This window comes from Ammospiza caudacuta, chromosome 3 (assembly GCF_027887145.1).
Source record: "Ammospiza caudacuta isolate bAmmCau1 chromosome 3, bAmmCau1.pri, whole genome shotgun sequence".
In the NCBI taxonomy this organism is placed as follows: domain Eukaryota; kingdom Metazoa; phylum Chordata; class Aves; order Passeriformes; family Passerellidae; genus Ammospiza; species Ammospiza caudacuta.
Window position 1 is genome coordinate 44712231 of NC_080595.1, and position 144179 is coordinate 44856409.

Here is a 144179-nt window from a genome sequence, read left to right on the forward strand (position 1 = left end):
CCTTCTCTAATGTCAGGCTTCCGCGGCGGAAAGCGCGTCCCACGGCGCACCGAGCTCTCTCCGTTCCGCCCTCGGTGCCTCCCCGCCCTCCCCAGGCCCTCCCCTCAGCCGCGCTCTCGCGATACCGGGGGCGTGGCCGTGCCCGGGGCGGGGCGGGAGCGCCCGGCGGTACCGGCGGCGTTCGGGGGCGGCGCCTCCACCCGCCCCCAGCGACTCCCGCCGCGGGCCGGGCTCTGCCGGCCGCACCGAGCGGCTCCCGCCCCGCGTGCCGGCTCCTCGGCGCCAGCTCCTCTCGGCCGCCGCGCTGCTCCGGGGCCCGTCCCGGAGAGGGGCTTTCCCGCGGCGCCCCGGCCGCGCTGCGCTGCCGCACGTCCGCGAGTCCCCGCTGGTCTTCCTCGCCGTTGCTGCGGCCTTGCCGGAGCCGGAGCCCCGCGGCAGGTGGGAGGTGAGCCGAGCCCCAGCCCCGGGCCGGCGGGGCGACGCCGGCCCGACGCGGCCACCCGGCGGGAGCGGCCCGCTTGCCCCGGTGCCGCCGCCGACCCCGGCAGGGGTCCCGCCCGCGGAGAGGCGGGGGCACCGGGGCGGGCAGAACTCCTCGTTCGTGGCTCTGTCCAAGGTCTCTTGGAATCGCTTCTCCTCCCGAGCGCTGTGCCAGCGTCACGACGCTTTCGTTCTTTCCTAGATAACTTTAATTATTTTCTGGTCAGATGTGGAGCTCCTCCTGTGGCTCCGCTCGGCTTTTTCATCACTACTTCGATGGACAAGTGACAGTCAGCTCCCTCCTACGGTCGAGACAAGAGACTGTTTTTTTTCCTGTGGTTGTTGAGGGAGTTCTGTCAGTCTGGCAGGTTCGGCACATGCTGCACCTCGTTCTTTTATGCTGTCTGTGCAGAATTGTGACCTTGCAGTAGAGAGGCCTCTGGGACAGAAAACGTCAAACTACAGAAACGGGCATTTTTTTTCTAATGTTTTTCTGCCCTGGATCCGTTCAGTTGTAGAACTTCTAACATTTAAGTGACATCTCAGTGGAGGTAATGCAGTTTGTTTTGGTGCTAGCAGGGTACAAAACGAGTTACAGGCAGCTTTCTGGTTTCAGATAATTGTAGTCCTTATGGAAGGAATTAGGGGGTGAGAACCTTCCTCTTAAACGCAAAGTTGTTCAGGCTTGTGGCTCCTGTGATTTGCATGTCAAATTCAGTCAGCTGTATGCTTTGGAAGCCTTCAGCAAGGTTTGGAAATTGCTGCTTTGCACACGGTGACTTAGTGCAGCTGTTCAGAGGGCTGGAGTGTGGCAGGCGTACTCAAGCTGCTCGACTGGGAGTGTGCAGCAAGGAGGGAATAGGCTGTAAGAGCCTTGATCTTGCAGCAGTCCTTTCCATTTTCCCCTTGTCCTGGTACCTTCAGCTTTATCTTTTCTACCCAAGTGCTGTAAAGAGCTGAGCATCTATACTCTAACAAAACCTTCCTGAAAGTAAATGCATTTTTTCAGGGAAAGTGTGCCAAATTTGTTTCTAGAAACAAGCCATACATCAAGATCATGAATTAATGTATTACCTCATTAGATAATTTGTTTTTATTTCTAACTCCATCCCAATGTAAGCTGGAATGCCTACTGCTTCAAGTCCACATCCAGATTTGCACCTTTACTGTCTTTTGAAGTTGAGAGGATAAGGATGGGAGAACAAATAGGATGCCTTAAGCACCTCATATAAAGTTAAGCATCTTCAAGCATACAAAAGCCTGCCTCTCCTTAATTGTTTTTTTGGTTTTTTAAAGTGAAGCTAAAATCATTATTGGGTTTCATCCCTCCTGGGTATCTGTCAAGTTTGGCATGCATACAGGTAGAATGAAACTAAAGTCTTTATGTCAGTTCTGTTGAAAGAATACTGGCTTGATTAATTTCTGTTTAATTTTTGAAAATGTAACCCATTTTATTCTGACAAAGTTCTGAATCTTAGCACTGGTTTTCTGTGACTATTAAAAAATACATGAACACAATTGAAGTTAAATTTGTATGGACTAGGGAAGATTTATAAGAATGACCAAATTTTAAAAAGTAGATTAGTTTCCACAAGGGAATATACTAAAACTTGAATTTTGCATTGTATTCATAGGGTAGAACACGGACACAGGAAGAATCCAAAAACAACTGAAGACCATGGCAACACACTGGAGAAGAATCCTGACAGTATTTGTGACAGCTCAAGTACTGTTAGTGGTAAATGCCTTTGAAGAAGAGGACGTACCAGAGGAATGGATTCTTCTTCATGTTGTCCAAGGTCAGATTGGAGCAGGAAACTACAGCTATTTGAGACTAAATCACGAGGGAAAGATCGTTCTTCAGATGCGGAGTTTAAAAGGTGATGCAGACTTGTACGTGTCTGACGTGACACTGCACCCCAGCTTTGACGAGTACGAGTTACAGTCTGTGACTTGTGGCCAGGACATCGTGCACGTGCCCGCACACTTCCGCCGCCCTGTGGGAATAGGGATTTACGGGCACCCCTCTCACCTGGAGAGCGAGTTTGAAATGAAGGTGTACTACGATCGAACAGTGGTACAGTACCCGTTTGGTGAGGCTTCTTACAACCCTGAGGAGATGGAGGCAAACCAGAAATACTCACAGTCTACAGAAGATGAATCTCAGGATGAGGAGTCTGTTTTCTGGACTATACTTATTGGAATCTTGAAATTAATACTTGAAATCCTTTTTTAAATTGATACACACTGGACTTAAGTCACACTTCATCCTGTGAAATTGGTATGAATGACTTGCTGTTATACTTAATACTTGCTGTGTTTCCTGAAGAGATATTTAGGTTACATTTCCAAAACCAGAAAGGAAGTGGGGAGAAAAAGCCATATTTAATTTTATATTGAAAATCCTCCCCAATATGTAAAATGAGCAGCCAGGACAGTATTTGCAGTGCTCTTCAGAGACCAGGGCTCAAAAATGAATGTATAGTTGTGATCTTGTTAAATTCACTTAAAATAGGTGCTTAGGAAAATCAATTCCAATTCAGTATTTTCTATTGTTTTTTATAAAGAAAAATGAATAAACTACTGCGCTTCAATCCCCCTCTCAATTTAGAGCATATTTAAAAATAAAACCTGCTTCCTTTTCTGAGCAAGCATCTCCAGTAAAACTGATCAGCAACGTGTTTGAGTGTATCCATGAAGTTGAGGAGCTTAGGGTGAAGGAAGGAGAAAACAATCACCTAAGGGAATAGATGTCTGTATTCTTACTGCGTGTGCTCTACATCACATCAGCCATCTGTCAAACAGAGGTTGGTCCAGTCACTCATCACCACTACAAATCCATGACCTGAATCAAGTGCATGTTGCTTCTTGGCTATTACTGCAGGGAGAGGGAGCCTTCAGCTGTTGTTACTTGTCAATATGACATTTTTGTCTCATTAAAAACAACACAGCATACAGGTATCTCAAACTTGAGAGGTGCTTTCTTACACTTCCCTTGATAGCTTTTTGTGATTGATTTTTTTTCCCAAGCACATATTTATGAATAAGTCATTACCTTGCGCAGAAAATTTCTGCTGAAAGGGATTTGCAGTATATTGTAAGAAGGTCATCTCATGCCTACTCTTCCTTAGAAGTTACTTTTACCAGGAATACTTTTTGCTTTGGTTGAGTATTTCAGAATAACCAGTTGCTATGCAAATAAAGTACATTACATTGCTCTGTAATTTTCTTTTCACAGGGCTTACTGATAAGTGCACTGAAATAAACAAGTATGTTGCTATAATTTTATACAAATGCATGTATTATTTAAATTTCATTACTGAAAATTTTCTCTTTTTTGAGTGGTAATTTGGCTTGCCTCTCTCAACACCTGACAGGACAGTAGTGACTTGTATCACAAAAATCACTATATAGACAAAGTTTATTTAGTAAAAATTAAAAAAAAAAAAAGTGGTATTGCTCCTCTTATAGAGTGGTTGATTAAATAGCACCAGAGTATCACTTTAATTTGTGCAGTTAAGTTTTGGACAGCAAGTATTTAGGGCTTTCCTAGCCCTCCTTGCTGTTTTTCCCCCTTCTTCCTCCTCTTCTGGGTACAGGAGGGTCTTTCTGACAACAATCACAAATCCAGCGACCTAAGAAAAGAAAGTTATCAATTATTGGGAAACTAAGTTTGTTACTCTCTTACCTATTTAGGCAGCCCTTCACCATTCTGTTATATGCTTATCTATTTGCAGTATTTCCTTTAATGCAAACAACAAATGCTTTTAAAATTAAGCATCCTTTCTATAAGGCAGCATACACAATTCACACTCCTTATGTGTAACTACTGGCTACACCAATCTTCATGTACCTCAAGAAGTGCCAGCACTCTAAGGAGGTGGTTATTAGGTAAGAGTTTTACAAACAGTGCTCGAGTTTGCCCGTCATATTTTCAGGTGAATGCCTACAGTTCAAGGTTGTGAAGTTACCCAGAGCAGAAATCAATGGCAGCTGGGGAAGCATTTAACTTTTTATTACAACAGCTGGAATCAATGGCTGCTTTGGTAATTTTGTAGTTTTGTAGACATATAATCTATTTTGACTATATTCTTAGGTCAGCCTCAAAGTGAAATCAGCCACAGAACCTGTACAATTGTGACAGCTAGCTCCAGTGCTTCCCAAAATGGGGCAGTACAGTGTGTTTTAAGTACTGTCCAGGGAATACTGTCACTGCCACTGCATACGTATTCATGAACTTACCATGGATGTGGAACTACATGTAAAGCAACGGTACCACCTGTTATTTTCTTTCTACTGCCCTGAGTTGGCCACATGATATGAGTGACTTGGCAATTTAAAGCTGCTGGCTTGCCTGCCTACCTATGGAGGTACTTCTGTTGCAGTTTTGATGTTTAAGAATAAAAAAGGAAATGAAAGGGTTTAAAGAGATATTTAAAAATATTAAATTGAGACAACTATTTCATTTAGAAGATAAAACAGCACAATTAATGTGAAAGCTATACTCTAGCAATATGCAGCAATACAGTTTCTTTTACAGGTTTCTTCAGTGAAAAGAGGTAATTATTGTCAGTATTCTGTGGAAATGGAGAAAACATAGTTCTGAGCGAGCCTGTTTGGGTTATGCTGTAAAAGCCAATTATATTTCCTGCACAGGAAATGTGACGTTTAACTGTGCACAACCAAATATACAGAAATAAAGCTTAGTAAAAAAACTGGGTCCTATAGTGTGAATGTTTTCCTATACTGTTTCTTCCTCTTGCTCTTCACACTTGTTTTAAACTATTCTTTCAAAAGAATACGTATTAATTCATTAGTTCATGTATTAATCCTGAGAATGAGCCCAGGACTTAAGAGGAAGAGGGAAGGGAACAAGTAACTCTTGCTTTATTACCTGAAGGGATAGCATCAAGCCCCACACAAAAAGTGTGATAACCACGGTCACATACATCACAGAACATCATTTCTTCTTCATGGTGAGGCTGCCCACATATAATGCAGGTTTTACACTCCATACATTGCCAAGGGTAAGTCTTAATCATAGCAACAAGCTCCGGGGTCATATCAAGGCAAGAAGGGTGGCCTAGATTAAAACCAGCATTATTATTTTTATGCCTGAAATGAAATTTAAAATTAGTTAGACTGTTTGCTTTTACCAAACATGAAGCTTAGCTCACCTCCTGGTGAGATCCCACAGTGTGAGCACAGAGAACATGAAAGAGAGATGGGGTCGTAACAAAGGACAAAAAAGGCAACTGAACTCCTGCTACATATGGAGTACACTAAATATGTCCACAAACAGATCTGGATCCTTAGGAATTGACTTAGTGGATGTAGATACTCACCACTGTTGTCACACTGGGAGCAATGTATAAGAGCTTCAGGTTTTCCTTTCTTGTTGGACTCCTTACCCTTCAGACAAATTCCACATATAGCATTTGGAATGACCTTTGGCTGGAAGGGTAGAAGAGGGCTATAAATTCATTCCAGAAGAATTTACAGATTCAACAGGAAATGTCATCTCCTTAACTATTAAAATCTATAAACTATCTGTCAGGATGTGTGAACCCTGAAACACGTGACAATCACTGACAAGCAGCAGCACTGAAAAAAAATCATAGATTAAACTACATACAATTTTCCATTTGTTATACATAGTGAGTTTTATGTCAATCCAATTGGATGAAAAGCAAGTACCTGGCTCTTCCTATTAATTCATCAGCTAACATTCTCCTTATGGTAAACTAAATGTGACATAGCGTGAAAAATTTCAGGAAGATTCTTCCAATACAGAATACTCTTTATGAACTTCTGTGTGGATTTTCTGTATATGAAGGAAATATATAGGGGTTTTTCTGCATTACATTTGTCCCTACATATAGAAAATTAATTATAAAAACAATAAACTTGATTTTTTTCCTATCTTCAGTTTCAAATTATATGGTTAGCTATGCTGCACAGGGCTGTATTCCTTTTATCATTCCTTCTTGTATGCAGTCATAATCATTTAAGAAACAAAAGCCTTGCATTTGACTAGAGATTTTTACATTTATAATTTTTACAAGTTATCATCTAGAGTGTGTCTGGGTCCATGAGATCCATTTAAAGGGCAAGAGAAATAGCAGGCTGTTAACATGTGAAATATACATCTGCCTAGGTATTCTGTACATCAACTCCGTAGATACAACAAGAGTGTCATCCTGATGAGGCCTTGGGAAGAATTAAAGCATCCTGAATTTCAGAAACACGGCAGTAGTTACAGTGTTGAGCTTTGACTGCTGCACACTGAACTCAGTGAGAAATGTAGTCTACAATTAATGTAGACTCACTGATGTTAAACTGACTAGCACCAGTTTTTAAAAACAATGTTGCTGCAAAGACCCAACTAGCCGAGGGAGCTAAAGGCTCTAATCAGCTGTCAATAAGAAGAATCCCAGTCAACTACCAACCACTCGTGGGGTTTAATTTTAAATGAGGTTTAATTTTAAAACAAATTTAAAAAGTGAAAACACAAAATAAATAAATAAATAAATAAAATTACAAAGATCTTTTGCAATACAACTTATCTTTAAGTGTGTTTATTTCCCCAGCCATTTTTTGACAGCACCTAGCAAGGTAATTTGTATCTTGACTCATTTCTAAAACCAGGATGCATTGCTTTAAGTTTTCTGAAGTTTTCAATGTGCTTTTCATGTCAAAACATGGCTACAGCCTGCATCAAATTGTTCGGTGTAAGGAGTTTTACTCAAGAAAGCAAAATACCCCACCAAATGTTTATAGGTATCTTCCTTCAAAAGATGACAGAGGCATTCATAGACTTTTTTTTGCTTATTTATTTTAAAAAAGCAAAGTCAACCTGTTTTATACATAAATATAATAATAAACAGTAAAAGTCTAACACACAAACATCTCTACAAAATAATAAATATAATGGAAGGAAAACCACGCATAAACTCTTTTACTGTTAACTATACTACGTGTCCTACATGTATACCTTTATACCCTGCTCCTCCCAACAAAAGTGGCACATGCTTAAACCTTGTCAGCGTGGCAGCATCTACCCTTCCATTGTTTAGGCTATTTTTAAATTATATTGTAATATAAGAAACCAAGCCTTTCCGGAATAGCAAGCAAACTTTTCTAATCAGACTTCTGGCTTGTTACAGATTTGTATTTTCCTGCCTTTAATATACATCAGCACACTTCCCAATACTCCAGCCAAAGCGAGCTGCTTTTTGGACACATCCAAGTCTTACAGGTGTGTGCAGTTCACATTCTGATACACATAACTCTCTAGGTAGACACTGCTACAGATGCATTTATTAACAATGCTTCCATCTAGACTTAGTTCACTAACCTGTATTCATTAGAAACTGTGCATATTAAGGGGGGGTGAGAATCACAGACTTTTAAGAATGAAGTTCCAACAGTATGGAAGTATTTTTACAGAAACAACAACAACAAAAATTTTAAAAACTCAAGACTATTCACATTTTAATCCAGTTCCATTCTATCACCATAAATGGCTTTTAGAAATACTATGAAAAAATGTGTCAATTCCAAAGGGGAAGTCACAATATCCCATCTCATTAGGAGTAAATTTTCCTTTTGATATCCCCATCTTACTGGGATAAGATATGAGAGAAAATGAATGCAGGGTCAAAATGACAACTGTGATGTGTAGGTTTTCACTTCCATGCTGCTGTGCTGCAGCTCTCAAAGTAGCTTTCCAACTACACCATTTTTATTTTACATCCTATTCTGAATGCAAAGCATTACATTTTCATATACAGTGACCCAAACAGAAGTGTTGCAAAATAAAGATACTCAATACATTTCAGTTTTATGTGCAAAAAAATCTTTTGTACTTTTAACAGTACCCTGCGTGTGCAATTGTAGCAGTCAGTCCTGCAGCAATAGACTCACTACTTGGAACATGACAAAATGTAAAACATATGCTAATCGTTCTTTGTTAAAGAACCGACAATAAAAAAGACTCCATATAAAATACAGTATTTCTTTTACTTGAAAATAACTCAGTGGAAATGTATGGAATCCTGTAATACTCATAACGTGGCTATACATATATACGCTGATGCCATAACAATTATCCCTCAATTTTAACTACATGTAACCAAAAGATTAGTGTCCTACAAAAATAGTCCAATATTAGAGAACAATACAGAACAAAAGTATTATAAAGATTTCACAGGAAAAACATTTTGAGTCAGTTAAGCCTTCGGCTCAAAGTGCCTTAACATGCAGGCACATATGGTAGGTATATTGTTATCTGATGTTTTCATAGACTCACAAACAAGAATCATTCTGTCTTGCCCGTTAAAACAGCTCATGTAATTTGTCTTATTGCAGTATTTCAAACGTTCCCACAAACAAGAAAGCCAATCCTCTCACCCTCCTAACACATCATCACCACCCCGGACTTAACCACAGCCGGACGGTTGATGCAGGCAACGTATGCCGACATTGTAAAGATGAGGCACTGTAACTAAGACCTTGTTACTGTGATACTGACAGAATCACAGTAAGTAAGTGCTGTGGGAATCCATTCTCAAAATGCAGTGCTCTATACTACTACCACTCTTGTACAATTTTAAGTTCAAATCAAAGCTCTGTTCCACCAGTCCTCTCTCTATGCACTCATAAGGCCATTAAATAGATTCAACTAATCAAACACTTGGGCATCTCGCAGCTAAGTGAAGCTTCTGTAAACTAGTGGCACGCAATTTCTAATGTCAAGTTAAACAAAGCTAAAGAAAAATTTCAGCCTTCATCTTTGGATTTCATGGGAATACTGAAATGCATTCTATGTCTACAACTTCTTGCAAAGTTACATATAAAAAAATATATATGTGGTAACCACATTCTAAATCTACACAGTTCACGCATTTCTTAATAAGTTCCTGAAAACAGAAAAAGCAACTGGAGCTTGCTGTCTGTAATGAACCTGTACAGATACTGTATGTAGAGGAAATTTATCAAAGCTGTCCAATTGTTGCTGGAAATTAGCTTCTTATTGTAAGTTATAGTTTATTTACTATTAACTTGGTAAACACAGATAGTAAATATTTATAAACATAAAATGCAAGCCATCAACAGCTCACTTTTGCTGAGACAGATTCTCAGTATATACAAACTTGTCACTGACAAAAATGTTCCCTGTCCCTTAACTATCAATAAGTAATCCTCACTGGTAAACACTCAACCCTATCTTAACTTAGTGTTTTCCCTCCTTATGGATCTATTCCTGCTCTCACTTAAGTCAATGGAAAATTCTCATTCCTCTCAGCGGAACAGGACTAGACAATTACCTGCTTTAAATGTGTTACAGTTTATTCAGATCCTCTCTCAGTATGCAGAACAGTAACATATAAACAATGCATGTCAATTCCCACTTCTTCTGAAAAGTATTTTTATCATAATTCTTGAAATTATTATATAGAAACACTGAAGACTGGGGTCTTAGGTTCGGCAATCACTGCGTGATAGCTGAAATGTCTTAACATCCTCACCAAGTTTCTAGTTTAGATAAAAGCATATTGCCCACAAATGTTACTACATAGTATGAACTACATAAAAAGCTATTTTCCAAATACTATTACAGGGGTTACATAGTGTGGCCTATACAGCTGTAATAAGCTTTTTGCCTTCCATCCTATACATCATAATATTGCAGGATAAAAGGCTGTATTTAAAATTAATGTTGTAACAATATGCTCAGCCATACCGCTGCACTTTATAGGACTGATCTCTTGGTACGCTGCCATACAAAATAGGAAAAAAAGTAATGGATAGTGAGTGCTAGCTTCAAACTAGCACACATTTCTGACTGCTATTTTAAAGCAGACAGAAAGATGTTGAGTTCCAATGATAAATCCATAATGGATTTTTCCAGCGTTATTGCTATGAATCTAAGAAGTTAACCCAATAGGAGGCCACTGTACAGCTAGGGTAAAGAAAAGCCCCACACGAAATATAAGCAAAAAGGAAATAAGGAAGCAAACAGATGGAGCACACAACAGGAGAACAGCTAGTGAAGTACAGCAAGCAGAAGTTCCACATTATTAAAAAAACCAAATACTTCAGGAAGAAGCTGGTGAGTAAAATTCAGTCAGGGGCTTTTTTCTTCAACCTTGTACCCAGGAACTGATTTGGGTAATACAGAACGTTTGGAACCATCTTTTCTTGGAGTAGCACTTTTGTCTCTTGTTTTTTGTCTTCCCTGAAAAGAATCCTCCTGGTTGTCTGTGGCGCAATCACCTTCAGATACATTGCCAGACGAATTGTCCTATAATAAAAATACCATAGCTATGTATTTTTTTTTTTTTTGGATAGACAGACAAGTCTTTCCTATGCCCCTTAGAGTCAACAAAGGTAAGGGAAGGATATATCATTCCTTCTGCAAAAGCATGGGGTTTATCACAATCTAGAACACCTTTGTTCACAACATTTATCATCTGTTTTTTTCTGGTTTTAGAGACTGCATCAGCAGTCATGTTTTTGCATTTGGTCTTGGTACCAGTGTGGGGAGCACAACAGCATAATTCTCTGAAGTGTTTTCATTAGAAATGAGCAATAAATCAACTAAATACAATATGCTGGTTACAACACATAAAGGGCCAGCAAAAAGTTAAAAGTGCCCCTGTTATGCATTTAAAGCATACAAGGACTGCCATGAATTAAACACGTGAAGGTTTTTTTCTGCCATCCTCACCTACTATTTTCACCAGGAGCAATCTAAGTATTTAATTTGGACTGCAGCAGAAGAATGCCATCAATGGCAAAACACACTTCCATATTTAATACAGAACCAAACAACAGAATTTATTTTGCAGTAAAAGCTTCTTTTTTTTTTTTTTTTGAGGAATAGGGAGGCAAGAAAGAGGGGAAGAGGTTCAAAGATGGTGAGAGATCAATGTAGGCATAATTAAGAGCAGCAGCACAAGACTTTTCTCAGAAAAGTGTTAATAAAGGCTTCCAAAAAGCTCCAGAAGGAAGCAGTGTGATTACTCACATTTATCACAATAAAACCCAAGAGGCCAAATAACAATGGTGCCCTACATTAGAACACACTCTGTAAAAACAATAGTAATCAGCCTGTGCCCTAGGACCTAAAATCAAAACAGACAAAACAGACACAGAGCAAATGGTAGAGTGTAACACAAAAGCAGACTGAACTATGTGGCAACAAGAAATGGTAGGTTTCACCAGTATTTCAGGGGAAGGGTTATTTAGGTCAGACCCACTAAAACACTACAGAAGACAAAACTGCTACCAACTCCAACAACGGAGCAGGGGGAGGTGTGAAAAAGGAGAAGCATATTGTGGCACTCAGCAGGGAGATCTGACAAGTGGGAGATACTCCAAATCTGACCATGTCCCACCTCTGTTTTTTTTCTGTCCTATATGTCCCCCTCAATGACTAACTATCCAAGAACCCCTGCTCCCACAGCCAAAATCACTTCACAGGAATCTGATTATCAATCTTCCACACTTCTCTACACTATTCAAACTCAGGGACATTTTTCCTTCTGCATTCTGTCACAAAAAAAATTTCTGAGCCTCTGTGAAAAATCAAAAGGATAGCCTGCTTGGTCCAGTTACTTTTCTTTACCATTAATGAGAATGGAATTAAATGGAAAAGGAATCTGGGGAAAAAATGAAAGACCAAATGACCAACTGTAAAAAAGCTGGAGTATGATTAAACTGAAAACTCCAGCTGACATTCAGCATGCTATGTTTCTATGATTTCGTCTCAAAAAAATGCAAGCAGAAAGAGTGTATTAAATACCTCTCTCTCTTTTTGTTAACCTACAAGCTGGCCTCTTCCTTCCTTCAATTATAAGTTTCTTACAAAATTCAAAGAAGATAAATATTTACATGACAAAATTTAGAGTTGTACATATCCACCATCAAACATGTTCATCAATCATGCTAGAAATTGCTAAATGCACTGTGAAATTCCACTGCTGTTAAAAGTAGGGTTAAACTTCTGGAAAGAGATCATCCCCAACATGCAAACTGCACCAATACACCAATGGTTCGGGTGTACTCAGCTGATTTGAATCTCAGCTGGCTCTTGAGCATTTAAAGCTCTATCAAGATAGGTATGTGAAAGTTTCCCTTAAGTTTCAGCTAGCAGTTAATTTTGCATTTGCGTAAGTGGAGAGAACATAAATATCTTTTAAAAGATGTATTGTAAGGTAATAAAAACACAATGCTTTTTACCTTCTTTTTAAATTGGAATTAAGTTACTGCTTCTACACTTAGTGTAGAAGTACACTTGCTGCTTCCACATCACAGAAAAAAAAGTTATGAGGTTATTAATGCCTTTGCTTTGGGGACAGATTTTGTGGGACTTCCAACAGCAAAATATACAACAAAATATACCTGAACTATAATATTCATTCTCCTCAGAAATGCCAGCAACTTCCCCTTGGGAAAAAGGCTATAATGAAGAGCAGCATTGGGAAGTTTCTTCAAAATTTCTTTAAACAAAACAAAACAAACAAAAGAAAATTTTTAAAAAGGAAGAAAAAGCCTGAAATATTTGTTCAATTTACTCTGAAAATGGACCAAAACCAAAAAGCAATGGAGAGCAATGTTATGAAATAAACAGAAGTACTAAAAAAGGTCTTCTCTTCATTTTGCAAATGTTAAAAGATTCTAAGAAACTAATTAAACTAACAAAAGTCAAGGAAAAGAATTTTTTTGTTCAAGAATACTTTCAATTTGTCTCACCGAATTGCCTTTGGTTTTCCTTTTTTCATCACCTCGCCCTTCCTCTGCATCATCTGAATCTCCATCACTGTCCAGTGTAAGCAGCTCCGGATCCAAAGGAGGTTCATAAAGGGCTGTGTTTAGCGGCAAGTAACGAAGTTCATCTGGAGAGTATCTAAAGTTAAATAAATAAAATACATTCATTCACGTGTACTTTATGCATAAGTATTAAGTTACACAGTATGCAGGGACTTAAATAATAGTCTCCTTTTTTTCAGGAAGCCACATAAAAACATGCAGCTCGGGAAACAAAGAAAACATACTAATTTCTCCTCCCAAATGGGATGCCAGGTATACTGCTTGTCTTCTTTGTAGAGCAGATATTCATGGAACACAATTTGCAAAGTTTTACCCAATCCGTGTTAGTATGCCCAACAGACCATACACTATTTTATCCATGTACTGTGCCCCATAACGTGTACAATTCTAACCCAGGGCACACAAACATGTCCAAAGCAAAGTAAACAACAGAGCTGTACAGCTGATTATTAAGAACAAAAAACTGCAAGAAAACAAGAAAATATAGTTTCAGATGAATGTACAAGTGTAATCTCACTGCTTATAGCCAGAATCAGCTCAACATGCATAATCCATGCTTTTTCTTTTTAACATTAAAGACTAAGAAAAAAAGTGGAAGTCCTCTTACTGCTGAGGACAAGCACCGTAAGGAACAGGATACTATTTTGCTGCATATTATGAAAGGTCACGTCCTTCACTGAGATGGAAAAGCAGTTTCACTAGCAGCTTACAATTGCAAAATAAACATAACATGAAGTAATTTTAATTCAATTGATTTAATAAAATTGAAGTCCTTCAGGAACATCCTGTAACATGCAAATTTTGGGTGGGCTGTATGAACACTGGAAGGAGCAAGGCACATGCAGACAAAGAGCTTCTCTACAGAAAACCAAGCACATACAGCATGAATACCATCTCTACTGTACAATAAGAAGACTTCAGCAAAATGTTCAAATCTATATAGATTTGTTCAACAGTAGCACACTGCTAGTAAAATCTTAAATTTATGTCAACAACACGTAAGTCAAGTAACACATTTTTCATGAAATGTAAAGTTTGCAATGTCTTTCTCTCTCACTTACAAATCCAACATCAAACTTAAACCACAAGACCAAACTCTTTAAAAAGAGTTTCTAAAAATTCAAAATGGAACAGCAAGACTCGTGATCAGAAACCAGCATAACAACACTGACAAAAAAACATTAATTTTAGCACATGCAGAGGCAGATGATAAATAAACAGGAGGGTGGCAGGAGTGAAATCAGTGTCCCTTTTTACCATGGTAAATACCTGAGCAGGCTAAATCTCAGGCACTGCAATACATCAGCAGAGACAGTGCTCTTGCAGTCAGTGCTGTTTTCTTAACAACAGCTGTCACACTATGCATCTTTGAAGACTATCAAGTGTCTAAAACTAAAATTAATTTGAAACCTTCATGCAAAGACAGTGAAATGTTTTCCACCTGCTAGATGGAGACAAAAGAGATCAGTGCAACAGAACTGGCAGCTGGAATGCTTTTAAAATACCTTTTGTAGTACTCCTGGAACTGGCCGGGTATGAGAGCCACTGGATAAGGACTAACCTTTGTTCTCTCTGTAGGCAAGACTTTGTACTTTCCTTGAGGCACCTGGATAATCTGCATTGTTTAATATAAAACAGTGACATTTTTGTTTCACATACAAACAGTTGAGCCTTCCTCACCAAATACTCCTCCAAGTATTATTTTAACTTGCCAGTTTTACTGAATTGAAACGACTCCCTGAGTTCTCCCATGAGAAATTCAATGCATTAAAATTCTAAGAGATCTCAAAACAGTATCATGGATTAAATCCAATCCCTAAGTATCTAGTGGATTGAACAAAGATTAGGTAAGACCCCTTTAAACAGTACACTATGAAAAATAATATTGAAATTAAAATCAAAATCTAGCAATTGAAACAGTAAGCATTAACCTTTGTGACTGGCATCTTTAGCAAGAATTATGACTGTTGTTCCATATTGTTTTTGAGTAGAAAGAATGTGTCATCTGTGTACAATTCTGAAACCAGACTGTACTATAAAAAAAAATCCATTAATATATAAATACATAATACAACGGAAAGGAGAAGCTTACATAAAGAGCCTTCCTTCTCTTAGAAGGAAATAGAAATAATTACCCACTATCTTGTCTCTGACATGGTCAATACCAAGAAAATTAAAACTTTCCATAATTGTCTGCCATGTAACAATTTGCAGAGAAAACTTTTGCTTTACCGCCTCTATAGAAGCAGAACAGCACTGCTTCAAAATGCCAGATAATTTTTTTTAATCAAGCACAGAGGCATGTAACATATGCAATACAAAAATAATAAAACAAATAACAAAAAACAAGGGCATAATATTGACAAGCACACTTTTACATGTAAAATAGTTTTCTTTCTTACTTCAGGTATTGTCAGGCAAAATTTTGGAGGTATTCAAAAGAAGAATTAGTCATTTATAAGAATAAATGACGGTCTTAGTTTTATGGTAAGATTATCAGAATAAAGACATGATAACAAAGTAACACTGAGATTTTTAGAGCTTTCTGAGACAAGTATTTTCAAGTTTAAAAAGCCTGCAGGTTAAATATATTTAGATTATTATTTTTAGCAGTATTACCCATTAATCACCCCCCCACAAAATAGCTACAATGGTAACAAAACCAATTGTTTTCTCTTCATTCTCTTCATTAAAACAAGCAAGGAGCTGCTTCCTCCCAATTGATAAGAAATTTAAATCTACCTACATGTGTCTGTAAATCAAAATAGGCTCTTCTTTCCTCCATCCGCTCTCGGTTTAAATTGCTGTTGAATTCTGCAGCTTTCTTGGCAGCTTTTTTAATATATTCTGGAACTTTACTGGCTTCTACTTTCTGTGTGTTCTGCTGCTGCATTTGCTGGAATAAAACCAATTATATTAATTCACATACATTTCACTATCAGTTCAAGAAGAACCTTTTCTCACACTTCCATTGCAGATTTGGTTCACTTAAGTGGTAATTACTTACAGAATACTCTTTGTAATGATCTGTTATTCGCTGCCGTTCCTTCTCTTGCAGTATAACAGAATACTCAGCATGTTTGGCAGGGTATTCTTTAATCATGAGATCAATTACTTCATCGCTACGCAAAGCTGTTAGACCTAAAATAAATAAAGTAATAATGATGCTATCTGGCAAAGTAACTGTAGGCTATTTATATCTCACAATGACCAACTCAAAGGTTTTGAGTAGCTGAAGACAACAACCTGCTGTGCACAATGCTTTTCCTTCTCAAGCAGCAGCAAACTTGTCCACTTAGCTTTCAAGGCTGACTGGGAGTTTGCTTGTACCCGAGGCTCGTGTCATTACTTACAGCTACAGACTCCTCTCACTGACTCAATCTCCTACCTAAACTCACTGGTGAGGCAGAACCTTTGTTCTAGATGGGATCTCATGTACTGTTAGTTTCAGTTTCCAGGGCTGCTGAAGTTTTATTACCCTGCAGAACCTTTACTGAAATTAAGAGGTTTACATAAAGTCTCTATACAAATCAGGGAAGAATTGCTAGGAGAGCAATTCAGAGCAGCAAACTGCATATAGACTCCTGACTCCCAATTAAAGCATTTCACACTCAGAAGTCAGAATGCCTCAGTTTGCAGCTACAATGCAGATCTCCTCCAATGAAGGTTCCAACACAACTATCTCCAGACATGGACAATAGCATGGAATGATTTATGTCATTACCACTGATTATAACTATAATTTTAAAAACAAGGATAGTTAGCACACATCTCTATTGGATAGGTGAGGCAGAACATAACATTTTACCTCTATATATAAAAATTAGATACAGTTCTCTTATGAATAGTTAAGTTAAAAAATAGCTCACAGGTGAGAAATAAAGGGGGTATACTAAAGATTGTTAGCATATAAAAGGACATTACATTTTCACAGACCTTTGATACACAGAAAAAACCCCATGGCACCATAATTTAAACTCTACATGTCCAAATCACATATATCAGAAGAGTAAGAAAAAAGCCCTTTCAATAAAAGCTTCAGAAATTAGATCAATCCATTTCAAGTATACTCAATTGCCTTAAAATACACTCTTCTAATTTCTAACATAGAAGCTGAACCATTTAAGATACACTGATGTCTGTAAGCCTCCAATGCAATGCAGCAAAATAAGACTAACATATATATAAAGACACTCTGTACCTATATATGCAATATATACCACCATGCATGCATGTATATACGAAGTATATGTATGAGACCACACTACTATGGTGGTCTCTTTTCTAAGATTAAAAGACTCTAAAAGTTAATTTAGATTATAGAAAAATCCCCTCTAAGCAATTAGAATAGATCCAAAATATATTTGCTAATAATGAATCTGGAATTCTGATACAACATGGTCAATTTACTAAGCCAAAAATAAACCAGTTTTAATTTCAAAATTTATGTTTCCAGTTGAGAGTGATGCATTCTTCTCTACCAAACTGAACCCCTTTTTCAGAGTGCCATACTTTTTATACTGTAATAAGAAGTCTAACAATTTGTTTTCTTACCTAGTGTGCATTGAGTCTCTGTGATAACATTTAGTTCTCTGAGGTAGAGTTTCTCCTTGTGAGATAAATCTCGCCTTTCTAAATCTCAAAAAAAAACCAAAAAAAAAGAAATAAAAATGGGTGCAGTAACTGAAACTCCCCCATAAACACTGTCAAAGTACTTCAACAATTTTGTTTCCAGGCAGCTAGAGCCTGCATTACACTGCTATTTCAAGAAACATGACAACTTCATAAATTCATTTTAAATTTAACACACAATGTAGGGACATGATAAATTTTCTTGACTTATAGTAGGTTAAGACCCCCTCTACAGTTATGACTTACATAAAAACTACAGAAACCTGATGTATAAGTTCAGATACAAAAAATTTTACCAAGCACTGAAAGTGCAGTATTTTTTCTTCTACCATAACTTTTAAAAATAAATTCCCCAACAAAGAGCCAGATTTGACAATTCTAGATAACGGAGGCTCAAATACTAGAACCTCCACAAACATATTTTTAAATATTTTTCCACAGTGTAGGAATGTTTCCACAATTCAGGAAACAGAATGCAGAGATCCAGTTATAGTAAGGAATCATCAACAAATCATTAAAAATGAAATTGACACCAGTTTTCAAACAGTACTTGTTGATCTAAGCCTCAAATCAGACTCATTTGCAAATTTTCAGTGTCAATACCACAAAATTTTATATTGCTTTGAAAACCAGTGGATACATTATATTTCCTGTAATGAAAATATGAAGTACAAGTGTAATTAATCCAGGTCTACTTTTCCTGGGTCTTTTTTTAACCATTAACTCATCCTATAACCAAAGAAGCAGAGACTACATCCAAACTGTTTAGGAATTCAAATTTTTAGAAGAAAGACTTTAAAAATAAATACCTGGATATTTTCTTTTAAAGGAAGTTACACCCAAATATTCACTGACTTGTTCCTGAAGCATATAGTATTCTCCTGTTTCATCAGGTGGCCATTTGTATTCTATCAAATTTTCAGCAGGAAAATAACTGTACCTAAACATAAGAACAATGTTACAACAAATCACAACAATCCTTAACAATACTACTTACCTCTCTAGAAATTCAGTAATTCCCATTTATATGCCAATGAACAGTAACTACAAAGTTGGACAAGCACTTTAAAACACTGCATCCTGTTAACCCATTTCAAAAGTCACTTTGTTCTACCCAAGTTCACATATATTTCTCTAAATCTCCATTTATCAGCATGCTAAGGGACAGAATCTGAAGAAACTGATATCCATCATAATGGAGAGGACACCAGGAAAAGCAACTACTACAGAGTCAAAATTCATTCAAGTATGCAATGTCTTAAAAACATGTAAACTGTGCTTCTGATTGTAAATTAGATGCAACACTTTTTGTGGCACTCTAAAATAAAATGCCTCAAAATATGCTGGGAGGAATAGATATCTAGCTATTTATAGGACATCACCTCAATTTGTAAAGATGTATGAAGAATATACAAGTAATGACTAAAGAGCTAATACTCAAGCATGCTGAACAATAAAGTAACACCTACAATAAAAAGTGGGAATTGTAAAAAAGCAGTATTACCCAAGGTCTTGACTGGAAGTTTCACAGCTTCGTGAACTGTCCCCTGAGCCCATACGCCGCCTTTTGGATGGCTGGCTGCCATCATTGGAATTTTCTTCTGTGTCATCCTGAGATGAAAATAAATATTAAAAAAATTAAGACTACTCCAAAGATAATGTAAAACACCAAAAACACTGCAAGGCAATCCAGAATTTAAATATACTTGAACTGGTAAGCTGTTCTATGACAGTCTTAAACAACTCACAGGACAGTCTACATAACAAACTATTCTTTGTTATAAAACTATCTGCATGACACGTGGTAGCCCAGTAGGAGAACTGGGCAGCGTCTCACCTGTGGCATAGGGAGAGTTCTGAATAGACAGAGCTGTAGAGCTGTAGCTCTCTATGACCACCAAGTTCATATTTCCTGATGTAAACTACCTCTGGCACTTGACCAGACTAGCACTCCACACGAAAAGCAAGTGCAAAACAAAAACCCCAACTCCATGCTGAGAGCTGATGCTTACAAAATCAGGGAAAATGTTACTGAAAGCAACACAGGACTTTACAGGTACAGAGTTAAAATAAAAGGAACTGTATACAGTTTACAAAAAATATCATTGCAAGCAAGTAGCAAAGACTTGAGATGAAAAAATGTACAGAAGAAAAAACCCAACTTGGTATTACAACAGATACAGAAAAGAATGAGGCTCTTACAGGGGAACATTCAGACAGGTGTCACAATTCAGATCTCATGTGATCAATATAACAAAAGGGAATAAAAATGAAGAGGAGAAAAAAAGACCCAAGCAAAACAAAGAGTTCTCTGAAATCTAGAAGACAGTGGCTCAATTAATGTTGTGCTTTTCACTGCTCTGTTGTCCCATAATGCTGTGCAACTCCTACCTGCATCATCAGCAATCTCAAAGCATTTAGTGACCAACCATGTCTGATCATAACTGAGATAAAGACAGCAGAAATCTTTAGGTGAATTGTCTACTGTGACCAGTAGTTGAGTCAAGAATAAAACAGTTCCTTAAGTAATTGAATTTCTAAAGTGGAGCAGAGTGACAGAATCAATTTCCTAACTTCTGTGAAAAGTTTAAAATGACAACACTGATAATTAGGTCTGCCTTTGCTAATGTCTTTCACTCTAGTATGTTTTACTTAACATATAACTTGGAATATCAATTTAAAAATATTCCAGTAAAAAAGAATACATTACTTTTACTAAGCAACATTTCACAATGCTACAATCAAGACAGGCCATAGACAAAAAGCATTAGTCTCCGGGATTTTTTGCTTATTTCTTATTCTCTGCAACTTTTTACAAATATTCTTCTTCCTCTTTAAGGAGCAAAAACATCTTTCACAGTTATCAAAACAGAAAAGCAAATTTTAATGGAACTGTGTTTTCTTAGTGCAGTCATCATTAAAAAAGCAATATGCAGCATCTCCACTCACATTAGCAGTAATGCCATTTCTTAGTATCGCTGAGAATACCCTGTGTGAACTCAGACGAATGAAGCAGCAGCCCCCAATCAAACCAACAATGCATTAGAATATCTTGTGACACAGCCGTCTCATCAGCAGTTCACTTCTACTTCCCACAAGAATATTAACGCACTCCAAATCTTTTTAACTGCTAGACAAAGACCTCAAAAGGGCCAAAGCAATCCACTGTATACCAAAACTTCCAAGAGAATTCAAAACGTCATTAAAAGACAGATCTCAAGCTGAGAGTTTGGTGGAAGTGCCTGATAATCAGTTTCTCATTTCGCTTTGTAATTTTTCATTGATTATACCCGGTACTGTTACAAAGTATGAGTGTACATAACATAGAGAGATCAGTTCTCTCCATTTCAACACTTGCTTCCTTATTTGCTTAAAATTTTACGAAATTCAATCAGACAAGTTGAGTTTGTTGCAGACGACTTAGTACATGAAGTGAAAACATCTGCAATCTAAAGGCACAATGCTGCTCAACCACCTTTACTGTTGAAAAACAGAAAAAACCAGATAGCTTTGTGGCTCTCTTTACATGAAAAATCAAGCACTATCCAAAAAAGCCCCTTTATCCCTGAAAACGCATGTTTCTGTAAAAAGCTTGTTAGTCCTTACGAAACATGATGACGTTACAAACTTCTGGTACGTCTGTCACTGCAAGATCGACGTAACGCTGCTTTAATAAGCGATCGAGAAGCCTAAACAGCTCGAGATGTGTTTCAAAGGGCGACTGCCGATCCGCGCCGGGAGTCTTTGGCGCCACAAGTGCCCGCGGTGCCCGGGATGCGCGGGAGCGGCCGGCAGGGCCAACGCGGAACTGCCGCGGCCAGACCCAAACTTTCCCGGCTGCGGCGCTGCCGCGGCGAGCACTCAGCTGCCGCGCCGCCCCCGGCAACACGCCGAGAGACTTTTGGGAAGGAGAACGGCCCCGGGCACCCGGCCCCAGACCCGCGCTCAAAGTTCGGCCCGGGGCGCGGGAGGCCGCCCGCCGCCGCCCGGCTCCCCCAACAGGCGTGAGGTGAGCCCGGGGCGGGCGGGTCGGGTGAGAGGCGCGGGTCGGGGCGCCCAGGCGCGGGGGCCGCGCGAGGCCTCCCGCCGAAGCGGCTGTTGCGCCGCAGCTCCGCGGCCGCCGCCACCCGCTCTCACCTTGAGGGACTGCGCGCCGGGCGTGGCCGGGTCGCTGTCGCAGAGGCGCGGGGACAGCACGGCCGCCATGGCCGCCGCCGGCTGGGCCAACAGGAGCGACGCCGCCGCCGCCGCGCGACCGGGCCTCGCGCCGCGCCCGCCGGCCCCGCCCCCCCGCGCCCTGCGGGGAGCGGCAGCGGCCCCTAGCGGCCAGCGCGCGCACGGGCGCGGCGACTCCTGCTCCGCCCCCCTCCGGGCAGCCCGCGGCGACCCCGGCCCGCGCCGCCGGACCGGTACCCGCACCGACCCGGCGCCGCCCCGCGGGACCGGCGCGGGGGATCCGTCGCCGCCGGTGCTGCCGCCGCCGTCGCGCCCTTCTCCTCCTCCTGCCGCCGTCGCTCGGGCGGCCGCGCGGCCCGGCCGCGAGCGCGGAGCCGAGCCGCCGCGGTAGCGCTTGGGCAGCAGCGCGGGACGGAGGGGCAGCATCCCCCCGGCGGGGTGGTCAGCGCCGAGCGCGGGAGCCGGCACCCAGCAGGGCCGGGCTGCTCCGCTCCGCCGGCAGGCTCCCGTCTCCGGGAACGTCAGCCGGGGACGAGCTACGTTTGTGAACCATCAGCCCCCGCAGGAGGGGGGTTCGGGGGGCGGGGGGCGCACTCGGAGGAGCCGCTACGAGCGCGCTCGCCCCTGCGACGGAGGGAGGGCGCGTGCGGCCGCTCCCCGCCGCTGCGCGGTCGCGTCGAGCCCGCTGCGCGCCGCGGCCGCGCCGCCTCCCGGTGCCGGTAGCGGTCCCGCCGGTACGGGCGGGCGGAGCTGAGGCGCAGCCCTCCCTGCCCGCCACGGGAACGACCCTCGTCCCGGGGACTGGGGCGGCGCGCGCGCCCGCCCGCACGCAGGCGGGCCCCGTGGGCGCGCACGGCCCCGCGCCGGCGAACAAAGCGCACGGCCGCGCCCCAGCCACGGCGCCGCCCCCGGCCGGGGGCTCCGTCGGCCTCGCGTGTGCGCCCACCCGCGGCCCGGGCTGCTCACCGCCCCTCGAGGCTTGCCCGGCCGCGGCTCCAAAGACGCTCAGACCCAAGCCGGCCACGGGGCGTTGAGAAGCACCCCCGCCCCGTCCGCGTTTGTTTTCAGCTCCCAACAATAGAACGGACGTGGCAAAGGCACCAGCGCTAGATTTCCACGCGCGGCCGATCCAAAAGCTGATGTCTACACACCTCACAGATCTGCGAGTCTCATTTAAAAAAATACAATCGGTGCTGCCCTTGCCAGTTATGGATCAATTCTCAATAGCCATGAGATTGATTCCATCGTCCTCCTGCCACTGCCACCAGAAGCCCCCAGACCAAAGTGACCTAACTCGCTCAATTCAGTATTTGCCAACCAACCAAAGGTTATGACCCGGGGAACCTAATAACTGAGCTTACACTTCATTCAAGGCAAACGGCTGGAAACGTGCACAAGTTTCTAGGACTGCAAAACACAGCTTCCCTCCCAGCCAAGTTTCTAGGCAGACCAGCATTTTACCATAGATACCAACTATGAAAGCAAAAAATGAACACTGCTTTTCTTACAAAAAGCATGCTTTTAAGAAAACTGATACCTGCAACTGCATATAAGCATTGGTGAACAGTCCTAGACACTCAAGAGACAAGCAACATTCAGAATTTTGCAATGTTTGGCCTCTCACCAGCTGCTCCCACTTCCACAGCAGAGCATTACAACAGATGAAGCCCATATGTACTCAACCATAAACATTTCCAAAGCAGTTTTGTTTGTTTTTTTTTTTTTTAAACAGAGCAAAAACGAGCAAAATTATCTCCACTGTACGTCAGTTTCAATGTGCCAACACCAATAGGACAAATATGAATACTAAAATAATGATATTTTGAAAATTTTTAAATATACCATGTATTGTGATGCACGAATGCAGCTGTGACTTTCAGAGTTTTAGTCGTAATAACAAGCCATTACCAAAGCCAGTGCAATAAATGTATCAGTTTCACATTTAGCTGAAACCCAAGTGTCTCTTTGAGCATCCCAGAGGCATCTGCTGGCAACCTAAAGGGATAAAAGAGAAAAAATTACAAGTAAACCTACATACCCAGCATTATCTAAATGCTAATTAATCGTATTAGGAGAGTTACAACTATTAACAACAATGCAAAAGTTGAATAAAATTAACAATTCCTATTCAATGTTAAATACGTGTTCTTGCTTCACAGTAAAGCTCCCACACAGATAGATCCAAAAGCTCAGCACCAAACCCCCAATTCTCTCTTGTTACAATTTAACATAGAGTAAGAACACCCCTTCAAAAGCAACTGAATGTCAGTGTGAATAGACATCAGTTTTGCGAACATTTACAACCAAGAAATCACATCCCCCACTCTTCCACCTCCAGCTTACTACAGCCTACTTGTAAATTTATTGGGCTCTCAGCCTTTTTGGTAAAATTGTTTTCAAAACTAAACTGTATGAATTGATGGCTGGAATAAACATAATGCTTGGGAGAAAAAAGTTAACTTGGGCCACTTCACTAATCTGTTTGCACCTACAGCTTCTCAGTCAAAGCACGTCTTAAGAGGCAGCATACTGTGGGATGGCACCAGAAAAGCAGGTAGATGCAAAAACTGGATTTGGTACTGAAGGTGAACCCTTCAAATGTTTTATGTAACTCACTAAACACAGGTTGGTTTCAATCAGGTTTTAAGAACTGATGATGAACACTGCAAAGCAGAAGTCTTCTTTGGCACTCTACTAGACAGATAAAAGCATTCTGAATGCCAATGGGAGCTCCAAGGTAGTTGGAATACTAAATTTATATACCAACACAGCACAATCTAGAATCCTTTTATTTTAGGTGTTCCAAGTTCAGATGACTGATGTTAATTTGAAGTCCTAGGAGCATGTCTGGTGGCACCTGGAGTTACCATCCACCCTGCAGTTCCCTGCCACCCTTCTCTTCCATGACACCTCACACTACAACTGCATAGCATCTCGCGTGGAATGCAAGAATCCAAACGGAGATCCAAGTACACCGGACAAAGGAAAACAAAATTCGCTGAACTCATGGAATTGTACTGGCACAACAAGCAGCAGAAACAAGTGGGTGACAGGTATGTGCAGCTGGGGCTGTTTACCACTTACTGAACACATGAAGACAGCAACCCTCAGAGAACTAGGCAGAATCACAGCAGCACCTTGAATTGTCACCTGGGATACTACTAACCATAAAGAATGTAAAAGCTTCAGGACCACCTGAAACAAGTTAAGCTGCTAAAGGTGAAAGAACATCTAGGAGATAACACACAGTTTTAAAAGTTGTTTTTCATTTTCAAAAGGTGTAACAAATAATATGTTTGCTTACAATCATTGCCTGATTTGCCTTTTCCACAATTAGCACTGATACCACATACTTATAACGGTCATAGTTCAATTCCTTCACAGCATTTAATATTTCTTCTGAGATTGAGGCACACAAGAAGGCACTAGAAGCTCCATCGTATGTGGCGTGTTGTAGTTTCTTCTATCAAAAACAATTTTGAAAGATCATAGTTTTCATCCTAGTAGTCTTTTGCAAAAAACACCCTTTACAGTCATTTTCATTACAAGAACATGAGAAGAACTAGTGAGTTGAATAGTCAGTACAGATGATGGTCTCAAACAGCAAAGGATGCACTACTTTTACTCTGAAATGTTTTATCTGTTTTTTTAAAGGTGACACACATGCCCAGCCAATCTCCATTTAACAATCAGGAGAGTACTCTTCATTATTTGGGCCTAGTTCACTGGAAAACAGTGCTACAAATATCTATTCCAAATACCCAAGATATGTCTTCCAGACAGCAGAATTAAAAAGATCCAGTTATAACTGTTCAAAATACCACTAATACCTGTGGATTATCTCAACAAATTGTTTTCTTTTATATTTGCTCAATTTGTGTATGTACCAATCTGACTGTCAAGGATACCAAGTAATTTTATGCAGGTCCTGTGATATTAGCAGAATTAACAGAAATCCACAAATTTGACATCATGATCCTTTGCTAACTGGACATTTTGTGGATTATGGTACTTTGAACTGTGCTGTAGCTCAATTTGATTTTAAAAAATGCAAAAGTTTATGAAGCTTCAGCTCCACCTAAACAGCACACACTCAGCAGTGACCTCACAGAGGCCCTTCTGCACTTCGCAAGACAGAATACATTCACATTACATCCATGTGCCAAAACTCAAAAGACTGCAGAGATTTATGTGTGCTTAAGTTTATGCAATATTCACTGTTCTGTAAATACTTCTGCAAGACAAGCTGCTCTTGCAATGAGACAAGTAATTTAAATACTACTCTACCGTCAGTATCGCTTGAGCTTTGTCTTGTAATAAGTCATCCTGAACTTTAGTGCGTGGCTCCAGTCTGTACGTGTTACGGCTTTTTGACTTTGCCTTTCCTTCTGCTGGAGCCGAGCCTGAAGCATCCTGTGGTTTTTTAACTTTTGACTGCACAAAATAATAAGAAAAAATCCACATCACATGTCAATATTTTAAAGATTCTAAATAATACTTAATGGTGTACAGATAAGAGAAAAAAAATCCCCAACAATTAGTCTAGGAATATGTTAAAAACCACAGAAAGCTAGAAGCTGGTTATCATCTTCTGGCTGTTTTAGCTACTGCTTTGCCTGAAACAGGAGAAGTGGTTGACTTTGACTCAATTTTAAATTCTTTTCCAGCAAAACCCAACTGAACTTTGCATTTAAACTCATCTATTACATATTACCACCCTGAATCCGCTCCCTTTTCCTAGGAAAAATACACAGATATAAATGTACCCATCCAAGACTGTTAGCCACAAGTTCAAGTTTCTCATTCAAATAGCCTACACAATACCCAAAATACAGACTTGGTTCATTTACTACTTCATTTTGCTTGTCCTTATTCCTTGTTACTAAAATAGTAGCTTATGTAATGATGATTTAACTTGCTCATTAAAAAAAAAAAGAAGGAAAAAGTAAGCTCCAGTGTGCAAAGCTTTGTAATTTTGCTTGGAACTGAAAACAAGATCTCTGAAGATCACGTTTTCTCCCCATCCAGCTATGTACTCTATATCTTCAAGACACATAACAAAACTTGTCCCTCTATGAATGCAAGAAGTAAGTCTGATGTTGCAAAAAAATGTCACCTGCTGTCCACCACGGTGGCTTAAAACAGAACAGTAAAATAGTAACAAAGACAGAGACAGAAAAGCACAAGGAACAATGAGATCCTAACAAATGCCACAGGCAATGGTCTTCCATACCAGCTACTTCCTAACAAACCACTTCCAAGTTTCGCTGACTCTTCAGTCTCAGCTCCACTTCCTGACTACTGCTAGAACCCAACATTGAGAGAAAATCATCAGTTCCTTACCAGGAGAGCAGAAAAGAACTCAAAGGTGAAATAACATCACAATGCAAGGCTTATGCTAAGAAGTACTGAAAAAAAGTCGCTTATGGATAATATAAAAGTCTAATGAGAATTATTTTAGAAGACGCGCTACTCAAGGGCTCAGAACTCTTTCCATCTGAGGAGTTTTAAGAATCAGGGAAGAAATGCAGTTTCTTCTCCGTGAAATTGCTTGCACATGCATTCTGTCAACAACTGTGGACATTACCTAAAAGTATCCTCTAGTTCCTTAAGAGCAGTGATGTTGGCAGCCTTAGTGCAAATTGCCCGCTGGTGTTTGTTGAACTCTGAATAGCATTTACTCTAAAAACACAAGGACCAAACACATTTGCACTTAGCCTGTGGAAACTCATTATCTACTAACTGCAAACTCAGATCTCAAAAGACTAAAAAAAAAAAAAAACGACTAAAGCCCTGACATGCTCATCACACATCACCTAACAGAAGAAAAACCACCTCAAGTCTTGCAGCTGAGGTCTTCAAATGAGCGTCCCCATCCATGTGAGCAACAATGAACTTGTGAAAAAGGGTGCAGTCCAAACAGTGATTCTTTGCTGACATGGTTCAGCTTGAGGCATATTACTTTCAACTTCTATCACCAATGCTGGAAGAAAATTCATGTCTACAGCACACAACTTCTAACAATGGTGATATTTAAAAGTTTACCTGCTATTATTAGTGACAGAAGCTTTCATAATCACTTGCAAAAAGTCATTGCATTTACTAGTGAGGCAACCAAAAACCTTGATTTCCCTACAGACATGGCTAGTAAATAAACCTTCTTCTGTATATCACTGTATAAAATACACAGTAAACCCCGAAGTTTTAGCACAATGTGGCAATTATGTTTCTGTAAAATATTTGCACCCTCTGAATAAAACGCTCAGAAGTTCAAGAACTGACTGCATTTGAACACTTGACCAAAAAATGCCTGTTCTTAGGCTACTCAACTCGAGTACATTGGCTTAACTTTGGACATACAGAAGGAAGATTGCTAATAGAAAAAAAAAAAAAAAGCTTTTGCTATTTACATGAAATTCTGTTTGTTACTAAGTCCATTTTAACTATCAATAGTTTTTAGTTGTTAAACAGGAAAGAGTTCTTGTTCATTCCTTCAGAAGAAGGTACGGGTTCTAGGTCAGAGCAGCACGCCGAGTTGGAGAGAGTGCCGCACCAAAGGCAGGACGCCGCTTCTCCTTAGCAGCACAGCAGCTCGGGCTCGCAGCGCCCGAGGCAGCACGCCAGCCGCAGGCCATGAGCCAACATCACACCTGACCAAGCAGAAAGAGCGGAGCTATCCCAAACCGGGCACGAACCGAGAGGGAACACCATTCCTCATACCAATGTTCGCAAGATCACACGCGCCTTTCATCCCACCTTCTCCCCGCCCCATCCTTCCCTACCAACTGAAGCGCCGCAGGCCCGGACCGGCACCCCCGCCTCAGTCGGGCACCACACCCCCCCCCGCGCCGGGGCCGCTGTCCCCGCTCCCGGCGGGGCCCCAGCCCGGCCAGCTCAGCCCCCGGAGCCGCCCCTCGCCCTGGCGGCCGCTCACCATGTCTTTATCCTGGCGCTTTTTGCCTGCGTCCTCGGCTGCGGCGGCGGCGGTCCCGCTGGGCGGCGTACGGCGGCCCGGGCCCTGCCCGCGAGCCGGCCGTGACGCGGCGCGCGCGGGCAGCGGTAACGGAGCCGGCGGCGGCCATGGCGGAGCGGGGCCCCGCGCCGGGCCCCGGGAAAGGGCGGGGACGGGAGGGGACAGCCCTGCCCTGCCCCGCTTCTGCCAGGGCCAGCCCGCGCTCCCTGCAAAGGTCACCGCCCCGCCCCGTGCCTGGCCCGTTTTGCAGAAGTGCCGGCATTAAAGGGTAGCAGCGGTCGTGCAGGTTTTGCTCTGGCCTTCTGTCTTTGACAGAGAAACGGCGAACGGGAAGAGACACAAATTAAGATGGACTGAATGATATGTCTTCGGAACATTGTAGATTTTTAAATTTCTTTTTCTTTAAATAGCAGGTAGGTACTCCAGATGGCAGCTAATAGTGGTTTGCAATGGGAACTGTTACCGTGGCTTAGTGCTGACAGCTATGTAAATATTTCTTCTCTCCTTGAAGCCATGGATTCAGAAATTACATATGTGAGGGTAAATTCTGCCACTTAATTAAGAGAGGAAAAATGTTTTAAATTTAACTTTAATGGCATATTTTTCATTATTATTAGTTGTGGTACTTCATTATCAAACAATTTCTTGTCTATCTAATGAATGAGGAAGAGTGACTTTTTAAACTAAATCAGAAGCATTTTCATCCTTGTTAACATGGCACAGTTTTACCTGTGCAATTTTTAAAATTTAAATGTGTGCTTCTGAATCAGTCCATTTTTCTGTTTAGACTAATGTGAAAATAGCATGAATGCCTAAATTGCACTAACATTGCTACAGAATTCACGTGTTCTTCCCCTGTCTCCCTCCAAGGATCTTGCTGGTTTTAAGGACTGATGCTCTTGGTTTACTTGAAGTAGCATCAGTTTCTCTGCAAGCTCAGATTAGGCAGAACGTTTATGTATAAACTGGGATATTTTGCTTCAGTCTATCTTGTCATGAATTCAGTAGATATAACCATTCTGAAATTCACCCTCCTGGCCTTGTGAAAACAGAGCAATGCTTTCCCCTTGTTTTATGAAGGTAGTTCTGGTTGCGAGTTCCTTTCATCACGTATGTGAATGAAATTTGCATTGCAAACCCAAACAGCTTGTTTACAGACAGTGTATTACTGTCTGTGTAGCTGTGCTGATGGTAATTCTTTTGTTCTCGTGTGCTTTCTGGCTTTCTTGTTACAAGGATTCTTTTTGTCTGTGTGTGTTTTTTCTAGATGGCATTGCCAGACTCCGTCACTACTTGCCTTTCTCAACCTGTGTGCTATGCGATTTGCAAACTTGGATTTGAGAAGAAAGACACCTATAATATTGATAATATTTTATCTGGAAGTGGGGAAGTTTATTGGCCAGCTGTTACAGAGCATGTGTGTTACCTTGAATCAGGTTGGTGTTTACCTGCTGTAGTAGTGATGCGTGTAAGACTGATGCAGAATTTCAGTACAGCTCACCAATTCTAGCTGCGTTGTGACAGCTTGTTACAGTACAGCATCAGCTCTGTTGCAGATTAGACTATGTAGAGTTCATATCTACAAAGAGCTTTAAATTTTTCATGTGCATTTGTATTTGGCTTTTGCTAGCTCCTAATGTTCATGTAATCTGTGCTAACTAAGTAGCTCCTACTTTGCCTTCATCTTGGTTCCCAGCTTTATGTGCCTGTAACATTAGGGGTTCAGTTCTGCTTCTCTCCAACCCCATAATTGTTTTGTTCTTTATATTCCTTTTGTGCTAAATTTAAAAGCCTGGGGCCATCAATATTGCTACCGTTGCTTCTGTTTGTGTTTCCCAGCTTTCGGTTGTACAGAAGTACAGTCCTGTTTCACTTCTATGTGGAATAGTTTGTAGTTGGTTTTTAACCAAAACAAAGTATTTATGTCCTGATGAATTAATTGAATTTTAATTTGCCAAATTGCATCATGTAAGCTCTGTTATTAATTTCCAGAGGTAGTAGAAATATCTTAAACCATAAGAATTTCTTTTTCCTACAAAAAGTGTCCCATCAAAAAGAGGCAGTGATACCACTCTGTAAGTTACCACATCCATCTGCCTTCTTTAAAGGCCATAAGTGGTGCATTTTGACTCTCACTGAGCCTGCACTAGCTTCCAGCTTGATGTATGGAATTTCTATAGAAATTCTAGTAGTTTTTTCACATTTCAACAAAAGCAGAAGGCAATGATCCTATTTACTTTCATATTTTCTTGTGTTAAGTTTTTGTTGGCGTAGAATTTTTGAGTTTTTTTGTTCTATTCAGAGAAGGTGCTTGGTATTACCTGGATTTGCATTGCAGTTTTACTTTTTAATACCTTTTCTGTGTGATGTTTTGGACAGTAAATTGTATTGTATTGGTTGTACTAAAATAGTCGGGATAAAGTTGTCTGTGCTAAATATGTACACAAACTGTAGCAGATTTTATCCCTAGTGAGTTTTAAAATATTAGGCCTTCGGGAAGGTTGGTACCCTAATCACTTTCTGCTTTTCAATTTAAGATCAAAGTGTGGATTATATCAAAAGCATACGATCATTAGGACCTGTCTGTGAATCTGTTAATTCATACTTCAAATCTCTGACCAAGGAGCAGTTTGTAATTCAGTATGCATCGTGGTTCCACTGGACAAACTGCACAGAGGTATGGAAATTTCTCTTAAATTTGTATTTTGGCACCTGAACTCTTTGTGGAAGTTTAATGTGAGAACACAGAAGAGGCATCCATGACCCAAAATGCTTAGAATTTGTGACTAATTGTCCTTCTCTGATAGATGGTTGCTTATAATTTTTCTGACTTTGTAATTAGATTTTGTGTTAGACAACATGAGGAGCTTTGGGCCTGTTCTTACATTAGTTTGTAGGATTTTGTTTTTTAATAGTATGTGCCTAATGCCAAGTTTTACCTTGTAAAGTAGTTATGGATATTTATAAATATGTAAGTCACTAGATATCAAGAGGTACTCTAGGGAAATTTCTCTCCAGGTATCTACACTTTTGTTTCTTTGGCATGGTTTTCTTTCTACATTTGCACAGCAACTATCACGGAGGAATATTTACATTTCTCTGTGCTATTGGCTATGTGATCTTTCCTTTTAAATATTGAGCACAACATTCTTCCTCTCCCCCTTCATGCAGGTATTTCTGGAAGTGTTTGATGTTTTGCAATCTACACAAGCTACAGAAGTTGCTGTAGGCTTAATGAAACTAACATCATGCTTGGAGCGAGCCTTGGGTGACGTAAGTGCCAGCATGAGGAGTCTATCTTGGCTTTATAAGAGGGGAATGAGCTCTTGGATTTAATTGTACATTGAAAAAAATCAATGTACAATTACCCTGTACATTGATTAACCCTGATATTACCCTGTGCTGTAGTAGTACACTAATAGCCCACATGCATTTTGAGTCAGACAGAGGTTCTTTCCTGGATCCAGTTGTGCTGATGGAAACATATGTGGGGCTCCTTCACCAGTGCTTGTAGGGTTGCTTGTGTGAGTGCTGTTACTGTCTAATTTAATTAGGAAATAGAAGTGTTTGATTGATCACTGTACACAGTAGGTCTTTATTAGTTTGATTTATTTAACTGAAGTAGGGTAGCATAGCTTCCACAGAAGATCTGATGGTGTATTAACTTCTGGGAGGGATGGCATACAGTTGGAAAAACAGGCTACTGGGTAACTTCTTTCCTAGGGAGAAGGGAGAAACAGCTACTTAAGCAGTTTTTGCTTCTGGGCTGTTTTACAGCCAGGTAAGTTAAAATGGCTAGCTGTTCAATATCTATGAGGAGCTCTGGAGAAGGAAATGACAGAGAAAGAGCAGTGGGCTAACTTATAAACCAATTTGCCCAATTGTGGGTTGTGGTAAATTTTTCAGTAAAAAAAATCACCAAAGATTGGGAAAAAATGTCAGGGAGAGTACAAGGAATGGAAGTTGTGATAGCAGTTGAAAATTGAGATGCTATTATTGTCCAACAAGTATAAAATCTAGTATAAAGAACAGTCTGAATCAGAAAACGAACGACAAGTCTCCTCCCTTTCACATTGACAGACCCTATAAATTTCTGTTGTAAAAACAAAATACACCATCCTTGGTAGAGCTTATTCCCTTAATTAGGTGTTCTTGTTGTGCCTTACTGGTTTTTGTGGGATTTTTTGGAAGAGAAAAGCAGTATATGTACAGACCTTGTGAAAAGCCTAACTAAGGTCACATTAAATAAAATATCCACTCTTTCCTGATATGTTGTCTAAATTTTAATTTGTAATGAAATTACAGAATTTAAAGCCTTTTAAAGGATTTGGTGGGTTTTGTTTGGTTAGTGGTTTTACAATAATGAAAATGGTTATTGGGTAAAATAGTCAAGGTATATGTTTGAAATGCAAAGAACTATAATAAATTATTTATTATCTGTTTTGCTCTTTTTTTTTTTAATAGGTGTATTTACTTAAGGGTAATGATTGTCCTTTCCTTCTAAGAGACTTGCTTGCATCTGAGCAGCTTGCAGATGTCTTTGGACAAGCTGTAGTAAGTACATAATTTTGAAATAAGGAATAACTACAGAGCTGGTTTTCTTCCTACTAAATGTACCTTGTGTTAATTTGCTTTAAATTACATTGCATTTATAGTACAAGAAGTAAGAGCTGAACTTGATCTCATTTGTTTGCCTGTCATAACTGTTTGGGATGTCTTATAGCTAGTTTGATTCTTCCCATATTATATTCTATATCATGTACAAATAAGCTGAGATTCTCATTCAGAGAATACTGGGAATTGCAAGTAAAGAATTTCTGTTACTGTGACAAGTGATGGCCAGTCATCTTGACAGTAGACATTGTAGTTTCTTAATAACTTCTGAACTTTACTGCCAGGGAAAGGTAATAAAAGTAAGAAGGGTAAGAAAGGCAAAAAATAATGGATTTCTTCATGCAGTAATTGCTTTATTTATTAATTAGATGAATGTACTGAGGGTATTCATTGGATCTCCACATGGTCTGAACCTTCGTAATGTTTTGTGGCATGGATTTGCATCACCACAAGAAATTCCTGCCAAGTAAGTTACCAGGAAAAGAACACTCCTTTTCTTACCAGTCAGACTTGTGAGTTCTTGGAAAGTGGTTAGTAACCCCCTACTTCTCTTATGGGAAAGAAAATAAATTTCCCTTGCAGCTTCTGCTTCTTTTGGAAATGGATTTCCATAGAATACTTCAGCCATCACAAAGATGGCCAGTACTAGGTCCAGTGGGTTTTGTACTGTTAGGGAAAACAAGAAAGTTCAACTTTTTTTTAAGCCAGGGCAGTGAGGAGTAACTTGGAACAGAGTAATGGGGTAGAAGGAGAAGCAACAGCAGCCAGTGTAGAATACAGTGATGCTTTTTATCTATTTCCTCTCTTTTTTTCATGCTTATGAATGCAATTAATTAAGTGCTCCTACTTAGATGGGGAGAGTACGTTCTGAGTGTTTTTTTAAAAAAGTGAAAAACCCTCTTTGTTCCTAACTCACAAATGTAGGTTCTTTGCAGAAAAATTTCTTTATATAAGCTTTTCTAATATATTGTGGTATTCTCCCTAGATACTGTGCTATGCTGCTCTTCTTAACTGCAGGATTGGGTCAGTTGTTAGAGACTTATCTTCTGCAAACTAAAGGTGTTTTAGTACATCGACCTTATGTGATCTTCATTAGCTTGGAGGAGCTTGATGCATTTCCAGGCAAGTATTTAACCACTAGCAATTTTTTTATTATCCTGTATTTGCTATTGTTTCCTTGTCCAAAAGCGCTGTTGAAAATAATGCATTTCCCAGCGTTCCAAGATTAAATTTTAACTCGGATACCTGTATACACTGTCATTAGATGAATCAATCATGCTTTAGGGCAACTTCTTAGTATGTAGACCGTTCACTGACTATTGAGTAAAAAGACTGCTGCATTCTAAAATAATTGCAACACATTGAAACGTGAAATATGTCTGCCTCTAAAGGACTTTAACTTTATGTTACATTTTTTAGATTATGTGAATTAATTTTATGTAACAGTGATCTAGTTTGCCTTTATGAAATCTAACTTTTTTCAGAATCAATGGGTTCCAGCTGCAAGGGTCCCAGCAGGAGTGCCCTGAGTCTTACAGGGAAGGTAGTGTTGAAACAGAGTAAAAGGTGGTGACACATTTTTGCTACACTAATGCCTTTCTTAGGGAAGGATTTGAAGTGTCAGATTAAAATCTTCTCCCTGTCCACACACCTTGTTTGGTTTATTCCTACTATTTTAAGGCAATAACAGCATATAGGGGATCTTGGTGTCAGTGGTAATCATGGCCCATTTGTGCTATATAATCAGTGGAACAACTGTCCCAGAAATGGAGACAGGGATTTGGGGAACCAAATCAATAATTATGTAGTGTAAATCCTATGGCTGTTGGTTGGCTTTGAAAAACCACTTACTGTAATCAAGTTACACTTATCATTTTAAGCTTTCTCTTTGAATAAGACATTTATAATATGAATTTATAAGTGTGGGTTTCATTACATGTTAGCATTGAAGTATGAAGTGTTAGTTTATAATGCTGTATTTTTAACACAGAAAATTTATAAAATAGTAACTACATGCTCATGTTCAAGTGTTCATACTATTGTATTAATTCTGGCTGAATAAAAATGATTCATAAATATTATACTTTTCTAAAGTATCTGAAGTAGATAGAGAACAACTCAATAGAAGCTGGGTCCAGTTGCTATGTAGTCTTTCAATGAAAAGCAAACATGACATTTTAAACTGGTTTTACTCTATTATTTTACATTATCACCACAAATACAATCTTACATATTTAAATTCTGATCTTAAGTGTGGCTACTGTTGTACTTGCATAGTTAAAAGAAAATGGATAACTTTTAAATTTCCCATTACAATTGTTGAAATTTTATCATATTTTCAGTAAAATATTTAAAATTCATCAGTGAAGTGTAGATTATGTGTAATTTTTCAATGTTGTTTTTTTAACTTGCAGATCTTAATAGTGAAATACTTTCGATAGCTGAGGAACTTGTAAAACTGTCCAGTTTTGTATTAAAAATTATGTTACCATTTTGGATCGCTGCTTTAACAGCTTTCAAGCAAAGCAGGTAAGATTTTGTAATTTCTTTTATTAGACACTAAAAAGAATATATTCTGGATTTTTATAACTACATTTGCAGATTCCAAGGCTTCATACTAAATTGCTTCACAGCATATAGTTATGCTTTGTTATGGTGATGTCTTGGAAAGTTCGTTGAGTTATGGCTTTGTTTTGTGCCAACTAAGATTATAAACTATATTTTGAAAAAGAACTGTTGGAGATGTAGCAAAAAAGGAGAGGTTTACAAAGCAAGTGGAAATAAATCTTCATATGTTAAATCACGCATATGTTGAATTTAAAAAAAAAGTGTACTGTTTTGTTTTCCTCTCCCATGCTCCATCTTTTTGTGAGTTATTCTCATCTCTGAGCTTGGATTCAGTGGTCAGTTTCTGTTTTGCACAGGTAGTCGTTTAATGTTTGTTTACAAAGTGCATTACAAAGGAATTTTGTAAGGGTTGTTTAGCCTGAGACAGTAACTCTGAAATGCTTTATATTTATGAGGAAGAAAAGCACCCCTTTGGATATCTCTGTTACTTTTTCAGGTATGCTGACAGTGTGATTCTCTTACTTCCTCAGCTGGAAGCTGGACTTAGATTGCTCTTCACTACAACTAATAAATGTCCAAATCGATTGCTAACAGCGGAGGTAAACTTTTGTCTAAAGTCAATTATGATTTAGTGCTTACAAAAGAGTTATTCTAGAAATCTACAGATTTACCCTGCAAAATTTCAATCAATTTTGGAACATTATTTACAATTCTGCAGTTGAGATTCATGAATGCCTTTAATATTTTTTTAAATATCTGCCTTTAAAAAGAACTGAAAAAGTAGCGAAAGATTAAAGTTCAGAAACAGTAGTTTAGGGTGACAAGCAGGACATGATATATTTGCTTTAAAAAAACTCAGCTCAAGATTCCAAATTGCCTTTTTTCATTCATAAGGGGACTTTTTTGCTATTCATGCACCTCTGATATCTCATGCAAATGAATAAACTAAAGTTTTATATACATGACTAGTTAATTGATTTTGTTTGAAAACCAAATAATATTATTTGTGTTTTGTTCTAGTCTTCTGCTCTCTACACCACTTTTGATGAGGTACTGTGATTTTTTTCTAAATATATATCAGTGTCAGAATTTAAACCATGCATGTGTCCCATTACTAGAGTTAAGAATGCACTTTCTTTTGTTGAATATGGCATTATTTCTAACTTTTCTCCCAAACAAAAGATGGTGGACAGTAAACACTTTAAATTTGGAATGCTTCTGCAGATATCAAAATTAATACAAATTGTAATGAACAGACTATGTTTTTTCTAAATATTTTTATCTTGAAATTCATCACTCCACAGAAACAAACATTCTGCTATTTTTCCTAGATTTAGTTATTCAAAATAAATACAAATAAATCTTGCCAGCATAAATCATCAGTTTTATAAGTTGATTGGATTATTTCAAGTTGTTTGTCAGTAATAATTAAGCATCTTGATTCTAGAGTGGCAGAAGTAATCACATCAGATTAGGAAACTGTTTTAGTTGGTGTTTCTTCTTTGATTATATTGGTCTTCAATAATTCAATAAGTTTCTATTCGAATTTTTTTTCCTAGATGCTAGCAAAGCATTTGGATAATGAAGAAGTCAACCAGCTACCTGTAGTTCTTGAAGAGCCTGCCATGGAAAGTGATTTTGAAAGTGTTCTAGAGTTTTGTCATTATTGTCTTTTGATTGTTTGTTTCACTGAGTAATAATCTTTACGATATGCCTAATACTCAGTTATTTCATATAGCTTATGTCCAGCAGCTTAGAACCTTAGAAGCTTAGAACTGGTAGCTTTTTTTATTGTGGAGGATACAAAGTCATACCTGACAAGCCATATTGCACTGGGTATAACACTAGCTTTTTTTCTGAAATATAAGTGTCTCAGAGATATTTGTCTTCAGACTCCTGAAGTTCAGCTGAATGAAGCAGGAGCAGAACTGATGCCTCACACAGGGATATTTCAAAACTTATTTCTGATTTCTTATGAGACATGCCTTACACTGTCTGGGCAGATAGCGCAAAAATGCAGCTCAAACCTACCAAAGCACATTCTGCATCTTGCTACCCAAATAGATTGTGAACAGAAAAACTAGGGGAGCTGAGTTTAGAGGCCTTTTGAGAGTATGGGGACATCTGAGGTTACTGTCCTGTTGCCAGAGGCAGTGGGGCTGTGAAGGGGCTGGGACACAAAGCTGATGGAAATCTGTTGATAACTGTCACAGTATAGAATGTATGTTACAGGTACAGTTTGCACTGGCTTTCTTTCTGAATATCTGGACACCTCTATAATATAGACATGGTCACATACTTGTCTTTCAGAGATATTCTATACACACAATATGTTCAATTCTGTATGAATGCACATGGAATAGAATTCTGTATTGGTGGTATGTGTTTCCATAGGACTTCCTTTGGGATTTCTTGAACCACCAGGAGGGCCCACGTATAAGAGATCGCTTAAGCCATGGAGAGATCAATCTAGAAACATTTCCCAGAGAAATAGCTAACCAAATAGTTGGATTTGCTATTACTGTTCTCTGCAGATTCTCAGATGAGGCTATGTATTCTCTTAAGGTAGGGACCAGTATTTTCTTCTCAGAATTTTTTTTTGTTATTTTGGATACCAAATATAATTCTAGATAGAGCATTATGACTGAATCTTTCCTGACAACTGCTTTTTGTGCAAATGACATACTCCTCCAAGTAAAAAAATATGAAAGTATGTTTTGCCTAGTTTTGTAGGGAAATAAGTACAGAAGGTTTTCCAAAATGTTACCCTTTCCTGTTATACTATAATTTGTTAGCTAAACCAGTCCTTATTCAAATGGTTGATCTGTAAATTATAATGATTATACTTAATTTTGTCAAATTGTATTGATGAACTAGCCTGTTTATCTGCAGAATTATTTGAAAGGTATGTAGAACATCTGTGGCTCACCCACTGAGGTATGTAGTGTGTAGTTAATGAGATTTTCTTTTCCTGAGACACTGTAAATAATAGTGCCTTGCTAATGGAAGTGTTATTTGTATCTATACTTACACTATGAATTTGTAAACATTTTTTGCCTAGCACTGTGTTTCTCAACATCAGCAATTATTGTTTACTCTCCCCAGTTTCCTGTTTATATTTGAGATTACTTATTTCAATATCATGCAGCAACCTATGAGATAAATCTTCCATTTATTAGTTGCAGCTCTTTTTTAGTTTCTCAAGATGTATTGTGTGCTGCTGCATTAAGAGAATACTTGGTTGCTTTTCTGTCAGCTGCTGTCAGGCTTCATAGTTAAAATACGTGAAATTAAGCTTTAACCACTTATTGTGCTGATTACTTCTTTCAGCCCTTAGATATTTGGAAGTGTTTATTGACATCGGTGCTATAGGTGGCATGCATAAAATGAAGTATAAGTCAAAATCTGAATATGATTAGCACAGCTTAGAGAAACTGATGTGTATTGTCTGTGATCTTGTAAATCAGGAACACATGCTCATAAAACCACTGCTGAACTGTGCAAGTTGCTACCAATCTCGATTTCATCCAATTTCCCGGCTCAAGAAACAGGTAGGTACTTCCATCTGTGACAGCATTTTGGTCCTTAAAATTGTGAATCCTCAAAATTATCTAATTCTTCATGCTTTGATTGTCCTAAAAAAAGTTCAAACCATACATATTTTTTATTATTTCTTTTGGTCTATTTTTCAAAACACAAAAGAAATCACAGTTGCTAAAATGAGATATAATTATGCACACTCCTGTTAATGCAATTAATACCATATTTGTGTTCTAGATCACTAAATAGTCTCAATCACTAAATTCTTACCCGAGTGTTTGCTTTTCTGTAGTTTTCTTAATCTCCATATGTTTTTTTTTATGTCAGGACCACTGCTAGGTCCTGTCTCCAGGATTAGGCTGTTACTAAGTTTTTTTACTGTATGAAGGACTGCTGATTAAGATTCTGTCATGGTAGCAAAATTTACTCTCCAATGTCATAGTAGTTCTCTGCCAATCAGTTTAATGAAGTGCTTGAGGATGTTTCTCTATTGATTTGAGATTACACTAGACATACCTAGTCCTTTTACTTTTCAACAGCATGCAAACAGTGTGTTGCAAAAGTAATGTTAGTTAATTTTTTATATTTAAAAAAACCATAGAATATTAAGTTAGTTTGTTCAGATAATGTAGTAACATGGAAGTGTACATCCAGACTTTTTGCCCTAACCTAAACCTTAAGAAATGAAGTTGGCTTACATGGTTATGACTAGTGAACAAATAACCTACAGTTTATTGCAGGTTTTTTTTCTAAATGGGCCACTAAGAAAAGCATGTCAAAGTCTGTACTTTACAAAACATTTTTCATTTTGTTTTTGAGGTGCTGGAATGTATGAAGAGCATGCATTTATGGCCTGAATTGGCAACAGTGCCTGAGGAACGAGAACAAAGGATTAAAGGGTATGTGTGTGCTATATAAGATCACCAGATGTAAAAAAGCAAATAATTCCTTATCCTGAAAAGGACTTGGTAACCAGTGGGAAATTTTATATAAGACAATAGTTAGAAAACAAATGTAGCATTCTATCATCATTTGAAAAGGAGGAAGTCATTAATAATATCACTGGAAGATATTGTACTTGTTTAGAGCTGAGAGAAGAAAATTTAATGCATCTATCATATAATCAGTATACTGTAGGCTTTTTATGAACGGAGAATTAAGAGGAGTTTTGAGTATTGCTAACAATGAGAAAAGGTCGCTTTAGTTGGAAAAAGAAAATCATGCTTGTAAGGTAGAGGGAAAAGAAATTATATGAGAGCATAAGAGTGGATGCTGAATACACTGCTATCCAAAAAAATCTGCATCTTGATCTATGCCATTTAAGAAATAAGTACTTAACTACTTTATAGTGTCAAATATTATTTTTTTCCTCTCTTGTTTTTAAGGTTGGAAGGAAATGCTGAAGCTAATACTTTAATTTTGATGATATCTGAAATTATATCTCAGTTGCAGCATTATATGCCCCAGAATTGCTGTAGTTCGGATGATCCTATCAACAGTGTCCTAACAGAGAGGTGAGTTTTATGCCCTCCTGGTTCCTGCTGTCAGCTTCTACTTGCAGCCCAATGTAAGAATTCTCAAACCTAAATTATCCTGTCCCTGTTTGCAGAGAAATACTTGAAATGTTGTATGCACTTTTCTAGTGTTGCTGCTGATTTAATCTGAAAATTTTAGGATTGCAGCTGAATGTCATCTTCAAAATAAGGATGAGACGTACGTTTTAGAATTACAGTGGAGATTTTACTTAGAAATTAGACTGAAAAAATAACCTTTTTTTTTTCAGACCATGAAAGCAAAATACTTTAAATATTTGTGTACTTACTAGATTAGGTTGGTTTTTAGCCTGGTTTGTGCTAAAATTGCATCAGAAAATCCTTTTAGTGTGCTTGATGTTACAGCTGTGTGTGGTGTTCAAAATGGGAATACAGTGCTATGTAATTCTATTCTTCATGCTCTTATATCAAGATTCAGAAAGAGAAAATGTCTTGTTATACCTGGTGTCAGACTTGGAGGTGTGTAAGTTCCAATGCCCAATTTGGAATAATAATCAAAATAGTTTGACTTTTAATTGCCACTCTTAGAGCAGCCTTAAGATTCCCATGATCGAATGAATATGTTGAACAAAGCACTTCTAATCAAACCCATTAGGCATGGGTGGCATCCAGCAAAGAGGATTTTGCCTGTTGCTGATTTTACCTGTTACTTATATTACATGTGGGTCTTCCGCTTCCTACCCACCAATCTGCAGATTTATTATTTGGAGGAAAGAAGCCTAATTATTGGTGTGTTAGACCTTTAGAGTTTTCTGCCTTTATCACTTCAAGTCATTAATGTTCTGCTATCTCAGGGATAAAGTGAGCATGAGGGAGATTAAGAAACGCTTCTATAAGAACAGAGTGTTTAAAGTGATGTGTGACACATTAGTGTAGCAGATATGACAGCAGGGAGATATTTGTGAGCTTTAACAAAGCGTGATCTGGTGTGGTGTTGATTAAAAAAATGGCCTCACCACCTGCATTTTACGCAATGTTGAGTCTGCTTCTTGTTCTGCCCAGGAGAAAGACCACACACTAATGGGAGTACTAATTAATAGCATTTGTTTCAGTGAGTTTTATTTTGGTGGAGGTTAATTCATTGTGAGTTGAGCTGTGGTGGGAGGCTTCAACCACAGCCCTGCTGTGATTTGATGTGTTCAGTGTATAATTTCAGCCAGGCGGTTTTGTTTATTGTGGTTGTGTTTCTTTGATCTGAAATGCGAAACATATTCATCATAATCAGATTTGCATTTATATTCAATAAAGTGATAGAAAACACAGTCACTACTCCTACTACCCAGATCCTTGCTTTTTTTCAGTCACGAGGTAAGGGCAGTTTGTTTCCAGGTTTTCTGAATTAAAACATTACGAGTCAAACCGCACTTAATATGAAATGTATCCGATGTTTAATCCAGCTAACAAAAGACTGACGTTAAAAAATCCCTTTCTGTTTTGGAGGCTGCTGGTGGAACTTTGCGATACACGCATTTGCACGCTGTATTCCCCACGACCTGTCCTGGAAGTAGTGGTGGTACTCCGCAAAATAAGCGCGCAGTGCCATCAAGTGTCCCAACAGGTTATTGCCGGCGCTGCGCTGAGACACACGCAGTGGCTCAACAAGACTCTGCGCTCCCGCCAGAGGCACAACTACCGGCGCATGCTGAACAGGTTGGCTGCTGGCTTTGCTTTATTCTGTGGTTAGGTTTATGGGGGAATGGCTGCACGCTGCTGTTGCTGCCTTCCAGTGGGCTCACTTGGAAGTTTAAAGTCAACAGTGTTCACGTGTTCTTGTTAACCATTTCAGAGTCAAGTGTCAACCAGGTCTATGTATTTACCAGATTATTATCAGACTTCTACTAAGTAGCATTATTGAAATAACAAGAAAATCTCAAACTGTAGAGTAATTTGGGGAGCATTGCTAGATTATGTCACTGTAAATTGGAAGCTTTCAAATTAAGTACTACTTGAATGTTAGATTGTATTTTTTTAATTTCTGGCTTTTCCTATTGAGGTATATAAATGCCATTCAAGTTTTATCTGACTGCAATAGGTTTAACAGATTTGAAGATTCTATCTACTTTATTTTACTGCTTTTTATCATTACACCTGAATCAGGCTCTTTATAGATGGAAGAGATTTTATTGTTCCATTAAGTTTTTAGTGATCATAGGAGCTTTCCAGAGTTTCATAAGTATTGTGTTACTGGCAAGATAATGTTCCTAAAAATGTTAACCATGTTATTTAAGAAATATAGCTTCAACTGACACCTGGTGGTACACATTTGTGATTTAGTTGAGCTGTAGTTTATTATCTATGAGCTCACGAGTTTTTCTTTGGAATCTTAGATATTTGCCTTCTCTTCCCCCCTCATTTTCAGTTTATATTCTCTGTTTACTTTTCTGGGATTTGCACTGCTTTTTGCTGAGGGACATTTCATAGTAGTTTTTTCCCCCGATTCTGCAATATCCAGCAATTTAGATTGGGTGCAGAAGTCTTAATATTTTTTTAATATTAATTATTTATTTTTAATTTGGTTTAATTTGTTTATTTAAGTATTTTTATTTTATTTCTAGCATTAAATTTTTGTCTCCCATGTTGCGGCTCATCTTACTATTGATTACTCTGGAATTAGTCAGTGTTCATTCAGTTTGTAAGAAGAATCCTTTTGATTATCAGCAGTATCTAAAGTGAGTATATAAATTTATTTTATGAAAATAGAGATTGCCCCAGAATTCCATTTTGATTTGTACTGTAGAGATTTTTCATCATTGTAGTCATAATTTTACCTTGGACAATGTTCACTCAGGAGCTAAAATAACTTTCTTGAAGTGTAGATAGGGAATATTAATACATAAAATTTGCATTCAGTATGCTGCTGACTTTACCCCCTGTGTGTTAATTAACAGCTGGTTGGATGTCACATACATTGTGAAACATTTGACCAAGAAAGCAAAGGGAAGCTATTTGGGGAAAACTCTGTCACACATTTGGTCACTATTCTTTCTATGGTGCTGTTAATTGCAGTTCTGAAGATTTTCCCATCTTAGTGTGAGAGGGAGAGTTCTCCAAAAGTAGAGCAAACCTTAATGTATTGATCATCCAGTCCTCCTGAAGGAGATTTGGAAACTTGAAGATGTTTGCAGCTTTAAGTCAGGTGTTGCAATATTCTTCTCTTCTCTTTTTTTTTTAATTTTTCTTTTTAAATCCTTAAAGGAGTTTTTTTCTCTAATGTTATTTCTCATAGGTTTTTGAAGTCAGTCTTGCAGTACACTGAGAACTTGGTGACATACACAAGCCCTGACAAAAACAAGTGGGATGAAACCATGGAACTTACAAAGAAGACTTTGATAAAAATAAAGAAAATCAGTGACAGAAAGCTGATGTTAATGCATCTAGTGACGTGAATGAAATGGGATTGAAATTGTCTGGAAATTGTTGTATCTAAACAGTTACGGAGACCTCATATTTGATAAATCTAATTCAAAGACAAAATTCATAAGTCATTTTCAAATTTTGGATTTCTTTTTATCAGGAAGTAGCTGTTGATACTGGAGATGAATGATCAAGGTTCCAGAGAACAGGTTGTTTGTCAAATCTACTGAAAAAGATAAACTGTGAAATAAATCAGGATGATGCAAGTTCTACTGTAAATATATCTTGTGTTTTATGCATTGATTGTTCCTATATTTTTGTAATTTTTTTTGTTTCCTACTGTACTGAAAAATACCTAAGAAAAAAATGTGAATAAAAAGCTCTGGAAATTTTTAAATCCGAAAAGTCATTTTTTACTTTGGAATACATCGGATATTATATCAGAGACTGTGATTGACAGGTTAAGAAATTATGAACTTTCATCCTAAAATAGTGCTCATTGTCATCTGTGGTTGTTATTAGTTGTGAACAGTCTGATCTTGCTCTAAAGTCTGAGGCAGAGCTGGTAACTCAGTAACCAGTTGTTTATAGATGAGGATTTAAGGGAACAGGATGGATACTTCTGCAGAAGGATACTTCTGCAGGGTATGTGTTTGTTTTGTTAAATTTCATCTTCTCATTCCAAAACATATTTAGTTAGTTAATTTCATATAGAATGAATGTGAACACGCACATGCTCACAGACATGTGTACACTGTGGTTTAGAAAGTTATCCGCTTATTGCACACAATATTAATTTGAATATTTTAGTTTTTCAAAATAAATTCTCCCCCTTTTTCATTACCAAAGAGTAGAACTTCGAAGGAATGCATAGGTTGAAGAACAGATTCACAGGAGACCACCAATGTCTCTCCATTTGCTTTTACCTATGGAGAGTAAAATCAGAGGCTAATGTCTGGATAATGTTTGGCTCTACAAAGGATTAAAGATTCAAGTTACATTTTAATAAGCTTCTTTGCAGTGTTTCTTGACTGGAAATCACAGCTAGAGAATTGCTAGTTTGGTTTATTCATTGTGGGGGATGGATATAAACTAAGATCATATTGCTTCCTTTGTGCTACTCTTCAAATATATTGTGTATGTTTGAGATTTAGCTTTGTCAATTCCCAAAAATTCTTTTGTTGCCATGAAAATAAACTATGTGAAGAAGTTTGAACTGGATAAAATAGATTAAATCTAGAAATAGAGAATAAATAGTCTAATGTAGTGCATAAGCCTAAAAGTTCAGCTTTTGTTAAAGCCTGAGTCAGCTGATCCTAATTATATTTTTGGAGGCTTATTTTGTACCCACTGACTTTGCTCGGATATATTAACTTCTGCTAAGTGTGTCTTGGTAGTGACATTTATGATGACATTTGCTTTGATGGTGGTAAGTATTCTAAGACAAAAATCATTTAAGTTTTATATATTCATTGTAGGAACAAGATCGAGAAATTACCACACAGTCATGTTTTGAAAATACATAAATGGCTGGCAAACTTTTTCCTTTTGAAAGTACATTCATGTACTAAAAGCACCTAATAGACTGCACAAGTGTATTTTCAACAACATAAGTTCTCCTTTTGTTGCCATATTTAAACTTTGGTAAAATGATCTTGCATTCAGTTCACTGCATTTGCTTTATCTAAGATGAAGTACATTGACAGTTTCTTCTTTCCTAATTAGTGCCACAGATGTGATTTGCTGCTCCAAGTTTGTGGTAAGAAGCATGAAGGATTTCTGGCAATTCTGTCAAAGATGCTTTTTCAGTTTTTTTTCCTACCTCTGAAGCTCTCTGATGGGAACACTGCTACCATCTATTGTTAAACAAATCTGGAACAGGCTGGGACAATCCAGTTAGTTATTCTGACTCAATGCTGTCATTTACCAGAAGGGCTTATGCATGCAGGGCTTATGGCTTATGACAGCCCTGCATGTCATTTGCATGCAGGGCTTACGGATTTTTCCTGCTGTTAAAAGAGTTGTGGAGTAGAGCTGTAGAATAAGTGTATATTCTACAATGCACATTGAAGAACAAATGGCAAGAGATATGGTAGAGGTCATTTGGTTTGTCCTTTATCAGTTACTTACTTTTCCACTTCAATTACTCATCTTTGCCATCTCTTTAGAATCACTTTTAAGATATAGGAAAGAGTCTAAACTCTGAGCAATCAGCATTTCTGAGAGCAAAAGAAGCTTGATGTATTTAGAATTGTACCAAAAAATGTTTTCTTCCAAGTGTGGTATTTCATCCAAGTATTAGTTGTATCTGATTTAATTGTTGGCCTTGCTCCCCAGGGTCTGTCTTTTCCTTGAAATATTCATACAGTAAGTCTAAATATCTATAAATCTATATACAGATTTGGAAGCTGCAGCACCCCATGAGGAGGTATGTTTAATTATTTTGTTTACGTGGATAATGCTAATAAGGGAGTGATGATGCATAAGTCAGTTCGTCCAAGTTCAATTAGTCAGTTTATCAGAGAGTCACAGAATATGCCAAGTTGGAAGGGGCCCACAATGATAACTGAGTCTGACTCCAGGCCTTGCGCATAACCATCTCCAAGAGCTACACCCTGTGCCTGAGAACACTGTCCAAAAGCTTCTTAAACTCTGTCAGGCTGGTGCTGTGACCACTTCCCTGGGGAGCCCACTCCAGTACCCAAAAACCTTCTGGATGGAGAACATTTCTCTAATATGGACAATATTTTTCTATTTTTTTTTTCCAATCTAAACCTCCCCTGATAGAGCTTCAAGCCATTTCAACATTTGTGATTTTTGGTACCTTCTAGGGAGCATCAGGATCAGCTACACGTTGGCTGCAGTGGGCATTGCACAAGTACCATGAAATATCTTTTATGGCTACACATCTGTGTGTGAAAACAAAGCTTGTTCTTTGCGTTCTTTGAGCCATTCTCTAGTTTGTGCTCTCCTCAATGGCAATAGGAAGGGTTAGAAACAGAACCATGTGTTCTTATTCAAACATAACACCAGCAACCAAAAGTAATTAAAACCTTATTAGGGTTGTCATCACTACTGCATTATACAGAAAGGTTTACGTAAGAGATAGAGCAACAAATTTGATTTACTTCATCTTTTAATAAATCCCATCTAGCGGTTTTCAAGCAGCTTGATGGCCTTTGAAGTGAACACATGGTGGCAGTGTTTGGCAATTCAAAATAACATTCCATGCTGACATCCACTTTCTTATCTCTTTTCTTTGGATGTGTATAAAAAATCAAGTTTTCTTCTGATTTTATCAGTTTTGTTTATATGTGTCTCTGATTGTGTCTTCTGTAGAAACTTGTTTTCCCATTTGTTTCTGATCACTTTCGGAGAAATGAAACGCATCCAAAAAAATGTTTTTTGCAAACATTTTAGTAGTTAAGTAGAGGTTCATCACATTTTCCACACTACTTTCTGAGGACTTTTGGAATTTGTCAGAAGTCCATCAGCTTCCGCTCTCCTTACATAGTTTAAAAGAATGAGATATTTGAATTTAATAAATAATTTAATACAACATTGTTTTTTACAAAACATAAGTATTGATATTCCTAAAAGAAAAAAAAAATCAGATTGTCACTTATTAATTGCTCTGAGAACACCAAAAAAAGGTTTTTATTCAAAAGCAATATATGTATTTTGAGCAAAAATTAGAATTGTCAAGAAATACATTTATTGAGAAAATTTCACTAAGGTCTCAGCCTTATTGCTGTGGTAATGATTTTTCAGTCTGTTGAAACTGAAATGTGCTACTCATATGCTGCCCTGTGAAGAAGAGCTAGTTGAGCATTGCTTGTTGGGTGGGCTTTGAAAACCTTGTCCACGGTAGCAATTTCAAACCATGCAGAAAGGTTGCAGTTAGAAAATATTTTCATTCACATGATGTGATTTTTGTACACCATGAATTCTTGTGTAGAAATGTTGGAACATCCCCAGCAGAGCTCTTTTTTGCCTACATTACATGAGTGCATGTTGTCCATGTGTGGTGTATCACCTTTTTTTCATAAATTGGTCTGCAGATGCAGAGCAGATTCCTGGCTGCTGTGAACTATTCCTGTTCCATCTTCTTTGGGGCAGATCCTTTACTTTGGTAAGGATCCTCCTGACGGTGTTCCAGTTTCCCTTGAAGGGGATTGGTTTCTAGTTATACATCTTTTTCAGGCTTGTGTATTTTCAGGGGACTGGAAAAAAGAGCCACATAGTTCAGATAAATTTGCTGCATAGCAAAACCTCATTAATTTAGTGGCTTGCATTGCAGGGAAGTGAGGATCATGTGTGGGACCTCACAGCTACAAAGCAAATAATAGATTCTTTAATATCGTTGTGTTTCTGGAAAAACTTCCCCTTGATTAGAAATGAGTTTTCTTTTTGAGGCTTTTTCAGGGCAGCACTATAAGTTAGAACACCTGATATTTGCTTTTTAAAAATTTTTAAAGATCAATGGAGATCTCTTATTTAAGAAGTCTTTTAAGCCATATAGATTTTCAGATAGAAATTGAAAGGAAAATGCCTGTTGTTTGTCTTCCCTGGGCCTCAGGCAATAGGATGTAAATATGGGTAGTGAATACTGTGTGAGATCAAACTGGCGTTTTTTCTGAAGGTGAGAATCCAAGACAATATATACAATTAAAGCCAGCAGCCTTGCCTACCAAAAGGAGTCCATGCCTTCTGGCATTCTCCACTGAATACCTCCTCTGTTCCTCTCCCATGTATATGCATCTCACAGTTTCTCAAAAAAAAAAAAAAAAAGCATAGTAGAACCAGCCAGCGCCAGTTTGTTTTCCATGTTTTCTTTTCTCTGTAAGGGATTAGTTGTAGTAACAGATTTCATGTGCCAGAAAGTGGGTGAACATTAACTATTTTGTCATGCACTGATCCTTCCCACAGCCCTGCAAAATTTGAAATGCAGGAATGGTTATTCATTAACATTTCTTTGTGTCTACAGGAAGTACATTTACTATGTAAACATGTTTTATATAGAACATACAGCTGTTTTGAACGAGCACTCAATGAAACATAAGAGTACAGTGCCTACACTGCCACTTCAGAAACTCTGAGATACCACAGCATTGTGTTTTGGAAGAGTGAACACACAAAGACTTTGTGGAAGTTTCTTTAAAAAATCAAAAATCTTTGATTTGCTTGATCGTTTTTGTGTCTAAAATGTATCTGCACACTGAACTACTAATGTGCAAGTTTTAGAAGGGCGGAGGGAGGAATGTGTTTCTTTGTGCTCATTTTAGTAGAGATCCCATTAAGGAAAGAATAGTCAAGCACCATCAGATAGTCTATTTTTCATAGACCGTGGAGAATATTGCCACCAGAAAAAAACCAAACTTATGGCATGCAGAAAATGTGCCTAGAATATCTAGAAGAATCACAGGCTGTTTGTTCTGAGAATTTGAGTTGTAAATCTGTGAGGAACTTCACTAGTAAAGATATGGCCTTGGGTAATAGGTGAAATTGTCCCAGATGCACCTCTCTGCAAGCAACTCCACTGGCTGAACTTCACTTTAAGAGCATTTTATGGAATTGGGGTGTTTTCTGAAATGGTGAGGAATGGTTCTGTTTCCCAAGCAGTCAGTGTTTTGGCTGTGCTGCCGCCTCTAGGTGGCTGAAGCTGTTTGGCCCCTTCAGAGCTGCAGGATGGTGCATGGACCCAGGTACTTCTCAAGCTGTACATTGTATCCACACATTTTATTTTAACAATTCCAGGGACGGTGAATCCTTCACTTCCTTGGACAGCCTGTTACAATGCCTGACCACCGTTTTGGTGAACAAATCTTTCCTGATATCCAGCCTAAACATTCCCTGGAGCATCTTCAGGCCAATTTCTTCTTGTCTAATTGCTTGTTACTTGGGAGAGAAGATCAAGTCCCATCTGCTTACAATCTCCTTGCAGGTAGTTGCAGAGAGCAATAAGGTTCCTTCTAATCCTTGCTCAGAAAAGCCCAAGATGGAAGAATGGAGTCCCGGTTGTCTAGTCAGTCCTGCATGCACCTTTTATTAAATGTTAAGGAAGGGGAGGGTTTCTAGTCATATCAATGGGAAAATACTGCCCTTAAACTGGCAGGATAGTACAGTGAAAGGAGATGACAATTGGATGAGCTCATAAATTTTGAACTAATGGCATCTGTGCAAAAGCAGAAGGTTAATTCTTAGCAGTTGATAAAAAAGAAGTGTAAAAAAAAAAAATAAAGGCAAAAAGGTGCAGTTGACCCTCCAGGATATAATGCACTTGTGTCAACATGGACTCTGCCCAAACATTGTTCAGCCAGGGAAGCAGCTGGATGCCCTGCCCTCTGGTTTATATAGCGCCAAAGGGAAGGGGTAGGGAGAGATGATGTGAGGGAAGAGGGAGGAGAAAAAGAGGCAGGAGGGAAGATAAAGCAAACCCAGCTCACATCTTCAGCACCATGCTCTGAACTGAAAATGTTCTCCAGCTGACCCTCCCAGCACTCATTTCTTGATATTTAGGAACCTGCATCAGCAGAGAGTCTGCCTCAAGTCACAGATGCTGTCATAAGCTGCTTCCTTTACAAATATTTTTCTCTGGGAGGGTAGGCAGTGATGGAGAAAGGAGCAGGGGAGAGAGTAATGACTATTCCTGTCTGGCCTCTAATATTCAAAGTCTAATTTATAGTATTCCATGTAGCATGATGGTGTCATTTTAATGGTGTATTAACGCTGAAGTCGGGAATATTTATTTGGTAGAAAATGCATCCAATACTAAATATACCTTTGGGGACATGGCTGTGGGATGATTACAGAACTGATGCCCATCAAATTGATAGCATTTCTCTGTCCTCCTGAGTCTTCTGCTGTAAAAGTGGGGCAGGGTGTTTTCTGGTTAAGAATAATGGTCTCAGTGCTACCCTTGGGGGCAGATGTGTCCCAGCACCTGCGCTCTGGATCCAGGATACAGAGCTTCTACACAATTATCTTCCAGTTTGCTGTTAATTTCTATTCAAATTAATCAATAGTTACTTGACATGAGGAATCACATTGTGAGCTTTAAAGCTTTATCACACACCATTGTTGTTTATTTATTTATAGTCTATTATTCATCCCAGAAATAGTGAACAATTTAACCTGATTTGTAACATTTCTTTTTTTTTTTTTTTTTTTTTTGCTTTAGTCTCCCATGTGATTTGCATACATATAATGAAGCAGGGTGGGGGGAGAAGGGAGGTTACTGTGGGGCTAGAATTTTTTTTTGTTCATTATCTATACCAGCTAACATGAGATAGTGCCCAACAGAGTTTCTTAGCATCCCTTACTTTTAAACAGGTGAACATACTGAAGCAAGACAGACATTGATCTCAGGAAAGACCAACCACATATGCAAATACTTGTACTTGATTCATGGAGTTTAATTTAACATGAACTGTGTCAAACCTGTGTTGTGGATATTTCGAGAGTTTGTTTTCATTAACATTCAAGCAAGGTGCTGTCCTGTCTGTGGGAAAGACAGGATGTGTGGTGGAGGGAGCCCAGCATCTGCAGCCTGGTGATCTATAGCTGTGGCTTCTGCAGGCTCAGAGCAAAAAGGGTGTGAGCGTGAGTGCCCCGGCCATGTACGTCGGTGGGTGGGTGACATTGGGGATTCTCTTGCCAGCAGCTTTGCTGGATGGCAGGGATTGCAGCTGTTAACAATCAAAAGGAAGCTTTTGTTTCCTTTTGACTTTTACAAACTGGCCTAATATAAGTTCTATTTATTCAGGTGTTTTTATACAAATTTTCCAAAGATATTGAGTTTGACCTTTGTGTATGTAGTTTCCCCTCCAATTAGTGAAAACCATTTAGAAATGTCAAGGATGGGACTAGAAGGGACCTCTTAGGTGCAGTGTGCTGCTGGTTCAGTCAACCAGATTGCACATGATCTTTTTCAGCTCTGTCAAATACCAGAAATAACCTGTCTCTCCTACTCATCTGTTTGCTGTACTGCTGTACCAGAACCTTGTCCATGTTGCTTAGAAACCCTCTTCTAGTATCCAAGTTTCTTTTCACAGCCCATTCATATCAATTTGTTCTTGTGCCAATATTGTTCCATAGTTGGGTGGCTTTGCTCTCTGTCTAATGTTTGCATATCACTTCAATGTATTTATAATAAGGAACCATATCCTTTCTCAGACTCCTTTTTTTTTATGTTAAACAAGCACAGCTTTTTTAGTGTCCACTCATAAAATAGGTTTGTTATTTCATGAATAGGCCCTGTAACATTTCCCTGCACCTGCTCTTGTTTTAGTTCCTCATCTCTAGGACAAGACTTGCCTAGGATTGAGGTCAGATTAACTGAAATAATTCCCACTTTGGTGGCACACACTCTCAATTCTAACATGACTTTTTCAGATCCCAATCCCCATTTCTAGTATTTATGTGATCTTTGCTTAACTCAGTATAATTTTCGAGGTGATCATTCATCCACCTGGGTTTTATGCCACCCTCATAGAGTTGTCCCTTTGGCCAGAGGTTTGACATTTCATGTCTATCTTATCTTGAAAGACATTACAGGTTTCATGTGAAATCCCAGTTAATGAGATTTTTAACCCAGTTCACTAGACTACGACAATGCAATGAAACTCTCAAGTTCCATCAGATTCCCAAATTTAATTCCTATTGCTTTATTCCATAAGCAGAAGCACAAAATGAAGAATTTGTGTTGTTTCTGTAAATGCCTGTAGATTGTTTTTGATCTCAGCCTGGCACCCTTGTTGTGGGTGATGTGAATGGGTGATGGAGCCTCTGTGCTGCTGCCAAGGGCCAGTTTCCTAGGATGGGCAGGTGTTCCCACCTGAGACAGGACGTGCTGATGCGGAGACAAGAGCTCACTCCAGGAGAGATGGACACCCACCCCAGGCTCCATCCCACTGCTGCAGCGGCGTGTTTGAACAAGAAGAAAGAACGCAGTTGGCAATGGAATGAGTAAAGTTTTACAAGGAGAGCAGGTGTGCCTGTTTGAAAGATAAACTCTTCCCCCATGTGACGATAAGATAAATGATCTGAACTTGTGATTTAGTTAATGTTTCTGTCTTTAGCCTGCTGTGTACACAGCACCCTGCTGGATAAGCTGCCCAGAACTGCATGCCTCTGTATGCACAGAGCTATAATAGCCAGCAATATCATTCTCTCACCCTGTGTCCTTAACTAAACAGCCTTTAATCATTATACATAGTTATTATATGTTCCTTATTATACAATGCAGCAGCTACCTTGCATTAAAAAAAGCCAGTGCCTACATTAAATATCATCATTGGCTGTGTCCTGAGGATCTTGTTTCACTGCTATTTCAGGCTGTCACGGTTCTCCGGAGCAGTATTTAAACTATGTCTGAATTTAGGCAAATGCTTTTTGTTCATGTGCCTTGAGAATTAGAGTTAATCCATCTTTCTCACCAAGGGAAAATTCCTCCAGAGGCATCTTGCTCTTGTTTCACTGCTTATTGATTATCACTCCCAGTTTGCACGTTACTGGCTGTGGTGTTCCAGCTGCATTTGAATGAGCAAAAGAAAAGCCAGCTGGTGTTCTGTTGTTCTGATTTTTATATCAGCATTTTGGTTTCAAAGACATTTATCTAATCTTATTAACTGGCTTTAGCAAGAGGATTTCCTCACAGACTTAACTGGGAGAAAACAAATAGACAGCAAGGAGGGGGTGGTGGAGGATGTCTTCTGTTATTCTGCACAGAAGCACATTCTTACCTACTGCGAAAAAAAATAAATCAGGTTTGCCATTGACTCAAATGACATGTTCTGACCAAGGCAAAGCTCTTCATTTTCCCCTGTGTGAATGGCCTGTAAGAAGACAAGGCGGTGGGCATTTTCTTTCCATGCAAGTGCAGAGAGCAGGCCAGAAGGCACAACCTGCTCCAGGAAAAAAGGCAGGCAATGAGCCCATGCTCCCACTCAGAGGAATGAGGCCTGGGGACGGGGGACTGTGGCCATGTCCCCAACATCTCTCTGTTATCCCTTTGGGGTGAAAGATCACTTGTTTTGTATGGAGCTTTCTTGCATGCAAAGCATGACTAAAAACCATGTTTGCAGAGTGCAAAAATGGAATAGATTTGGGAAAATCAGTTCTAATGGTGCCTATGCATTTGGAATCTCTAAGTTTGTGGGTAACAAGAATGCAGCCTAAGGTCCAAATTACCAGTGAGACACATGGACAAGCAATGATATTTATAAAGTCAGAGTCATATTCAACATAAGGTTAAATACAGTGAATGTACAAGTGTTACAAGAGTGTGTAGCAACAGGACAAGAGGGAATGGCTACCAACTGAAACAGAGTAGATTTAGAAGACAAAAAAATAAATATGTGAATATTTATGAATATGTGAGGGAGAGAGAACTTCACTTTCTCATGAATAAAATGCAAACAATTGTACCTGTCCTTATGTTTTATACTCAGCATAGTCAAGGCTCATGGGCTTAGGCATGGGCTTGCTTGCTTTCCTTCCTTTCTTCTTTTCCTTATCACTGCCTCTTTTGCTGTGTACAAATCCCATGTTTACATTAAAAACTTCTGTTGATTACTAAGGAATCTTTTTAAATTTACATGTGTTAGCTTTTAACTTAAAAACTCTGTTTGGGTTAGCACTGGTGGAGAATAAAGGATGGTCCTGGGCTGAATCAAGAGAGTCATAGATGGCTTTTCTCCTGGGAACAAAAGGGAGTTTCCAGGGAGTTATTGCCCTAAAGTCCCATGCAGAGCAAGATTGGCAAGAGCTACTAGCTTTCTCTAGCTCTCTCTACATGCTGAGAATTATCCACAAAAGAGACTGTATTATCCTGTCTAGAGGGAGAGCTGCGCAATGATGCATTCACATCCCATGCCCATCACAGGTCTTGCCATCCATGAGCAGGAACAAAAGCCTGTCCAATCAATTCAGAAGTATTTGAGAGCACCTGAAGATCAAGCCCATTCACTCATCCTCACTGCTTAGAGTGTCTGCCCAGCTCACCTTTAGGCATGGCTGGGCAAATCTTATTGCAGCTTCCAGTCTGCTCCAGCCACCTGCAGCTTCCAGCCACCAAGGCTGTGAGGCAGTGGATTGCACAGGCATGAGCTGGGAGTTCTGAATTAGACACTGTAGCCTCCCTGGGAGCTGAAGGATGGCATGCTGGAGGGCACCTACCTCCTTCCAGTCTGAAAAGCCATCCTGCCCTGACTGTCACAGTAAGCTTGCCCTGCCTCTTGCTCAAGGGTTTTGTAGAATAGCGTATAGCAAGGAGTTCTGTCTGAGAGCACATCAGATAAAATGTCCTCAATCAAGGAGCATAATAGAGAGCATCAGTGCATCTACCATGACGAAAATCTACATGCTTTTTCCCAGTGAACATATCTCCAATAGCACCTACATTTCTGTAGGCTCAGCACCTGTCCTCATGGGGAGGCAAAATAAGTGAGTGTGTGCGAGGGAGTGAATTTAAAACAATGCTCTGAATCATCTCCTTAAACAGAGACTTTGTCACAAAAGAACATCTATTGGTTGCTCCACTTAACTCACCTCCAGAGCCAGCTAAATGTAGGTAGAATTCTGTAGAAAATAACTAAGTCCATGCTGGAAGTTAATAGAGTAGCCACTCTGGATTATGTCCCTGTTGCAGCCGTGTTCTGAGATGAGAACAGCTTCTTGGTACTCCAAGTCTTGCATTGTGCATCCCAAGTGGAGGGTTTTATTTATTATGTGAACAGATTTGTTTCCTTCTCTACTATAATTTAAAACACATTTAATCAAACAGAGACCCTTTGAAAATCTGGATGTTCAGTGTAGTGATGACTTTTAATTTTAAGATTTGAGTCATTGTCCCCATGGTCTGAACCCAGACTATCAGAGAGAGTCTAGCTGAATAAAGCAGCCAGTGATTTTCTTTTCCCAACAACGTTGAGTTCCCCATGCTAACAACAGAGCTTGATTGCTCAGTAAGTGAAGCTTTGTTGGGGCATCCTCCAAGGATATGATAAAAGTCCATGTCAAATTTTTAGTTCACCACCAAGTAAGAAGCAGTGTTTCCCACCTGTGAGAAATATTTTTGTGTTTGTTCAGTTTCAGTCAAAAGTGAGCCAAAATTGTCTTTAACCAGAATTTTCATCATGGGATCTCTCACAGCCCAGTGTGGGGTCTCAGGAAAGGGTCTTGGCTTTGTTCTGTGAGCTGTGGACTCCCGCTGCTGCACATCCAGCCCCTTCCAAAACTGTGTCCTCTGGGGTTCTCTGGAGCTGCAGACCCAGTAGAAGCATACAAAGGCACAGACAGGCTTTGTGCCAGACTCTAACATAGTGTTACAAACTGCTTAGAAGAACATGAAAGAAAGATCTGAAGAAATACACACTTACACACACAGATATGTCTTAATTTTATTTCTTATCCTTCAGAAGAGTTGGGAAGGGGTAAAACTCTCTAAGTTTTTCAACTTCTTTTCCATTTGGTAGCCTTCGTTCAGGATCATGGCTAGGTAGATTTGTTCTTTCTGTCCCCAGAGGGTCCCCTGATTAAACTGAAAATCCTGCAAGAATGTGTCCCTCCTATTTCCTCTTTTTCACCTGGAGCTTATTATTTAGTCTCTCTTAAAGCAGTTTTGCATCCTCCTTCTTATTGACAGTAGCACTGCTGTAAATTTGCCTCCTTATAGATGTTGAACTCTTTCCTTGCCCAAGCAATCTCTAAATAGTCACACTTTTGGATCAGTGCATATTTAGTAAGTGACTGACAATAGCAGAGAAATGCTTCGGTTTCCACAAGAAAAGAGGGATTTCATTCCATCACAACATTTTATGGCTTGAGAGGACCATATGAACTGCCTAATTCCTACCATAATTCTTGAATTGCACATAGATAAATGGAAGTGCTATCTTGTGCCACCTGCAATGCTAAAACTTTTTTTTCTCCCACTGATAAAAATATAAATATATGTTATATATAAAAAAGTCACACCCACTTAGTGGAGATTGAAGCGCACAAGAAAGATTTCCCACTTCAAATTACACTTTGAGAAATATCAGTTAATTTTTAATACATTAAAAAAACTTAAATTCAAAGAGCTTTTATCTTGTAGTGTCCTAGTTTCTTAATTAATTGCCATATGGTACCAGGTGAAATGCTTTGTGGAAGAAATCTAAGTCTCCTGTGTCATTATTTTGCCCTTATTAATCAAATGTACGGCCCAACAGCTGTTGAGCATTCTGTGTGCAATACTTCTTCTATATTTCATCATGGCAATGTACCCACCTCCAGGCTTGGAACAACTACAGGAGTCAGAGCTTAGAAGGCATTTTCTAGGATTGCACATTAGGTGTATTTCTGTTCTCACTTTTTGTGTGCATTTAATCAATTTTGTGCAAGCATCCAAGCAAGGTGAGTGTAATATATTTGCAAGGAATTCATCCAAACTTTTCCAGTCACTTAAGAAACAGTTACAAGATGACTTTGCTACCAAAGTTTACAGGGATCCGTCTGTGTAGTAGTTTGGAAGAAGCACATGGTCATGACTCTTCCCTTTTTTCTTTTTTTTTGCCATGAAATATTGTACAGAATGATGACTCGGTGTAGATGAATGCTTATGCTCCACAGCTGGGATGTGACTGATTTAATGAAGTGTTTTAATTAGTTCAGGTTCTGTGGACTTGACTGTATATCTAGACCACATATTTCATCTCATCTAGCAAATAAGTAATGCCAGAATTCAGGTCCAGTTTCACTTATGAATAAATCTACCTTTGGTTCCAAAGTGTTGACTCTCTTCTGAAGTTGGCTATTCCTGTGAGTTTCTCTCAAGGCTGTGGATATTTATAGTGCCTTTCCTTCTCTCAAGGCTGTGGATATTTATAGTGCCTTTCCTTTTCTGGAATACTTGTGTGTTAAAGAGACTCAAAGCCACCCTAGTTTCCCCTGTGTGTATTCACTCCCTTTTTCTTCCCCTTGTTCTCTATTCCCAACCTTCCTATCAAGCAGGTACCCTGGGGGCATGGGCCATGGTTTCCACTGGAGGGAGTTGGAGGATGAGCTGGCTCCCACCCTGCAGCGCCATTGTCCTTCCCCTGGGGCTGGATCAGTGGAGCAAGCCCTTCACCCTACCACCCATGCTTCCTTTGGTTATTGAACTTGTAGGGAAGACAACACCTGAAAAACAACCGGCCAAACATAGATTGTTGGATCAAATATTAATGAATAAGAACTTGCCAGAATTTTCTTGGCTGTATCTATCAATGCTTCTCTTCTCTGTATATCTCTAGAGATTTTCTTCATCTTCTAACCTCCTTTTTGATGCCAAGTTAATCATTGTCCTATCTCCTTTAGTTACTCCTTTTAAATGCCATGTCTTGAGTTGGAAATGCAAGATGTGGCTGGGGGTGTGTGTTCTACTGCCATCTGTTAGAGGTGGGGCAGTTATCTTCTGTTAATTGAGCCACCTGTTAAAACCAGGTGGGGCAGTTTTCTTTATCTCTTCCACAACCAATCCTCCCTCCAGAAAATATTTTCTGTTAGTGGGCCATTCAGTACCACTGCATGACTGATAAAATTACATCATCCCCTTGTGAGATGCTCTGTCCAGGGGGAGGAGCCAAGCATTCCTACCTGGATATAATCTGAGAGTTGGAACGCCAGAGAAAGCCTTTTCCCACTGGGTTCCCAGAGAAAGATCAGGCCCATCTACACCACCACTGGATCTTCAGAAGAAGACTACACCCTTCTACAGGCTCACTACTTCAACAGAACCATTATCTGTCACTCCAGGAGGACTGCAGCCACCATTCAATCTGACTGCTACCAACACCCTGACCCACAGGGTGTCAGTCATATTCTGACTCTGTCAAGGTTGTTTTGTATTACTGCATTTTTATTTCACTTTTATTTTTTCCCTAATAAAGAACTGTTATTCCTACTCCCATATCTTTGCCTGAGAGCCCTTCAATTTCAAAATTATAACAATGTGGAGGGTTTGCATTCTCCATTTCAAGGGAAGCTCCTACCTCCCTTAGCAGACACCTATCTTTTCAAACTAAGTCATGCCATCATCTTGGGAGAGTCTGAGGACAGCCATTTGCCATAAGGTGAGACAAGGACCATCACATTTGGATGAGTTAAAAGGAACTCAAATCAAAATTTGTCCTTGAGATAGTATCAGTCTTTTCAGGTTATAGCATCCTTCAGCTATAATGCAGAAGCTGCAGTTCTAAAGTGTTTGTTGGAGCCAGTTTAGCCAGCTGCCCTTGGGTGATATTTTAAACTCAAAGAGAAGTAGCTTTTACTTCTCTAGGCAACTCTTGTCCATCATCACTGTGTTATCTGAGCATGGCTACCACCCTGCATGAGCATTGAAAAATTTGAGCCTATTTTAGTGAAGTATTTGCCTCCTGCTCTATATTTCCAGCAGGTGGAAAACTACAGATGCAGGGTTTTTTCTTGAAGAAAACATGCAGGAACAAGCAGCTGTTTTGCATAAAAAGGACCCATCATTTCTGGATATGACTGGTCACCTGAACTTGGTTTTATAGGTCGCTAAAAAATAATACAAGGTTTATGGGCAAGGATGCACCTGAAACACAAGGGATTTTGCATATGGTGGTGGATTTATGGCCTTCTGTGAAGAAAAAGATTAAACTGCATCTATTTATATATGTGCACTCATAATTTGTATAAACCCAGATGTTAAAACACTTGCATATCACTGCATAAATAAATAGCAAATAAGGACAAGATTTCTGAATTTAGCATGACTTTTTAGCGCATCCTTTAGTTCTTGAAGGATTTTTCTTTTCTGAGTATAAAGCACAATTTCCTTTGAAAAAAAAAGGAAAATCAACATGCACCATAAATGACAACTTGTTATGGATGTAAATATTAATTATACATTGAAATTCTGGAACTGTTTTTACTAGAAGCTTGTTAGCTTGTTAATTATCATAATTATCATACAAGGAGAAAGGGAAGAGAGAGAGAGACTGATTAGTGTTGGTAATTTGCCTCATCCTTTCTGTGCTGTTGCCTTTTTGATTTTTTTTCAATTTTGGGAAAATTAATTCTGTGAAATTATCACTAGGGTGCTGTGTGCTCCAGGATACGTCTGCACGATGTGGCATTGTTCTGGCAGAATGCAGGCTTAATTCCTGCTTGGCACCCTTCCTGTCCCTCTCTTCCACACCACATTGGAGTCTGCCAGTCTTGGGCAACACCATATCGTGCACTGCTCTACCCTCAAAAGAAAACTGAAATAAAAATAGGGACAGACACTCAGTGCTCCTGAAACCTCAGACAATAAGAGAAGTAAAGGAAAAGGGTGATGTTTGAATTACAATATAATAGAGGAACATTACTCCTGATAGGCACAAAGCTGTTAGTGGATACCAGTGTGTATCATGGCGTGTTCTTGGTGTTTTTGGAATGGTCTAGGAGTGAGATTTCTCCTCTTGCTGACTTTTAGTGGACTCTTTGTTTTTTCTGCTTGCACCTACGTGGGTGGAACAACCCTGGATACTGAGAGATGACAGCAAAAAAAGGAGAGAAAAAAATTTCCCATATAATGTTTGCTCATGTGAGAGTTTTATTTAACTCTGAGGCAGGAAAAAAAGAAATTAGGTTTAAATCTATATTTCATCATAGCAAAAATTTGCCTTTCAGGTTTTTTAAAGATCCATGTGGGCTCCTGGGTTGCCCAGGATACTCAGGAAAGATCTGGAAAAAAATGGTTGCAAATGCACTAAATCTGCAAAGAATTAGTCAAATTCTGAAAAGTCTGTGAGCAACTTCAGAGGCACCTTATGTGACTAGATGAATGGGTGACATGGTGTCATACAAGGTTCAGCTCTGTTCAAACAAAGTGTTGCACACTGAAGGGGAGAAAAAAAATGGATGTGCTCATGTGCCTTACAGGGCTCTCAATTACCTGCAGTGGCTTGGGAAAAGCAGCTGAGTGTCACGGTGGACGTCTCAGTGATCATTTGGATGCAGAGCACAGCTCTAATTTATTGGTCAGGCAAGATGTTAGACTGCAAAAGGAGCAGGATAGAGAATAATGTGTAAAATGCAAGCAATTAATTATGTACGTCGATGATGCATTCACATTTGGAATAAAATATGCAGGACTGAACACCCAATACTCCCAAGTTTCACAAGAAGCCTGCACCAGAGCAAGACAGAGTTCAGAGAAAGGTGACAGGAATGGAAAAGAGCGTGTGAAATTTCCCATCTGAGAAAAGACTGAAAAGACTGGACAGTTTACATTTTTAAAAAGGTGAAAAAGTGCTGATGTTGTATAAATACCATAAAAGTAGGCTGTGATATACTGCTAGCAAACAGAAAACCTATTTGACCTGTCTTACAATCCAGACACAAGAGAGGTGTGAGCGAATTGAAAAAATAGTCATTTCAGAGCTAATTTAGTACAGAAATTTTTAGCACATGTATCATTTGCCTCAATGCTGCCAGACATCAGTTGCTAAACCTTTAACAGCAAGTAGTTTGTCAGGGAAGGAGTGGGCTTGTGGAATGAATGGCAGGTGCTGGGGACCCACCACCCATACCATGTGCCCTTGGGACTGTTCCATGGGACTACATCTGCTCTGATCCCACAGAACAGACATTCAGTGGCAGCAGCCCAACCATTGCACTCCTGGTGTGTGCACTGTGGTTTATATTCATCCACTGGAGAGGCACTGGGTAGAAATGGCTGCTCCACCCCATGAAGAAAAGTGTGTCCCATGAGGACCACAGTGAGAAACTATTCAAAATCACATCTCAGATTCAAATTCAAATGGTAACGCAGATGCATCTTCTGAGCCCAAGATCAAACTGAGACTCAAAGGCTTGACATTTATAATATAAAGAGAATATCAGAATTATATTAAAGAATCTTGGAAGCTGATTATTTTTATTTTACTTTTATGCCTTTTTTTTTTCACTGACAATGAGAGTGCAACATTTTAGATTAAGGATCTAGGAAAACACCTATGACAGAAGCCTCTGTTGTGCTTTCATAGTGAGGCAATTACAGCATGAAATTAAATATTCAAGTGGGTTTAATACAAACTGTTATAAACTTCTGCAAGCTCAACATGCATGTCTTAGATAAATGTTTGGGATGGTTTTTGTGCCACTGTTTCTTTCTTGCTCTTGCCCACAGTGCAGACTCTGAAGTAGCCTTTGAAGTGAAACCAGTCATATATTACACAGAATCCAGTAGATTAATTTTTAGAAAAATATTTGCTGTTTTCAGGTTGTCAGAGAGATTCACAGCTTTCAGAGAACAGCTAAATCCAGGCTGAGGAGACCGTACAGAAGCTGCAGGCAATATGTACACATGGGGTTTGACATGACAGCTGTCACCTGATCTAGTCCATCAGGTGGGATGTGGTTGACCCTGGCTCAGTGCCAGGTGTCCACCAAAGGCAGTCCTCCCAACCAAGCCGGACAGGGGACAGAAAATGTAACAAAAGGCTTGTGGGTCAAGATAAGGGTGGGGATAGATCACTCACCAATTACTGTCAGGGGCAAAACAGACTCCACTTGAGGAAATTAATTTATTACCAAACGAGTCAGAGTAGGATAAAGAGAAATAAAACAAAATTTTAAAACCTGTTCCTCCCAACCCCTCACTTCATCCCAGTCTCAACTTCACTCTCAATTTTTCTCTACCTCTTCCACCCCAGTGGTGCAGCAGGAGGGGAATGGGGGCTCTGTTACCAGTACAACAGAAAGCAATTCAGCCCAGCTAGCTGTGAGTTCAGGGAGGGCAAGTGAAGACCACTGGACTGTTTGGTCCCTGATGGGTCTCAGCAGCTCCCCCGCAGCCCCTTCCTGCAGCCAGCACATCCCAACAAAAGGTCTTGGGAAACTGCCCTGTGGCGACCACAGTGTGACATCTGGAAGATGCACCTATCTCTGGAGGAGAGTAGCTCTGCCATAATTATTCAGGTCTGATAATTAACTGGGATGTAATTAGATATAATCACCCTGACAACAGTGTGCACCTTTTTCAACAGACAAGGAGGAGGCCTTGTTGTCCACCTGTGTCTGATCAAAAGGGATAATAGAGGAGCAAGCCATTAGTGTGCACGTGGTAAGGGAGCTGGGCCAGTGATCCCATTGAAGGCCTGATAAGTGATACAGCTGGGCATGGGAGAAAATAATTAATTAATGATATTTTTTTAAACTGTCTTTGCCATCATGATCTCAGTTGTCAGTAGCCAACCTGTTTGAATAATACAATAATAAAGAAAAAAAAAAAAAAGGCCAAAAAAAAAAAAGCCAGGCCAGCTAAAAGGGAAGAGAAACGTTTTCTGTGCTATCAGCAGGGTTCAGTGAAATTATTGTGTCCTTTTGTTGCAGCAAACAACGAGGGAACAGCTGAAATGCTCTATATCCATCTACACATGGCATCTACCCAAAACCTGCTTAACACAAATGTGCCAAGGCCCATGACAAGGGCCCTGTCCTCTGCTCATCCAGAATAGCCAGGGCCGTGCATGGAAATCCCCCATCCATGGAAGAAATGCCTAAAACTGTGAGCTGGGAGTGTCTGGTGCCTGCCTGAGCCTTGCTTTGAGGGTGGTGGAGGTACCAGTGGAGCTGCACATAGGGAAGAGCAGCAGCAGTGTCTTGGAGCTGTGTTGGGGATGCCTCCACACCCTGAGCAGCTTCAGATGAATTACCAAAGGCAGCTGTTTTCTGGAGCATCACCACCAGCAGCTTTCTGCCTTCACGCACTATTACGGCTGTGCCACCCCTGTCAAGAAACACACAGCTTTCTCCCTTCCCATGGAATGGTGTCCTATCAGGCCCCGCCGGAGAGCAAAATGGGCATTGGTAAATATGTGCATGGGGTTGCCCTGACACCCACAAATACTGATTTACAGGGTTCCTCTCAGGAGATGCTGCTGTCAGCCTGTTTGCTGAGGCTCATTCCACCCATCTGCAGGGACCCGGAGAGAAAACGTTTCCCAGAAGGAGACAGGCACACACCTTTGGTGTACTGGACCACACACAAAAATTGTATCAGAATGGACCCTTTCTTTTGCAGGTGGAGAGGGACCAGATCCAGCAACCAAATATCTCTAAAGTAAGATGAAGTTCATGCTTGGTTCCCAGATCTAAAGGCTGAGGAGAACTCTGTAAACTCAACATTTCTGGCCTTCTGATTCACATCTGTGCATAGCAGAGGTTTTTCCCTTAGCACCTTTGAATCATCTTTCAGGATGGCAAAATATCACCAGCCTGCACTTGAACTGCAAGTCAAGGCATTCTAAAGAACAACAGATCCTCAAGATCTCTTAAAGCAGAAATTTCTGCTATGCTGTATATCAGAAATAATTAGAAAATGATACATTGCTACATGTAGAGATTGATACATGTAGAGAATGCTGTTAACTGGCTTTGTGATGGGTTCATTGGTATGTGCACATACAAAAAAGCCATGCTGGGGTCAGAGCCAGAGCCCTGCTAACATCAATTTTTGGAGCCAAAGAAGTCTAGCCAGAAGTTAGACTCTGTTTAAACCACCCAGCTGCTGCAATATAAAGGTTTTTTCTCCAGTAAGGGTTGAATGTGTGGGTCTTAGGCTCAGTGATGTTATCTGCCCATGCTTGATTCACTCTTACAGGGCAAGTTATGGATAACCACCAGCTTTCCCCATCTGTGCAGAGTGGCACAGAAACAAAGTGTCTGCAGTCATCTGCCTTTAAACCAACTTGCTCAATGTACTTGGTGTTCCCCCTTTCCTCCTTGACAAAAATTTTATTTCTTTTTAACTTTTTTTTTTTTTAATTTTTCTGTTACCTTTGGATTCTTGCATTTTCCTCCTCCAAGGCAGATGGGGACAAATTACATTTTCATAAGTTCAAAGACAGTTGCATATTTTTGTTGTTGATATCTTGAAAACGTTTGATGAGACTATAAGTAAGTTTTTGTTACTTATAACCAAAGTTCCCTTACTCCTTTGTGTTCCCAGATTCACCTGCTTCTTTCTATGGTTCCACTTTGCCTTTTCTAACTGTGGACCCTCGCATGTACCACAGTGAAAATACTGCAGACCACTGGGGAGACTCCTCACCATATTAAGCAAAAATGTCTCTGTGGGCGCAATCAAAGCCTAGAATCTTGTTTTTTCTAGGTATTTCCTAGCATTTACTACATTTTGGCAATGGGTGCTGCATTCATAGAAAGCAGGTACTGGAGCAGCATTAGTGTCTAGATGCTTTAAAATGCCATAAAGAAGTCTTCTGGAAGTTTCCTGAGCTGCTAGGATTTTTTTATGTCAATACATAGGAGTTTGGTTTAAGCCTTTCTGATACTGCTGGGGAGGAAGCTTTGTGTGGTGGGAACAAGGCATATGAGCTGGAGGGAAAAGCTGAGCTGTGATTTGGGCACACTGCAGCAGCCACCCTGCCCTGCTGTGACCCCCTGCTCCTTGCTCCCACTTGCCACTCCCCTGCTGCTGCCTGTGCCCTTCCTGGCTCTTTAGAGCAGGGATTCTCTACATCCTGACTCACACTGCCACAACTCCAAATGGAACAGCACCAAGGGGTCCTGTAGGAGCTGTCTTAACACAAGCATCATTTTCTTTCCTTTCAGTAGCACTGAGTAGTTCAGCCAAGCCTCATTTGGCAGATTTGTGCTCACCAGAGAGTCTCCAGCTATGGTGCTTCCCCAGGGATCAGGTGCCCATACCATTTTGTATTTGTAAGACATTCTTGTCCCCTCCAAAAAAATCGCCCAGCTATCACTGCTTTGTGGCACTTTGGTCAGAATGCTGGAGGGGAGAGTAATTTCCAGCACCACCTCAGACATGATACAGATGCCTGATAAAGCAGGGAAGAAAGCAGGGCTAACGATAGCCAGCCCAATTAGCGCAGCACCCTGGGCAGGGCATTTCATCTGGGCCCTCCGCACCGCCTGCCGGGACGGGTGCAGATGTGCGAGCGGTGAGTGACAGGCAGAGGAGCTGGGACCTGACTACATTCAAAATCCTTCCCTGAGATTTTCCAGCTTCCTTCTTCTCTTTCTCCCCTTTCACCACGTGAAACACGCAGTGGGCTGTATATGCAAACACTGACAGATGGTGACACTCGGCTCCAGCTCAGGCAGATTAGAAAGGGAACTCAGTGTTCAAGGGACCAATTACTACTCTGTCCCCTCGGGGAAGAGCATATCAGATGTTTACTGGGGGTTAATAATAAATGAATTGAAAAAAAAATTGCTCTTCGAACACCATATTCTGTGTATTCATGTCAGCAGGTTGTAATTAGCTAATTAAATGCTTGGACTGACAGAACGGCCCCAGTGGGGGTTGCAACATCGCAGACCGGTCCTGAAATATGAGCAGGAAACATCTTGGAATATGTAGGCAGGAGAACAGTTAACATCTCACATTTAATGGGAAACTTCTTCCTGCAAAGGTTACTGGCAGAGCTGGGAGGAGAACTTGGACAAGTCCTGTGTCTGCAGAGCTTGCTGCCAAGCAAGCTGGGGACAGCATTCAAGTGAGGGGGGCACGCTAGATAAGGAAACAAGCAATCAAGGGCTCAAGGCAAGCAAAACGTGGAGAGAAAAGGATGAAGCATTTGAAATTAGTATAAAATTCAATATTCATTTCAACTAGCTGATAACTTCCAGTTCCTCCTTAAAAGGGTAGAAAGCTCCATGGTGGTGGGAGAGCTACCAGGAGGCACAATCTGCTATAAATATAGGTGTCCAACCATGTGTGATTAGTTTGAGTCATCAAAACCAAAGCTACACTTAAGGAACATGAAAGGCCCACCTTTAACCTCCTGAAGCAGAGGAAATGAGAAGGCACATTCAACCTCTTGGCTGCCATTCGGGTATTAGCTCATGCCTTACACGCCTGCCCTCACTGCTGGCCTCCAGAGATGAGAGCGTTTTGTACCACTGGCATGTCACCACTGCTTGTTTGCTTTCCTGGCTCCTAAGTAGCAGTGGGGTTGGGTTCATGAACAGCAAGGCACCTGGCACACTATACAAATAGGGGAGCAAAATCCGTGCCAAATTACAGCACAAATAATGCATCTGTCTGGAGCGTATCAAAGGAGGCATTTGCAGCACTGACAGTGAAAATGATAGTGTCTCAGGATTTTTCAAGCCCCAGGTTTCTTTGGTCTCCCTTTCTAGACACAGTGCTTTGGAAGTAAAAGAATGCTTGCAAGGGATCAACCTGGAAGTATTCAAGCCAGCCCCATAAGAATCCACGCTCACTCTCAGCAGCTACATTTTGGTTGTGCAAGATGACACACAGCATTGTGTGCCTGAACCTGCAGCCTGCCAGCTTGTTGTAGATACACAGAACAGCGTTCATCTGGCACTGGGGTTCTACCTCCTTGATGCTACAGGAGTTTATTACAGATGAAAGGCTGTGTAGGTGTAAGGGGTGAGAAACATGCTAAAGATGCCTCTAAAATGTGAACAATGAGATTTCTACAGAACCTGAAAAATCAAGGGCAAACATGTCACTCTGCACCCTTCATTTATTACTGCATCAGAAGTTGGGGGTACACAAGGCATCTCGTTTGAAAAGTTTTTGAGACATGCATTAGACCACGTATCTAGATAGAAGACAGAAGAGGAGCTAGTGTGCCCAGGACACAGGGAGGACCACACTCTGCTATACCCTCTGTGTGCAAGGGGTTGACTGCTGTAGATAGGTGTCATCTGCCTCCCAAAATCAGAAATGCTCTGATGAACTCAGGAGGTCTAACCAAACTTTTCTTTGCTGCAGCTGTGATGCTTTCCTCATGCCCCTGCTGGTGCTCTGTGCTCTGTGCTGTAAACATGCCCACCCAAAGAGCCTGAGAGAGGATTGCTGTGATGCATTGCTGCCAGACCAGGATGTATGTTTGCACTATAGAAGCTTCTTGATCTTCCCTTTCCTCCCTCCCGTAGTGCTTATTATGATTGCAGAGTAAAATCACTGCTGTGCCATGTATGCCAACCTGAAATGTCCCTGCTCCATGCTGTCCTGCTCTCCCAGGGTGTCATCCAACCTTGGAGGTCAGTCTGAGGGGGCAGCTGCAGGAATAACCAGTGTTATTTGTCTCCTTCTTGTGAGGGAATAAGGCAGGTTATTTTGCCCATGATTCATTTGAAAGACTTTTCTTTGATGAGCCAGCCTCACAAAACTGCAGTTGTTTAAACTCTTCTAAGGGTTTTTAGCACTTACTTGTTAGGCAAATTATTGAAATAGCCTTTTTAATAGTATTTGGCCATCTGGGACAAATTCATCCCTCCTTTCTAAGCCAGTAAGCTCATGGGTGACAGTGCAGGTGTGATTTAATCAGGTGGAGGCACGACCTTGGTAACTTCAAGGCTGTGTATGGGGCATCTCTCCCACATCCATCATCCATGGGCAGCCTTTGCAGCACATGGATGCTTGGAGACAGTGGGGTCTGACACTCCTTCATGGAGGTGCCTGTCCTGATGGCTCCAGATGTGAGTTTGTAGTAGCCTTCCCATGCTGCTGCCCAAAACCCTGGGAAAAGCATGTGTCCAAAGCCACCTCTGAGGCTGCCCTGCCCTGGGTGATCTCTGCACCTCTGCCGCTGTGCAAACTTGACAGGATGCTCTGGTCTCCAGTGAAGTCAACAGACCTGAAACTTGTGACATCAGGGCAGACCCAGCTGGTGACTGCTTTGCAAAGGGCTCATGAGAGTGCCCTTACCAGAACAAGACATGTCTTTTGGGTTTCAGTTCCCATGTAGTCACAGTCAGAATAACCCTTGGCACTTTCCACTGTGGGAGTGTAAGCTGAATTTTAAAAAAATCTCCAGGAGCTACACCATAACGGCAAGAAATTAACAGTGAGCAGACAACATCAGCAGGCTGGCTCCTGAGCACAGGGAGCAGCCATCCTACTGCCTGCCTCCTCCCTATCACCAGTTGCCATACTCATCCCTGCTGAGATGATTATGTTATGTTGTTTTTTAGATCCTCACTTCCTCAAGTTCTCAAGGTTCATTCCCTGAATAAGTAGCACCATCTTTACATACCTATGTAAGGGTTCAGGACCATAATTTGTGCTTTGCAAAGTGTTTCTGGACTATTTCACAAACAGCTACACTCTACTTATTTCTGTACCCATTCCAATGGAGCAAGCGATGCTTACAATTCGTCTTGCTTCTAAGAGCTTTCCCAGATCCTGGCCATATAGCTCGACTCTTTGCAGAAATTATTTCTACAGGTACATGTTAGCACTGTTACAGGAAGATATTTTCTGCACAAATATGCATCAGAGAATGTGCTCTTATCATACCCACTGAGCTGCCTGAGAGAATGGAAGGAAAGCAGGCAGCATCCTCCAAGGGGAAGGAAGGCCTGGTCAATCTGCCAGCTCTTTGTTACCAAGCTGTGACTAGCTGGTACAATCCTGCCCAACCATAATATTTCAGAACTGAATCATCCAACAACATCAGCTACACTTGTAATTACCATCTCAAATAACCACATATATTTATTATTTGCCAGCACACGCTTTATTGGTGCTCATTACAAGCCATTAATGACGTGTCTGTTTTAATGGTATTTATGGAGCTAATAAGCAGGAGGTGGAAGAAGCCTGCCCTCTGCCAATACATATGATTTCTTTGCTGGCTTTTGGGCTGCCATTTATCCCACCCACAAATGACAAATGCAGGATTGTGGGGTCTGCCTCAAACACACCTGCTGTTGTCTCATTTTTACAGGGTGTGAGGAAAGAGGAGTGGGGAAACAGGAGGCTGTATGTGGCTGAGGAGGAGGTAGAGAGGTGAAAGGTTTGACCCCATAGAGAGGACCAAGAGCAGTGAGAGGAGCGATGCTTACCCAGAAGGTCTCCCAGCCTGTGCAGGCACACTGTACCCCCCCAGGAATGTGTGTGGCACGCTGCCCCTTCACTGGCAGCCGTGGAGCTGTGTGGGGCTCAGCCAGCTGCTGGCAGCATGGCCGCCCCACACAGGCGGCACTCAGCTGTTTCGCATTTTGCAGCGTTTTAGGAGAAACACGTGTGTCCCCCATGGGCCCTGTCCCACACAGGCACAACCACATGGGGTGTGGGACCCAGCTGCCTGGTGAGGGGCTGCTGCTGAGGAGCCCCTCTCCCCATGTCACCCCGTGTGGACTGCCCACGTATCTGGGGTGCCTTGAGGGCCTCACTCATGAGGGCTGCACTCATGAGGAAAAAGTATGGTGCTTTTCCAGCTCAAACTGTCGGCTTGAAGCAAATCAAGAGAAATTCTCGGCCTTTAACCTTTCAGGTGAACTCAAGTTGCAGAGGCTGAGCCTGTGCTGTGTGTGCAGCCCTGCACACTCCCTTGCCACCTGTGCCATCAGGGCAGCTCCTCTGCCTGCCCACACACTGCACCCATGGGGCAGGGCATGTGGGCTGCCCTCTGGGGCTCTCAGCTCCCTCCCTCAACCCCAAAAGGGGAAGAAGGCATCCCAGCCATGCCCCTTTGTTGTCCTCCTGCCCAGCTTTGCCTCCCCTGGACAGGAGGGGACGGCACTGCTGGCAAGGGACGGTGTGCAGGATGAGACCAAGCCTGGCATAGGCCCTGCCGCGCTCACTCAAGGACACAGAGCAACAGATGCAAGGCAGGCACTAAGAGTGGAGGCTCCCATTATTTTGGCCTTGGGCACTTTTGGAGCTTGGCGGTCTTGAGAGTCACCCAGCGTTTGGCCAGATCCCCAGTGGCTTTGCACATTCCTTTTCTTTCCATGAATGAATGGTCTAATCTGGCTGGAGGGCATTGCAAGACCCAATAGCCAGTTTGCTGCACCTGCTCATCAGGGATTGAAACACCTGCCGTGGCCGGGGCTTAGCATTTAAGTGCAGCTATTTGAAGACAAATCTCGTCTTTTGTCTCTGCCTGAGCCTTCTCGCAGCTTCCCCCTCCCCTTAAAATAGAAAACAAAGGAAAAAAAAAAAAGAAAAAAAAAATAAAAAGGCTGTGATGGGTGTTTTCTTGGACAAGGCCTATTTTTCCTTCAATCTCCTAAAGAAGCCACCCTTGCTTTCCACATTAGGTGCATTGCTGGGAAATGTTATTCACACAGGGAAAGAGCACTTTTATTTTGCTCACAGCTGTTTAGGAGGCCTCCGCTGATGTTAGAATGTGGGAGCCTTGGGTGGTTTCACTCTGAAGCACTGCTGTACCGTCCTGGTACTGGCAATTAATGCTATGCAATAAACTGATGCTTTTAGTGAGAACAGATGTTCCTCCACACAGCCTCCTACCTACATTAAACCTTCTTTTCTTTTTTTTTTAGTTCCTTTCTTGTGACAACAAACAAATAATGTTTAATCAATAGCTAACTGATATTTACCTAATGGGGAATTAGAAGGCAGTTGTATGGTTTCTGCCAGCAAATTAGGAAGTAAGGAAATAGATTTTATGCAAGCAATGCGATTTCTCTCTTCTTTTTAGTGAATTTACCTATTTGGGTGACTGAGACACTTGGACTGTGTATGGAAGCCTTGGTCTTGCAAGATTTGTTAATGAAGAGGCTAGAAAGATATAAAATACACTAGGTGGATTGGACAGAAACCAACCGATACATCTCCAAAGTTAACAGAAAGCAGAAAATATCTTTCTAGTAATTCTCAAGTGATGTTTTCTTGAGCCAAGTTCACTAACACTTTTATCAGTGATTTGGAAGAAAAATAAAAGCCATGTTATATACAAAGATTGTCAGAGAGCAAAGTTTGCAAGGGAGAGCAGGCTTCAGGGCAGGGAGCTGGACAGAGCTACAGCCTTGAGTGAAAAACAAGGAAATGTCTATCTCCAGTGCAGCAGCAAGGGCTGCTGCTCTGCCCAAGCACCTTCCCTGGGAAAGGAAATCTGGCAATGCAGCAGCCTCAGTCTGCCAGAGGACAACAAAACCTAGAGCAAGGAATTGAAATCAGGCAGATGCAAGCTAAAGGGTAGATTTGAAACAGAGGACAATGAACCACTGCAATTACTTACTGAGAGTTGTGATGGATTCTCTATTACCCAAGACTTCCAAAGCACATGCTTTTCTCATCTCTTCTCCAACCTCAAAAAAAAAAAAAAAGGAACAAAAAGAAAGAAATAAAAAAAGAGATCATTTACTTGATTCAGAGGACTTTTACATATTGTGTTACAGGGAAGATCAGGCAGGATGATCACAGTGGTGTTGGCTTTATAATTGGTGAATATATTTGATCAGAAAACAATTTTAAGAGAAGATAAACTCCTAAAAATCTTGAGCTCATTCATTTCATTTTTATTTATCATAAAATAATTATTGGGTACCTAAAAAATATGCAGAGAAAGCTAATTTACTCCTTTTAGAGATATTTCTTGGGCAATCATAACATCATGTTAAATAAATGAAGAGAAAAATTAAGTCCAATATAAGAAGAGGCTCATTAATATACTGATGTTCAACTTGCAAAATTCTCTACATTGTGGGCAAAACAAAACAAAAAAGTTAACTTTTTGGGAATAGATCCTAATAAAAGAAGAGCAGAAGATCCTGTGTTCATCTGCACAATAAGCTGAACTTGCCTTAGGGCACAGATCAATTGCTAGAAGGTTTAAAAGAATTTTTTCCCGTAGGTATCTTAGGAAGAGTGATGTGTGCTCCATTAATTCCTTGAGAAGCAGGAGAAGACTACTTTAGGTTGCTGGGAGCTTAGCCTAAGTCTGCTTTTTGAAAGACATCAAGAGTTTTGTTAAGAATTTCAATCAATTGAGTCCCCATACAGTTTTATACAGTGGTGCCCTTGATTTCTTTGTGATCCTGGTATTTTTACAGCTAAAGGACGATGGACTGCCCACGGGGAGCAAGGTTTGGTTTGGCACTTTCTGTTGTTGTCTTTGCCCAGAGCATCTAGTGGGAGGCCACTGCTGGAGGTACGATGACAGCTGTGATGTGATCTGGCACAGGTTTGACTGCTATGAATTCCCTTGGCTGTTGCCTCTCAGAGGCTATACCAGAAAAAAAGAAAAAAACATAAAACAAAGTAAAGATCAGAGACAACTCTACTTACATGTTCTTAGCAGTATAGAGAGAATATCTTAATTATCTTTTGCCTGTGAGATTAATCATACAGGACTGTTGTCCTTTCCAGTTGCCCGTGAATTTAAAATAGTGCTGTCTCTTAGAAAATATTTCAAAGGAAAATAAATTTGCCTTTACTGTACCTAGATGTGCCTGTATCTTTGTCCCCCATGTGGCATCACTCCTTCTTTTCTAGCAATGTGGCAATAGAATGGGTTGTGTTCTAGACACACAGTTCACAAAGCAGCCCACAGTGCCAGAAGGGCGCATGCATAGATTTCCAGTATAGCTCAGGTGTGAATTCAAGTTACAGTGTATTTTTTATAGTGTGAGTCTCAGGCTAATTTCCCAATTAACAGCTAAAAGCCAGCAAGAAAAAGTGCCGGTGGCTTTGAAGAAGATTATGTCCTTGTAACATATCACAGGGAGCTACTGGTTCCAGTGAGGTGGGTGGAAGTAAAGCCACTGCAGGTGTTTTCCCAGTGAGGCCAGAATCAGACAGGTGGAGGTAAATAGAGGACAGAGGACTCCCCTGTTTTTGGGAGGGAAAAGGGTTCTGTGCTGGGGAGGGCAGTGCTGCAACTGAAAGAAAGATGTGCCTGCTTTTATCTGTGATGTTATCTTCATGCAATCAGCAGAACAAGGTTCTTGGCTTCAGTAATAAGGAAAGAAGTCTATGTGCTTGATGACTATACTGCATAGTGGAGATTTAGGGAGGGCAGAGGTTGTAGGACCTGAGTTTGCAAGCTTGCCAAGGAATAGAAGTGAGTTATTTGTAGGGATCTTGGAAAAGAAAAAAAAATAATAAAAAGAGAAGTGAGTCTTAAAAGTAGTTTGTTTGGGTTTTGGAAGACATTTTGGGGGTTTGCAGCATGAGCTGTCTTCTTGACAGAGATAGCTCTGAGCCTGCCAAGTTAACTGGCATTTCTCCCCTGAACTGTAAAGTGCATAAGATGAAAGAAACAGTGGAAAAGAGGGTATGCTTTGAAAATGGGAAAAGAGGGAACAGAAGGGACATACTTCCTGAAACTTTCAAATAATATGTTCTCCCTTCTCCATAGGCAGTGAATGTGAGCCTGTTTAGCTTTTTAGTGCTTAGTGTTTCCCCACTGCTTAGGGGTGAGAGCTATTGGCAAGATAAAATGAGTTGAGTGTGCTGTAATGCAGTCTGTTTCTCTGGGTGCTCCAGGAGAGACACCCATATAAACATTACCCAGTACAGAACTTCTCTGTGCTGTCCATTGAAGCAATCCCTTTCCCATCCATTCTTCCTTGCTAGAAGTCTCCCTGTGGTGGCTTTTTTTTTAATCTTAAGAAGCAATTTGTAATTAGCTTTCCTCTACCGCACTCCCTCTCTGCCAAAACAAACTTGTCAATAAAAGCCTGATGTTTAGATGCAAAAAAGATGTACATTTAATTAAATGCAAAGTTGTTTTGTGAGAATGGAACATGTGAAGAAGCCACTAAAGAGCATCACACAGAGTGCAGAGCTGGAAGCAAATGTTTGAAGAAAAGGAACAGTGTGGATATTATGATTTCAAGCCACAAACTTTGTAGCAGTGAAGCAAATTGTAAAGCAAGCAATTTCTGGATAATTTAAAAAAAATAGCTGCTAGTTGCATCAAATTAAGTCTGAGAAAAATCTTCATAAAACTTGAGAGCACTGAGCTTGAGAAGTATATGTACAGTGAAGGAAACCCGGTGTGTGAGGTCCTGTGGGGCTCCATGTGTGATGTGTGTTATGAGAAGGCTCAATTTCCAAGCCTTCGTTAGCTTTGCTAAACAAACAGGCATTCTTGTTAAACATTTCTCCCAAGATGACAACTATTGACAATACATCTTCCAGAAGCATACGACAGTTATCAAACAAATAGTTGACACTTTGCAAAGTTTCCATTATTCTCTGGTTGCTGAAGAAGCTGGAGGGTAGAGCAGGACACTTAGCATTGCAAGCACTTTAGCAGTTAATGTTTTGCACAAAATTTGTTAAGTATAGAAGCTGCACTCAAATGTCCAAAGTGCTGATTCTGTGAAAACATCAGTTTGGGGCCTGCTGTTAAAATCTGGGGAGATACATGACCTCTGGGAAAGCCATGCACATCAGCGGCAATTCAGTATTATAGTAACAGCTAATGTTAGCAGCCATGTTCATTTAAGCTTCTTGGGTCTTTCATGCACTTTTCATCTCATGATTCTAAAGGCAGACAATGCAGACTGGGGGGGAGGAAAACAAGATTGCTCATTTCTGTACCATCTTCAAATGTGCAAACAAGAGGCTCCGTCTGGATCTTTATATGGAGGAGGATGCTGTTGTGAAACTTGCACGTGATCGGAGCCCAACTCTGACATGGTGTTTCACTAACCTGAAATCAGCACAGTATGTGCGCAGCAAACAGGACAATAAAGCTGATTTTCTTACTTTGAGAGAATCATATAAAACATCTCAAAATTAAAGAAGTTTAAAATCCTCTTCAAAAATATGAGAAAACATTAAACAGTCAACAACAAAAACAAATTGTTAAGAGTCGTTATTTGCAAAAAAAAAAAACCCAAAACCAAACTCCAAACCAACTAACAGTCACTATATTCAGGTGAAGCACCTTAGCAAAACAAAGTCAACATTGTTGCTGTGTAAGAATATATGTCCCTAATGTTGGGGAAAACTTGTTTTCCAAGGAAGACAGAATGAGAAGCACTGGAACAATTTCTCTTTGGTCATATCAGCTAAAAATGCTATTTATGGAGCAGAGAAACATGCTGAATCATTTACTTAACTTACAATCTTTTATACTTGATTGTCTAAGCTGATATAAAGCCATGGAAAGTCTTCCTTTTTGCTTCTTTTTAGGCTGCAAATCAGAGCTAAAGATAAACAGCCTTCAAATTGCCTCTTGCTAAACACAAGCAATTACAGTAAGATAGACAAAAAACAGTGTATGCATGAAAGTAGTTTAATTTAAAACACGATGGTATACATAGTCTATCGAAGATGGCTGTCTCAGCACCATTTGCCATGACAACAAAAAACCTGAAAATGTTGTTGGTTCATTGCTATTACTCATCAGTGCTGTTGAAATGTTGGCTGGAAGGACCTCCAGAACCCCTGGAGGTCCCCTGAGGCTGTGGGTTTGCCTGATCCTGTGCTTAAATATTGGTGGGTGGGATTTCAGTCTCACAAACTACCCTGCTCCAATGATGTATGCAATGACTGTACCAAACAAGTCTATTATACCTTTTTAGTTATTATGTTTTTCTCTCTGCATTGCTTTTATCTCCTTTGTTGCCTCATAATGTAGTTAATCTTGTCACAGTGCCAGAGGTGATGAGGGATGGCTGATCTTACTCATTAACACAACAATCCCTTTATATACAGGGATGTTCTCCTTGTAGCACTTTCTATTCTCCCTCCTCCCTGGGAAGGCAAACCTATTTCTGTCAATCACTCCTTGAAGCCGTTCGTGGTGCCTCAACTTTGTAATTCTGGCCTGCCTTCTAGTATCAGAGCCCATAGCCAGGCTCACTGCCTCAGCTGAGACCTCAGAAGCATTTGAAATAAACATTTTCAGTGGCCGTCATAGGACAAAAGTGTTGTCCAGTCAAGGTTGAGGTTTTTCACTTTTTGAAAAAAAAATTGTGAGAAGGGACATGGTGCTGCTTGCTCAGTTTGAGACATGCTGTGATTACCAGGTGTTTTCAGCAATGCTACTGCTTACCCAGTCTGCACTTTTGAATCATTTCCTTCCCTCTTTCCAACAGACGACACAACAAGACTGTCATGGAAGGAGCTGACACGTGGCTCTCACCTCCTCTTAATCTGTGCATTTTGCATCCTGTTGTACGATGACACCAGCAGCAATGGCACAGTGCAGCAGCACTGCTGTCACTGGGACATCAGGGCTGCCATGCAGGGAGGGCTGTGGGGGCTGCCTGGCCTGTGCCGGTGATTTCCAGCTCTTGCTGACACTCAGTACAGCAGGAGCCATAAGATGAAGAAAGCCCTGTAGCACTGGAGCAGGGTGTTGGCCCCCCTGCTTCCCCCTGCCCCCAGATCCTGTCCAGGAGCCCAGAGGCTGTGTGGGCACTGTGTGCAGTGGTACTCAGTGGTACTGGCCCTGTAGTGCTTGGCTTTCTCCTCGTTGTGTGCTGTGTGCTGTTTGCCTCCGTCCCAAGGTGCTGCTAAGGACATCACCACTCTGTTTCCACACTGGTGGCTGCATCAACATGTGCAGGGAAGCCACATTTCTCTCTCTTTCTGCACCACAGACATGACAGAATGTGTTAAAAGGCAGATATAACCACAAGAGAAATTTTTTCCTGTGGTCCAGAGATTAAACTACAGCTGCCAGTGGTTTTGCTGCAACTACAGCAATTGCCAGACAGGAGATTACACCACAATATTGGGCTTGCACCCCAGCCTCCACACTCAAGTTTTCTAGGAATACATTGCCAAGATTCCTTTAGCGTGGCTCTCTCCCCAGTTCTGGACACCCTTTTGACATGTCTGTCACTACTGCAGAAGTTTCAGAGCCAGTCCTGTCCCAGCCAGTCAGTCCTGATGCAGCAATGGCTCAGTGTTTCAGGGCTGGCAGAAAGCTCTGGCTGCAGTTTCAGCCTGGCCAGGAACCCCAGAGGAACCTCATCAAGTGCACCATCGGACATGGTTGCTGCTGAGGACCAGCCACCACCCTGCATGCAGAGTTATAGGCTGGCTTGGGTTGGAAGGCACCCTGAAGACCACCTAGTTCCAAATCCCTTGCCATGGGCAGGGACAACTTCCTGGAGACCAGGTTGCTCAAGACCTCATCCAGCCTGGTTTTGAACACTTCCAGGGATGGGGTAACTATAGCTTCTCTGGGCAACTTGTTCCCGTGCCACACCTTCCTCATAGTAAAAAAATTCTTCCTAATATCTAATCTAAACTCATTCCCCTTCAGTTTGATGCCACTGCCTCTTGTCCTATCTCTTCATGCCCCTGGAAAAACTCCCTCTCCTCCTTTCTTGTAGACTCCCTTCAGGTACTGGAAGACTGCTGTAAGGTCTCCGGGGAGGCTTCACTTCTTGGGTTGAAAAATCCCAACTCTCTCAGCCTGTCTTCATAAGAGATGTGCTCCAGCCCTCTGATCATCTTTGTGGACCTCCTCTGGACTTGCTCCAGCAGTTCCGTGTCCTTTCTATGTTGGGGAACCCAGAGCTGGACACAGTACTCAAGGTAAATACTATGTCCATACTCAGAAAAATGAAGTAGAGGGGTAGAATCATCTTTCAACCTGCTGGTCACACCTCTTTTGATGCAGCCTATGACAGGGTTGGCTCTCTGGGTGCATTCTGCAGCTTCTCTTGACTCTCACCCTCATGCAATCCCCAGGACTGAATGTCCACTTGCAGCTGGAGCAAATCAGGTTGGACTCTTGCAGCACATGTTTTAGCTTGGTTTTGCACAGAAAAAAATCCAATTTGAGATCTTTGGAACTGCTCCTTGGTGCAAGCTGAAGAACAGTATATGAGGACTAGGAAGAAATTCAGAATTGTACCACAGAATGGAAACAAAAATGTGAACACCTTAGATTGGCTCTTTTATATATTAGCTTTGCCCAGGAGAAGCTGAGGCTCAGACAGAAGATGGGAAACCTGACTCATTACAGTTACCTTGGAAAGGTGTTAGGAGTGTGCTTCATCACTGCCTCTTAGCAAATGCTCTTCAAGAAACAAGAACAGTGGCCAAAGAAACACAAAGTGATGTGGAGAAAGAGGTTTTGGGAAAGGTCAGTGGAAAACCAAGCATCCTATCTGTGGGATAAGGAAGACATAGAAATTGTTTCTCAGTGCCACTTTCAGTGAGAAACTAACTACAGGTAAAATCATATGTCCTACAAAGTTTCTGATTTTTCACAACTGCAGATGTTTTCCTGAAAAAGGAATCCTAAAATACATAATCTTGCTTGGAGTGTCAACAATAATCACCAGTTTTGGGTTCACTCAAGCACCAGTTTTGGATTCCCCACTTCATTCAGGAGACTTGTCAGAAGCTTGTGCTCTCTTAGAGTTATTTCCAGAAATAATGCAAACATTTTATATACTTGTCTTCAGGGATCAGCATTAATTTGGAGCCTGAAAACTTAAAAGCTTCTAGCTCTTGGGAAATGTCAATGGCAAGTCTAAGATGTGGTGTTTATCCTCTCACAGACTGACTTTCACTCAGGCAGCTAGGCAAACACTGCTTTCAAGTGGCTAAGTATTTGCAGCTATAATCAAATTATTTTAAAAGAGACAGAATTTCACTGGCTACCTAGATAAAGCAGGTTAGATTTGTTTTATGTCATTTGCTACCAAAGGTGCTGCTTCTGATCTTACTGCAATAGAAACAGAGAAAACTTATTTTGCTCTCTGCACAACCATACATTAAATTATATTTCTTATTTCAAAGACTGTTTTCCAGCAATTTCCGACATGCTGCCTTCTCCTTCCCTCTATTCCCTTTTCATTCCTGCCTAAACCAGCACGAGACATAATGCTCAACTCAAAGGGAGCCACAACATCACTACCAGCCCAGAGCTCCCACAAGCAGCAGAGGTCTGATGGCATCCAGGGCAGGATGCAGAGAGAAGAGCCAGCCTTTTCATTTGCCCATTGCTGAGGTGGTACCCAAGCCCCTCCCTGTCCTCTGTGACCCTGAGCCAAGCCTGCAGCCCTGAGCAGCTAGGAGATGCTGATGCTTGTCAGCTTAGGGTCTTTGACACCCAAAGCTATTTTGTAACCAATCTGTCATCTATTAGCACAATGGGGAAATAATAAAGAAGGAATCTGCTCCTGCTGTTCTCTCAGGAAAATACAATAGATGAATGGGCCAGGTAGCATGAAGAGATGTCTCTATACTCACAAATTTATCCTGGGCACTCATCCTCAGGTCTCCACAGCACCCACCTGTTAAATACACACCCGCTGTGTACCAGGTGTGCACCCCACAAAAATCCCTGCCCGCTGCTGTAGGGGCCATTGCCCTTCATTTTTCCTGAATGTCACTGATTCCACTACCTGCGAAACCACAAAGTCTAAGTACAAAGCAGGGTGGCACTGTGCCACGGGCTGGACCAACAGAGGACAAAAAGGCCACCTCTGCCCCCAAAACCTAAATCTCCAACAGGGATTGTCCCAAAGGGGACAAACACAGGGGGGCCAAAGGTGGGCCATGTCCCTGCTCTGTCTCCACCTCCTCTGCCCCCACCAAAACTTGCTGAATGATGTTCTAGTGAGAGTTTAGCGAAGGAATAGTTCCTCAGGGTCTTCAGCAGCAATCTGTATGGCAACTTTTATAAAGAAATGTTTTAATGCTAAAAAAGCAAACAAAGAAGCCAAAAATATGTCTCATTTTCATCATTCCATAATTGAAATCTTAAACATTATGAGCATGAGATTTGCCAAACACGGGTCTCAGCTTGAGTAGATTTTTTTTCCTGTTATACAAAGAAAAATGTCTGGAATCTGGTAATCTTGCATTGAGCTAATTAAAAAAAATATATATTTGAAAATTTGTTTCAAATACTTTTGTGCCATTTAAACTTATTAAATATAGTGGTGTTTTAAACAAAAAATTAAGTAAAAAATCAGTAGGAAATTTAGTCTGATTGCGGTGCATGTATAAAGAAAATACTCTGCCTGTTTAAAGGAAAAACGCACTTAGGCATTGTGACATTCAGTTTTTAAGAAACCCAGTTTAATTATATTTTCCCTAATTAAGGATTTCATTATAGGGGATCACATGATTTAATTATATCAATACCCCAAAGACCTGATTGTGAACATAAAATGTGGATTAAAAGGATGCCTCATCACTTAATTACCTGCTAGATTGGAACAGATCCATGTTGTAGGTCAAAAGGGACATAAAATGCAGGCTTCTGCCTCCCTCTTTGTTGTGTGTGAAGGGCTCTGTGTACAGGGAGAGTAGGAGGGGGGAACACTCATATCTGTACTGGGAGTGATAATTATCTGTGAGCAGTTTTCCAAGCATATATTGAAAAAGATGGATAGATGATAGATAGATAGATAGATAGATAGATAGATAGATAGATAGATAGATAGATAGATTTTAAATTATTGATATCTTTTAAATTTTCAGTAAGTCTATAATGGAGGTGAACTTGCATATTTCAGTTTACAGTCTAACAGAAGCCTGTGTATTTCTTCTCAAAAGGTCTTGTCTTTCAGAAGTAAAATGTCAAGCAGTTGGAAATCTTAGGTTGGGCTTTAGACTGTCCCAAAGTGAGCATATGGATACCCAGTGCTGTAGCAGGGACTGGGGCTGTCTCTCCCTGTGTCCGGTCAGCATGGGACCCCTGGAGTGGTTGCACTTCTGGAGGTTCCTCATCACTGATTAATGGGGCTGATCTGGGGGATGGAGGGGATGAAATCTTTTGGGAAATCAGCATAAAGCCAAGGGACAAATGCTAACCTGTCCAAGCCTTGCTTTCCTCACACCTCTCTTCCCCACCCCCTGACCAGCTCCCAGCTGCTGCTGCCAGGAAGAGGCTTTGGCAGGAAGCACTGAGCACATGAAGGTGAAGAACCTGAGCCAGTCACATTGGTATAGCTTTTCTTCTGTCATTCAAAAGGCCTTCTCACTTCCCACAACCCTTACAAGCTCCTACCTAGCAAAGCTAAGAATCTGACCCTTGTACCCAATGCTCCCAAAGTACATACCAAATTCTGTCAGCAAGAAAAGGTCCCATGGGTGCCAAGTACAATTTTATCAGGGCCCATGGCAGCATTGCATGCTGTGGTCTGAGCCTGTTGCAAACCCCCTACAACACAGCTTTCTAAAGGCATTGGAGGGTTGCAGGATATTCACATAAAGTTAGGGTTTTCTCCTCCAACATGCCATAAAAAGGAGATTTCCCTGCTGTCCTGCCCCAGCAAGTATCCTGCTTTTTCCCAGTACCCTCAGGGCCAGCAGACTCTGGTAGGTACAAATGGGGCCACAGATCCATGGTTACATTGCTGCTTCAAACATTGTAGTGTCCCAAAAGCCAGCTTTGCCTGTATCCAATCCCTACTCTGATGAGGAGAATGACTCTTGAAAGAAATACTTCAAGGCCACCAGGAGAGCTGGTCTAGAAACAGAGGACAGAGTGCTCCTTTTCCTAGGAAAAGTATCTTCAGACACATGGGAGCAGGCAATCCCTTAAGCAAGGGGACAGCCTTCAAAGTGTCCCTTTGCTCTCTGGGGGCAGCCTGGTGGCTGAAGCACATTCTCAGATGATGTCCTGCAAGTGTTGCTGCAGTGGTGGTGTTACTGCCTGGTACAAGATTGTGGAGGCCCTGGAGGGGCTTCTCCTAAGTTACACCCCATTGGCTCCTTCCCCTGTTCCTATGCCTGAACACAGGTGCTCCTGAGGCTCTCCCTCCCTTTTCCCTGATTGGGCCTCACCTTGATACTGCCTGGAGACCAAGGTCAGCTGGGAGGCCCCTGGGGGAGAGAGCTGGACCTTGGGGGGCAGTGTGTGTCTGAGGGGAGAATATCTCACCGCGCGGCTGAATTAAACATCAATGAATATTATGCAAAAGCCTTTTTGCTTCTTTACCCTGGACTTTACTAGCAGCAATTCAAGCTGCAACACAAGATAAGAAACCAAATCCTGGGCCCAGTTTGGGTAGCAAGACTAGGTAAGAAAAAGGTCTCTTGAAACTGCTGCTAACAGCTGATCCTGACACATCCCAAGTCCTTTCTATAGCTTTTCCAAAAGCACTGGGGAGGATACAGACCTGCATGATCCAGCTGTTCAGGGCTATTACAAACCAAGCAACTCTGACACCTCATGACAGGAATGACAGAGATCTGCACCTCAGAGCAAGGCCAGCAGCCTGGATACTACCAGCTCCATAGATAGTGCCAGCCTGTCCTGCCACTGCTGGGAACAGTCACCCTGCTCTGCCTGCCCCCTGGGCACAGCCACTCTGGACACGGCCACCCTGACCTGCTTGCCTCTGGGCAGATCCTGGAGGAGGCTTTTGCACACACTGTGGCAACGTGCCCTGAGAAGCACATCCAACTGTTAAATTATCATCTGCAAGTGGTACAGTGCTAAGGGATGAAGACCCATTTTTTTTACTTTGATTTGATCCCATTTTCCTAGGCAGGGAAATGCCCCAGTGACAGTATCGCTGCAGATGGCATCACAAAGCCCCGGCTGGCACCAACTGAGTTGGCACAGTCAGATTATCATGTTCCAGTTTGTGTCTGTCTTTTCTTTTTACCCTGCTTTGCTGTGCTAATAGCATTTCTATTACCATATAGGCTTCAGTCAGCTCCTTCAAAAGGACAGAGACCAACATAAAAAGTAAATTTCATTATCACTGGCAAAAAGGATGGGTCACAGAAAAAGCTAAATGATGCTAGTCTATCTTTATAATTCTTTCTTTTTTTCTCCCTCCCTCCCTCTCTCTCTCTCTCTCTCTCTCTCATCTGGGCTTAAAGGAAGACTGGAATTGAAGTTGCAGGGTCTCCAGGGCAGTATTGCAGAGCAGTGCTGCTTAATGGGGCAGCTGGTGGAGAGAGCTGAGCACATGTTTCCTTTGCAGTTTTCATCTTCATACTTCACAGGACCTAGGGACTGATTGATGGAATTCTTTTTTTTTTTTTTTTTAACATAGCTTTCTTGAGGCCTAGAGGCTGCCACACTGAACATATGTCCACATATTCCCTTGGGCAGTATTTAAATGTGTGCATCGATGTGACTGTATTTGTTTAGCGTGTGCTCCCACTGATCTAATGGGACCTTTCCCATGACCCATTGCTTCCCTAAGTTTGCCACTTGCTGCTGTCAGGAGAGAGAGGCTTTAACTTGGATGGCTGTGGCTGTAAATGAATGGGACTTTTTTTTCTCTTTCAGTCCTTTCGACTGAACCCTCTTGCTGATGGATCATCTAATGCAGTTTAGTTGAGAACCCTTCTTCATGCTGTTAAAAAAAAAAGCCAAACCTAAACAGACCCCATCTGTTGCAATCCTATGTCTATTTATGTGAATGCAAAATTTGTCGGGCTGCTTTCTGCTTGTTAATAAGCCATCCTCTGAGTACAAAATCCATTCTTGGAAAACTCCCAGTAAGATGTGCATTGCTTGCTTCACTGGATACTTCTAAGGCTAAAATTTCTTGGGAACAAGAAAAGCAGTGGTTGTACTCTGCACTCACTTTCTTTGAGGAAAATGTACAATTCTGCATGGTAGTTAGTGTCCCCCAGGCCGGCAGCTCAGTGAGACACAAACTGGAATAAAACTGTCTATAAGACATTTCCAGCATGCACAACCTGCTTGAGTAACACCCAACACTGCTCAAAGGAGGAGACTAGAAGCAGATTATTTACATTTCCCACTGTTGTGGCTTTGTGCAAAAGTCTGATTATATCCTACCTTTGGTCTGTCTTTCTATTTCAGCAAAAAGCCTGCAAGCCCCACAGAATGACTCAAGTACAGGGGATGCTTGAACTGGTTCAGGAACTGTGGCTGACTAAAAGAGCTTAAAACTATATAAATATTCCACAAGCATCATTTGCACATATTTAAGGCAGTTCTAGGAAATACTGCAATATATGCAAAATATATAGAGAATTCAAATCAAACCCAGGTGAATTATATTGTCTGCTAGAGCTCTTGTTCAAAAGTGGAGCTTTCCTGCCCAGCACCATCCCTGCCCTAAAGAGCTTAAGGGAAACATTGGAGGGCTGAGAGCTGCGAGGGATTACCCTCACCTCCCTGCCAAGCTGCACATGGAATATCCCTCCTTCAGTCTTCTGGCAAGTGCCCACAGGGTCACACCACACCAAATCCTGCTCAAGGTGGGGCTGAGGGCAAATCCTGCATCTCTGTGTGCCATAGGCATGGCATGGGCATGGGCTGGGCTACGTTTTCCAGCACTTTCCACAGGAGGCATACCAGGAAACCAGCATAAGGGAATTCATGCTGGACTTTGAAATGTCACTTGTGAATCTAAACTCAGCTATCTCTTTTTGCTTGATGTAGGTTGGCAAAAAAAAAAAAAATCAGCTGAAGAATAGTAGGAAATATACAAAATGCAGTGTTTGTTAAACATTGTATTTTCTATTGAATAAAAAATAGTTTTACCAGCAATATCAGTGGGAAATATATCATGGATAGAGAAACAACACCGGAGAACTCAGTCATCCTAAGCCTAAACTGACTTTCCATAGAAAAATTATTTACTAAACAAAAGTGCAGACTTCAGGTTATCTCAGGGGCTGACAAACGACTACATGTTATTATATGTATGGTAAGTGCAGCATGTAAGAGATGCTGCCATGTGAACTTGTGTTCAGTTATTAATCACTGGTGGTTTTGTCACTTTCAAAAGAAAGTGTAAGATGATGGATTAGCTTATTTACCCCTTCCAAGAAAATACTTATTTTCAAGTTGATTTTTAGCCTTGTTTTCCTTAATCTCCTGAGCCATGCTTCTGCTGGAAAATACTTTGGAAATGGGTGACTAGCTTAGCATCCTGGTTTTGCTAACATTTTATGGTTTGTTTTGGTATTTTTAATTCTTTGTCTCTAGGATACTGACCCCAGGAGTATGGCAGGCACTGTTGTATGCACAGGGTACATGTCACCACCTTCCCACATTGCTGTTTTCGAGGAGTTAGGGCTGGCTGGAGATGCCAGTGGTGTGTGTACTTTGGAAGCTTTTACCCAGAAAACCTCAAAAGTACATTCCAAATAGAGCTATAATGTTGTCATGAGGCAGGAAGAAAATTTTGAGCATCTATTCCCCAGCTGGATTTTCCAGTCTATAACTCAGCCAAAGAAACAAAGCAGGGTCTCCTGCTGGTTGTAAAATAAGATGAGTTGGTAGCATGAAAAAGGAAACAGACTTAAATCCTTCAGTATGTTCTGTGGTGATTTTTTCAGTCAAAATGACACCATAAAATAAGGAAATGAATTACTAATTTCATCAACACTTTAGCCCTTGTTGTTAAATCTGGATGGCTGCTTAAAAAGTTGGCTACCTAAATACTGATGTCTAAAAGTTGATTAGTTAGGTAAAACCTCCTATATGTTGTGTTAATGACAGTAACAAAGTTTCAACTCTTGCTTGCATCTTATATGCACCCCTCCATTATCTGGCACCAGGTTATCCAATTTAGATTTTTAATGTAGAAATAATGAAGAATTTTGCCAAAGTAATCCACTTTTTACTAATATAAGACAATGAAAAATGTTGCAATTAAGGTTCTAAATTTTTACAAGGGACCTTTTCAATTTCTTGGATCGTGACGGAGAAAATACTTTTACAGCAGCTAGAGAAGCAGCTACCTTTTTCATTTTAAATAATAGTCACTTCCTCATCTTTGCACCAAATTATTTCTGGTGCTTTTTCATTTGTAAAACAAATATCACTTTTCAAATGAAGCAGCACCATATGTAGTGTGTGTGGACAGTTGCTGGGGATGCTGTGGAAGCTGATTCTGAGATGAAGAACTGACCCACTTGTGAGTACCTGCATCCTACACCCTGAGCCTCCCACTGCTACTTACCAGGGACACTCAGGTCTTATAGCCCCCACGTTAACCTTGCCTTTCAAGGGTATTTTTTGCATGGTCCCATGGTGATCACCAGTTTTCATTCACTTTTTCTGATCCATTAAAAAATGTGGATTTCACTAATTTTCAACTCTTTTGTTAACGTGAAATCTATTCTGTGAAATTGAACACAATTGGGATGTGGGTGCACAAGGATCCATCGGTGCTGCTGGAGTCTACGTCAGTCTCTGATGGGGTTTTCCTGTAATTCTGCCATATTGATTTTGTGTGATGACATCTGTGCAATGCAAGGTCAGCTAGATCAGAAATAACCCTTTCTTAGGCATTTGTTTTGATGCCAAGTGAAATTTACCTTTCCTCAAGTCCATTTCTTTTGGGTCCATTTTCAGAAACTGGGTGTCTTTGGCTGGTAGCTGCTATGACCCCACTGCCCACAGCCATCTCCTTCCTCCTCCTTCCGCTCTGCTGAACTTGCCAGTCATTTTGGTAGCCTTCATTTTACACCCCAGATCTATCATTGGTGCCCCTATCTAAACTGTGGAGGGATTTATAAACACTGCCTTGGTCACTGTGGAGCACGGTAAGACCCAACTGCCAAACTCAAATCCCAGTTTCATCAGAAAGTGGCTTGCTAAGGGTTGTGAAGTTCTCAGAACCATGAAGTAAGCCATAGCAGACCACTACAATTTAGCTCAGATGCAACTGGTGTGATCTTACTTCAGCTTTCTGTGAAGAAATGGTTGTTTCTGACACAGAGAAAGCCTGCTTTCCCCTCAGTAGTGGATAACTTTGCTCTGTTTTTGTATAGTGAAATAGAAAGTATAATGGGAGTGCTGATCAGAATAAAGCAAGAAAAGTAACTCCTCTGTGCTGAAGGCCTCAGCTGGAGTGCTGTATCCAGGCTGAGGCACCACACTTTAAGAGGGATGTGGACAAACTGGAATCAATCCAGGAACAGTGATGAGAGAGCTTAAAAACATAACCTATGAAAGAAGGCTAAAGGAACTGAGGTTGTTTAGAATAAAGACTAGACTAAGAGGAGATGCAACAACATAAATGCAGTTATGCAAGTGGTTGCTGCAAAGAGGGAAATAAACTCTTCTCTCTTCTCCCGACTGTGGACTGGAAAAGAAAAAGGGGCTGTAGTGGAGAACTGTAGATGCATATAAATTTGACTTTCTGGTGGAGCACTGGGGCTGAATTTGTTGGAGACTGTCTGAACAATGGGGAAAGGGGAAATCCATGGCTCTGGTTGTCTCTCAGCAGTGTAGTCCACACCTGTAAATGTACATGTTTGACCAAGAGCAGAGGACCCTGAGGCTGGAAGGAATGATGACAATCAGGCCAGCTGTGGGGAGAAACAAAATGTTTGTTTGGACAATTTGCATCTGTTGCTTTTTTTAACCGGATAAGAGAGTACACTATGTAATATACACACACCAGCCTCACTTACCGACAGAGACTTAAAATATTTATATCACGGACAAACAATGCCAAGGAACTCCCCTACAAATGCAGTGATTTAATAAACACAGTACTGTAATGTAGCATTTATCTTTATTATACATAATCAGCTGTTGCTTTTACTTGGGTAGAAATAACGTCAAACTGAGTCAAGGTAAGATGGGAAGGTTGGAAGGTTCCCACTTCCCCAGACTCAGACATACACACCTTTTTGGCTTTTGCAAGTACAAATGGGCTTTAAGACTGTGTGAGGCACAGCAAAGAACTTCCTACTGTGGCTCCACAAAGGACTGTGCATCTCACAGACCTCTTGAAGTCTCACATAGAAGATAGCTCCTCTCCTCGGTCTCCATCAGTCTCATGGAATACATATCTTCCATAACACCATTGAATAAATGTGTATGTATGTATCTAGGCAAAAGATGTGCATTGCTTCCCAAGCAAAGGTTAGCAAGATATTGATCTGACAACACAGATTACATTCTACATAGAGATTTTTATACTGGACAACAGGTACCAGATCCTCAGACAAATCCAACCCAGTGCTCAGGGTTCACTGCCATGCTCAATATTAAAAAAAAAGTGAAGGTGATATGCTGTGACTTTATTGACAGTTCCTAATCACATGATAATCCTAATCCCATGCTTATATGATGTAAATCATTGATGGAATGATTGGCTGAGTGAACTGTCTATTGCAGATGCTTTTTCTCCCTGATATGTACTAATATGCTATTAGTACATGTGCACAAGAAAAAACCCAAATGTAGGTGTTGGAAAGGTGGCCATTTTTCAAGGGTATTTACATTCTTCTTAATGGAGGCATTTTTTCATATGCTCATGAATGTGATCCAGCCTGAAACTTTATCTTTTTTCTGTAGGAATATTTCTGTGTTCTTCCACCTTCATGTACAATACGGAATTGCCCCAAAGAGCATTTAATCAAGAAACCACAGTTATAAGTGAAGCTTTGCTTCTGAAGAAAGGACTTCACAAATTGCTTGAAGGTCAGAGTAGGAGTTGGCCCATACTTTGCAGACTTGTGAAAACACAATGCCAGCAGGCTCTGAGAGCAGTATGAACAGTGGTTGTGCAATTTGGAGATGCAAATGGATGTAAACATACAAATATTACACATATGGAAAACCTTTTCCTTGGGCAAAATAATGCCAGAGCTAGGGTCATCAGCAGATGTTGTTCCCTGTGACATTACCCAAGCTCACAGTCACCACAGTGAGGCCTCATCACCAAATCCCTGTCACCTCCATACCCAACTGAGCCCCATATTAATACACTCAAATTAGACTGCCCTGCATGATCCTTAGTTCTTTAAAAGACAGGGTTGGGTTTTTCATGTCCCTTCTCAGCAAACACTCATCTAGACAGTAACTATTTTCATGTCAAAGCAAGGATACAATTGTCAAAATGGACATCACCAGGGATGGCATCTGCTAGCTAAGACTGAATGCTTCACAATCGTAGGTGCCAGTGTAATTTCATCACAAGTTTTCTTAATTGAAAGCAGAATAGCCTCCTCCTGAGGAGTCAATTACTTGCTCTTACCTGATCTGTTGGGAAAGTACCTGGCTGCAGTGTCTCCCAGTGTTGGGACTAAGAGATCTCTTTGATCCAAAGAGAGAAGGAAGGGATATTTTGGGCAGTACATGGGTTATCTGAATTTACAAATCATTCAGGAATAAGTGAGCTTCTTGAGGAGAGCACTAACAAGCACTGTCATGGTTCCCAGACAAAGATCATAAGTGTTCTTTCCACCAGTCTCTGCTGAGTTCCCACAAAAGTGTCTGTATGTCACCTGGGTCTGGAAGACATATGACCATGAGGTGTGAAACATGTCCTAAGCAACACCTTTGGAGAAGTCTTGGAGTGGCTTTTCCAGGCTGTGTTGACAACACAGGACTAATGTGCTTTTTGGAGCATAGCACAGGAGTGGTCCCTCAGGCATCAGGCATGGGGGAGCACAGACCTGGGCTTCCTTCCAGAGCAGATAAGGACATGCAGGCTTAGGGTTGAGAGAAAGATGCATGTGGCACCCCGGGGGGAGACTGCAGAGTAACCTGCACCGTCTGCAGACACAGGTCTCCACTGCTCAGGACACATCCACAATGCTCCTCAGTGAAGCTTCTGGCAGCAATGTCAAAATGTTATGAGGAAGCTTAAGGAAAATAGCATTCTGTTAAAACTACAGTGCCAAGCCTTCTGCAAAGCCCAGGTGCTGTTCAGCAATGGAGGAGCTACAAGACAGCCTGTTTAAGGGTTTCTTTTCTTCTTTCCCAATGTTCTGGATACCTGAAAAATCCCTCCTTGCTCCTTTCCTGGAGGAGCCTTGGAATATCCCATATGGCAACAGGGAAGCCAACAAGGGGTGCCTTTCTCTACAGAGTCTGAGACCAGAGCTGGACATCTCACCCACAGCAAAGTAAGGGCCACTGAACCAAAGGAAACTCATCCTGGCTCACCAGAGAGATGGCTAGGGATCATTCCCATAACCATTATCCTTGGTCACAGGCAGGACAGAGGGAGTTGGTAGGCCAGCCGTGGGGAAAGTTCTTGCTGGAACAGGACATTTGACCCCCACTGACAACTATCAGTAAATATCTGGCTCCTCAGATACTGTGTGGTGAGAAGAGGCTTCTGTTCAACAGAGCAGTAACTCCATAGAAGGGGCGCCTTGGAGGCCAGGACACTGCACAGGTGCTCTTGGATGCTGGATGGTTCCCAAAGACTAATGAATTAGTCATCTTCTGTTCTGCTTTGTGCCTACAGGCATTAAATAGTGTGCCTACAGGCATTAGATAGTGCTGCAGTGGGACTGTAGCTCCTTAAACTTGTGTTGTGATCATAGGTGTCAATGAAGGTGTTAGAATGGAGAGGAGAGTACTGTCAAGGAACTGCATGATAGAGGACAGGGATGTGTAGGCAGTCAGGAGTGCAGCAGGAGCAGAGACAGCTGTCCAAAAGCTTGGAGCCCCCAAGGCACATTTACACAGTGGCAGAGCACAGGCAGGCAATTACACTCCCCCAGAAAAACCTTCATCTGCTCTTTGGTGTTTTTACTAGAAGTCTATTGTCATGTCTCAGCAAATCGTGGGCTGTGCCTCATCAAGGCAAGAATGTGTTTCTTCCTCCTTTCTTATTTTGATGTATTTCACTTCCATATAATGTCCAGAGGGATAATTTAGCGTGTTCAAATGCCTTATTGAGGAAGGACTGCATTGTTCTTCCAGCCTTTGCACCGCATCGGAATGTGCCTCTTCCTGAGCGCTCCTGCGCGTGGCCAGCCCGTGATAAAGCTGAGGCTGCTTTTCTCTCATTGTTTCTCCTTGCCTTTGCCTTTCTCTTCCCAGCTTCATTTGTCCGAATACTAATTTGTGTTTATAACAAGAAGTGGTTCCCGCACCTCCCCTTTGTTGCTTAATTGAAGGGAAACTCAGCAACAGGTGGATCTCAGGAAATATCATTAGTCTCTTTCAATTGTTTTTGGCACTTCTTTGAAAGAAAAGTTCAGCTCAATGCAACTGGCTGTTCGCTGTTTCCAGGCTAATTACAGCAGGGCCCAAATGAGGAACATATTTGAACAAGCCTAATTTAAAGAAGGTGAGCTGCTCACCCAGCTTGGTATTATTTACACCCTTAGAGTTGCACAAGTTAAGGACTTTGATGAAGCTGTGTCTTATAACCAAACCTCTAAAGAAGAATAAATCTCTTGAGTATTGCATAGCATAGAAGCACCATGGGTGCACAGAAACACAGCACAGCCAGCCACAACCCAGTGTGTTCATGTTTATGTAAGGGCTTCCTTTTAACCTATTCTTTTGCTCATAGACAATAGAAACAGTGTATAAGGACAAAAGCATTGTTGTGTGTTTGCTTTTGAGAGGTGCTTGTCAGTAGAGCCCGTAACTGGAAAAGAAAACCTAACCAGGGAGACTTCTTCCTCACCTCCTTGGCTCACAAACCTGAAAAGTCACAGACAAGGAGGAAGGATACTAAAGAAAACAAGCAGCATGATCCTTCAGTGTGTGGTTTTAGCCCAGCAATTGCCAGTAGGACAAAAGAGGCAAGATCTCACAGGGTGCTCCTTCTATCCCTTTGTAGACAGAGCTCCAATTTCTGCTATTTTTAAAACCAGAACCCTGGGGGAATATTTCACCACTGAAAATCAGCCAAATGCATTAACAAAGTGCTCCACCTGTTACAAGAATGCAGGCAAAGGGCTGGATGATGGCAGCTCTCACTTGATGGTCAGCAATCAGGACATTCCTTACATGTGATATCCCATGATTTTTGACCAGCTGAAAATCTTGCCATCTGCTTTGTATTTCGAGGCTTGAACAACTAGGTAAGTCAGAGGAAAAGATATAATAACATATTCTTTAATTTCAAGGGTAATTAAAGGAGATAGTAGGTACACTCAACCTAAGAATGCAAAAAGTAATTTAAACGTAACTGGCTTAGTGATACTGAGCTCTCACCATTGTCTGAAATGTAGCTCCTTCATATTTCTTTCCACTGAGAAGCTGGGAAGCTCAGCATAGAAATCTTTTGACATGTAATGTGTCATGGGCTGTTTGGAGCAGGAGTAATCAGCGTGTGTTGACAGCAGTAGGGCAAGAAGTGGTACAGCAAAAACACACACACACTCTACTACAAAAGCTGGGAAAGCCAAGGACAGTGAAATCATGATTAAACAAGCATTTCTGCCCCTGACACGGGAACAGGGATGCAAGTAGAAAAGCCCTGGTTTTTCAAGCAATGCCTCTATGGATTTATAACTGTAAATACCCCCTTTTATAAAGGATGTATTTAGGAAGCAAACTGGTTCCCTTTTCGTGAATGATCTATTTTACAGGGCTTAAAAATATGTCAAGGTTTGCTGCAGTAAATCCTCCTCATGCTGTAACTGAGTAATGTAAGCAACTTGGGTTGCCTTTTAAACAATTCCCAGTGTGTGGCATGGCCAGTGCAGTTTGAAATGCCTCTGTCTATCTAAACAGAAACAGATGTTTGAACAGCAGAGCTGTGCAGAAGTAATTCTTCAAACAGTAGATTAAAACATCTGTCAGGACCATTGGATGGGACCAGACAAGTAGCAGCAGAGTCAGCTGGGACTGCCAGTCACTTCTACCTTCCCCTGGAGGTGGAAGGCAAAGGATGGGGGAATTCTGTCTGTTCTTTGCATGTGACACCCTCTTATTTTGCCATGTTTCTCCAGGGATTCAGAAGATTACAGGCCTGGCTGTGCAGAAGAGCTCACAACCTCTCTCAGCATTGCCTACTGTAACAGAGGTCTTCTAGGTTTTCACTTTTCCCGTTAATATCTTTTTCTGCCACTGCTGGCAGTCGGTAGGAAAGCTGTGAAGTGCTGGTGACATGCCAGGTTACAGCATTTTACAGTTATTTCCATCTGTCCTTCATGTTTCAGCATTTGACTAGTTTAGTGCCATTGCAAGCAAATTCTTCAGGCCTCGCAGGGTCAAATAGATGACAGCCGACTAATCTCCTGCAACTTGCCTGCAGGAGCTGTGCCACAGGCAGTATATTCATTTCCAGCTGAGCAAGAGGCCAAACCAAACCCTTGGATTAACACCTCTTTTGCACTCTCCCCCACCCCAAAATCAGAGCCAAGAAAGTGATACAGAGTCAAGAAACTGTTCCAAAGTTTTTGGTGAATCAAGTCAAAGCTCTGAATCCTAACAGCCCCCGAAGGATACCATTTTTACAGTCTGGATCTGTAATCTTAGTCTTGAATCCACCCTCTGTTTCCAGCCTGGATTTTTTCTTACTTCTTTTTTAGCATCCAGAGGAAGAAGGACAGGGGACAGCCCTACCCTCTGGACTGCTCATTTTGGGGTGGAGCTGCTGTGGCTGCACTCCCAGCACCTTCCTCTTTCAAGCACGCTCGTCCTGTGCACACCTGAATTGAGGCTGGGACCAGGTCTGCCACCCCGGCTCCTCGGGTGTTCCCTGGGAAGTCCCTCACCACCATGAGGGGCTAGTGCTGGCACAGGCAGCACGGGGTCCCCTGTGAAACTGGTGGAGCTCTCCCTTCCCCACACCCAAGTTGCTCTCCCATCTCATTTGTCCCCAGCAGCCAGTAATTGTGGGCTATAGTGGCAGCAGATTACCTCACGACAGCCTGGCAGATGTGCTCTTGCTGAATAAATAAACTCATTTATACGGCTGTAATGACTGTTGCTTCTGTGCTCTCATCATGAAAACTCCAGCCTATCTACAGCAGTTTATAAACAAAGCTGCTTTGCCTTTATGGAAAAGCAATTTGTGGCTGAGGAACCTCAGCAGTGACTCGTGCCAAAGAGAGCTGAGGCCATTTCTCAGGGAACAGGTGTCCGCATCATTAAAGCCACCACCCCCCCTGGCATTAATTGCCATCCCTGTTGGCACACTGAGAAAAGAAATTGGGGTTTGTCTGGGCCATGAAGATCAGCTTCCCCACTCCCTCCTTCAAGGTAGCTGCTCTGCCTGCGGCATTGCTGAGGCAGGGAGAAAGCTCAAGCGCTGTGTGGTGGATGGACTCACTCTCTGGTGGTGGGGGCAGGGAGCACTGGGAAACTGGCACAGACTGGTGAAACAAAAGCATTCATGGGGAGAGAAGGAAACTGTTTATTAGACGGAACAAGTTCATTAACTTCCCCCTTCCCCTCTCTATTTATTTTAACTCTCTCTTTGCTTCATCTCTTCTCCTCTGTTTCTTCCCTTTCTTCCTTCCATTATTATTGCAGAAAGTAAAACAAGCTTCACCCTGCAGTTTCTTAGGCTGCTTACAGCTTTAGAGCAATAAACTGCAACTAAAAAGCACACTGTGCCCCAAAACACAGCAAAGCACAGGCATGCACCCTGCAAAAATAGAGGGCTGCTGAGCAAAATTCTCAGCTAAGTGGGATTGTCTCTCATCCACCTGAATCACTGAAGTGACCCCATCTGTCCCACTTATGCCCCCACCTGGGTACTTCCCTCCACCTCTGTGGCCCAAATAACCATGTGAGCCATGAGCACAGAGGGAAGAGGGAAACTTGAATGAATGGCACATCTTCCCTGCAGACAGCCATGGTTAGCCCCACACACGTGGTGCCCGGGCAGGAGAGTCACGCCGCAGAACCACTGTGTGGTTGCAATGACTTCACCCTGCTAATTATGGCAAGGCAGGAACATGCTGGCAGCATTTAGGGGTTTAGATTATAGCCACACTACAAAGTAAACATGCTGTGAGTGGTGTTTTTGTCTATAACCAAAGACAGGATGACTGTCTTAGATGCACTGGTAGTCTTGAGTTAGGGGATTTTGGGCAGGGATGGGAGCTGCATTAAAGTAAGCCAGCGTTTGTCCTGAAATATGCATCTCCAAGAGGATGCATTGCTCTCTGAGCAAGATTATTTTAAAATCCCCATTAAGCCACAAAAACAAATGTTTTCACAAGCAATCAGGACATTACTGCTCCAGCAAACTTAGCCATGAGCATAACGGCTGGGGAATGTGACTGTGAAGACAAGGGAGCAGCAGGAAACGTTTCCAGGCCTGGAGCTAAGACAGCCATCCTCAGCAGCTGCTGGCCATCCGTCTGCCTTACACAGCCCATGTCCCCACAGTCCCTGTGGGTCATCAGCAGGGCGCTGCTGTTTGTCAGCCCAGCTCTGTGCAGTGGCTGCTCAGAGGAGGAGCAGCTCTGCTCACACACAGCACTGGGGCTGGGGCTTGCTGCCTCCTCCCTGCTCTCGCCTGCAGCCATGGCTGGCACCTGCCATGCCTAGGGTGGGCATTTCTGCAGCTGCCTAAAGCATCAGGGATAATTGCCTCCCTCTCCCCATGGATTATCTTTATTGCTGGGCAGCAGTGACAGGGCGAACACTGCCATGGGCTCACTGCAAGCCCAACAGCACCAACATGCACCCATCCAGGGGAAGGCTGCCCCAACCCTCGTTTGCAGCTCTTTGACATTGCTGAGGGGGGACAGAGAAAAAGAGTTAGGGACTGGAACAGTTTTTAGGGGCAAACGCATCAAGCGACATTTTGCCTTCCATTAACTCTGCTGGTTTTACTCTCTGCAGAGTTAATTACAAATCAGTTTAATTGTTCTCTCGCTTGATAACTTTCTAATCTCTCAGAGACTTGCTGCACAGCAGGCTGTAAGGTTATATTTTATCACTTCTCTTTCCATTAACCCCACCGTGTTAGTCTGTGGTCCGCTTCCTCCCTCTCTCCCCAGAATGTTAACCATTAAATTGATTAAAACCAACTTGGGCAATGGCTCTGTTGAGAGCCTTCCCTCTGCTCCCTGCCAGCCACAATGGCTGTCACGCTGTCAGGTCACGAGCAGTGACTTCTCTGCCACCCCTACATTCCCTCCCCATTACACCACCAAGCAAGGCAGAAAAATCATGCAGTGATGCATGACTTTGCAGAGAAGTGAGGGAGAGGAACGAAAAAATCACTCTGAGGAATGTGAATTAAAAAAAAACCAAATAAAAAAGGAAACAAACCCTGGCAATCTGCAAGTCAATTATAAAAACACCCCAAGTCTGCCAGGAATTCAGTCTTGGATGCCTTCTTGCAGTCAGCACTGATCGGCATTTTCCCATCACCTCTCCCTTTCTGATCAGACCACTTGGTGTAGCATTAACAGCAGCTGCCTCTTTTGCTGCTGTTACATCTCTGGGTGCTGGAGACAACAAGGGGTGGGAGGGAAAATGGTTTGGTCATTTTTTTATCTTTCCTGGTTTGCAACATGCAACAGCATGCAGGTCACACACTCAGGATACAGAGGATCTGGGAGTTCTGCAAATGCTCCCAGGTATAGTTCATCCTACCTCTGGCAGCAAACACTATTGATGTAAAATTAATTTACAAAAAGCAAATAATGCCAAGTTCTCCCACAATGCCCTCAAACAGGAGAAATCCTGAAATACCTGAGAAAACAGGAACACTAAAAGTACAATGTTTCAGAAATTTTCTGGTTCAACTGTTTGAACAGAATTTTTTGCTGGCTTATGCTTTCATGTCTGATATGATGTGTTCTATATTCACTAGATATGGTTTGTTTTCTTTGTTTCACTGAGCATACCCATATCTTACTGAGATTGGTTCTGTTTCTGCAGTCAGAGACATCCTAGAATTAGGAATCTTATCACAAAAATACTCCAAAGAACTCGTGGTTTACATGTGCAATCTAACACTTGTCTGATGTCAAACTCTGAAGAAATCTTGCCATGCAATGCCATTACTGCCTCAAGAGAGGACAAGGAGAGTTTGTTTTAAGCCCATCAAGGCATTTCCAGGCAAGAGTAACATCCAGAAACCCCTTGACCAGATGACCTTGCAGGAGACCCAACCACCACCAACCTTCCCCTGACCAACCAGCCTAAACCAGGCTGGCTGAACAGCTCCAGAGCGAGGAATGCTGCATTGTCACCTGACCCAAGCTGCTCTGTCAGATGAGATCAATGGCTCCATTTATTAGCATTTTATAACAATAGTTAATACCAGACATGCATTTGTTCATCTTTCACCACCCGTAATTCACAGAAGAAGACTGCTGTGTGCTGCAGACATGGGATGGGAATGCAGACCCTGCTACATGGCATGTGGAAGGTGAGTGTTGGCAAAGCAGAGAACCATAAAACCCTTGTCCACAAGCTCCTTGGTACGGCCATAAAATCACTTAATGGCACACAGGCATCAGGAAACACAAGTACAACAGAAGCTGTGTGTCCAATGCAATAATGTGAAAACTTTTCACCCTGGAGAGCTCTCTAAAGTTTCTTACTAAATGATCATAAGAAATCCTTCAGACTGCCTTGTCAGTGAGTCTGAAAACATTTTGCTGGCTGGCAATTGCTTATGTATGTAGGCTGCAGTAGCTTGCCAATGCCTTTTTCTTTAAAAACTAGTATGTTATTTTAATCCATGCTTTTCAGTCAAGTCAGTAATTTACACGGGCACTTGACCCTAGAATATGCCAAATCAGAACTGTCACATGTTTTCGGGAAATCTGGAAACAGATCCCAACCTCATAAGTCATCACAATAATTGTAAGGGATAAAAAGCAGACCACCAGTGACTTAATCATTCCTGAAATTTGTAGCTATGTTTGGATCTGAACTCTCACTGAGATTTTCAGCAGCATTAGATGACTTGTTTTCCAAAGATACATTTCTCAGCATTTCTGTAAATCAGGCCTAAAATCAGACACTACTTTAACACACAGACACAATTCACCCCAAACCACCCATACTTTTTGAAAATATAAATTTCTACTTCATTATCAAAGCATCAAAGAAGCATTTGCTAACCTCCTCAGAAACAGAACATTTCATAATAGTAAAAATTTCTTTCTTACATATTAATTGTATTTTTTAGAATGATGCTTTCATTCTTTTAGTACTTCAAAGCTTTGGAGAAAATGACTATGTAGTTAGTAAATCATGAGGGCATTCAAAATCTGTGGAAGTCATTAATTAATTAATTAATGGAATTAATTTGTAAATCTTTTGTCAAAAAATAGTGCAGTGGAATTGGTTATCTATCAGGTAACTTCCATATCACATCAAGCAGTGTATACATTATATCCTGGACCACATCTGTGTTTTCATACCTGGGGGACAGTCTCCCAACCTCAGTGCAGCACAAAGCCCACTCAATGATTCTTTCCTGGTTGAGATTTGAGCACTAACTGTCCTCCTCTGACAGGGATTTTTTGTCCCTTGCACAGCTGGAGATGGCCAAGACACCAGGACATATTGTGCTGCATACTGAGCAGTAGACCTGAATGGGACAATAGAGATTAGTCCATTGTAAATTACTCATATGTCTAGTCAATTGGATGGATTTATATTTCATGGGCTTGTTCACAAAGTGGTTTGGGGGATTTTTTTTGCCATACGGAATTTTTCATTGGTCTCTGGTGACAGCTTCAGTGGTTATGAAAATGAAAACATCAACTTGAAGTTCTTGTGATTGTTCCAGACCAGACCATGCTGTATGCCAATATCAGCAAAGTAATGCTGGGAGCAGTGTGAGCCATACTCTGTCCCTCTGAACTCAGCATCACTTCACCTTGTAAACCACAACTTCTAAGAAAAAATGAACCATGCAATGCCCATAGTGACATTTAGAGTATCAGTTACCGTTCATGCACAATTAAAGTGTAGTAACACATTTATCTGCTAAAAGCTGTGTCTCTATTAATCTTTAGGGACCTAATCCTAGCTTAGGGACCAATCTTTGTATCTCTGCTCTGACTGTAAAGGGTTGTGTTATTCTTAAAATAATCTTGTTGTTATTTAAAGAATGGTGGTGTGTGAAAAATCAAAAACCAGAGGAACTTCTGCAGTGAAGGACATGGAAATGAGGTGAAGAGTGCTTGGAAAGGGAAGGTAAGGATGCAGACAATTGCAGGTACCTGGGAAGCTGACCATCAACAACAATTTCCTCATGCAGTTTGGACTAAGAGATTATTACAGTTGTTCTGCATCCCAGAAGAGTACATTAATCATCTCCATGTGGCAGCACACAGCTGAAACTGCTGTCTGACATCCTGAACTGTTAAAATTAAAACTGTTAAAATCCTCAGCTGTTAAAATTTTCTGCATTGCCTATATGCCATCCTGTGATTAAATAAGAGCAATTTCGTTGCATGGCATTAGCAGCCATGGCAGCCACCTTCAGCCTTGGCAGGATTACTTAAGGAAAAGAATCTGAAAAAAATGTCCCTGAAAATGTACCTTCATGGAATTGTTTTCTGAGAAAATACATTTTGGGCTGACTGGCCAATTCAAATGTCAAGGAGTAAATATTTCTCATGGTTTATATCAAGACAGGAGTATTTTTGTACTTTAACTATTTTTCATTTATTTTTTTTTCTGTCCACCTCTATTAAAAGATAATGGTCAAAGTCCAGAATAAATCATGAATGTCTACTGAGCTATGCTGATTTTAAACTTAAGCAGCAGAAATGGCATGGTACTGAGCAGCACAGCCCTGAGGTGGTGAGACCTCACAGCCCTGTCAGCTACCAGAGACAAAATCTTTACTCACACCAGCACTGTTGGTGTAAACAAGACATTTCCATGCCTCCCATGTCTGTGGAGGGCAAACTCAGGCATGGCTCCCACTTTCACTACCTATCTCATGGCAAGACCTGAGAGAAACACCTGGGTTAATGCAAAGCTGTTCTTCAAATCCCTCCTTGGCTGGTTGCAGGGTGTTTAGCTCTGCTCCCACAGCTTTGCAGTGCCATGTCCTGGTGTGTCCATCCAGAGGCATTTCTGTTTAAATGATTCTACCAAAATGATTCTCATCTACATTTTTAGCCCATAAAAATTTTTAGGGCAGAAGCTTTACATTAGCAACAGAGGAGAACAATCTCTATTGGTACGTCTTTATTTTCCTCGATTGTCACTCTGGAGGGAGAGGACAAGATGGAAAAATGTTGCCTTCCCTTGTCATTTGTCATGTTAAGATTTATTTGTCTCTGAGGATTATGAACTGAGGATTGCCTCCTCTCTTTGTGCTTCACATGTGCCTGCTTTTACACAGGTCAGGTTGTGAGTTCATTCCTTTGTAAGTACTCTGTGACGCACAAAAGCCAAAAGGGGAAAGAAAAAATCCCCACCCACTCTGAGACAGTCTATTGAACTTTGTTTTCCAATTACCTAACAAATTGCTGACTAAGGACAGGATAGGGCGGTGGAAATATAAGACCTAAAGGCACTGTACATTCCTCATCTGTAATGACCAGAAAAAGTGGGTGTTTGTTGGTGGTTTTAGCCAATTTGCAATTTATCTTGGTTTTAGCCCAAGCAGGCTTGAAACCAAGACAAACATTCTTTGATGTAATCTAATTGTGACTAAGACCGTTTGCATAAAGGTTTCACAGCTAGGATAGGAAGAGGAAAAAGACCTTGAAAGCATTCCAGTGAAAAAGTCATGTGCACCAGGCTTTCAGCTGCACCAATGGCGCCCAACAGCCCATTGTTTTAGTTGCGGCTTAAATTAATACCTGACAGCAAATGAATTAAGGCCCTGCTGAAGTCATGAATTCATTTATTCTTGTTTTGTTTCCAATCATGTTTGCACAATGATAGCTTCGGGTGAAGAAGTAATGGGGAAAATGCTCTTCCTCTGTTCCTGTTCCCGCTCTCTTCCAAAAATATATTTAATAATCTAACTTAAATTCTCCCCAAATACATTAGCCTGACCAGGCTAGTCTCACAAATTAATGAAACTTCACCTTGTTGGTAAGGCTGGAAAGAGTCTGGAGAGGGCTGCTACAGGTCCTGAAGTTCGCAATGCATTAGAAGCAGTGCCTTGTTTTTCTCATTACACAAATCTGTGGATCTCACTCTTCTGAGGTCAACCCAAAAGCAGGATCAATGATCGCAGCTGGATTTACCAGCAAGCTGTGCATTTTAAACACAGTGAAGGAGGTTCTTTTTCACCAGTTGCCTTTGATCCAGTGTGTGGAGAGACCAGGTTCTCAGTTCAGTGGGGAAAAGCCAAGCTAAGAGATATTCTGCTCAGGACAATACTGAAGGCAGAGCAAAGTCATTACTCAAGCATAAGCAGGAAATACACAGAAGATGGAAGCAGTCCACCTACTTGGAATGAATATAGAGAGGTTGTCAGGGTAAGTAGAAATGCTCTTCCTCACAGCGTGTTAATACCAACAGTCCTTGCCTATTACCAACAACTTTTGGCTATTACCAACAGTCCTTGTCTGGCTTCCCAGCAGTCTGACTATCAGTGTTTGCTACATACACATAAATACACATTATTTTCTGGGCTTCTGCAGAGGAAAAGCTGAGAGAGTTGGGCCTGTTCAGCCTCAAGAAGGGACGACTGAGAGGAGACCTCATAATGTGAATAAATATCTAAAGGGTGGGTGTGAAGAGGACTCAGCAGGGCTCATCTTGGTGGTGCCAAGCAATAGGACAAGAGGCAATGGGCAGATCCTGATGCACAGGAAGTTCCACCTGGATATGAGGAAGAAATTCTTCGCTGTCCAGGTGACCAAGCACTGGAACAGATTGTCCTGAGATGTAGTGGCATGTCCCTCACTGGGGATGTGAAAGAACTATCTGGGCACAACCCTGTGTGAGGTGCTCTGTGTCAGGATGGCCCTGCTTGAGCAGGGAGGTGGGACCAAATGACCCCGTGTGGTCCCTTCCACCTGACCCATTCTGTAGTTCTGTGTGCATCTGTGTGATTCATAGTCTCCTTCTGCAGGTGTCCATGTATGCAGCAGGAAGGTCAGGTTTAATTTTGATTCCTTTTTCCCATAAAACCTGTCATCTCTTAATTACTCAGCATAATTTAAAAAAATGTCAGAGCAAAGGATTTTATTTTTTGTGTCACAGGATTGAGGACATTACAGGTTATGTCCTCAATTGTTGCTGTAACATATTTGCTGTTAGCAATCTATTATGGTTTATTTCCCAGTCTTTAAGCACAGACACCTTCACATTTTCACTAGGGACTGTGGCTAGTATGGTTCAATAAGCACTTTCTCAATTAGGTGTCGTAATTCAGCTTTCAAATTGGCCTGAAAATTTGCCAATCCAGGCATAAAATATGTTCTTCTGAGCTTCATGTTTAATGATAATGAAAAAAATCCAGTGGTATTTTATACTCCTGTCAAAATACCCTTTCTTCCAAGTTTATTTGAGTCATAATTTGCAAGACAGCAGCTATAATTTCCCTAGGAAAGCATCTATATGCTTTCCCTAGGAAAGCACCTATAATGTACCTATTACTGCATAATGCTTGAAAAAAAATCAAATTAAGACCAAAATATTAAGAGTTTAAAAGACATTTACTCTATTTAGAGGTGGACAGCTCTGTAATGAGCAGGTAGTATTCTGTCTACAGGACAGAAATATGTCTTAACTAAGCTGCTAAATTTTTCATTTCAATCTACAGCAAGAGTTTTGAGACTTGATGGTGCCTTTTTTTTTTTTAAATTTATTTTTTCCATGTCCTAGGTAACAAACAGCTTTTAAATTTCATTCAGAAATTCATTCTCTTTGCATTCTTTATGGAGACCTACAGATAGATGAATTATTTCCCTGGCAGTGGCTTGTTAACCAGATGGTAGCGCAAGGAGGGTGTGTAACAGGATATCGAGATCTCCTCATTCTCAGTTCTTAAGTCATTGTGAGATAAGCCCATAACAGGCTCAGTGATTAGTTCAGGAGAATTCCTCTGGGGACCAGGAGATCGATCCTGCATACACCGTGTCCTCTCGGTCAGTCCAAGTGACGATTGAGAGACAGTATCTTACCAGCACTGAACATTACAGCCCCAAAGAAATGCATCACTAATTAAATGCAAGGGATTTTCTATGTGTTACTGTTCTCATAACATTCTCAGCAAATTCTGAAAAGCTGCTAGTTTTTGGAATAATGCCTTTATAGATTAATGCTGCTGATTAATAAGAGCTGTTATTTATGGTGAAAATCACACAACTGCTGGGTCTAAAGGCTTCTTTGGGGCTGAAAGCTTTCTGTACAGAAAGTTTTTGTTGGGAAACAAGGGACTGGTGTGTTACTGTAAAGGATAGGTTGTAAAAGGGATGCTTAAAAGGGGCCCAATATGGTTTGGATCGCAGCCAAGGTCTTGCATAACAGGATGCCTCATAAAAGAAAGGCTTAGAGGGGTATGGTTAAAAGACAGACGTTCCTTTTGAGCAGAGATGTGCCAACGGGAGGATCACTGACAAATCTTTGTTCACTACTATGTGTGCATATAATTAAAAAATGTTGGGGTTTGCAGCCGTTCCCAGATGATGTTGACTGGTCTAGAGATTCACTATTTGAAAAAATTAGAAAAATAGACAAGGGCATAACAAATGCAGCTCAGCCAGGGGTATCTCTTGTGGGTAAATAGGTCAGATTTTAATGCCCCTCAAGGAGCAGAAGCAGGAATGCCCGCAGACCTTGTGACCAGGTGTGCAGCATTTGCAGCTAGACAAGACTGCAAATCCGGGTCAGCTGTCTTGCAAAGACACGTGGCAGCAGGATCCCCAACCTGGGTATCAGACTGGAGTTCAGGGGCAGCCATTTCCATCTAACAGGCAAGCCAGGAAACTGCTAGGTTGGTAACGGAGGCTTCATTGAAAACTAAAGAAAATTATCTTTTCAATGACAACAGAGGGAAACTTTTAACGCCAACCTAGTTGCCTGGCAAGTATTTGCATTTTCCTGCAGGTTTAGAGTCCACTAGTAGTGCTTTAGAGCAAGGCCTGTCAAGACACCATACATGATGTCTTTTCTAGAGGAAATACCTCATGTTGTTCTCTTGTTCTCCAGAAACCACCCAACACACCCATGACACTAATCCTAGCACCAGGACTCAGGAGCTGAGGGAAGGCTGCATCAGAGGAAAAGTTAACACAATCTCTTTATGATTTCTTCCCACAACCAATATAATACTTTTTCTTGAATCTACTGCTGGTTCTAGTAGAATATGTTCAGGCTTAGGGAAAGTTGTCCTGCCCATGGCAGAGGATTTAGAATGAGATGATCTTAGAGGTCCTTTCTAACACAAGCCAGTATGTAGCTCTGTGACTCTGCGCACAGAGCAAATCATCTTCAGCACCAGCGAGCTGTGTCTGACAGTGCATTTGATGAAGTGCCTCTGGGATTCCTGATCTGTCTGACACTGCCTTCAGCCTCAGTCTGGGGTGTCTAATGACTTGTGCCTTCCACTGCAGAGGAGCCTGCTGAGCAAAGCAGGCAATGGCATCAACATTTTCCATTACATTTCTGGCTTAATACAGGTGGTGGGACAAATGACTGGAATAATGTGCCTTGGAGGTGGACAATTTGTTTCTTTCACTGGCCAGGTCAGAGCTCAAGGGAATCTCGACGGAAGGACCTGGGGAAGAGCAACATCTGCAGCAGAAATACCCATGGTCAGCTCTTGTGCTATGCCTCCCACTGCTATGAATCACAGAATCAGAAGCACAGAATGATTTTTTCTTTAGGAGGGACTTTAAAGATCACCTAGTTCTAGGTCTGTTGCAGTGGACAGGGACACCTTTAACTAGACCAGGTTGCTCAGAGCCCCATCAAGCCTGGCCTTCAACACTTCCAGCAATGAGTTATCCACAAATTCTTATAACAATCCTGTTTCTTAAAAACTACTGAGAATGGTTTAACATATCCCTGAGAGAAGCAAGCTATAACCTCATCAACATTGTGCTTACTTTTACTGCCTGACAATAAATCAGTTGTGAACCTAAGAAGAAATTGTCGTCCACATTCTAGGTTCAACTCAGCAGGGTTCTTCTGTGTGTTAGTGTGACACAGAGACAGCACAAGACCTTCTCCAGGACAATTCCTCTCTTGATTTTAGTGTTGTAAATATAAACTCAAAGTAGATGTCCTTTCAGCACCCTGCTTCACAATTACACGGTCAAGAATGAGACAGTGAAGTGGTTCTGTGCAGACATATCATCAGTTATTAGCATGTTGCCATGAAATAAAAATGTAGTTGCAGTTTTACAGTATTTTATATTTTTTCCTCTATGTGTGCCACTGGGTGCATCAAAGGAGATGAAAAGGCAGGGCTACAGCCTGAGACTGAGGTTTGCTGAGGTATTACAGAGAAGCAGGTAGGTTATTAAATACTCATGTTCTTGTTTTGGTTCTGAAAGCAGCAAAGGTTGCTCTGTGCTGTAGGAAGCAGTGGCAACTCTTTGTGAATCAAGACTTGATAAGTAACAAAACATCATTGCCATATGCTGAGAATAGCATGAACCCAGTTCTTTAAAGAGCTCTCCTACTTAATACCAGCTTTTTTATTTAACTATGGAAATGCTTATATCTAAGCAATTATACCATAAATGCAAAACATACATTTTCTATGCAATATTCTTCCAAAATAGTGTGCTCCCATGTTGTAGATTCTGGGGCAATGTTTTTAACTGAAGAGCAAACCTTATGTTAAAGGACTTGATGAAAATAAAATGTGTGATGGGCATGAAGGGTTTACTGGGCACTGCAGTCGGAAGGAGAAAGCACAATACCTGAGTAGTCAGACCTTATAGAAAGACTGGAAGACAAACAGACACCAATAAACATTTTCAGACCTAGCAACGAGTCCTTTCCAGTTGGACATCTGAACACCAATCTAAATGAGGCCTGGATCCACACATTGTAATTCCCCACCTTATGTAAAGTAATTGCACACTGCAATTACCCCACCTTTAATATATTGGGGCCTGGAGCTAATCTTACTGATGTGTCATTTCATTGCATGCAATAGGTTCAAATTCCAGATTAAAAGAAAGCAAAACAAAACAAAAAACCAGTCCAACAAAACAAAAAGTAAAAATGGAACTTGTAAAGATCATCAAGAGGAGAAGGAGACCCACTCTGGAATTTATGTCAGTGGAATTAGAGACCAAAATGTTATCACTCAATATATCTGCCAATGTTTTGATGCAGGCATGCTATTGTATACCACCAGTTTAATTCCACCAAAGAGATTAAAAGTAAAATAAACTCAGAACTTGCCCCAACACAGAATGTAACTAAAATTCTGGCATCACCATATGCTTAGTTTTTGCTTTTTCATGTATATATTTGTGTATCATTTGGAAAGTAACCATAGCATATTCTAGCAGGAGTCAGACAGGTCAATCTCTGTGAATTCAAGATAAAGCTGCATGCCTTGAAAAAAAAGTCAGGTCTGGAGACCAGGCTTGAGATAAACAGCCATCTGAAAGATAATAGATTTGCCTGACATTGTTGTATCCAGTAAATCATAACAAAACTTCAGAATACTGGAGAAAGGCCAGGAATTGGTGACTTACATTATTGTTTTATTATCACATTTTGGAAAGGTAAAACTAATAGTCCTGTTTACTTAAACTAATATTAACCAGTTCTTAACTCATGGCTGCCCAAAAGTATCCTGCTTGAGTTCACAATCAACTCACTTTCCAGCTGTGCTAAGAAAACAACTTTTCAGCTATGTCAAAGGAGAAGAGAATGGGAAAGAAGGGAAACAGCACTTGGGAGGGCAACATGCACCTGCTTTCAATCTCACTCTTCTTTGTCCTTTTCCTGTAATGGAGTGATTTTTGTAGAAGCGTTTTGCCATGTTAAAAATAAATATAAATTATGCTGGAAGGAAAATTAAAATGGCAACTGTTTTCATAGCTGTATTTCAGACCCTTTTCAATGGCATAAAGCTGTATTTCCCAGGGGCTTTTCCCCAGGGCGTGCCTGGTGAACACACTCAGTGGTTAATGTGAAGCAGTGAATGCCTGTGCAGGAGTGAAGCACAAGCTGTGACACACAGTTCTTCTCTCTGGGGCAGAGGCAGGCAGAGCCTGCCTGTGGCTTCTGGTTTGCTTGTTTGGTTTCTCTGAAGATATTGAGCAGCCTGGAGAGCAGGCAGCTGGCAGCATTGGTGCATACACAGATGACATGGAAAACAGAGCCTAGAACAAAGCAGGTGCCCATGTAGAAGACCTCTGCCTAGTTGCTTGCTGTCAAACCACTCTCAACTTAGCCACCTTTGAGAAGTAACCCCATAAAAGGGGACCAAGGCAACTTACTAGGGTGTGTGGGTGTTCTGCCATGGCCAGACACTTTGAAGGATTCAGATTGTTCACATAACACTGCCTTGGATCCTAGTGAGGTAGCACCTCCTCAGTGGGAACTCTGCATCTCTGGCCAAGCTGCCCTGTGGTTAAATACACCTTCCCCACAGCAAACATCACAGAAGAAAACTCTTCTCTTGAATTCATTGCACAATGGGAGTAGGAAGAGTGACTAATTCTTGAGTGCTGATATTAGTGTGTATCTAAACTCCTAACTAGCAAACTGTAAATAGCTCTAGTAGGTTTGTGTCTAAACTTCTAATGAGCAGACTGTAAATATTTGCTTTGAGTTTCTTTTTTTCAGGGGTAGACAAAACTCTCTGCTAACCACATAGTTTTTAACCACACTTTTTTCTGATATTGTGTTTAAAAACATTTTCATCAAGGAGATACTGGAAGGGTTGGAAGGAAGCTGCTGTGTTAGTTCACAGGGTCAAATTCAGAGGTGAGCTGTGAGTAACTCTCTGAAGCTCAGACCTCACAGAGTTGTTAACAGCTGCTCTCCCCATGCAGAATGAGATTCCCTGTACAGGAATGAGATTCCCTGTACAGGACCTCTGTAAAGAACTGAACCCTGCACACCATCCTAACTGGTGGGATATGAACTGGCATGGACAGAGACTCAGATAGAACAAGATTCTGAGAAAAACAAGTTAGTTCTGCCCATTTCATCAGCAAACTCATACTAAACCATACCTTTTAGAAAGTTCCCATTTGATTCCCGTGTTGCTGGAATTCTCCGTCTCATTTTGAGACCTCGGTGTTTCTACTTTTCACATGAAACAAGACCACCAAAATTCCAGGGGAAAAGGCTATTCTCACAAAATTCCAAACCTAAGAGCAGTGTTTTGGAAATCTTACTGGGTAATATTCTTGTGAAACTCCTGGCTGGCAAAATTAGAGAAACTCACAATTTATGCGAATTCAATGAAATCAATGTGTTTCTGTCAGCTTCATCCTTTAGAAGCAAAAAAGAAGGCAATGTGTGTTGGATTTTAAGGGTCTTTTCAATCCTAAATGATTCTATTATTTTAAGTGCTTCTCCTCACAAAAATTTAGAGTGATATTACTTGGCTTTGCAATGGGCAATGACTCATGGTTCTCAGTTTCTCTCTTCTTTAGGAACTTGACCCTTTTTGAGGCAACTCCTTTCCCTGCAGCACTTCACTAAGGGCAGCCTTGACCTCTAAGAGCAGCAGAAATCTCTGACCACAGCTGTGGTGAGCTTACTTGTCTATCTGCAACCTGTTGACAGCCCCAGACTTCACACTCAAAGTACTTGCCTTGCTCACCACACTTACAGCGACCAAGTGCAGACATGAATGCTGCCCAGCTTAGGAGATCACAGAACCCAGAGCCTGAACACAGCACTCCAGAATCACTTTCTGTAGTCCCCTTGAATAATGCCTGCAAGAAAGATCAGGACAAGCTTTTCAGCAGACTGTTGCAACGGAGCATGGGGTAGTGGTTTCAAACTAAAGGAGGGCAGATTTGGTTTAGATACAAGGAAGAAATTTTTTTTGGCAATGTGGATGGCAAAACACTGGAACAGGTAGCCCAGAGAGGTGATGGATACCCCATCCCTGGAGTTAATCAGTACAACCAATGACTCAAAAGGAGCTAAAATTATTTACAAAACTCTCAGAACAGTTTTTACTGCAGTTTCCCTGAAACAGTGTTGGATTAGTAGTGATTCAGACACACACACTGTTATTTGCATTGCTAATGGCAATCAAAACTGATGATTTAGTCTTCTATCTGTCTGTATGAGAAAAAGAGCCCTGTGTAGCCCTGCAGTACTCCTTAAACAGGTTCTCACTTAAGTGAATGATTTTCTAGCTCCTAAATGAGAAATCAAGCCTTTATCAAGGAGAGAGACACAGGGTAGGTGGTGTATTGAAATCCTACTTTACAACTTTGGATAAATAGGGAAGCTGGGCTACACAGACACTTAGTTCCAACAAATTATTCTTTCAGAGATTTCACATAGTGTGGCTTGGCAGATTTTCACTCTTCACCCCAAAATGTTCCTCTTGTGGTTTTGTCAGGAGTCAAACATGCATCACTTTTAAGAGACCGAGCCTTTTCCATTTCCAAATGAGGTGTTATTTGCAATAGGTAGCTATTTACAAGATGATTATGTGTGTTCTCTACAGCTCTATTTCCAAGAACTGAAAGTGAGATTTCCTCCTTTTTTGACTTGGCAGTGAAGGACAGAGGGCAAGGGGCTCTCAGGACAGTGTCTCAGGCTTGTCCTCTTTCTAGAAGTGTGCTGGTGTCAGGAGTAGCCTGTGATGAGAGGTCAAACATTGTCCTGGCCCTTCCTTTGCACCCCAAACTCCTCAGGCCTCTGGCTACTACTGGGATTCCATGCTGGGAAAAGAAACTTTCTCAGTGCTGAGGATAAGCTGTCTCTTAGGTATCCAAACCTAGGGATTTCAAAGGCAAAATGCAGAAGATTTTTCTAAAATTCCCACTATATTTCCTGCTCCTTACAGTGCCTATGTGCGTGCACACCTATGCACTTGTGTGTGCTCATGTGTACAGGCACCTGCACAAGTGTCCTGCTTCTTCATAGACTATGGTTGATGATACTAACTACTATGGTTGATGCTGAAGTTATTGATATCATCTGACCTGATGAAGCAATCTGGGCCTCAGCACATATCTGCCCCAGTACAAGTAAGAGTGGCTATTTTTTTTACATGTTATTTGTAAATTAAAGTAAAACTGGAAAAGGAGGACAGCAATATTAAATGTTTGGCATCCAGGCATTTCAGATGTCATTTTACAGATGGAGACTGAAGCGTGTAACCTGATGTGTATCAAAATTGTACAAATGAAACTTCCAGACTTTTTGCAAGGAATCCTTCGCAACAGACTGATGAGATCTCAGTGTTTATTACTGAAAGGTTCATTGCAGTAATGGAATGGCGAAAGTGAAGCTGTGACACAGCATTGGCCCAAAAGGACCCTCTGAACATTTCATTGAAATGTAACTTTTGGTAAACACCACATACAAAAAAATAGATTTAACTGAGGCTCACTGTTGTCTTTTTAAACTGTGAATTCTCTTCCCTGCGCTTGGCTGACCAGAAGATAAACTCTTCCACTTCCATTCTCCAAATCTGTACTTCATGCAGATGATTTAAAATGAAAGTTTTTCTGTGAAGTGTTTAGACTGATTCAGACTAATCTCCATTACTGTGAAGAAAAATTAAGAAATAAAGACAGAAATTTATTCAATTTAGAAAATGAGCTACTTTAATATGCTGATGCAGTAACTTGTTGGTAAGAAATAACAGGCACATAAGTAGAGTAAGGGAAGAAACTCTGTAGCTTCTGCTTTCCTTTTTGTTTGCTTTGTGATGTGGGATAAATGGTTGGGATTTACAACATCAGTGGGATGGGTTAAAGGGTGTTTAGGTGATCTCAGTCATGGCCATTGAGAAATGAGACCCAGGTATAGTCTAATGCCAAGGCCAGCACTCCTCATTGGGCCACACCCTGTTACAAAATCTCCAATTGCTCCAGGAGGGGACCCCTGCACATTGGAAAAGTGGCACATCAGAGTCAAGATCTTCCTTGCAGAGCTGGGAGAAGAGTTTTAGTTTAAGGGATATGCCTTCAAAGGAGGGAATTACTGAAAGAAAATCTCGAGTGAGGTTTAAAAGATGCACCTGTTTAATAGCAGGGCAGAATTTGGTGACCTTAATCAAAACTGGACAGGCAATTGAAGACAGCTTGGCCTCATTTACTACTTCCATGCAAATATTGTCATTAAATGAACTAGAAGACTAACATAAAGCAAGAGCAGGAGGGAAAAGGGCCCTTTTCAGATGAAGCTTAGGAAAAGACAAGAAGTCAGCATGACCATGCAAAAGATAGGAGGTGTGGCCCAGTGCTAAATTCCACGACCAGCTGCATGGTTGCAAGAGGAGACATGGTGGCACAGGCTGAGCAGGAAGGCAAGGATGTCTCTGCAGCCTCCGACATCAGAGCATAAGAACAACCATGCCAGATATGATCAGAGGTCTATTTTCACAGCCTCTACTAACCAACACCTTAGAGATTAACCAATGCAGAAACGCTGTTTTTGTGCTTAAGATCCAGGTATGAATATATTTCTACAAGAAGGAGTCTTTCAAAAATATCTGACAAAGTTAGGATGGGTTTGTCCAGTCCTGTGTCCTAAACTGACAGATTGTGCTCTAAGCCTTGCTGTCTCCTCAGCTCCAAATGGGAGACAAAAAAAGGTCTGCACAAACTCTGCACCTTCTCATTTCTAGAGATGGAAATGGGGAATGAGGGTCCATTGAGTGGGGTATGACAACAATTGATACTGTTTCACACACTCTTTTTTCTTGTTGATCTAAGTCATTGTGGCACAGTTTTTGGTGTGAAAGTGATTGCTGAGGGCAGAGCACTCCCATTCTGGGCATTCCTATTGGTGCCTGGGCAATGCTGGATTTGAGAATCAGTCATCAAATCTGTCCTGGTTTACAATTATATTCAGCGGCTAATTGTGTGTGCTTTGGTCATCCTTCCTCTCCATTAATGTGTTCCTGATAATTAAGGACCCTGAGAAGATCTCTTTGAGCCTTTTATATGGAGGCAGGTGGGAAGGAAGGTGCCTGTGCAGAAGTGAAGGTAGAGGGAGTTAAGGGAGTTTGTAGCATAGCTAATTTTTACCATTTGTTTAATCTGTTACTAAGGGTCATTTTTCAAACTGTGGCTGCTGTTCCTGTCCCTCCTTCCCTTGTTCACAGTAATGAACAGCCTGGGAAAAATTATCCCCTTTCCAAAGGATCAGCAAAGAGGAAGAGTTGATGATAATGGTCCTGAGAAGTGAGGCAATTGTGCATGGATCACTTCCCAAGACACAAAGGCTATCTGCACACTCTGCACCCAGGAAATGAGGTTAATCAACACCTGCTCACAAGGACAGTGAAAAGATCTTCCTCATAATTATGGTACAACCAGGATCTTCACTGCTTGTTTCCTGAGGACAGTGGCTGGGCAGTATTGAGCAATATGTTGGGTGATGGCTCCACAAGACTTCATCAGAAATTGGTGGGAGAGTTGCTCCTTCAAGGAATGAAGACTTGGACCTTGTACAAAACTGGCATGTCACTCAGCCAAGGGACAGAATAAAAGGCAAACAAAGTGGCAGCATCTCATACAACATTCTCAAGGTGGAATCTTCAAGTGATGGGCAGCATGGTTTGTGGGACTTCTTGGTGAGAAAATTAATAAGCTGTCCAGCTAGAAGATTGATGGTTGTTAAGTAAATGGTAGTGTATGAGATATTTGAGACTTAGCAGTCTGTCTAGCAGTTTTGGGAAAAGCTAGGAAATAGCTTTGTATATTTAGTTTGATCTTCACATTTTAGATATAATTATTTTATCAGTACAAGCAGGTGGCCACATAATTTTGGAAAGAATGGAGGGACGTTGTTGCAGCTGAATAAGGCATGTGTCACATTAAATATCAATAGTCAAACTCTGTTTTTAAGAAGGTGTTTGATTTTTGCCTGGTACATTTTCACTTGACACGATAGAAGTTGTTGATGTCTTCCTTACATAGAACAAAAGAGTATTTGGTGATTAAAGAGCTGTGACTGTGACAGAGTAAAAGTCAAGTCAGGAAATAGAGCAAACACTTTAGCAATATTATGGAATCTGTTAAAGGGAAATACTCTTCAAAGATAGAGAGTTAAGTTAGCATGTAATCAAAGGATCAGTGGTCTTACAGACCCTTGTAAGGCTTGCAGACAGGTGCTCAGTTTAATAATCAACACTAGTTTAACTAAAGATTAGTTATTTAGGTGTTGGAATGATCATCTCTTTCCCAGGGTGTCTGGCTTTGTGTGCTTGGGAGATCTCACCTTTTTTCATATATGAGAAGTGGGGTTTTTTCTTTAAATATCTTTTAAATATAGAAAATAGGAAACTATTAACTGATAAATACAAATGGCTGCCTCCTCATGTGAATCTTGGACCTTCTCCAGTCCTCCAGCATTTCAAGAGGGACATAAATGAGGGTTCACTCTGCATCATTCACCAAATTCTCAGCTTTCTGAATTTCCAGGAAAGTGACCTGACTGAGTTGTGCTATGCCACCTCTTTGCTTTGCTTTCCACTACTGGACCTGCACTCTTTGCTGATGTTAAATCGGATGCAAGGAGACAGGAGAAAGAGATTAGTCACTCAAATACCCTCCTGACATGGAAGTGATCTCAGGCCATTCTGCTTAGCCATAGCAACAAGTTGAATCTCCTTATTCCCTTGCAGGAACTAGTTAAACTTCATCCTAAAAATACTTCACTATTGTGCTTGCATTTCTTCTTTTGGAAAGGTCTTTCCTCATTGTTTGGATCATTGGCAATCTGCTTGTACTTTTGCTAATTTTATTCATGGCCACTTAGCATTTGTTTGTTCATGTGCCAAGTTACTTTTTAGCTTAAATAGCTTTTTTCACCTCCCTCAGGTTTACTGCTCCTTGATGTATTTGCACTCAGCAGTCACATCCCTTCTCAGCCATTGTTTTGCCAAGTAAAAATAGCTGGGTTCTTCAATTATCTTGAAAAATAAATTTTTTGTAAGAATTTTTGTTTGTAAGGACACCAAGTCGCAGAGCAACAGTCATAGACAATTGCAGCCATAGCTAATGACAAAATCTCCCTGTGCTTAAAAAAAGTAGGTATAAAACAATTTGACTCATGGCCAAGGCCATCATTTTGAAACACAGACAGTAAAATTTTTATCTCTGGTGAGGCATGTCAGTGAATGCTCTCTTACACCAATGTGATGAGAACTTCATTTGTCCATTGACTTCAATGTCTAAATAAATTTCTGTTTAACTAATGTTATGAAACGTTAAGTATCAGCACCAATGTTTCTCCAATTATTGGTGTTTTCTATTCTGTTTCATTGTGACTACACACTCTGTTCAGAAGCCTCCACATCTCACTGGAGTTACGGGTCCTGACACCTCTCTGGGGCAAGGAAATGTTATTTCTCTCTCCATATATACTAACTGAAATCAAAGAAGCCTTAGACCATCCTGCAATAAAACAGGGAAGGGCAGAGGGGCATTAAAAAGAGTAAAAAAAATAGCAAATTAATAACAAAATTTTACAGAGCCAGGTGCAAGTCTGCTAATTATTGTTCCTCTCTGTGGCAATATGCCAGTGACCAAGGTACAATCCTGGTAGGTAATCCTAAAAATATGGCCATTAGTACATGACACAGGCATGCCTTCTCCCACCTTAAATGATACACATTCAATGTGATGATGTGTCCAGTGGGATGGGGACCCAAGGAAAAAAGAGAGGCCTAGAGCATCACACTGTCAGGGGAGACATTCAGATTTTATTTCAGACATTAGCAACACTTCAAGGGACTGGCTTGTGATGAAAGAAAAAATTTAACCCTGCCTTGCACAGTGGGTTATTGCAGCACTGGTGGAAAAAAAATGTTTCACTTTCATAGTTTTAAACACTAGTGACAAAACATCTTTCTGCTGGCTGCCTGAAGGGCCTAAACTACATTTTACCCTTAAAGCCTACTTGGAGCTGAATAATTGTTCTAGTTCTGCTTTAACTTTTGCCTAAATGGCACGTTTATGTGTGAATACAGCCCTGCCCTCCCCTGCTCTCACAGCTGCAAATACAGCCCAGGCCTCCAGCACCACAGCCTCATTCAAACCCTGACTCCAGCCACTTGTGCAGAGCCCAAAGAGCTGGGGCAGACCAGTTGCCTTTTAACCAGCTCTTAATGAGTCAGTGAGTTGGTAAAGACTTGTCTGGGTCTGGTTAGGTAACCCTTACTTGATCCAAAATCCAACAACTGACTAAAGCATGTATAACTTAAAACATATATGTGGTCTCTTCAGTGCTCTTTATTTGCTCTTTAGTCACCAAAGAAGTGCTTAAAGTTCACTTTAAATTCAGAGCTGAATGGCCCAGCATGTTTTGAATCATGAGCATGGGGCTCAGTTTCTGTGTAATATCATCAACTTTGCTGCCTATTGCTGCATGGTCAGCTTAAAAATTAAACCTCAGGCTACATTTCCCAATGAAGATGGGTTTAATTTTGCTAATATCAGATAGCAACATAAACTGTAAACTTGGGAAAGGTTCATTACATATTTCAGAAGTTTATTAACCCAGTTTGATCTGGAGTGAAAGTCTACAACAAACAAGACTCTATCCTTGTGGTAAAATTCTGCCCTGTTTGCTGTAAGAAATTAAAATTTAATTTTAGGAGGAGAAATTATCTTCAAGTAATTGGTTTTAGAAGCCTTTATGACAGGCTTATAAATACTCCTATGTTTATGAACTTTTAAAAGTTTGATCTCCTATAATTTTATAAATGTGCTTTCACTTCAGGTGTAGTTATATGTGAAGGAATTTAAACTTCACTTACTTGATAGAAGTAAGTTTAAGCCACAATAAGAGGCTTTTGCATGAGACAGGAGGATGTCCACAACCACTCCTAAAGTGCACAGTATGTTTGAGGGTGCTCTGTCAGAGAGTTCTGTGTTTTGAGGCCGGAAATTTTGACATCTTCAGTTGTTCTGGTGTCTTATATGAATTCTAGACTAAGAAACCTAAATACAAATGCTCACCCAAATATTTCAGTCTAGTCCTTCAGAGGAAGGATGTCTTTGCCTTTTACAGGGCAGTGGAAAGAATTAAAGGAGGATCATTATTTAAGAAATTCATTATAAGAAAGGAATTAGATGTCCATAAGGTGTCTGTGGCACTCCAGACTGACAGAGATTTTGGGAAAAATTGTTTAGAAATATGTCTGCTGCTAGTTTATCAGCCTAAACTCTTTCCCCATGTCCTACTTTTTGGAACCTTGTGAATGTTAACTTGCACAGAAGAGGAGACACAGCTGCACATGGTTTTCAATCAGATTTTAATGTTTCATGTGCCGCTCTGAAGTTTTCTTTTAAATGTATTTTGTCCCCATTTCTTTGCCCTCTGACCCACAGAGAGGCCTGGGTCATGAACCCTTGCTCCCTACAGTGCATTTCCCAGCAGAAGGAACAGAGTCACAGGTTCTACAGGCCTGCCATTGCTCTGTTCAAATAAAAAAAAATTCCAGCCATGAGATACATAGGAAGCAGGTCAAGCTTTTAATCTTACCAGAGACCAGGAGGCTGAGCAGAGCATCTATAAGTCATTAAATCTTCAATTTTCTGCCTTTCCTTGAGGCTTCCTCTCATTCCCCTTGGGACTGTCAGGGAAATCAGACTCACCTCAAATGTTTCATACACTCAGAGCAGGAAAATTGCAGCAGGAAAGGCAGCAAAACCCTGGAATAAATCCACCTCTCAGATAAACAGGCAAAAGTTGCTGAGAGTTGTAAGTCCTAGAGCAAGCTGGCTTCTTGCCATGTAGAAGAGCAAGCCCAAGCCAGTGACATGGCTGTGGTGGCCTAGGGTGCCAACAGCTCCTGCAGCAAGGCACTGCTTTTCCTTGGGATGTCTGCCCATCACCTCTGTGGTGCTGGCAGCTCCCAAAGACATTTCTAGCAAACTTTGAGCCCCTGGAGCACTGCAGGGCAGCCACACCAGGAGGCAGCTCCTCACCACTAAACTCCCCATCTATTGATGCTTGTTTGCAGCCAGCGCTAGAACATCTCCCACCACTGCTTTAGCTTGCTGGGCATGGCAAACAAGAAGGCAGTCACACAGGAAGAGTAACCCACCTGCAGCCTGGCCTCTGAGACTGCTGCTCTGCCCTGCCTGGCCAGACCAAGCATCTTTTCACTCCCAGCCAGCCTCTGCTGCTGCTCCTCAGCAGTCCTGTGGGGTCCAGCTCAGACGGGAGGAAAAGCAGCTGAGACACCAGAGAAGGGAGAAGTGGGAAGAGTGACAGAAGCCCAAATGATAAAATAAGCTGGAAACTAGGCTGCTGGCATTGCAGGGCTGGTGAGGGTGAGCCTGCTGAAACAAAACACTAACTTCTTCTGCTCTATCTGCCCTAACTGGGAATGTGCTGTAGCTGGTAGATCCTAGTCAGAGAGGGTCCAGGCTGTTTCCTTACTTGATTCTTGGCTAGACATGTGCAAGTGGCTTACCATGGGCAGACAGATTCAAAAGCTAAAAGCTATCATACACATATAACAGAATATTGGCGTTGGAAGGAACCCACAGTGATCATTGATGAAGCTGAGTAAAGCTCGATGTTTCTTAAGAGTGCCACATAATCTGAAGTATTACTGTGCTTTCTCAGGGTCTGCTTGGGCCACCTTTGCTTTTTTTCTACCTGCCATGCTGTGATATCTGAGACTCCTTGTAAATATAACTGCCCTGCTGACAGAGGCCCTGCTCCTCCAGATAGGGATCAGGCACGCTCTTACCTGCCTTTTCAACCCCACAGGAGAAAACTGCAGTCTCCTCACACTGTGAAATTGAGCTGTGCCAACCAGTTGTTCTCAGCTGAGTCCCAGACCAGAATTCTTCCATCAGTTTTGATTTTTTTTTCCTGCAGTTGATTTTGGAGCAGCATACCAAGTGTCTGCCATTGAAGCCAAAGCCCCTGGGCTTAGAGACTGTACATAGTGAGGGGAGACTGCTCTGCTATTGTGCAACAGATATGCATGAAAGATTTTTTTTTTTTTTGCCATTAATCTCAGTATTCCATTTCTAGACATCAGGGTTCGGCTCCTGGTCTCTTTACATACTCTGGGATCACATCTTCTTTTAGCTGCTTCTTGACTGGCACCATCTTTGCTTCTGCTTTTGTGTTTATTTTCAACTTGGCTTGTGATCCTATTTTTTTTCCCTACCTTCTGTAAGGCACAACCCTTTGGTGCCCAGCTTACATCTCCATCTGTATTGTACTCAACATTTCTGGCTGTTCCTTTGCCTCTCACTTGAGCTGTGCAGAGCCAGAATGACAAGCGCTGCATGCATCATAATGCTCCCCTTGCCTCCCTCACTGATGTTAGCTTCCCAGCCACTTCCTTTTGCATCTCCACTGTCAGATGTTATTCCTCTCTCTCCTCCCTTTTCATCACCCTGCCTTGCTACTGGAAACTGTTGGGTATTTTCTTCCTTTCCAGCTCTTTATTTGCTTTCCTTCCTGTGCTTACTGTGATGTCCCTTGCTCAGAAATCCATTAACTCTTGCTTTGCTCTTCACCATTTTTTCCTATCTGCATTGGAAGTACTTCGCACAGATTGTCTCTACCAGCACCAACTTTTCCTCAGACATCACCCCCCAGGTAACATCCCAGACTCTCACTGGCACCATGGGGTTAGATTGAGTCTCTTTGTCTTTCTCCTTGAAGCTCCCTGTAGCTTCCATCCAGCCATCTTCCTTGGTTTTGCTTCATCTTCTTCCTTGTCCTTTTTGAATACCTCAGGATTTCCCATGGCTGTCCTAATGCACAGTACACTCTTCTACACTTGATAAACTTAAAGAACCTTCAAGATTCGTGTATTCAAATTTCTTTTTGATCTTACAGCCTGGAAGCTTACCTTCAAAAAGAAGTCTGGTGTCTCTGCTTCAGGAAACGTATCTTTAAGGAAGATGAACCTTTTAGAAAAACACATTGTATCGTATGACTTCCACTGTAAATGCCAAGCATTCAAAACTACAACATTGCTGTATTGAAGGTCCACACTGTTTTGGTTTGGTCTCAGACACTGGGTAAACACATGGTTCAGTCTCCATTGTAACCCTGCTTTAAGCTGCTAATAATTCATAAAAGAAAGATAGCTGTGCCTCCCATCCCTTCACTCCAGATGCCAGATCCCAGTCATATCCATTGCTCTCCCAGGGTGAGGGGCCCCATTCTCCTACAGCTAACAATTGCTGTTTATTACTGGCAAATACCATTCAGCCAAACCAGGAGCCTGAGGAAAAGCAATTTTAGGTTCACTTCCTAGATAAGAAAGAAAATTCCTTCCTGTTACAGATTCCATAAAAGAGAAGGAGGTAACCTGCAGAGTCTGATAAAGTCAGCCCTGTATTTCAGCTCTGGCTCTGGGCTATGTTAGCACAGAAGACAGGCAGCTCACGAAAGTTTAATGCAAGAGACACAGAAGAAAGAAAATTATTTGGCTCTCCCAGTCCCCTGAGGAGAACTGTCTTTGTTTTCCAGAACTGAAACTGCAATGATATCCTTGACAATCCCCTTGCAGTGGTTGTAATTTGTACCTTGCTGGTTAAGTCATTTGGGAGCAAAAGCGTTTAAGATTTCAGATTCTCCAGGCCAGTGCTAAGATCTTTTTTGTGGAAACTCACCAGAGTTTCCACAACCAGAGGTATTTGCTCAGGGAAGGAGGCAAAGACCCTGTTTGGCCCCACAGGGTGGCTCCTGGCTCTTTGGCTGCCCAGCTGTGCTGGTATGCACAGGTTGAAGGTTTGGGTACATGTGCCATCTGACAGCGTAAATAAATACAATATTAACTCATTTGCATGCAAGGACATGGACACAAATGCTACCCTCTCAGAATCATCCTGGAACCCTACGGGTCTCACATCATAAATCTTTTGGGAAAGCATGTACTCTGCTTCCTTGCTGACACTGATGCTTGTGTCATTGTTTGTTTTACTTTGCTTTGAGCTTAATAATTGGCAAATCCTGGGGACGCAGCTGGGCTGACTTGCTGTGCGCCCAGGCAGCAGGGGGATGCTGCTGAACAGAGATACATTTCTGTCAGGGTGATGGCTTGCTTGAGAGGCGGTGACAAGTGGTACAAGAGTGGGAAATGTGTTTTCCAGATACCCAGATTTAACCACTTTCCCTCCTTTCTTTTTCAGGTTTTCCTTCCATCTGGCTCATAGGTGGAGTGGAGCCCTGTACATCAATACACACATGAATACAGCAAGTGTGTTCGTTTACCAACCTTTGCACAGGCAAACCTTCAGGCCACTTGTTGTAATTTTTTCTTTTCTTTGCTCACAAAGATGAAGGGAAAAAGGTCCCATGTGTGGATTTTGCAGGAAATGGGAAGTGGGTGACAGTGACCGGGGCTGTGACCTGGCAGACCTCTCTGTCTAATGTAACGCGATCTCATGGTGCTTGGGAGAGAAAAGGGAAGAGAAGTCTGGCCCTGGGACTGCAAATCACAGGCCGTGATGACAAGAGGGGGCCTAATAAAACTCAGCACCCTTCACTTTTAAATGAAATGAGTGGGGAGGGGGAGTGGGGAGAGGATAATTTATTGCCTAGAGATATCCTGGGGTATTACATTCCTAGAAATGCCTTCCACTGCCCCATAGCATTTCAGTGATGAAAAATGTGAATACAGCTTTGAGCAGTTAAAGTCTTTATTTGAATTAATTAGAACAGCTATAACAACAGGATTTAGGCAGTGGAGGATGGAGAAAAGAAGACCTTGCATTGTTCATGACGTCATATCATCCTCCAAGACACACCTTCTTGAAGGACATCAGGACTGCCAGAAAGTAAAGGCTGGGGTGTCCAAGTGATTGGAATGGGATAAATGACACAGGTAAAATGATGCTGAGAAAACATGGCATGGCTCTGCCTCCCCTCTGACCACTAATTTCTGACTTTGTGTTGCAGATGCTGCAGGAGCAAGTGAATTTTTCTGGAAAAATCTCTGCTGCTGCTATTTGTGGTCAGGCAGGCCTTATTTTGCAATGATGGTGATGAAATTAAATTTGCTTTAATACATTTTACTGGGTGAGGATGGAGACTCGCTAAACATTCCTCATTGGACAGGAATGGGTGCACAAGTCTAACAACAGTTTGGCATGCAGGACGTGCAAAGACTCAGGGGTCTCCTGCATCCCTTCTGGAGCAATAACTCTGCCACCTCTGTTTTTATTGTTTCATTTCATTGGGGCTGGGGTGAGGGGAGTGGGTTAAACAAAAACAAACCCACAGGAATAGACAAACTTTGGGAGCTTCAGAAATTCTGCTGACTCCAGCACTTGTGGTACCAAGATACTGATACTTTGTAACTGCAAAAACAGGTTGCAAGTGACAGAAACGTGAGTCCCCACACAGGACTGCAAACTTCTTTCTAGCTGAGCTGGAAATGCACATATTTTCCAAAGGATTGTCATAGTTCTACTTCTGGACCTAGAATATTGGTAATTAAATTAAATAGAAAAGAAGACAGAAAGGAAAATTAATTAAGAGGCTTTTTTGTTTGTTTGATCTTAGTGGATGGTTAAGCTCAATTTTTATTGAAACTTCAGGCAGAGGGTCTTGTTTGTTTAATCTATCTTTCTGATTATTATTATATTTCTGGTAGGATGAACACCAAAGAATAAATTAAAGACAATGAAATAAACAGAGCCAAGTGTGGCTGTACCCTAGAGCCGTCCCATCTCAATATACGAGCATGTGTTTCATCTCTCCAAAGCAGAGATTTCAGGACTCAGCTGGCACCAATAAAGAGGTATCACACTGGGAGAGAGAGCTGTCACTCCCCTGGGCTGCTGTCTGCCCCCAGCCCCTGTGCAGGGCTGAGGCAGGAGCCGCATCCCATGGAGCGCTCACCTCGTGGACACGTTCAGTGTACGCCCACTCCCCTCGTCCTGTTTCATTGAAGCTGCAGAGCTCTGCATGTCTCAGTCACAAAAGCTGTGCAGCTTCAGGGCTGTTGAAAGCACAACTGGTTTCTGAATCATCTGTTACAATCTGCCCTCAGCGGGGTCGGCGCCACTGCAGCTTCCCCTCCCACTTGGTCACAGCTCTCATTCACCTCTCTGCTCCCCTTAGCAATCCCCCACGAGCCACCATGGTAGGAAATACATATTTAGATGTACATCTACCACTCACAGCAGTGGGAAAGTTGCTGTTCCCCTCTTCCATCCTATTGTGATAAGGACTTGGTCAGGTTGCTTCTGCTTTCTACACTTGGGAAAGCCCAGGTGTCCCAAGTAGGGAGGGAATAAAGAGATTCATATTCTCAGAGGATGAGCACCCAGGTGTGGTGGACCAAAGATTACTGAATTATTCAAATATGCTTACATCTGTGAGATTGCACCAGAAATCACAGCAGTCAGCCTTATGATCTTGTACACCTTGCTTGAAGTCAGGACTTAAAAATCACCTGGAGAACAGCTTCTCAAGCTTATTTGGGTTCCACTACTGTCTGTAATCCAGATTAGTAGCCACAGTGTGGTTGAACATTAAAAATACAGAAGTCCCTGTCAAGTTGGGTTGATGCTGACCTGGGCTTGGTGCTGACCAGCTGGGCTGGTGCAGTTTTTCTGAAAAAGAAGCTTCTATTGTAATCTATATTGGTGTGAAACTTCTTTGAAAACTAGCAGGATTCTTCCTGTAGGGGATACTATTACATTTTTAGTGTTGAATTTAATATTTGGTTTTGAAAGTGCACTTTGGTGTTATTATTATATTTTTTTAAGCACTTAATCCTGTGCCTTGCATAAGTAAGTATATTCCCTTCTCCTCCTGGATATTCATGCACTACTGTGGGAATACAGGAGATTTTCAGAAGTTCTGGGCACCTGCAAATCTGTTCAAGAGGTATATCCAAGTGTTGCCAGGGTGGAGTTAACATCTGGTTAAACATTAACATGGGGCTTGGTTCCATCATTTTACAATGTGTAATCTGTGGCAAGTCAATGATAAACTGTTCTGGGTGCAGCCCTGGTTGCCAAGTACTTATATTTCACATTGTTACTCCCCAGAGGAAAAGCAAATAACTCTCATTTGGGAGCAGGTAGGCAGAAAAAGATGCTGCGTATTGATTTCTTACTCTCCTAACAGAGGCACAAAGATAACAATTGCACTGGAAAATATATTGCCCAGTTTAATATTTTCTATATATTTTCAAGACAACAGCACAGGGTGCTGAACCAGAAACGGGAGAAAGCTACCTGCCACTGTAGGGCAGAGCTTAAAAGGCACTGCTTCTTATTTCATGAATCATACTGATCTTTCACCTTCTTCTCCTCTTCTCTGTTTGCTCCTCAACCAATACAACATGTTAAAAGATTGATCACAGAGCCTGGAGAGGAAAAGGTTAAATATTCATGCAGTAAAATGGCACTTTCCAGTTATGCTGACTGGGACAGATAGTGCAACAGCCATTAATCTCCACGCTGCAGGCTGGAGGCTCATCATGGGCTGAAGTCACTGTCTGTCCCCCCTTCCCCCGAGTAGGATTGTACAATCCTCATCCGTGTTCATCATCCGAGGTGAGAGGGGAGGGCGTCACCTTCCTGGGCAGCATCCGGCACCAGCTCGGCTCACCGGCAGGATGCTGCCTGAGGGGACATGGCCCTGCTCCAGGACGGCAAGAGTTACTCACCTCCTCCGAGTTACACTGCTGATGCAGCCAGATGTCAGCCCTGGCCAGGCTTACCAATGCATATCACCTTCCCCAGGCCTTGGGGAGTCAAATCTTCAGGTAATTTCTTCTCAGCGTGGTGCCCTGCTTCTTATAGGTGTTGGAGTGAAGTCATTGCTTCAAGACTTTGTGATCCTCCGTACTCAGAGACTTCATGATGCAAGTACTTACAGACAGGCAAGAGGATGTGGCTGCAAAGCTGCATAAAATAATACACACTTCAGCACTGCTGACAGGTGCTTGCTTTCTGACCTAAATTTGAAATTACTTCATCCTTCTTTAATATGAAGATGTCTTACACACTTCATTATCAGGGCTTTTCCTTTTTCTCCTATTTGTGTGTGTGTGTGCACATTTCTCTTATCCTCTCTCACTCCTGTTTCTCCCTCCACCTCACATCAGTGTATACTGCAGACTTCCTCTCTCACTTTTATAAGCTGCCAGAAGTGAAGTGACCTGGTTACACATCCAGCTCTGAAAGCTGCCTCAGCAATGTTTTTCCTCCCTTTCTGCAGCAGTCCTGGGCAAGCACACTGTCCTCTGCTTGTCTGTGCCTTTGAAGCAGGGGGGTTATGGTCTGCACCACAATTCCCCACCACAGCTCACAGAGCTGGCATCTGCAGTCACTGACCTGTGAGAACTTTATTAGGAAGGCTGTAGTCACTGACTTCAGGCAGAAGCCATGGAAAAAGGCAATGATATTATTGTTGTTATTGTTGTTGTTATTAATATCATTATGACTGCAATCAGTGTGAGCTGCTGACAGAATTTGCCTCTCCGGAAATAACTCATTAATTCTGAGATCTGCCAATGGGAGGAGCAGCGCAGAGTCCTGATCCAGCAGCGCTTACGCAGCAGGATGCCCGTGTTATCAGTGAGGAAATCCACAGCCTGACTCTACGTATGCAAGTGTCCTCACTAATTCCTGAAGGCAGCAAAAAGAGAAAGTCCTACCCATCCTCATTCAGTGGTCTTAGGAGTGTTTGCCACAGTAAGATGTTCCTGTTTGTTTCTGCTGTTCTAAATAGTGAGGGAGTCAATTTGCCCTCTCTGAGAATCAAACTGTCACTCCAGCAGTCCATCACAAAACTATATTTTCTTTATTTTGTCTCTTTTTTTCCTCTAGATTTGTCTTTTATATCCCAATGTCTCGGGCTTAATACCTGTATTAAACTATACTCCTGGATCCTTGTAGTTGCACATGAAACCCAAGACCTTAAGGTAACAGTTTACATTCTAAGACATTTCTTGACACCAGACTATTATCATAGATGCTAGAAAACTAAAAGCTTATCATCCACTCTATTCCTTTGGCTATATTTCCATACTAGTCTAGGTCCATCTGGAAGTTAGTAGGAATATAATTTAGTAGAACTGCCTAATAAAGTAAAAATGCAACGATTGTTCTTTCTGGATTTGTACTAAATTTTTCCACTGTTCAACTTTATTTCCATGACTGCCAATATTTTTTCAGATTTTCAGATTTATATGAGGGAGCTAGGCAATGAGATATCCAACTTGAGAATGCAGGGATAAAATAGACAAAGCTTTATCATTACCCTATTTTTATGAAGTTCCTTGTTCCATGTCAGAAGAAACGCAGTTCAAAACATGCATGCTGGTTTATGAGATGCTTTCAGACTCACTTTCAGCCACTACAAAGGGTAAAATAGCTCCAAAGTGCTACCAAATCCAGCAGGCTTTTGGGACTGCATCCCAGCTGGGGGTCATCAGTGCTGTACCACCAGTGGACACAAAGAAACTTCATATGGCCTCAGGATTCTGCTCTTCCCTGAAGAGGTATATGAAGCTCCATAGAGATGGCAAAGTATAAAGCAACCTCTCTTCCTCAGGCAAAGAGAAACGCTAATGAAAATTATCTGTCTGTGACGAGGAACTAGTTAAGAAAGAGGACTTTTTTCTGGAAGCACATTAAATATTCCACTCTCAAGTGCAGGAATATGAGCACACATATGTGTATGAAATCAAGTCTAGAAGTTTTATATTAAAGATATAGAAGGCTCCAAGTATTCAAGATAGAACCCGAACCTGAATGTAGTCAGATGTTTTGGCTTCATAGGCTCTGCAGGCAATTTCTGGGCAGGGGGTGCTGGAATGCCACAGTCTCCCCTGAACACTGGTGTGGCTTTTTGGGCTCACCTCTGTGTGTCCATGCACCCACAAAGGTGCCCTCACATCTGGGCAGAATGTTCCATGCCAGTCCTGGGCTCTGCTGAGATAAAACCTCACCTTCCCTCTCCCAAGTGTGAGGTCTGAACCAGAAATTGCAATGAAAATAACAAAACCATAGATTTGTTAAGGATAAAAAAGACCTCTAGGATCATTGAGTCCAACCATTAAATAAAACTGACTGGTAAGAGCACCTGGTGAGCACCTTTTCAGATTATTTTCACCCCAGAACCCAACACCTCCACATTCCATACTACAGTGTGGCTAAACATTTGCATTGTTGTTTTTAAATTTGCTTGTCTTCCATCTATAGTGAGATTTTGTTCCTTTTGCCCATAGTTTCAGCTTCCTGAATTCTTGTAATTCCCCTGGTGTCATCAGGAATTTTTATACAGTCCAGTTAGGCATCATCTGTACATTTGGTAACATGCAAACAATTAATTCCATGGGTCATTAATACATGTTTTGAATAAAGATCAGAAGTGCACTCAAACTAAAGTCTCTCACTGATTTTTGTGTATTCCAGATCTAACCTCAAAGCTTGCCCTCACACGAATCTCTTCAATCACAGTATCCTGACAGATGCCTCCCTGCAGCTGGCTATACTGGGACTGTACCATTCATGGATGTTTTCCTTAATCCCAGCTGGTAATTTGTAGTCACTCATTTCTGTCTGTGCAAAGCCTATCCGGACTGCTCTTTATGTGAAATGTTGCATGATGAGACGGTGGCATCAAAGGACTTAGAAAATCCAAAACTATTTCGCACGCTGTATTTGTCCGCTGTGACTTGTTCTTTTGACTGTGTGTTTACAGAATGACTTTGAAAAATTAAGAGCTTTCTCTTTCCCTGGCAGGAGCAAAGCACAGGATTGCCCACCTGCTGCTCTGCCTCTACCAGCTTTGAAGCTGAAAGCAGGAGAAGGAGCAGGGAGACCATCAGGGCCAGGCACAGGGCTGGAAGTGCCCCTCTTGGGCCGCAGGGCTGGTCACAGCACACAGCAGCCACCCCCATGCGTGACCTCCCACCCCTCCTGCCAGCCCAGAACCCCTTTCCTTGTCCCACAAAATTGTTCTGTCCCAGCTTATTTACAGTCCTTGAAGTCTGTAATAAAGCTAGGTTTATTGTTCATCTCAGCTCTGAATTACAATTTTCTCTGAGCCCTTGGCAGCCATACTCAATTCCCTAGAGGTCTTTGCACGTTATATTGGAAGCACACAAGCCAGCATAATTTCTTTTCTTTTAGCCAAGATAGATGCAATCTACTAACTTCAGTGTGTGCTGTAGTCCTCAGCAAATACCACCAAGCCATTATTTCCAGCAGTATTGCACACCTAGATAATCCACACTGATACTGATTTTTCAGTGTAAAGATTATCTTGCACGGTAAATGTCGTAAATGTTGTTGTTGCCTTTGATGATTAAATCCACACACTGTTCAACTTAACTCTTCCTTTCAGAGGTCTCATTTTCCGTGGCCAGATTTCCCGTTTCTTGGCATTTATACCACTGGCTGAGCTCAGTGGGAATGGAAGGGGCTAGCTGACCTGCAGTTCATTATTGAAATTAATATAGCTGTCCTTTCTAAGTTTCTCAGTTCACTATACCCTGTGATTTCTTTGACTTGAACATGCAGAGTATACAATCCCTCAAACCAGACAGTACTAAAAAATGGACATTTATTCACATTAGACCCTTAATTTACGTAGACTATTTCAGGATAAGGAATAAGGAGACTGACAAGCAAACAGAATGCTTGAGATTATGAAGACCATTATTTAGGGACTTCTTTCAGATTGGATGTAGGAACAGTGCCATGGCACTATGGAGAACCTACCTTTGCTGTGACACATCTTGGCTTCCTTTGGAAGACAAGGAGAAGAGCAGACTGCAGAATGTGACTTGCTCTTATTCTCCTGCAGGCTGGGGCTGAAGTCGGGAACAGAAGAGGATGTGGGATCCTGGGCCTGTGTGGCAGCAGGATTTTTGGGGAATGAAGAGGACTAGATCATTGTTGACAAGTCCTTGTAGACTTTTATGTTAACTTGTTAACTCTTAAGGTTTTAGACGTCCTTTAGAAGTTTCTTTATTTCTTCTTTCTATAATGCTCTTTAAGAAGTTGAAGATGACTGGTCTATATGCTCTTTTTTCTCCTGTTTTTATTATCAGAAAAACCTTTGCCCAGTTTTCTGATATCTCATCTATCTTTTCCAGGTGCTCCCAAATCAGAAGTGGCTCTCAGTTTAATACAGAAAATACTTCAAAAGTTTTAGGATTAAGCACAGCAGCCTTGGCCATATAGAAAGCCAAAGTAATTTACCAGAGTATTATTTCATCCATCCCTTCTCCAGTTCAAGCTTGTAGTTGTGTTTACTGCATGGAAGTTGATTTTTCATTGTTAGCGCATACAAAAGATGCCTTAATGCACCAGCTTTCTTGACACTATTTGCCAGTAATTAATCCTTCTATGGAATAATTTACCTGGTCTCCCTTTTAAAGAATGTGGTCTTTGTTAGGCTTTATTCACTAAATCTGGAATAGGTTCCCTGTTCTGTTTATCACAACTTTCTGAATAAGAAATGGCCACCAGCTACTTCCAAAAGCTTTTAGGGTGCCCCACATCAATTCCCAAAAAAATCCTAAAAAACTTAAATCCCCCACAACAGCAATGTCTGGTATTATGGATAATTTTGTCAGCTCCTAGTAAGTTCATCTACATGATTTTCCTTGCTTGGCAGCAATGTCAGCCTTGTACTGTGACCATTCTTTTTCATCAAACTTTGGTCAAATGTTTCACCATCAGCTGCTGGTGAGATCCTTCCCTTTATGAGCTGAGCATGCAGCTCCATAGACAGTGCTAGGAGTGAAGCCTGGTTTCACAGGGCCACAGAGTGATTTAGGTGAGAAGAGACTTTTGGAGACTCTATGCAACACCCAGGGCCAAGCAGGACTTGAAGGCTAGACCAAGCCCTCATGGCCTGTTCTAGTTGAGGTTTGAAGTCCTCTGTGGATGGAGAATGCATGCCATCTATATTTGCCTGTTCCCTCCATGAATATGTTTTCCTACAAATCTATTTCTCACAGTTGTTTAAAACTGGTGAATAGGAATATATCAGCTAGAAACAAAGCTTTCCTGGTGTCTGGCAAAAAAAAAGGATAAGGCCTTCCTCCCTCTCCCTCACATGGCTTCTCTGAAGTCTTCTGGGAGCTGAGCTCATGCTATTGCTTTTCTCTCCATCAAATTCATTATGGGCTTTTCATACTGGGTCTCCCTTGGACTGCACACAGTTGTCCTGCAATGCAGATAAAATTTATCATCACAGTCACCCTTGTTCTCTTCCTCCCTCTGCAAAGTTTTGTTCCAGTGCAACAGCAGCTTCACAGACTTCCAAGGGACATGCACACATCTGTGCACACACACAAACACATTCACAAACACCCATGTGCATAGAAATATCTGCAGAAAACAACCAGGTTCTTATTTTCAATACAATACAATTTCTGGCTAAAAATCAGAAACAATATACAATTTTAAAGCATGCTCATATGTTTATTTATTAGCTATTTGTGTCCATTGTGTTTGTTTTATTCTGCCTCATTATTTTTCACTTGGGGACGGGATAATCCCTGGCAGGCAGAAGATTGCTGGTGACATATGTGGACAGAGCCACTTGCAGCAGCTTCATCCTGTCACCAGCAGAGCTCATTTCAGTCAGAGCAGTGTGGGCATGGTGAGATGCCTTAAGGCACAGGCAGGAGCCAGTGACAATCATAAGCCCAGGAGGAGCCAGGCAGGAGACACCCCTTGGGGCAGGAGACACACACTTGGAGCAGCAACAACATTTTCTGCAGCTCCTAGCTTGACCCTAAAAGTGAGGAGAGCAAAACAACATCTTTGCCCTCACTTTGCTCACCTGTACAGGGAAAACACCTGGGTGGAGGTTCTGCCCTCCTCACCAAACCTAAAATAACACGTAGGCTGAGCATTTCTGAGGAAAGGAGAATTATTTTTCTGCTCAGCAGAGCAAAAGCAGGGCACAAACTAGCTCTCTGCAAGCAGAGACAGGCGCTGTATTCATTGGATAATCTACTGCAAATTATTTGCCCAGCTCTATTAATTAATGCTGCAAAGCACTTGGAGGGTTAAATGCCCTTGAGCCATCGTTCACCTAAGCTTTGCCCCTGAACTGACATCAATGAAAAATTCCTAATGGTGGTGGTAGCAGCAGCAGCAGCAGCAGCAGAAGCACTGAATTTTCAAACCCTCCCGAGGCAAGAAAACATGATTTTTCCCTTCATTTTATGGTCTGTTGAATCTTCTGGTTTTCTTGTTATATAGCAGGAATAATGTTCATGGCCTTGGAGTATTCTTGTGGTTTTCCAAATGCCTCAGATTAAATTTGGCATCTTCCACACGCACAAAAATTTAATGCCTCGTATACTCTTTCACTGTGAATGCTGTCCCTTCCCCAGTTCTGTGGAGGGGTCCTGGAGACAAACAATGATCCCGTGGAGCTGTTTCTCAGCTGGTGAGAAGCCCTGCCTGGTGCCTCTGCAGACAGTGATCACACAAGAAGACAGCTCCTGATGGGGAGGAGAGGTCAGCCCAGACCTTTAGCATTGGCCTGAGCCCCAAACACTCATCTCAGAAAATAAATAAGAAAACATAATAAGATGCACACACAGGCCCTTTGTTACCAAGCCCAAACCCCAACAAGCAAGAATAAGCTTTGTGAGCAGGGCGGTCTCCACAGTGAAAGGCGCCCAAGGGCAGGCGGCGGGGATGGGAATTTTCTGGCTGGTGGTGCCTACTCTCTGTCTGGGGCTCAGCAGGATGGCCTGGGGTCAGGTCTTCATGTCTGAACCTTTCTAAGGGCTGGTGCTTGGTTTACCAATTCTTCAGAAAAAACATACTTCTATTGTAAAGAAAAGAAATGCACCCAGACCACTCCAGATGTGGGGGCTCCTGCCTGTGACCCTGATGGACCAAGATTCAGATCCAGATGTGAGGACTCCTGTCTGTTACACTAATGGATCAAGATTCAACCTCCTGAGTTCAATTTTCCTTCTTAGAAATTATATATGGTCAGAGAAGCACATGAACTGCAGCTTCAGGCTGCTCTGAAGCCAAAAGGAAAGAAAGCTCTGGCAGTCTTTTTATCCTTGCATAGCTGCTGCAAAAGGACTGTGGCTCATCCTACTGCCATTGCTCTTTCTTGCACAGATGTGGAGGCTGTGGCTGTTTGGCTACCCTACATCATGCCAGTGCTTCCAAATTGGAGTCAAAATGCTTGAAACAAACAATGGGTGGAAAGAACATCTGTGGGACCAAGGAGGACCTGCCCAGTGCACTGCCATGGGGTGGCAGCAAATCTGCTGCCTTGAAAACCCAGGCTGTGTTCACAGGAACACCTTGGGGGTCCATAGTCCCAATGGAGCCCATGACATTCTTCTGTGCACAAAGCCCATGTTCCAGAGCCCTTTTGGATGCTCCAAAATCCATAGGGCTCTCCATAGCATCACAAAACTCTTCATGTAAGGCCATTGCCCAGGTTGCATTGACACACTTCAGGGAAGATCTGGTCTGCAGCATCTTCAAGGCAGTGAAGATTATGGCCCTGAGCTAAATGGTAGGCTGAGTCAATCCAAACCTATAGGCAGACAGTGAACAGCTGCCAGCAGCCTTCTGCCATAGACCATGATAGTGTATGTGATACAGGTCACTGATATGGCTATATCAGATCAGATAAATGCCTAAAAATCTCCTTTTTGTATATATTTTTAGCTTTTTGTTTTTCCCAGCTAGTGCTTTGCATGAGACCAATCCCATTTGGGCAGATTGCAAAGAGGAATAAAGCAGATGATTCAATTTCCAGATTGGAATCAGGTCTGATAACTATCACCTCCCTTCCTGTGCCTGAACTCCCAGCTCCACCGTCAGCTCCTGCAGTGACAAGCAGTGTCCTTCACATGTTGCTGAGACATGTGAAATGGCAGGGAAAGGCTTCCTGCCACAGCCTCAGTTCCCATTTCCAGGTGCAGCACCCAGCAAGGATGGAGGAAGGCACACCGCGCCTCGCCTTTCCTCAGCGCCCCGCCCAAGGTCGTGCTGCCAAACCCTGCAAGCGCTCCCATCGGACGTGTGAAGGGAAAACCGGCCTCTCCCTGACCTTCAGCCACGTGCAAAGTAACTGGGGCTGCACCTGGAGGTGCAGCTGGGCATCCAAGAAGGAAGCAAAGCCCTGCATTGGTGCTGACCACTGCTGGCACCAGGCTGCGACCAGAGAGGGCCATCAGGTTTGCCAGGAGCAAACAGAGAAGTACCAAATCATGTGTGCAGTGGCTGTGGATGCAACTACCTGGATTCATGGGAAACTGAGGGCACACAGAGGCTGTGGGAAGGATGAGGGATGCCTGCAGAGAGCATCCATCTCAGCGAATCAGGACATCTACTGCTACTCATCTTCTCATCTCAGCTGGCTGAGGAGCACAGGGTGCACCTGGGGGGCAGCCACGTTAATCCAGATGTTCTGTCTTGGAAACAAATCACCTGTGTGCAGGTAGGGAAAAGACAACAGAGGCTGTGGATAGTGCTAAAGGGGAGAGGAGAGGAGAGGAGAGGAGAGGAGAGGAGAGGAGAGGAGAGGAGAGGAGAGGAGAGGAGAGGAGAGGAGAGGAGAGGAGAGGAGAGGAGAGGAGAGGAGAGGAGAGGAGAGGAGAGGAGAGGAGAGGAGAGGAGAGGAGAGGAGAGGAGAGGAGAGGAGAGGAGAGGAGAGGAGAGGAGAGGAGAGGAGAGGAGAGGAGAGGAGAGGAGAGGAGAGGAGAGGAGAGGAGAGGAGAGGAGAGGAGAGGAGAGGAGAGGAGAGGAGAGGAGAGGAGAGGAGAGGAGAGGAGAGGAGAGGAGAGGAGAGGAGAGGAGAGGAGAGGAGAGGAGAGGAGAGGAGAGGAGAGGAGAGGAGAGGAGAGGAGAGGAGAGGAGAGGAGAGGAGAGGAGAGGAGAGGAGAGGAGAGGAGAGGAGAGGAGAGGAGAGTTTTGTGACAAAAAAAACCAGCTCTCACTGATGCGTGTCACTTACATATGTAAAATATGCAGCATCTCCAAGGACAATAAATATTAAGTATGCTATACCTGACAACATGGATGGGAAAACAGAAATATTTTTCTCTCTGGAGAAATCAGGACTAAGTTCCTATGCTGGTGGAGAACTGCAGTGGGATTTTCTTTCTCTGCAGAGCTTATGGTTTACAGAAGGTTCATTTGATCCTTTCCAGCCTCAAGGACACCAAGTTCATCCTGGCACCAGGGGCTGCTCTGAGCCTGGGCCCAGCTCCCAGCCAGGACGTGCAGGGATTCCTGCAATGGGTGTGTCCACATTTGCTCCCTCCTGTGACTCAGGGCCTTCAGCAGAAGCAGATGTTGCCAGATGTGTTACCACTGTGTATCCCTGCCGAGGGTGATTTCCCTCTGCCCTACTCTCCACACAAATGTCCACAGCTAACAGCCATTCTGGGCATGGACCTCTCCCCATGCACAGGCTGCCAGTGTGTCCTCACAGACCTGTGACAGGGGTGTCACTGAGGACACACCAGAAACAGCATCTCAGAAGTTGATGTAGCCACACTGCTTCATGGGCCTTCATCTCTGCTGCATGAAAAGTGCTTCTCCCACTAACCAACCCTTAAGGAGGTTCATCTTCCAGTCTCCTCTTTATTTTGCAGCCTCCTGTACTTTCCCAACACTCCTGCCTTTTTCCTTTACTCTGCCAAGCCAGCGTGGGCAGTGTTGGCTGCCATGCAGAGGTGAAAGGTGGCTGGTCTGCAGGGGCTGGGCCTGAGCTGTCTTGGTCCCAGCAGCAGCAGGGCCAGAGCTGCAGCCCCACTGCAACCCAGCAATGTTCTCACCTGGGCACCCTGAGCCTCAGAGCCTGCCCAGCAGCTCCAGCCCAGCCAGGAGAGCAGGAGAGACATCTGAATCTCCTCAAGCTGCTCTCGTTTGCACACAAGGCTGGTGAGTATGCGTGTATTCATTCTAGGAGGGGATCGATTAATTAGGTGATGATGGGAGCAAGAAAGCTCTCATGGCTCTGGGTCTGCCCCCTACCAGATTTTACTGGCATTTTCTGAATGCTTCTTTTAACTCAGTGGGCACAGCTTATATGCAAACAAATACAGTTAGGCTTAGTTATTGTTTGGTGTGATGGGAGCCTGGGATTGTTGGAGGTTTTTGGTTTTGCTTTTGTTTTCTTAAAAGTATTGTTTCTATTTGTCATTAAGGCTCACTTTCTAATCTATCTTTGCAGGAGTTTATTCTTTTTTGACATTTGCCAGTTGCATGTAGCCAGAGCTCTCTTCTCTGGCCTGAAAAGGCATCTAAGGCCAGATGAGGTTTTTTTGTATGTTCTTTTTTTGTTTTACTTTTTCTTTTCAGAGAAGACAACCAGAAAAGATGGGGGAGAAGAAGGGGGGGATTGCTTGTAAAGAAAGACAAACATATAATTAGCAAAAATAAATACATCATTATTTGATGGTTTTCATGCATGTCACTGTTTCAACTGCTCATGAATTGGTTCATGCAGATTGTAAAATATTCATATTTATATGTTACTCTGAAAGAGATGTGATGCCCTGGAGAGGCTAATTCTTGGTTTGCAGATTGTTTACAAGCTGTCAATTGCAATTTGAATATATTTGCAATTCATAGGGTTGATAAATAACGTAAGTCACATGACATGCTTTCTGCTTCTGAGCTGCACTACATCCCTGTGTAAGTAACACTAAGGTAGGCGAGCATTTGTCTCCCCATCTGCCTCTCAAATCACACATTTAATGGAGCAAGCAAACATAATACCCCAGAGTACCTCTGGGATCTCATAATGGTATTCTCTCCTGCCTGACTCCCTGGAGAGCTCTGCTCCCATGGCATTGTGTGTGGCCACCTTTGGCTGTGCCCTGTCTCAGTCACAGCTCACACAGGATCAGGATGAGTACTCTCTGTTTGCTCTCTCAGCAGCCAGAAAGGGGTGAAAGGAAAACCATGCCACAGGGACTGCCAGCTTTGTGTGGAACAGGGTGGCTGAGAACCTGGCAGTTCTGCTTCACTATTCCAGGCTTGTGGGGGTGACTCTCTTCTTTGAGGGATGAATAATACAACTATCAACACAATACTATTTTCAAATTGAATTTTATAATAAAAATACCAAATACAGCATTCTGTCTCCTATCTTTGCCTCTATATTTGAAGTGAACATTTTTAAGGGCTTCATAAATGAAGAAAAAAATTTTGAATATTCCTAGATGGTGAGATTATTATTATTTCAAGCAGTAAGAGTGCTTTTCATTTGTTTCTCCTTGTCACCAATTTTGTTTGTTGGAATCAATTCATTTCCTCACAAAGACTTACATGAGAAAGTCTTTTCACTTTATCTCCTGGTGTAAACAAAAACTTGTCTCTTGCCCTTCTCCTAAAATCATGGTACTAAATTGCATTGTGTGTGTCTTGCATGTACATAAATATGCATAGCCACTCTGAGTGTCATAAATCAATATTTTCAATTTGATGTATTGCTCTGCCTTTGCAATTGCTTGTGGCTATTCTCTATCCTTACATTTAAAACCTTTTTCTAATTCTGAATACAAATCTCTTTTCTGTTATGTACCTTCATTATTTCTTATCCTCTGTACTGTAAAACACACATTATTTCCTCTGTGGCAGCCTTTTGTATATTTGTGTTTTCTCAACTTTTATATATTTGTGTCTTCTGAGTCTCACCTCATTTTGACTGATCTTTCCTGCTAGATGACATTTTACTCCAATACTCTCCTTGGGGTTTTTCTGGACTGTTTCTAGATGGTTGGCATCTTTCTTGAAGTCCAGTCTACAAGACTCAACTCTGTATCGATCAAGACTGTGTACTGTCTTTTACTGTAGAGATGTTTTTCTGTCATCTTGTATTTGTACAGAAAGTTCCTTTCAAATAACAATTACTTGTCTTTGTCATTACTGAACTGCAACTATTTTTCTTCAGATGATTTAGCCAATTTCTCATGGCTAGTTTTAGGAGGAACCGATTGTTTTTTAGGGTACCTGTATGCATCACGCAGTTTTTTGCTGCTGTCATGAATCTTCTCTGGCCAGACTCTCTGGTCTCTGTGTGGTTTTGGGCATCAGTCAGGTTAAAACAAGCTGGGAGGGATCATGATCTTGGGGTACCCTGAGGGCACCCACCCTGTGTCAAAAGAGTGGGATGGCACACAGCAAAACCAGCTGAGGCTGAGACCCTCTGGGTCTTGAGAGGGAGGGTGGGACACTAACAGAAAACAAACTACTCAAATCCCAAAGCCAACAAACTGTCTAAAACTGGAGCTGTTCCTGCCACAGGGAGAATTACTTACTACAATTTGTGGTGCCAAAGCACTTATCACTTATTTCAATAGCAAGTGTTCTGTGTGGATGCAGAACATTTTCAAGAAAAGTAACCAGTTTGATACAAATCTCCATGCAGACCATGCCCAAGTCTTTCCCACTCATTTTATGAAGCTCTTTGAACTGTGTCAACCCACTATTAGTGTTTGCCATGTGCACAGAGTCAATTGTTACCCGGAGGAATGGGACAGATGATGACATGCTTAGATAGTAATGCTTTAAATTAAGATTCCTGAATATGCCTCTGATGTATAGAGGTTAATTAAGAAGCTATTGTGAGCTGAATTAATACCATTTGCTAATTGAAAACATAAGTCATGAGAATTAACAACAAAGTCATAAATATGTTTCCCTAAGGGCCAGATCCCTCAGCTCTTACTTATTTGAGCAGTCCTTACTCATGTAAGTAGACCCATTGAATTAATTGAGTCTACATGTATGAGTTAATTTATCTATATGACTAAGAAGTTGCATTGTTGGGTCCCACACAAGCATTAATCTGAAATGAATATGTTTTTAATGATAAATTGGTATTTAGATGGACTATAATGATTGTTTACATCCAAACCTTGTCTTAACAAGACTGGTTTAGCTTGCCAAGTAAATAAATCCAGCCTTTTCTTAATAATCAAGTGACAGAGATCCAACAATTACCAATTAAAAGCAGAATCCTGACATAGACTAAAAATGTGAGATGCAGCCACCATCCACAGTGAGTGACTGGGGCTGAGTGACTCCTAAGCAGAGTAGCTCTGGCATCAACTGATCCTTAAAAGTCCCATGAAAGTTCCTTTTCTATCTTCCTGGGACCAGACACAGCAGCAGCTTCCTTTATCCCTCCAGCTGCACTTGAGTGTTGTGTCAGTGGTGACCTTTTTGATAAGAAAAAATAGTGAGACTTTCCTCTTCCAGGCTTTAGCTCAGTCAGTTTGGAGGAGAGGGAGGAAAAAAACCCAACCCTACTGGATGTCAACAGAAACAGTTCAAATGGCTGGCTGTCAACAGCCAGAATATTTACCTTTCTTTTTCTCCTCCCTGACTGTGTATTTTCCCAAAGTTTATCTTGAAATCCTTTAATGCTGCAACCCTTTTTCCCCTTTTCAGTGCTAACAACTGCTGAGGATGTAGAGGGAAAGGTCTCCTCCAAACTAGAAGGAAGCACCACAAAGCATTTCCAGAGGATGTCTCTCTTTCAAGACTTCCAGCCCAGGGTCATATTTCTTGGAAGAAGTTGTAGAAATTCATGATAAGGCCTCATTTAAAGACCAAACTAATCCAAAGCTAATTTACCTCAAACCTTTAGCAAATTAACCACTGGAAATCGATGTCAACACACACTTTGACATTTGATTTTCTGCACTGGGAAAATAAATAGAATTTATTGTTGCACATTTTGATTTTTTGACATTCTTTAAATCCTTCAAGTCACCCACCTAAGGGATGCAAACACAATAAGAAAAAGCTAAACAATTCCTACCTGATTTAAAAGCATCTGTGATAAAAGGGAGGGATGTGGTTTGGAGGAGAGACTGCTCACTGCCAGACCTTTGTGGCATCTATTTACTAATCCCCAAAACTTATTTGCATTGCAAGCACTTTCCTTTTCCACCCCACATCAGGAGTAAGTAATAAAAATAACAAATTGATGCAGCAAATTAAATAACGGGAACAAAAGCTTCCTACATGACCTGGGAAGCTCTAGTATGTTCTAGGATTGATATCAAAGAGTCTAATTTTTCTTTTCTCTCTCTCTCTTTTTTTTTTTGTCAGCTGTCACCCACGAAAATCTGGACCTATGTAGGATGTGTCCTGCCTGCTCCCTCTGTGCAGCTCCAGAGCCATTGTGGTGGCCCCCAGAACTGTCACCTCCCTCTGGGAGCTGATGAGGTAGAAGTCAATGACAGCAGTTAATGTGTTGGATCATCAGGTCAGGCTGCCTTTGCTCCCCTTCAAGCCCCTTCAGAGCAAGTAAACAGAGCGGGCTGTAGACTGGAAATGTGTCCTCTGGTACTTCCCAGCACAAACAGTGTGGGATGGAAAAACAGTCTGTTTGTCCTCAGAGTGTTAGCAGATGGCAGCTCCTTCCTGCTCCTGCCCTCTGCCGCGAGCCACACTCCCCGGAGCATCCCTGAGGCACTGCTGGAGATGGACATTGTCCAATCCACCCAAAGGATGTGCTCCACACAAAGGTCTGGATCCCACACACTGCCTGAGAGGGAAAGGGCACTCAGGGGTTCCTTAGATGCACCCGCTCTAGGCAGGACATGGCACAGATGCACCTTGCTGCTACAAAACAGCACACTCTGGACTTCCCTTAGATTTCATTTCTGTCTTGTCCCAGGTGGCACCAAACCTGCGCACCCAGAACCCCAGAAGCCGTTTCTGAGAGGAGAGAGACAAGAGAAGAGGTGGACATGACCTTCCCTACACACTTCTGCTGCATCTATGGAGCCCACACGTTCATGGCCAATTCCCAGCCCAGCTAAGCAAGCTGCCAACTCCTCTGGGGACACTTGCTGCCTCTCTCTAGTCAGGGACTGCTGCCAGCCTCAGATCTCTCAGCTAGGCTGTTTGTGGGAATACTTCTCTACTCAGTGCCTTCATTGATTTGTTACACTTCAAATTTTCCACCATATGTATGTAAGGCTTAGATACACAGTCAAGGCATGAGAATTTCTGATTTTACCTGTGGACTCCCAGTGTCTTGTGTTGTAAAGGTGGGGATGGAGGAGTGCACAAGTTAGGGCCCCATCATAAGATAAAGAGAGAACAACAAAAGAGAAGATTGCTGCCCTGCTGAGAGCCTTAACACCTAAACATTCACAGGGATCACTGTCTTCTTGTTCTCTGACAGAGACCTGAGCAACAGTTCAGGGAGGGCACGGCTGGATGAGAGCTGCAGCCTGCACTTGCAAAGTGCCGTGATGTGCTCTGACCTCACCAGTGGGCATCATGCCACCTCACCCCAGACATCCCATCTTCCTCCAAGAGTAGTCACTCTTTTTACTGTCAAAGGATGGAAACATGCTTTTGTACAGAGTTACTCATCTAACATACCTTAGATACCTTAGATAGGAAGAGGTGAGTTGTGGCAAACCTCTTGCAGAGTCCTAGCTAGAAAGTAGATGCCTGGTTGAAACTAATGCCAAGCCCACCTATGTGGTTTACCTAATCCTGACAAGCCATAACAGCATTCAGAGGCTGCATCTTACTCAAGAGGAAGTGATGGCTCCTGAAAGCCATGCGTGTTTCTTCAGAAACATACAGCTTATTTCTTTTCAGTGTCAAAGTCACAGTTACTCACTCAGACTAGAGCAGTGTGTCACCCCTCAGTAATGCACTTCCTCTTAGACACTTGGAGGGCATCTTGCCCTGCTCCTGGCTCCCTACAGCACACCTGACTGTGCCACAACCAGTCTGTGGCTGTTCTCTCTCTCAACACCCTGTCAAAGGAGGGCAGCGTAAAGTCCCTCACAGGCATATTTTAGATGTGTAATGTTGATATGCTTAATAAAACATATCAGCACATTTAAAAAGTTATTTCTAAAATTTTAGCCCATGAGTCAAAAAATACCAGGGAGTGGAAAGTGTCCCACATGCCAAACAAGAACCAGCACACATCTGAAAGCCAGTGAAGGAAATGGGCAGCAGCAGTGACACTGCAGGAGCTGGTATTCCCCTGTCCTCTCTTGTATTCCAATGCTTGTAAAATTCTAAACTCCAGCGGGAAGCACAGAGGAGAAAATGCATGTCAGTGTACAATGGAAGGGGGTGTGTGGGGTGTGTGCATTATTTTCACAGCATTTAGGTTCATTCCAAACTTTTCATGGAGCCTTGACACCAGCCTGACTTGAACAATTTATGGTGGACCTGAAACTCCCTTCGAGGTCTCTCAGATCATGAGATACCTCCTGGAGTGTTTCTGAGAATTTAAAAAGAGCAAAACCTGCCCTCCCTCCATCTGGTATACACACACACCCTGATGCCAAGCAACTTCCCAACTGCACATGAGAGAGTCTGGCTGTCCTGTCCCCAGCTATGGTCTGTAACATCACTTGCTGACCAGAGTGCAAGGGCAGGGTCACAAAGGACTTCTGAAGTTTTCTGGACCCGGGAGGGATGGGTGTGAGGCCAAGGCAGGTCTCAGCTTGCTGTGCACAAGCTCACAGCTGCGGACCTGTGGCATTTACCCCACTTACCACAGCAAGGCTCTCCCTCAGAAGCTGCTGAACCCAGATGTCAGCGTCCTCCTTAACTGCAAACCTCACGAATGCCAGCTGCACTGCCTCCAAGCCAGGAGTTTCAGTGTCAGCCTTCATCAGCTCTTCAGCTTGTCTGTCACAGTATGGTGCAGCTGAAGCATCGACCTCATCACTGGTGCTAACTGGGTCATTTATTCCACTACATCAGTTTGTGCAGCTGAGTATAGGAAACACTGCACTAAAGGTAGAGGATGCTGTGCTTCTTTGCTAACCTTCCAAGGCCAAATCAAAACATCAGAGGAGGCAGAGAGCAGAAGCAGCAGTAAACACCTCAGGGTGTCTTATGGGGCAGCAGAGACATATATTTATATAAGGAACACAATTCAAATCAATCAAAGTTCTTGCATAATTTGGGTTGTGATTTTTGCAAATATGAGAATTACAAGAGCAAACTAGAATTAGGTCAGCAATAGAAGTTTTAGGTTTGGGTTTTTTTATTATTTTGCCTGAGAAAATACAAAGAAATCTCTTTTCTTTAAGGCCATGAAGGGTGAGCAACTTAGTGGAGTCAAGAATTCATGGGTGACCAAAGCTCTGTGGACCTTCATGTTTAGCACTGGGAAGATGTTATGCTAAGACAAATTCAAAATAGAATACAAGTAGCCATAATAGATACAGAGGTGCTTCCTAAGTAAAGATATAACCCTTGTCACTTTGCAATAGCTCATGTGAATGAACCCTACGAATGTATTTCACAGACATATTCATATTCACATAGAATAGCTGAAAGTGAGAAGGGACTCATGGAGACTGCCTAACCCAACCCTCTGTTCAAATCAGCCCAGCTAGAGCAGGTTATGAGGACTGTGTCCTGTCACATTTTTCTTATGTTCAAGAATGCAGACTGCAACACCTCCCTGGGGAACCTCTGGCATGGTTTGACTATACTAACTATGAAAACTTTTTCTTACATTTAAATGAATTTTCCATTATGTGAGTTTGTCCATTAACTCTTGTGCCATCACTGGACACCACTGAGAAATCCGGCTCCTTATTTGCTCCTCCCCTCAGATATCTATGCAAATTGATAGAATCACCCCTCTGAGCCTTTGCTCCAGGCTGAACAGCCCCAGAGGTCCCAGGATCACTCTGTATTTACACCACTGATGATTGGACTCCAGTAGTACTTCATGCTGCTGATAACAGCCTGCTGAACCAAGCAATTCAGCCACTTCTCAATCCACCCCACTCTCCATTTATCTAGTCCATATTTCATCAGTTTTTCTCTGAGGATTTTACAGCAGTGAGTGTTGAAACCCTTACTGAGGTCAAGATAAACAACTTTTACCACTCTTACCTCACCCACCAAGCTAGTTCTCTCATCAGAGAAGGCTATTAGATTGGCCAAACACAGTTTCCCTGTTCCAAATTTGTGTTAACCACTCTTAGTCACCTACTTGTCCTTAATATTTGAAAATGACTTCCAGGAATATTTATTTCATCCACTTCTCAGGGATCAAGGGAAGGTTGACCATCCATTAGTTTCTGGGTCCTCCTCCTTGCCCTTCTTTGAGTGACATTTGCCTTCTTTCCATCATTAGTAACCTTCCCCAGCCTCCAGGGAAATTCAAAGGCAGTCAAGATTGGCCTTATTACGATGTTGGCCTTTTCCTTTTGTGGACAATGCATCTACAGAAGCCTGTTCTGTATTGCTTCATGTACCTCACCACATTCAATTCCACATGCTGGGCTGTTCTAACCCAACCCCTACATGCACAGCCTCCCTGTATTCCTGTTGGGTCACCTGACCCTGCTTCTACAACCTGTGCAGTTCCTTTTTCTGTCTCAATTTTGTCAGGAGCTTCTTGGCCATCTGTGCAGACCTCCTGCCATATTTTCCTGATTTTCTGCCACTGCTGTGGACCATTCCTGAGAATGGAGGAGATCATGCTTGAAAATCAACCAGATCTCCTGGACCTCTCTCCTTTCCTATGGGCTTCCTCCAAGGAGATCCCTGAAGAGGGCAAAGTCTCTTCTCTTAAAGCCAAGGATGATGTCCTAATTTTGATTCTGCTGCCTCTTCTCAGAATCCTGAACCCCACTGTCCCATGATCACTGCAGTCAAGCCTGTCCCAAACCTTCACATCCTTCATAATGGTTTGTAGGTCCCATGGTCCCCTTGTGATTGCTCCTCAATCCCATGTCACAAATTTATCATCACTGCACTCCAGAAAACTGCTGGATTCTTGTGTACTGTTGTGTTTTCACCCCAGCAGATTTCAGGTAAGCAATTACCTATGAAACTGTGGAGAAAAACAATTGTAGGAACATCATGAAAAATTATAGATCCACAGATCAGTGAGCTAAGATGAAACATCTGCAAAGCTTTAGGGAACATGATGAACTTACACTGAACCTTGAGTAAATATGTACACAGATTCAAAGAGGTCTTGAACTACCAATGTAAATTGAAATGGGAATCAGGATTGCTTTTAAGAGAAAGGTAAAGTAGTGAGGCTGGTGATGACCTTCAGAGTTTAGTTTAATTTTCACTAATCACATTGGGTTTATGATGAGAATCCTGAGAGGACCAGGATTTGAAACCTTCAGCACTA

The 144179-nt window shown here is 41.7% G+C and overlaps 3 protein-coding genes across 9 annotated transcripts; 2 read left to right on the plus strand and 1 right to left on the minus strand.

Annotated features, from left to right (window-relative positions):
- Nucleotides 1–218: 218 nt before the first annotated feature.
- On the plus strand, nucleotides 219–5192 carry C3H6orf120 (chromosome 3 C6orf120 homolog). Of its 3 annotated transcripts, none has more exons than XM_058802865.1 (2): nucleotides 219–445; nucleotides 2115–5192. In XM_058802865.1, exon 2 carries the CDS (start codon nucleotides 2159–2161, stop codon nucleotides 2714–2716), a length of 558 nt encoding a protein of 185 aa, XP_058658848.1. In that variant the 5' UTR covers nucleotides 219–445; nucleotides 2115–2158; the 3' UTR covers nucleotides 2717–5192. The 3 variants fall into 3 exon arrangements, with proteins under 3 accessions (XP_058658848.1, XP_058658849.1, XP_058658847.1); XM_058802866.1 differs by having other exon boundaries at nucleotides 415–616; XM_058802864.1 differs by lacking the exon at nucleotides 219–445 and adding an exon at nucleotides 737–1031.
- Nucleotides 3895–29205, minus strand: PHF10 (PHD finger protein 10). 4 transcript variants are annotated; one of them, XM_058802861.1, is made up of 12 exons: nucleotides 29060–29205; nucleotides 23968–24120; nucleotides 19454–19560; nucleotides 18759–18889; nucleotides 17872–17955; nucleotides 16325–16458; nucleotides 16064–16213; nucleotides 14823–14932; nucleotides 13240–13393; nucleotides 5826–5934; nucleotides 5375–5563; nucleotides 3895–4115 (listed from the first exon to the last, which is right to left on the minus strand). In XM_058802861.1, exons 2-12 carry the CDS (start codon nucleotides 23968–23970, stop codon nucleotides 4030–4032), a joined length of 1257 nt encoding a protein of 418 aa, XP_058658844.1. In that variant the 5' UTR covers nucleotides 23971–24120; nucleotides 29060–29205; the 3' UTR covers nucleotides 3895–4029. The 4 variants fall into 4 exon arrangements, with proteins under 4 accessions (XP_058658844.1, XP_058658846.1, XP_058658845.1 ...); XM_058802863.1 differs by lacking the exons at nucleotides 23968–24120; nucleotides 29060–29205 and adding exons at nucleotides 10631–10786; nucleotides 22087–22209 and having other exon boundaries at nucleotides 17872–17949; XM_058802862.1 differs by lacking the exons at nucleotides 23968–24120; nucleotides 29060–29205 and adding exons at nucleotides 10631–10786; nucleotides 22087–22209.
- ERMARD (ER membrane associated RNA degradation) lies at nucleotides 21637–45092 on the plus strand. 2 transcript variants are annotated; one of them, XM_058802859.1, is made up of 18 exons: nucleotides 21637–21958; nucleotides 30366–30534; nucleotides 31636–31775; nucleotides 32270–32371; nucleotides 33563–33652; nucleotides 34081–34178; nucleotides 34698–34834; nucleotides 36127–36241; nucleotides 36777–36879; nucleotides 37301–37330; nucleotides 37840–37907; nucleotides 38674–38845; nucleotides 39748–39831; nucleotides 40640–40719; nucleotides 41206–41334; nucleotides 42814–43023; nucleotides 43929–44042; nucleotides 44600–45092. In XM_058802859.1, exons 1-18 carry the CDS (start codon nucleotides 21653–21655, stop codon nucleotides 44757–44759), a joined length of 2307 nt encoding a protein of 768 aa, XP_058658842.1. In that variant the 5' UTR covers nucleotides 21637–21652; the 3' UTR covers nucleotides 44760–45092. The 2 variants fall into 2 exon arrangements, with proteins under 2 accessions (XP_058658842.1, XP_058658841.1); XM_058802858.1 differs by lacking the exon at nucleotides 21637–21958 and adding an exon at nucleotides 29206–29511.
- The last annotated feature ends 99087 nt before the right edge of the window (nucleotides 45093–144179 follow it).

Coding starts and splice junctions, on each gene's coding strand:
- C3H6orf120 (XM_058802865.1), top strand. CDS start 2,159: ATGGCAACACACTGGAGAAGAATCCTGACAGTATTTGTGACAGCTCAA.
- ERMARD (XM_058802859.1), top strand. CDS start 21,653: ATGTGTTTCAAAGGGCGACTGCCGATCCGCGCCGGGAGTCTTTGGCGC. Junction 21,959..30,365: donor GCTCCCCCAACAGGCGTGAG/GTGAGCCCGGGG, acceptor TGTTTTTTCTAG/ATGGCATTGCCAGACTCCGT. Junction 32,372..33,562: donor TGGAGCGAGCCTTGGGTGAC/GTAAGTGCCAGC, acceptor TTTTTTTAATAG/GTGTATTTACTTAAGGGTAA.
- PHF10 (XM_058802860.1), bottom strand. CDS start 22,551: ATGCTGCCCCTCCGTCCCGCGCTGCTGCCCAAGCGCTACCGCGGCGGC. Junction 16,214..16,324: donor ATCATTACAAAGAGTATTCT/GTAAGTAATTAC, acceptor GTTTTATTCCAG/CAAATGCAGCAGCAGAACAC. Junction 4,116..5,374: donor GCTTGATGCTATCCCTTCAG/GTAATAAAGCAA, acceptor TTCTTTTCTTAG/GTCGCTGGATTTGTGATTGT.